Below are 141,945 nucleotides of genomic sequence, written 5' to 3'. Positions count from 1 at the left end.
TCCGTATAGTTAAAGCCATGGTTTTCCCAGTAGTGATGTATGGAAGTGAGAGCTGGACCATCAAGAAGGCTGATCGCCGAAGAATTGATGCTTTTGAATTATGGTGCTGGAGAAGACTCTTGAGAGTCCCATGGACTGCAAGAAGATCAAACGCATCCATTCTTAAGGAAATCAGCCCTGAGTGCTCACTGGAAGGACAGATCGTGAAGCTGAGGCTCCAGTACTTTGGCCACCTCATGAGAAGAGAAGACTCCCTGGAGAAGACCCTGATGCTGGGAAAGATGGAGGGCACAAGGAGAAGGGGGCGACAGAGGACGAGATGGTTGGATAGTGTTTTCGAGGTTACCAGCATGAGTCTGACCAAACTGCGGGAAGTAGTGGAGGACAGAGGTGCCTGGCGTGCTCTGGTCCATGGGGTCACGAAGAGTCGGACACAACTAAACGACTAAACAACAACAACAAAAGGGAGATATTGTTGCAAACAGGTGCCCGCAGATGTCGGATGTTCAAATAGATGTACAGAGATGAAAGTCTTTGCCCTCCTGCAGAGCAATCCAATTTGAGAGCGAGTCCGCTTCTCCTTTCAGAGTTTCTCAGATGAGATCCAGTTTCCAGTTGAGGAATGAAAATGGGGAAAACTCAGGCACAGAGCTGGGTTACGTTTTATATGTCACAGGTGTGTGTTTCGCCGCAACATCAATAGTCTGGGTAAGAATGGCCAGGAACCGCAGGCGTCCCCAGAGGGGGGAAAGAGCGGCAGCACAGCCCCCCCGGCACCCGGAATTTCCCTTGCACCGAGACGGCAACTCATCTGCGTGGGCTGCGAATGAGACATGTTAATCACCGCAAACATGTGCGCAGACACCGCCATCCCCTGGGGGCCCCACAGACCAAGAGCAAAGGGTTAAGCCTCATACTCTCCAGTTTCATCTCCCCAATCCCCGTTCTCAACAAGCAAATATTTCAGGTTATTTCGCACATCGGGGGGAGGATTGTCTTTCTCCTTCTTTGGCGATCACTCGTAGCCGAGTAAGATTGTCTTCCATAAACACGGTTTTAACACTGAGTCCGTAAGTGACAGTGGAGGCCAATTCTGGACCCACACGTCCTTCCACAGTGGGGACATTGGTTTCCGGGCGGGAGTTGATCACAGTGAGGTTTTGCCAAGCGTGCCTTCCTCTTAGCACGTTTCTCCCTTGCGTCCTGAGTTCGAGTGTCTTCAAAGCCCATGACACCTTCGGTAAAGGCTGTTCTCCAACTGGAGTGCTCGCAGGCCAGTGTTTCCCAGTTGTCAGTGTTCATACTACATTTTTAAAGATTTGCCTTGAGACAGTCTTTAAACGTCTTTTGTTGACCACCAGCATTACGCTTTCCATTTTTAAGTTCAGAATAGAGTACAATGGTTCCTCTGGTTGCGAACGGGATCCATTCCGGAGGCCCGTTCGCAACATGAAAAGCCCACAACCTGGTGCGCCGTATCTGCGCGGCGTGATTTGGTGCTTGTGCGCTTGCGCAAAGCGCGATTTAGCGTTTCTGCGCATGCGCGAGCGGCGAAACCTGGAAGTAACCCTTTCTGGTACTTCCGGGTCACCGCAGGACACAACCTGACAAAACATAACATGAAGCAAACGTAACATGAGATTTGACTGTAGTTGCTTTGGAAGGCGATAATCAGGCATCCAAACAAACAGCATGACCCGTCCAACGAAGTTGATGTTGAAGAAGCACACAGAATATCTCAGATATGGTCCATGGCACCTCCGAAAAGGCCCGGGGAAGGAGTCGTGGTCTCAGACCCTGGAAAGCCATTGCTGTCAGCCAGTGTAGTCAGTACTGAGCCCAATGGACCAGTGGTTGACTCACTATGAGCCAACTTCCAGCGTTCCTAATTCTCTTCATGCTTGGTGGGCCAAAGCTCTTGAAAAGAGCAGCTCGTTTGAGTGGCTTTAGAAGAAGGATTGGACAAATTAACGGCGGAGAGGGCTATCGGGGGCTCCTAGCCCTTCCTCCTCAGTTGGAGGCAGCAGTGCTTCTGAATCTCAGTTGCTGGAAACCACAGCCAGGGAGAGGGGTCTTGGGTTCGAGTCCTGCTTGTTGGTTTCCAACTGGGGCATCTGGTGGGCCACTGTGAGAACAGGATGCTGGACCAGATGGGCCATTGGCCTGATCCAGCAGGATCTTATTATGTTCATTGCTGTGCTAGGTCAACCAACTTGGCTTAAGGCAGGTTTCCCATGGCAGGTTTCCTTTCACTGCTAGGAGAACAGAGAGGAGACTTACATGTACAGAGCAGAATATCACTCTTGAATTATATACCCAGCACATGGAACCTCACAAAAGGACAATACAAGTGGACTCTCTGTGCCCTTATCACAGCAAAAAGACTGATACCCTGATGTAATAGAAAAATAAAAATGTGGCTCCCTTCTATGATTGGATCGAATGAGAGTCTTCACATTCCTAGGGACTAGAAACTTGATTTCCTTTGAATAATAAAGGTAAAGGGATCCCCGACCATTAGGTCCAGTTGAGGACGACTCTGGGGTTGCGGCGTTCATCTCGCTTTACTGGCTGAGGGAACCAGCGTACAGCTTCCGGGTCATGTGGCCAGCAGGACTAAGCCGCTTCTGGCAAACCAGAGCAGTGCACGGAAACTCCGTTTACCTTCCCGCCGGAGCGGTACCTATTTATCTACTTGCACTTTGACGTGCTTTCGAACTGCTAGGTTGGCAGGAGCAGGGACCGAGCAACGGGAGCTCACCCCGTCGCGGGGATTCGAACCGCCGGCCTTCTGATCGGCAAGCCCTAGGCTCTGTGGTTTAACCCACAGCGCCACCCGCGTCCCTCCTTTGAATAATATTTCTAAACAAAAGCTGAAATTGCACAGCGGTTGGATTGTGCGTGCGTGTGCAGAACACACCCAGACCTGGTGATAAGTGTTTCCTAAGCTGGAACGGGGAAGGCTCCCTTCTTTTGCAAACAACACCCTGGAAAATGACCTGCCCCTCTCTAACCCTCTCCGGCATAACGCGGCATGAAGAGTTGTAGGGCCCTGCTGGAAGAGGTCTTGCCCCCACTGCGGTGTTAATATCTGACACCGGCCATCAAAGGCTTTGCGGAGGGAGACCCCAAAGGGCAGAGGGAGCCTTGTAAAGGAGGCCACCGTGCTAGGAGAGCTTGCTCCCGGGAAGGGAGAGGGCCCTTTAACAAAGGTTCGAGGAGGTCAGGCTGGCAGCATCCTGGTGGCCACATGTGTCCGCCGTTTAACACGGCCCAGGTCTGGAATCCATTTGCCTCGGCTGCCGGGAGAGGTAATGGTACCCCAGGGAGATGGGGAAAGCTTCTCAGCACATCCCTCCCATCTGCTCCCTGTTTATTTACTTACACTTAAGGATCACCTCCTGGATAAAAGGTCCCCGTGTGGGGGGTGCAAAGTGTGCAAGGGGGGGTCATTGTCCTATGTTGACACTGCGGAGACCCCCCCCTCCAGGTTTTCAAGCTACTGTTTGCATATCTGATCCCACCGGCTGCCCAGCTTTTGGCAGCGGGAAGCCGGATTTGGAGGTTGCAAGGCGGCTGTCAGATGGGCAAGTTGTGCCCAGAGATGCACCCATATGGCACACGAACATAAGAGTCCAGAAGTCGAATCGGTAATGATTTACTAGGCAAAAGACTTTGGATATAATATACATCCTTCGACACGGGGGAGATGATGGAAATATGATTTAAAATTTACAGCTTGTTGTACACAGAAAGAAAATTGTATGGAAATGGTGTGCTGTTTGTATTTAACTCCCTGCAAATTAGCAAACAGGTATAAAAAAGGTAAAGGTAAAGGGACCCCTGACCATTAGGTCCAGTCGTGGCCGATTCTGGGTTGTGGCGCTCATCTCGCTTTATTGGCCAAGGGAGCCGGCGTACAGCTTCCATGTCATGTGGCCAGCATGACTAAGCCGCTTCTGGCGAAACAGAGCAGCGCACGGAAACGCCGTTTACCTTCCCGCCGGAGTGGTACCTATTTATCTACTTGCACTTTGATGTGCTTTCAAACTGCTAGGTTGGCAGGAGCAGGGACCGAGCAACGGGAGCTCACCCTGTCGTGGGGATTCGATTGGCAAGTCCTAGGCTCTGTGGTTTATCCCACAGCGCCACCCGCGTCCATTCAAACATGTATAAGGCAGGGTTAAATCTGTGTTAGAAATGTAAGGAAAAAGAGGTCACCTTTTATCACATGTGGTGGACATGAAAAGTAACGAAAGCACTTTGGGAAATGATATACAGTGGTACCTCGGTTTAAGAACAGTCCAGTTTACTAACGATTCGGTTTACAAACTCCACAAAACCAGAAATGGTGTCCCGGTTTGAGAACTTTACCTTGGTCTAAGAACGGAATCCGAATGGTGGAAGGGCAGCAGGGGTGAGAGGTATCATTAGGGAAAGCGCGCCTTGGCTTAAGAATGGTTTCATGCTGTACTGACTGAGCTATCCCGCAACATTAGGAGAGCCCTGGGGCAGGATCAAATGCTTGTGGGTCTTTCTCAGCAAGCTGGTATTCATGCTCTTTTGTATATTAAGTGCAAACACTCCGATTGTACCTAGTTACCAGTTACAGCCCCTGTGTTTACATTATTTATTTCCCAAAAGTTATACACTGCTTGTTTGTTTGTTTAAAAAATCCCTAAGCAGTTGACAAAAAAGATAAAACAATAAAATTATCCATACGAGAAATGAACAAGAATAAGAAAAATTAAGAACAATAATTTAAAGACTTTTTAAGACTTTCAGAAATTTAAATGTATAGACTAGAAACCAGGCAGAGGGCCTTCTCGGTAGTGGCGCCCGCCCCGTGGAACGCCCTCTCGTCAGATGCCAAGGGAATAAACAACCACCTGACTTTTAGAAAACATCTGAAGGCAGCCCTGTTTAGGGACGTTTTTAAGACCTGATGTTTTTTATCATGTTTTTAATATTCTGTTGGGAGCCAGATGGGCGGGGCATAAATAATAATAATAATAATTATTATTATTATTATTATTATTATTATTATTGAAACAGATTGGAAATCTAATTATCTTTCTCAATAAAAATGAATGCAGTGAAGGTGTTGGCCTGCTATCAATAGGCAGGGAGTTCCAAAGTGTACAGTAGAATGAATTTAAGATGGGGGGAGAATGAGAAACAAGGGACTGAAATTGACGGATGGCGCCGTCGCTACATATTCCCACAAGTTTTCTACGGGATTGGGGCAGCTCCCGTGTCTAGAGATGCAGAAATGTGGCCCCATCGCCTCTTCCGAAGAGGTTCGTGGGGAGAGGTTCTGCCCTGTATTTGCCTGCAAAGCGGCACTCGGTCCCCCATGATCTCTGCTGGCCTCTTCCCCTTCACATGGCACCCACATGCTCTGCAGCAGCTGCACCTGAGTACACAGCAGTAGCTTATCCGTCAGCCGGCTGTCATGAACCTTGTGCCCCTTCCTTGCTTAGCCAAGCCTCAGCCCAGTAGGAAGTCGGTGCTTGAGAGACACCTTAGCAAACAAGCATGGAGAGAGAAGGAGGGGGAAACAGCGGCTTGAAATGGAGAGATCAACCTTACTGTATGCTTGTGAAACATGGACCACTTACCAACGCCATCTCCAACTCCTCGAAAGATTCCATCAACGGTGTCTCCGGAAATTTTTACACATCGTTTGGGAAGACAGGCGAACTAATGCCAGTGTACTGGAAGAAGCAAAGATCACCAGTGTCGAAGCAACGATTCTTCAACGTCAACTTCATTGGACTGGTCATGTTGTGCCTGATGATCGTCTTCTAAAGCAACTACAGTGGTACCTCGGGTTACATACGCTTCAGGTTACAGACACTTCAGGTTACAGACTCCACTAACCCAGAAATAGTACCTCGGGTTAAGAACTTTGCTTCAGGATGAGAACAGAAATCGCGTGGCGGCAGCAGCAAGAGGCCCCATTAGCTAAAGTGGTAACCTCATGTTAAGAACGGACCTCCAGAACGAATTAAGTTCTTAACCTGAGGTACCACAGTATAAATACTAACAATTGGGAAGCACTGGCCTGCGAGTGCTCCAATTGGAGAACAGCCTTTACCAAAGGTGTCTTGGGGTTTGAAGACACTCGAACCTCAGGACGCAGGGGAGAAACGTGCTAAGAGGAAGGCACGCTTGGCAAACCCTCACCATGATCAACTCCCACCCGAGAACCAATGTCCCCACTGTGGAAGGACGTGTGGGTCCAGAATTGGCCTCCACAGTCACAGACTCATTGTTAAAACCGTGTTTATGGAAGACCATCTTACTCAGCTACGAGTGATCAGCAAAGGAGAAGAAGAAGATTTGGAAGGAGCAGGGCAGGGGTGGGGGACTTAACGCTTGAATCACATGGAGCTTCAGAGTCTTGGCCTGTAGAGCATGAGATTCTCAGTCTCAGGGATCGTGGGTTCGAGCCCCACATTGGGCAAAAGCTTCCTGCATTGAGCGGGTTGGACTAGATGACCCGCATGGTCCCTTCTAACCCTATGAAGCCATGACCCATTCCCATGTTGCTAGACTGCCCAAGAAGCTCAGCAGTCAGGAAGAAGGAATTAAGTTTCTAGTCCTCCGGCTTACAATATGACAAATTTACATAATTACCAACGTAACAAAAGTCATAAGCAATAAATAAAACACATCAAGAAGTACACAACCAAATGGAAAACCATTTCCGCATAAATCATAAAATCTAAAACTAAGAATACAGCATTAATATCAATTGCAATTTAAAATGACATGGATAAATAAAAGCAATTTAAAGAACAAAAACGGAACCCTCTCTGCCCAGATGGAAGGAGGCAGGCAAAATGTGCTGGAAAATGTGGAGCGCTCAAACTTTTGCACCCTGTTTTCCCCTGGGTTCCCCCAGGCAGAACCCCCATCTCTCTTGCACACACACACACACAAACACGCCAGCAGGTCTTTAGCTCTGCTTTATTGGGAATGGTTCTAAGCACAGAGAAAAGAGGATGGCTGCTCACTCTCCCATTAAGTCCTGTGGAGAGGGAATCAGAGGGGGGATGTCCTTAACCCCCGACCAGCTCCAGGCCAGCCTGACTTGCCTTGCCGAACACAAACGCCTGCGAAATGGTCCTCTCCCTGCTGTTCGTCCTGAGATGTCCACTTTGCAAACCGCAGGGCGGACAGCGCTTTCCAGTGGAGCCTGGCTGAACGTTTGTGCAAAGGCAATGGGCCTTGAATGCACCATGTGCGGATATAAACAGGGGAAGGACTAATCACTGAGCACCAGCCTCCCTCCTCCCCCGTAATCCCAAGGTCTAAAATTATCTACTTATCTGCACCACTTGTTCGCCAAGTGTACAAAGTTGTCCCCCCCCCCCATCAAGCCCCACAAATCTTCCAACTGTGATTTAAATGGCATGAAACAAAGGGAGACCTTGCAGACAGGCCAGGGTCTCCATAGATGTGGGGTTTCAGGTACTGCAAATACAGAGGCGTGATTATGTCTATTTCAGCTTCCCTTTTTCTAACCTTAAATTCGGTTCCCTGCATTTCCACATCAGTCTGCGATGTTTTTTTTAAAAGAATATTATTCCTCACAAAAGTCCACCTGCATTTTAGCGCTGGTTTCTCTGCGTGGACATAATTTGTGTGCAGTTTTGCAACATGCACAATTTTCTCACAAAGCCATTTCCCCTGAAATAATGCATTTGCGTGTTATATATGCATCTTTACTCCCTTTATGCATTTTTTGTTGTCATAATGGACATCACGGAGTCCTGTGTCCAGTCCTGGACACCACAGTTTAAAAGGGATATTCTGGATAGTTCCGTTGGTTAGAGCATGGTGATGATTTCACCAAGGTTGTAGGTTTGATCCCCATTTGGGATAGCTGCACATTCGCTGCACTGCAGAGGGTTGGACTAGATGATCCTCAGTTTCCCTCCCAACTCTCCTGTTCTGTGATTACTCAGCTGGAGAACTACACACTTTTTTCTTCCTAAAAAGTAAGGGGAAATGTCTGTGCGTCTTATGGAGCGAATGTGTGGTCCCTGGAACTGAATTGCCCAGGGGCGAAAAGCAGATCATGCTCTTTTTTTGAAAGAGGGAAGTGGGTGTTGAAACAAAGTTGCTGATCGTTTGCCGATCGGGGAGAGAGATAAGGGATGCTAGATATAAAGGAGGCTGCCTGGGAGGGGGGAGGTAAAGACAGCAAACTTGCAAAGGGGGGGAAACAGGAAGACTAAAGCAATAAGGAGATAAATTAGAAGAAAAGGAGGAGCAAAAAACTGCTCCAGCTAAGGAAAAGACACTAAGGCAAACAAGAGGGAAGGGAGTGTTGAAAGGAAGCAGCTGATCAGTAAGCGATCGGGAGGGAGATAAGGAACGCTAGAGATAAAGGAGGCTGCCTGGGAGGGGGGAGGTAAAAGCCCATGGATCCTCAGGGTTTTTGCACTGGGTCACCCCAAATTCACCATCAGATCACATAGCATGTCCATGGCTACAGCCTGCACCAAAAAAAGCACACATCCACTGTTTTGTGGGGCCACAAGGGCGCAAAAACGTAGTTACAAAGCACGGATCCACATGGATCCTCAGGATTTTTGCATTGGGTCACCCCAAATTCACCATCAAATCACATGTCTGTGGCCACAGCATGAACCACAAAAAAATCATACATCCACTGTTTCGTTCAGAATATTTTTTCTCTTGTTCTCCTCCACTAAAAACTAGGTGCGTCTTATGGTCGGGTATTGCAAAATTCAGAGAAGGGCAAATTTCAAAGGATGGCTCTTGCGACTGGAAACTGCGAATTCAGCAGGTTTGCTTCTAAATGCAAATTCCACCCAATTTCTCTATCACCCCAAAGTGTAAACAGGCCTTATGAATTCTGTAAGAAGCCTGTCTTCTCTTTCGGATCAGCAGCGATGAGCTGTGTAGAAATACATTTCCTCAGGAGGTAGATGGGTCAGTCCCCCCCCCCTTCTGTGTGCATGTGTTTTTTCGCAGCTTTGGGGTGGGGAGGGATAAATCCCTTCCTTGCAAGGGAGGCGGGGCCTCCAAATCCACTCGGGGTTCACCGGATCCATTCCAGCCTGAGCAGACTAGTGACCCACCGGCTGGGGTTTACCTCTGGCTCCGAGAGGTCAAAGGATCTCCTTCGGCTTCCCCACAGAGGGAGGTTTTGCTTCCTGAGACATTGAATTATGGCCAGAGAGAGTTCCTTTCCTGTCTGCTCCCCTTTACCGGAGATATTTACTCCTCTCTCTCACTCTCGCTTTCTCACCTCCCGGCTCTCCGGCTCTGTTTCCCCAAGACTCCCTCGCTGGAGCGCCTTGGCCGAAGGCAGCCAGCCAACGAAAGCTCCTTGCCATTTCCTTCCTCCCAGGCCAGCAATTTGGGACATGGGGCACCGTGACCCGGGAGAGGCTGGTGCCAGGAAATTCGCGGCTCTCTCAGAGATGGGCAGCATTTTGTGCCGCTTCAGTGGCAGCAAGAGAAAAATTGCAAATTTTATTAATTAAGGAATAGAGTGGTGGTGTGCTGTGGGTTACACCACAGAGCCTAGGACTTGCCGATCAGAAGGTCGGCAGTTCGAATCCCCGTGATGGAGTGAGCTCCCATTGCTCGGTCCCTGCTCCTGCCAACCTAACAGTTCAAAAGCACGTCAAAGTGCAAATAGATAAATAGGTACCCCTCCGGCGGGAAGATAAACGGCATTTCCGTGCGGTGCTCTGGTTCGCCAGAAGTGGCTTAGTCATGCTGGCCACATGACCCGGAAGCTGTACGCTGGCTCCCTCGGCCAGTAAAGCGAGATGAGTGCCGCAACCCCAGAGTCGGCCACGACTGGACCTAATGGTCAGGGGTCCCTTTACCTTACCTGCATGCATCTGCACATACACCACCGCAAGACGAAAAACGGTCAGGTCCAATTGCAACCCTTCTCTATTCCCCGATTTGCAAATCTTCATTCCCAAAAAGCACGCTGTTATTTCATCATGTGGCTAGATAGCAATTTGGCTCGTTTTTCTCTCTCTTTTTGGAGGAAATGTCACACTCTGCATGTGTTCACAGGGCCCAAGGCCAGTCAGTGTTGCCGCCATTCCTTCTGCACTTTTAGTAGGGTGCTGCTCTGGTTCGCCAGAAGCGGCTTAGTCCTGCTGGCCACATGACCCGGAAGATGTATGCCGGCTCCCTCGGCCAATAAAGCGAGATGAGCGCCGCAACCCCAGAGTTGGTCACGACTGGACCTAATGGTCAGGGGTCCCTTTACCTTTACCTTAAAAAATAAAATCTTAACCAAGGGCAAATTGCTTTATTATCATAATTTTTAATGCTTCCCGTCATCACTTTAAAAATATCTTTATGAAGTTGCACCATATAGATAACAGGAAATTAAAAGTTAAACAGTTTGGTCTGACACATTATTCTAGTTGTTCACATTTGCTTGAGTGGTGCAGAAATATTAGCCCGAGCCTGCTCTGGATATGCTAAGGATCCTTGAGGCATTTCAGCAAGTTTTTTGTGCTGTGTGTTGATGTCTTCCAGAACCTGCTGCCAGCGCCGCAGTTTACCCAAGTGTTTCTGAATTAGTGCTTCCTTCCTCTGCAATTCACTTCTCAGTTCTGAAACATCCTCTTTAATTACCTGCTCTGGTTTCTGGGCACATAACTGCAGCCTCTCTCTTTTTGCAAGAAAAAGCATCCCGTTTCCCGTGCAGCATCTAAATATTTCTGGATACACAGGTCAATGCTACTTCTAATTTCTTCCTGGTCTGGACTGGACCCTGGTTTCTGAACATCCTGGTCAGGCAAGCCGCCATGTCCTAGCAGGTGGCATTTAAAGTTCTTTTCCCCTGATGTGGAAATGAAATGATTAGAAGAACTCTTGACTTGCTGGAAGGTGAGATGAAGGATTAGGGCCCAGGCTTCATCAAACTTGGCCCTCCAGAAGTTTTGAGACTACAATTCCCATCATCCCTGACCACTGGTCCTGCTAGCTAGGGATCATGGGAGTTGTAGGCCAAAAACATCTGGAGGGCCGAGTTTGAGGAAGCCTGGATTAGGCGCAAACTTGTTTTACTTTCAACTAAAGTTTCCTGCATTGCCGAGGGTTCAACTAGATAACTTTCAGGGCCCAACAATTCTATGACTCTAAAATCCAAGTAGTCATTTTTGTGAGAGCAAACCACTTCAGAAGGAAACAGTGTGGAGTGAACCAGCAAGAGAGGATGTGCTTAACCCTTCTTCACCCCCTGTTATTCTATTGCAAGCCTCTCTGCCCCACCCCAGGGTTTTTCTTTCCAGGGGGTTTGCAGGGCATATTTATGGAGTGAGCATGTGTCTTGAATCCAATATGGGGGAGAGGAATAGTGGGGGGTGGGAAAGGTGCATGTGAAAAATGTTGGGCAGGAAAAGGGTTCAGCACTGGTATCCTGCCACTTCACCATTAAACCTCCCACAGATGGGGTTGTGTGTAATGTTTAAGGATGGGGGACCAATTCAATTTAGTTTGCATTTAAAGGTGAAACCAATGCACACTTCTTGAAGCAACAGGCGCACTACACTGAAATGCAGTCTCCCTTCAAAATCTGCACTTCAACCAAATGTTGCAGTGAAGTTCTCCAGCTGAGCAATATGTCAAAAAAATGCACCTCTTAGGGCAGTGTTTCTGAAACTCTGGTCTCCAGCTGTTGTTGGACTACAACTCCCATCATCTTGCCAGCTAGGGATGATGGGAGTTGTAGTCCAACAGCTGAAGACCAGAGTTTGAGAAACACTGTCTTAGGGGAAGTGCCCACAAATCCAGGTACAGTCATACCTCATGTTACGTTTGCTTCATGTTACGTTCTTTCAGGTTACGTCCCGCGGGGACCTGGAAGTACCGGAAAGGGTAACTTCCAGGTTTCGCCGCTCGTGCATGCGCAGATGTGCAAAATGATGTCACGCACATGCGTAGAAGCGGTGAATCGCAACCCACGCGTGCACAGATGTGCCACTGTGGGTTGCGCTTTTTTCATGTTGCGAATGGGCCTCCGGAACGGATCCCATTCGCAACCAGAGGTACCACTGTATTGGTGAAAATATATTTCATTGCTTCATTCCAACTCCAAGGTTCAATGACACCTATCCCCTTCTTCCTCCTGTTTCCCCCAGGGGAAAATAGTGCCATGTTTATTGCAGCACTACACAGCTAAGGTTGCCACCATTGTTCTGGCAAAAGACAGGACAAGGTGAGGCAGAGTAGTTGGGGGGCAATTTTTATTTATTTACGGGTCATCCAGTGCTAAAGTGACTTCAAATCAATCCATTACAATCTCTTGTAGTCTAACAGGAGGGCCCCTCTAGAATTTGTCACACACAGGCTGCACACACACACACATACATATTCATGACATGGGTGTAGCCAGGATTTCGGGGGGGAGAGCAAAAAGTTGTAGAGCTTCTTTTTGGGAGGTCACCCCCAAGCATGGTTGAGCTTATTTTGGGATGTAGCCCCCCAAATTTGCTCAGCTTCTTTTGGGGACATCACAGGTAAAAATCCCCCCCCCCAAAAGAGGACATTGCAGGGGGCAGGCATTAGTTGGGGGTGGGGAAAGGCTTCTGCTGGGGAGGCAGAACCTCAGTTAATTGAGTATTTTTAATGCTTTTTCATCCTTTTTGAGGATTTCGGAGGAGGAAGCTATGCCCACGATGCATGAATTTGTAAATCCGTCGGTGCTTTGCATGACCTCTTATACACCATTTCACACTCATGAATTTGGAGAGGATCCCTAAACTGGCAGAGAGAGAGAGAGAGAGAGAGAGAGAAGGAGAGACTTCAAAAACAGCGCAAGCTAAATAAATTTTAAAAATTAAAGAAATTGTCCAGTAGCACCTTAAAGCTAAAGGTAAAGGGACCCCTGACCATTAGGTCCAGTCGTGACCGACTCTGGGGTTGCAGCACTCATCTCGCATTATTGGCCAAGGGATCCAGCGTGCAGCTTCCGGGTCATGTGGGCAGCATGACTAAGCCGCTTCTGGCGAACCAGAGCAGCGCACGGAAACGCCGTTTACCTTCCTGCCAGAGTGGTACCTATTTATCTACTTGCACTTTGACTTGCTTTCGAACTGCTAGATTGGCAAGAACAGGGAGTAGTACCTTAGAGACCAACTAAGTTTGTTCTGGGTATAAGCTTTCGTGTGCATGCACACTTCTTCAGAAGAAGACGAGGAAGACACCTGTGCGTGAATTTGTTTTATGTGTGTAGATCAGTGCACGCTGACCAAGGCACAGTCTTCGCAGTAGGGCTCTGTTCCAATGGCATGAAGTAGTAACGACAAAATGGTCGTTACTGCTGCAGCCTTCCTCCGTCTTCACAGCCGTTGTAACATACCGCTTGTTATCATCCGCCTGTTCTGCTGTTGAGGACTTCTTGGATCATTCTTCGTCTGACTCCTTCCCTTTGACCTTACAGCCTTGGGTGACCCTGCTGGGAGTACGAGATTCCCGGCAGCTTCGTTCACAAGGGTCATAGGAACATGCAAGCCCACTCACCGTGACAAGGTGATGATCCAGCGAGTGGGCAAATCTTTAAAAATGTAGTATAAACACCGACAACTGGGAAACACTGGCCTGCGAGCGCTCCAGTTGGAGAACAGCCTTTACCAAAGGTGTCATGGGGTTTGAAGACACTTGAACTCAGGACGCAAGGTGCTAAGAGGAAGGCATGCTTGGCAAATCCACACTGTGATCAGCTCCCGCCCGGAAACCTATGTCCCCACTGTGGAAGGACGTGTGGATCCAGAATTGGCCTCCACAGTCACTTACGGGCTCATTGTTAAAACCGTGTTTATGGAAGACAATCTTACTCGGCTACGAGGGATCGCCGAAGAAAGAAAAGAACACTTCTTCAGATACAGTCATACCTCGGGTTGAATATGCTTCATGTTGAGCGCGTTTGAGTTGCGCTCTGCGGCAACGGAGCACGTTACTTCTGGGTTTTGCCGCTCACGCATGCGCAGATGCTCAAAATGACATCATGCGCATGCGCAGAAGCGGCAAAAAGTGACGCGCCCGTGCGCAGATGTGCCATCGCTAGTTACGTTTGCTTCTGGATGCGAACGGGGCTCCGGAACAGATCCCGTTCGTATCCAGAGGTACCACTGTACACAGATACAGCACAAACTGTTATCAATACAGAACGTAGCATTTTACATTGAAATACAGGACACATTTGTGTGTTTTTGTATGCAATGTTTGGGAGGAAATATGGCGCTGTGGGTAAAACCTCAGCGCCTAGGACTTGCCGATCGCATGGTCGGCGGTTCGAATCCCCGCTGCGGGGTGCGCTCCCGTCGTTCAGCCCCAGCGCCTGCCAACCTAGCAGTTCGAAAGCACCCCCGGGGTGCAAGTAGATAAATAGGGACCGCTTACCATCGGGAAGGTAAACGGCGTTCCGTGTGCTGCGCTGGCTCACCAGATGCAGCTTGTCACTCTGGCCATGTGACCCGGAAGTGTCTGTGGACAGCGCTGGCTCCCGGCCTATAGAGTGAGATGAGCGCACAACCCTAGAGCCTGGCAAGACTGGCCCGTACGGGCAGGGGTACCTTTAAGACTGTAAATAACAAATAACAAACTAAATATTGATGTATGTAATTTTTATTTCTTCATTATATTTAGTGGTAGTATGGCTGTATTGTTTTTTGTAACATAAAATCATTCAATAAAAATTATTTATATATATATATATATAAAAGAAATACAGGACACTCCTGTATTATAACTGGACGGGTGGCAACCTTCTGCGCAAACACTGGCGGTGGATGCGACGCAGCGGCACATCCCCTTTGCCCGGCCAGACGGCTCCAGAAACCGGATCAGACCCGCCTTCCCATTGGCCAGGCCGGCGAGGGATGCTCCGCTCCCCGCGCCGCGATTGGCCGGCGCGCATTCCACCGTGGCCGCTCGCCTCCGCCCTGCGCCTTTTATAGCTATATCTAGACGGCGCCTTGGCGAGCCCCGCAGAGCGCGGCTCCGGGACGCGCGGCGAGGCGTCGGCGAGAGTTTCCCCGCGTCGGACGCGCCTCCGCGGGGCTCGGGCCGCGCGCAGCGCCCGTTGCAGAGAAGCGGCGGCTCTCCTTTCCTCCCACCCCCGACGGCGCGGCCATGGCGTTCGCGCTGCTGCGCCCGGTGGCGGCGCGCGTCCTGTACCCGGAGCTGCGCCTGCTGTCGGAGGAGGACGACGCGTCGGAGGACGAGGAGGAGGCGCGCAGCGGAGGCAGCAGCGACGCGTCGGAGCGCTCCTTCGGCTGCTGTCCAGGCGCTGCCCGGCCGTCCGGCGGGCCGGTGGTGGTGGTCAAGCAGCGGCAGGCGGCCAACGCGCGCGAGCGGGACCGGACGCAGAGCGTGAACACCGCCTTCACGGCGCTGCGCACCCTCATCCCCACCGAGCCGGTGGACAGGAAGCTCTCCAAAATCGAGACGCTGCGCCTGGCGTCCAGCTACATCGCGCACCTCGCCAACGTGCTGCTCCTGGGCGACGGCGCCGACGACGGGCAGCCCTGCTTCCGCGCCCTGTGCGGGGCCAAGGGAGACGTGATGGAGCCGGGCAAGCAGCCGCGCAGCATCTGCACCTTCTGCCTCAGCAACCAGAGGAAGGGGGTGAGTCCTGCTGCCCGAGGGGGCTGCGGCTGGGGGAGACCAGGATAGCTTAGAAGCGCTCAGCCCTCGGGTTCCTAAGCCATCACCTGGAAGCATGGGCATAGCCAGGATTTTTGTTGGGGCGGGGGAGACTTGTTGGAGGGGCAGAACCGACGCGATGGGTCAGTTAAGTACAGTGGTACCTCGGGTTACAGACGCTTCAGCTTACAAACTCCGCTAACCCAGAAATAGTACCTTGGGCTAAGAACTTTGCTTCAGGATGAGTACAGAAATCGTGCGGCGGCGCAGCAGCAGCGGGAGGCCCCATTAGCTAAAGTGGTAAAGGTAAAGGGACCCCTGACCATTAGGTCCAGTTGCGGACGACTCTGGGGTTGCAGCGCTCATCTCGCTTTATTGGCCGAGGGAGCCGGCGTACAGCTTCCGGGTCATGTGGCCAGCATGACTAAGCCGCTTCTGGCGAACCTGAGCAGCGCACGGAAACACCGTTTACCTTCCCGCCAGAGCGGTACCTATTTACCTACTTGCACGTTGAGAAGTACCACTGTATTTCTATTGTCCCCCTCCTTGGCACACCCATGCCTGGAAGCAATTACTCAGCAGCACTCTGTGCATGCTCAGAGGCACGCTTTGTTTGGCAATCGTGGCCCCTGTTGCAAGGCGGGGGCCTGGCATTCAGAAGCAACTCCCCAGGGTGGGGAGGTTTATAAAAGCCCTCATTTCCCAGGGAGCTAGCAGATTGTTTCCCTACACATAGGTCAGTTTTGCTTCTCCTGTGAAAACCCTAGGTGGGAGGTAGGCAATCGCCTCCTCCTATCAGCTAAGGGGATTCCAGTCTGGCCAGCAGAGCTGGTTCTCCATTTGATGTGTTTGTATATCCCTGTGCTTTTTATAGACTGTGACAAACAGTGCTTGACTCCAAACCATCTGTTCAGGGCCAGAGCTAAGACTTGAATCAAATGTGATAGTAATAGTAATAATAATAATAATAATAATAATAATAATAATAATAATAATAATAATAATAAAACTTTTATTTATATCTCACCCGCCCCGGCCAAAGTCGGGCTCAGAGCGGCTAACATCAAATATATAACATTGGTATAAATTTATACCAATAAAAATATATAACAGCGGGTGGCGCTGTGGGTAAAAGCCTCAGCGTCTAGGGCTTGCCGATCGAAAGGTCGGCGGTTCGAATCCCCGCGGCGGGGTGCGCTCCCGTCGTTCGGTCCCAGCGCCTGCCAACCTAGCAGTTTGAAAGCACCCCCGGGTGCAAGTAGATAAATAGGGACCGCTTACTAGCGGGAAGGTAAACGGCGTTTCCGTGTGTGGCTCTGGCTCGCCAGAGCAGCGATGTCACGCTGGCCACGTGACCTGGAAGTGTCTGCAGACAGCGCTGGCTCCCGGCCTATAGAGTGAGATGGGCGCACAACCCTAGAGTCTGTCAAGACTGGCCCGTACGGGCAGGGGTACCTTTACCTTTTTATAAAATCAAACAATAATTAAATTACTTCCTAGAAACAGGTCAGAATCGAATTAAAGTCTAATTAGATGGCTTCCCGCAGGGTTAGGGTTGGGAACAGTAAGTGCTCATCAGGAGAGAGTGTCTCTGGACATGCGCAGAATGCTTTCCTCTTACTGTTTAAGCAGGGGGGTACACCTGCACTCACCAGGTTGGGGGAAAAGGTTGGCATTCCAGGCTTCTCCAAAGGCTTCAGTGTGGAAACTTCCAGTGCTAGAAGTTTATCCCCCTTTGTGCAGATGGGTAGACTGAGGTTGGGAGATGGTGGCTAGCCCTTAGTTCATTGATGAATAAGTCTGGGTCCTGATCTAACACCAGCCCTTTACAATTCTTTTTATTGATTGCATTTATACCCCAACTTTGGCTCCTCCTCAAGTGTGGCATACATCTCCCCTCTCTTCATTTAATCTCCACATCAACCCTGTGAAGTAGGTTAGACTGAGGGGCCATCACTGGCCCAAGGTCACCCAGTGAAGCTCCATGGCAGAGGTTGTAATCGGACACTCTAACCACACACCACTAGGATAGTAAGGCACAGTGTTAGTTCTGAGTGCTTGCATATACTGCCTGTTTTCCATCTATTTCCTGCATCTCCCCACTGCAAAATAGTGATTGGGAGGCTGTAGTCAGACATGGCTTCCATCTCTACTGGACTGGCCCTCCTGGACCCGATCCACTCTTCTGACAGCGGGGAGATGAGGAGGCTTTGGCTTTCGTAACTTGCTGGTGGGCCACTTGCATAAAACAGGATCCTGGAGTTGAATGATCTTCAGTTTTTGTCTTTCTAGGTAGTTAGTGTAGCCAACGCATCCTCAAAATATTTGAGCCTCAGCAGGGGGCCGGTCCACTGTCCCTCAGACCTTGTGGGGGGCCAGACTATATTTTGGAAAAAAAATATTGAACAAATTCCTAGGCCCCACAAATAACCCAGAGATGCAATTTAAATAAAAGCACACATTCTACTCATGTAAAAACACCAGGCAGGCCCCACAAATAACCCAGAGATGCATTTTAAATAAAAGGACACATTTTACTCATGTAAAAACATGCTGATTCCTGGACCGTCCTTGGGACGGATTTAGAAGGCGATTGGGCTGGATCCAGCCCTCAGGCCTTAGTTTGCATACCCATGGCTTTCAGCGGTTCTCAACCTGTGGGTCCCCAGATGTTGTTGGACTACAACTCCCATCATCCCTGAGCTCTGGCCTTGCTAGCTAGGAGTGATGGGAGTTGTAGTTCAACAACATCTGGGGACCCACAGGTTGAGAAAGGCTGGCTTATATGGCGGTTAGGGTGCGCCCAGTATTTTTTGAGCACTCATCCTGTTCTGCTTGACGGGGGGAGTGTCTCTATATCTTCCCATTCAGGCACTCCACATTTTTTGACCCACTTGTTTCAAAAGTGGTTTTGTTGTGCCAGGGCAAGAGAACTGTTAAATTTGCACACACCTGAAATTCTGGTGTACGAAACAGGACGGTCTGGAGGTATCGCCAGTCCCAGCTGCATTTCCTTGTAGGAGGAGTTGGTTAGATCAGGCAAGTTTCCCTGTCCCCCCCCCCCCCTGAAAACCCAGTTTTCAAATTACACTGAATATCTATATTTCAATGGAGATACGGAAACAAAACACCAAGAAGACGCACAATGGTAGACAAAAATCCGTTTCAGCTGCTCAGTCTTTTCCAGTTCACTTTGTTTTCTCAGTTGTCAATGGAGAAAGTGATAACATTCAGTTCCTGAAGAGATATCCTGGTTCCAAATAATGTTTTGTTGCGTTTGCTTTAGGGACTCTTGTTGTTGTTCTTTGTCCTGTTTTGGTATAATAAGGCTGCCGATTTAGTATAATAAGGCTGCTTCCGATATTCCTTTATAAGGTTGCTTGCAAGCTAGGGTTAGTTTGGGTTATATATATATATAGAGAGAGAGAGAGAGAGAGAGCAAACTGTGTCTCAGCACAGAGCCAGTGTGGTGTAGTGGTTAAGAGCGGTAGTCTCATAATCTGGGGAACCGGGTTCGCGTCTCCGCTCCTCCACATGCAGCTGCTGGGTGACCTTGGGCTAGTCACACTTCTCTGAAGTCTCTCAGCCCCACTCACCTCACAGAGTGTTTGTTGTGGGGGAGGAAGGGAAAGGAGAATGTTAGCCGCTTTGAGACTCCTTAAAGGCAGTGAAAGGCGGGATATCAAATCCAAACTCTTCTTCTTCTTCTTCTTCAGCACTGCCATGGCTTGGGCTGTTACATCACCCACAGAGTCTACTGCTTGTGGAATGGCAACCAGGAGGTCTTTGGGCAGACAGAGGTAGAAGGAAGAATAACTATGGTTGGCTTGTGTGTGTCTGATGCAGAACATGCAATAGTCTATGGCAAATGCAAACCACGGGCTTTTCTTATGTCCGAATCAGCCTATATATTCAGTAATGGCTGGGGGGGGGGCAGCATACCGTCACCATTGGGTGACCGTGACCTTTAGCGTTATGGAGGGCCAAAGATTCTCCACCCCTGATCTAGGGACTCCCCATTGATTCTGGTGGGGTTGGTATCTTATTATGAAAACTGGGGCTTGCCCCTTGATCTCCAGCGTGACAGCAACATGGGGAGGAAGGGGTCATTCTGTTCTTGCAGAGTTGCCTAAAAATTCTTTAGGCCAAGCCTGTTTAATGTCTGCAGGTCAGTTTTATACTGATGCTCTTTTGCACCAGCAAACATTTCACGCTTGCATCTCCCGAGGGGACTGAAGGATTTGCACCAACGCATGAGCCTCAGAGCATCTTTTATGAACAAGCTTTTGCTGTCTTTCCTCTTCTGAAACCTTGTAGGTTAGGGTTACCAGACATCCCCGGTTCCCAGGGACACTCCCTGGATTTGCAAATCCGTCCCTGGACAGATTCCGTCCCCAGAATGTCCCCAGATTTACAAATATATCCCCGGGAAACATGGCAGCAGCAGCCTCAGCAGCCCGGAGCCAGCCTGGTAGCGCAGTTGGCTCTGGCTGGCTTCAGGAGATGCTCGCTGCCGTGGCGCCTATCATTTTTCCTCACCCGTTCAGGCATAGGCATTATGCTCTGCCTAAGACCGAGCTAATATTAATATTAATAAATAATAATAATTTATTTATTACTTATACCTCATCCATCTGGCTGGGTCTCCCCAGCCATGCTGGGCGGCTCCCAACAGAATATTAAAAACACAATGAAAAATCAAACGTTAAAAACTTCCCTAAAAAGGGCTGCCTTCAGATGTCTTCTAAAAGTCAGATACTTGTTTATTTTCTTGACTTTTGATGGGAGGGCATTCCACAGGGCAGGCGCCACCACTGAGAAGGTCCTCTGTCTGGTTCCGTGTAACCTCACTTCCCCCAGTGAGGGAACCACCAGAAGACCCTCGGAGCTGGACCTCAGTGTCCGGGCTGGACAATGGGGGTGGAGACACTCCTTCAGGTATACTGGGCTGAGGCCGTTTAGGGCTTTAAAGGTCAACACCAACACTTTGAATTGTGCTCGGAAACGTACTGGGAGCCAGTGTAGGTATTTCAAGACCAGTGTTATGTGGTCTCAGCAGCCACTCCCAGTCACCAGTCTAGCTGCCACATTCTGGATTTGTTGTAGTTTCCAAGTCACCTTCAAAGGTAGCCCCACGTAGAGCGCATTGCAGTAGTCCAAGCGGGAGATAACCAGAGCATGCACCACTCTGGCGAGACAGTGCGCAGGCAGGGAGGGTCTCAGCAGACTAGACAATTCCATGCTAACTGGACCCCCTGTAGCAGAATGGGGCTGTGCGACCAGCTGTTCACCAGAAAGTTGGTGGTCTGAGCCCACCCAGGAACAGCTGTGGGCAGAATTCCTGCATTGCAGGGGATTGGACTAGATGAGCTTTGGGGTCCCTTCCAGCTCTAGAATTCTATGATTCTATTTCGAGCTGCATCTGCAGCATCCTGTGTTCCTTATCGGGGTTCCTAGATGTTAACAGCACCAGTAACAGCAGGTGAGCTTCGCAGGGAGACTGATTGTGTCTCTGTGTAGTCTAGCCTCAGTAATCAGGACGCATGTATCATCTCCTCGTCTTTGCAGCACTTTAACGGACTGTCAAGGGAATTCAATTTTGTTGGGAGCAGTGGCTTTTAACACGACATTTTCACAACATGACATTCAGCTGAATTTTACAGCCAAAATGTAGAATCCAGCAGCAGGAATAAAATCGTATTGAACATTCCTGCGCTGGACAAGATCAGGCATAGGCAAACTCAGCCCTCCAGGTGTTTTGGGACTACAACTCCCATCATCCATAGCTAACAGGACCAGTGGTCAGGGATGATGGGAATTGTAGTCCCAAAACATCTGGAGGGCCGAGTTTGCCTATGCCTGGACTAGATGATTCTCGTAGTCACTCCCAATGCTACAATTCTGTGATTAGCAGCTTCATTCAATAGCTTCTAATTACTGGAAGAGCACATGGGTTTTATGTATAATGCCCAGTTTAGCATCTCTGGTTGCAGAGAAAGACATCTGGTGGTCGGAAAACAGACAACTGTATTGATCTTCGAAGAGCAATGCTCTGCTCCAAATATTAAGCAACCTTCACCAACCCGGTGCCCTCCAGATGTTCTGCAACTGCAACTCTTCCCCAGCCACCATGGCCAATGATCAGAGATGATGGGATCTGTAGTGTAAAGCAACCTCACAGATTGTTGGAAGGAGAGAGGGGAATGTTGGCAGGATCACACCTGTGTGTGGGTCTTGTCCTTCAAGCCACGGTAGTTTCAACTTCCAAAAATGGAGAAGACGACGAGGGGAGCCCAGGATATGCTTGTGTTCTGTTTTGAAAAACAGGCTCAATCAAAAAGTTTTCTTTTCCTTCTAAGTGCTGGGAAGGAGTGCGACCTTTTTGATTTCCAAAGTGACTGGAGGAGAGCCTTAATCCAGGGCTCAGCCTGGGAGCTGGCTGTCATTCCAGACTCGCTCCGGCTTCCGGCTATTCCCCAGCTGGTGATGACATCATGACCTTCGCCATGGCAACCTTCTGTGAGGCCATAAGCAAGACTCCTGGCGGGGAGAGGCAGGAAGGGCGACGCTCCAGGTCCCATGCCCCCTTCTGCCAAAACGGCCATTGCTCTTAGTCCCTGAAGGTCTGGGCGCATCTCCTCCCGCACGTCACATGCTGGAACATGCTGGCTGTGCGCTTTCTCCAACCAGAGATGGCAACCCGGCTGCCCCATTGCACGTTGCAGAAAGGGGGAGAGACGGTAGATCAGCTTGCATGAGTTGTGCATGCGGAAGGTTCTGGGTTCAATCCCTGCTATCTCCAGGGAATGACCCTTGCCTGGAACCCTGGAGGGTCTCTGCCAGTTGCTGTGGGCAGCACTGAGCTTGGTGGAGCCAAGAGGCCAGACTAAGAGTGCAAGGGAGATTCCCAGGTTCCATGCGGTGTGTCTGCTTCCCCTGCAAAAGCCTCTCCTCCCCCAAGTTTGAAAAGCAAAGGCGTTCGCTCTTTCAGTTTCTCTATTTAAGGCTGGGAAAATGAGAAACCTGAAAATTCATTCCTCTACATTTCTGCTCCACTTTGCAAGGCCTTGTTACTGGATTTTAAAGTCCTCTTGAAAATTTGTCAGCATCAATTGGATGCATGAGGACCATCTGGTCCAAGTCCCTGAAATGCAGGAATCTTTTGCCCAACATGGGGCTTGAACCCCCCATGAACAGTTAAGCCCTTTGTGGCTTAAGGCCCTCGTATCTATGGGACCGCCTCTCCTGGTCTGCCCCTCAGAGGACCTTAAGGTCCATGAACAACCATAGTTTAGAGGTGCCTAAAGAAGTCAGACTATCTTCCACCAGGGCCAGGGCCTTCTCAGTGATGGCTCCGACCTGGTGGAATGCTCTGTCCCAGGAGACCAGGGCCCTGCAGGATTTAACCTCCTTCCATCAGGTCTGTAAGACAGAGCTATTCCGCCTGGCCTTTAATTTGAATTCAGCCTGATCTTTTATTTCCCTTCCCTTCCCTCCCCCTCCCCTTTTATGAAGATTACCCGCTCTGAGACCCCACAGCTAATTCTCCCCTGGCCTCCTCGCTGGCCCAAGTAGGACCAATTCAGCCAGCTAGCCCTGGGGATTACCTAATGTTTATTTCCCCTAAATTGATTTTTGAATTTTATTGTTATTCATGTTTTTATACTGTATTTTATGCTGCTTTTATAATTATAATTTTATAATTTGTTGTTAGCCGCCGTGAGCCCAGTTTTTGAACCGGGAAGGGTGGGGTATAAATAAAAAATCATCATTATTATTATTATTACTGATGCTGGACTAGATGGGCCATTGACGTGATCTAGCAGGCTCTTGCATACTTATGCTTACTGAGAGGTAGAAGGGGAAGGTGCGGCAGCAGCAAGGTTGGTGCTCTGCAAGCACACAGGTGGAGCCAACTTCCCTCCAGCAAATCTGCACTGGGCAGACTTCACCCCAGCTTCACCCCTACCCCTTGCCTGCCTGGTGATCAGCAGTGACAAAACTGACCGTAGGTCAGGTGACTGGTGACCAACGCTGCTGTTGCGCTGATCCGGAATCCTTGGTTGTTCCTGTGTGTGTGTGTGTGTGTGTGTGTGTGTGAAGGCATTCTTCAGAATAGCGCTTTGCAGAACCCACTAAGAAAGATAATAGCACAATAAAATTCAGAACAGAAGCAACTGCACACTTTCTCACAATGCAATTAAAGCTGGAGGTGTGAATGATTATCAGACTTTGGAAAACCTGGTATTACTGGGTCAAGATCATCAATTCCTGTTGCATTAAACAGAATTGATGAACTTGACCCAGTGGTACCAGGTTTCCCAAAGTCTAATAGTCATTTACAGCTCCATCTCTTGCCCCCTTGTCTTTTGGTGGCCCCATAAGTAATCCACACCCCACCCAGGAGGCAGTACCACCCAACTTGGGAGCAGATGCCCTAGAGAATTCTGGGTCATGGGTGATGTTAGAGGGTCGCCCAGGGTGACTGAACCTTGCGTCTTTCAACCAGGCTTTAGAAAGCGTTATTTTCACTTTGCTTACAGTGCTGGTGAGACCCCAGCTACTTGCCGTCTTAATTTGCCCAGAGATATCTCCACACTTTGGGGACGTGGGTGGCGCTGTGGGTTAAACCACAGAGCTTAGGACTTGCTGATCAGAAGGTTGGCGGTTCAAATCCCGACGGGGTGAGCTCCCGTTGCTCGGTCCCTGCTCCTGCCAACCTAGCAGTTCAAAAGCACGTCAAAGTGCAAGTAGATAAATAGGTACCGCTCCGGCGGGAAGGTAAACAGCGTTTCCGTGCGCTGCTCTGGTTCGCCAGAAGCGGCTTAGTCATGCTGGCCACATGACCCGGAAGCTGTATGCTGGCTCCCTCGGCCAATAAAGCGAGATGAGCGCCACAACCCCAGAGTCGGCCATGACTGGACCTAATGGTCAGGGGTCCCTTTACCTTTACCTATCTCTACACTTTAAGTAACGCACATACCCTGAGCCCTTTCAATACCTAGTAATGACCCTGTTCCGAGACCAGTGGCAGGATTCGGGCTCTCAAACGTCAGCAGCGCCCTGCCTGGCACTAAAATTTGGTGACCCCCACCTCTTGCGCTCTGTTCTGCAGTATTGCAGTGGCTCCCACTGCGGCTAAGCTGAGGTTCAAATGGGGGAGCCTGCCGCAATTTCAGGCTTGTGAGTTCACCGGGTGAGTGGGTGACTTCAGGCCCCCTTCAACATGCGTCTAACATTGGCCTACCTTGGGGGGTTGTTGTGACTGTTGCAAGACAATGCAGGTGAATTGCTTTACTTGCTACATTTCTGCTTCCTCTCCAGGGAGCTCAATGTGGCATGGATGGTTTTCCCTACCCCCCCCCCATTTAATCCGCACAACAACCCTGTGAGGTAGGTTAGGCTGAAGGGGAGTGAGGCCCCTCCCCTCAGTCACTACCCATTGAGCTTCATGGCCGAGGGGGGTGCAAACCCTGGTCATAGCTGTCAACTTACAGATTTGAAAATAAGGGACCAGCAGCCTCGAAAATAAGGGATCAGCAGCCAAACTAAGGGATCAACAATTACTTTGATAAAATACATATTTTGTTGCGTGCAAATGGCTTTAGATACCTATTAGTTCCATAAATTACCATATAGCATATGCTCAACACAAAAAACACAGCAACAATTTGTTGTTGACAAAGCACAGCTGGACATAGAAAGGGCCCCATTATCTTCAGTAGCTTATTTAAGGGACATCATCAATAAGGGACAGCAGTGGGACATGGCGCTGGGATAAGGGACTGTCCCGCCAAATAAGGGACGCTTGACAGCTATGACCCTGGTCTTCCACAGCTCCTAGTCTAGCACTCTAACTGAAACTGTTAGAAACTGAAATACGTATAGAAGCTAATCGCCAAATAGCACCTTAGGTTACAGATGCCACAACGGAATGTTTCCCGTTTTCCCCATTTTTCCCTGATGAGATTTATTGCTATTATTATTCATTTCATTTCTATACAGCTTTGAATTTTAAGAGGAAAAAATATTCAGTGCTGTTTACCTTAAAACATAACACAAAACAATTGAGAAACAACTAATTCAAGCTTCAAGGAAAATATTTCAGATCCTTCTCTAAATGACAATTGGCTTTACCGATCTTTTATATGGAACTCCTATTTGGGGACTTCCCTGGCTTTTTCCTGGCCCATGTAGGACCAGTCTGGATAGTTAGCCTTGGTGAAGACTTGACGTTTTCATCCCCCCAAAAGTTTTTGATTTGAGTTTCCACTGAAATGAGGCTGTATTTTAATGTTTTAATGTTGTATTTTAAACTTGTTTTTAAGTTGTATTTCAATCAATTGCTTTTATATTGGGTGTTAGCCGCCCTGAGCCCGGTCTTGGCTGGGGAGGTAAGGTAAAGGTAAAGGTACCCCTGCCCGTACGGGCCAGTCTTGACAGACTCTAGGGTTGTGCGCTCATCTCACTCTAGAGGCCGGGAGGCAGCGCTGTCCGCAGACACTTCCGGGTCACGTGGCCAGCGTGACGCAGCTGCTCCGGTGAACCGGCACCAGAGCAGCACACGGAAACGCCATTTACCTTCCCGCTATAAAGCAGTACCTATTTATCTACTTGCACTTAGGGGTGCTTTCGAACTGCTAGGTGGGCAGGAGCTGGGACCGAATGATGGGAGCTCACCCCGCCACAGGGGTTCGAACCGCCGACCTTCTGATTGGCAAGTCCTAGGCTCTGTGGTTTAACCCACAGCGCCACCCATTCACCCATTGCCTACTTCATTTTTGTAGCTGCCACAGAGCAGAAGGACTCTAGGAAGGCAGTGTGGTGTAGTGATTAGAGTGTCAGACTTGGACCTGGGAGATTAGGGTCTTCGCCTACCTCACAGGGTTGTCATAGGGATTAACTAAAGAGGGAGGTGAACCATGTACTCTTTGGAGGAAAAGGCAGGGTATAAATGCAATAAATAAGCTTTTCCACTGACCTGCTTAAGAAAGCTAGAGGAGCCAGCCAGATGTCAGTCACAAGCCTGGCATCCAGAAATCTCCATGTGGTCACGATTGGGCCAGTGCCAGTCGCAAAACGCGCCCGGTACCAGGGGAATTTCTTTTTTTATATATAAATTTTTATTAGTTTTTTTAACATATCATTTTCAACAGTAATTAAACATACTTTTACATCTTATTCAATTTTTTTGACTTCCACCAGTCCTGTCTGAAAATTTTCCAATCTAATCTCTTAGTATGCATTTCTTATTTCCCCTATTACATTTCAAACTCATAACCAATATCTCTATCTTTTCCTACTTTGGAACACTTCGTATATTTCTCCTTACAAAACTTCTTGTAGTCCTACTAGCGTAATTTGGTGCCTGGGGAATTCCTAGCACTGACTCCAACCACTGCACCCCACAGCCTAGGGCAGGTCCGGCACTGCTTTCAACGCTTTCTCTGCCTTCCTTCCAGGGCATCCGCCGGGATCTGGGCAGGGGCAACTGCCTGAAGGCGAGAGGCGTGAGCCACCTGAAGGTGCTGCGGAGATGAGATGAAGCAGAGACAACCGCCTGTCTGAGAAGCCAAGGTGGGCTTGACGCCTGGGGCGGCTGGAGTTGGATGTTCCTGACTGGGGCAAGAGGGTAGGGTGACTGGAACCAGGGTGGGCTCGGTGCTGGCGGGTGACAATCTCCAAGACGACGGGGAAGATGGCCCTGCGGACTCGGGGGAGACGGGAGAGGGTGGGAACGAACCCCTCCCCCGAACCGAGCTGCTGCGCAACGAGGGATTGTGGTTTGCCAAGGAGAGACGGACAAGCCATTCCTTGGACTTCCGCCCAGATCCAGGAGGAGTCACTCCACCACCGGTGCTTTTCCAGTAGGAGAGAGGGCACAAGAACTTAGTGGATCCCGGGGGGGCGGGCAGGGGCTCCTGAGACCTCTAGCCTACTTTCGAACGGACAACATTGAAACAGAGCTTTATCCAAGATGATTGCTGGTCCGTATGATCACTGTCGGTAGTTGTTGTTATTTCCTCATTCAGCGGGACTCGAAAATAAAGTTATTTTTCACATCCTCGGGTGACTCTCTGTTTGCTGCCACGTCCCGGAGCCTTCCTTTATCCTCAGAGGCTCATCCCACTAAGGAGAGCTCGGCTTGGCCTCCATCCCACTTACTAATAAAAAATGAAATGGTTCTCAACAAAATAAAGCAAAGCTAAAGAGCAGAATGAACTGCTGCTGCGGCAAGTTGGAAGCAGCATAAGGTTGGGCGTTATCAGGGAACAGATTTCCGTAATGTTTCTAGCTGAGAACAATTCCAAAAGGGGTGTGTGCGTGAAATCATAGAACTACAGGGCTACAGGACTATGGCGGTCATCTAGCTCAACTCCCTGCAATGCAGAAATCTTTTGCCCAGCGTGGGGCTCGTACCCACAGCCTTGAGATTGAGAGTCTATTGTTCTACAGACCGAGACTCTGAAGCGCCACGTGATTCGAGCCTCAGGCTTATGAACTGAGCTATTTGATCCACATCTCCAACATTTATCCGAGCCTAACTTGAATATAAGTATATAAGTACTAGCATATAAGTGCAAGTAGATAAATAGGTACCACTCTGGCGGGAAGGTAAACTGCGTTTCCTGCGCTGCTCTGGTTTGCCAGAAGCGGCTTAGTCATGCTGGCCACATGACCTGGAAGCTGTATGCCAGCTCCCTCGGCCAATAAAGCGAGATGAGCGCCGCGACTGGACCTTTACCTAACTTGCATATTAACTTCACATTATAAGGTGTTAAATACCATTGATACAGGGCTTTTAAGTAGTCCTTTAAAGGTAATGGAACCCCTGACCATTAGGTCCAGTCGCGAAAGACTCTGGGGTTGCGGCGCTCATCTCGCTTTAAAGGCCAAGAGAGCTGGCGTTTGTCCGCAGACAGTTTTTCTGGGTCATGTGGCCAGCATGACTAAGCCACTTCTGGCGAAACCAGAGCAGTGTACGGAAATGCCATTTACCTTCCCGCCGGAGCGGTACCTATTTATCTACTTGCACTTTGATGTGCTTTCGAACTGCTAGGTTGGTAGGAGCAGGGACCGAGCAACGGGAGCTCACCCCGTCGTGGGGATTCAAACCGCCGACCTTTCGATCGGCAAGCCCAAGCCGCACAGTGGTTTAACCCACAGCACCACCCGCGTCTCATAGTAGTTCTTTAGGTCTGATGAAATTCTATTATGATGGAAGTCATCCTGATTTTTTAATAAAAACTCACAGCAGTGACCCTTTGCAGCAAATGATCCTTATGTTGACAGGTCGCACCGAGAGCTCAGCCAAATTTGCACACCGTGTCCCCTGGATTAGGGTACAATAGCTTGCAGTGGGGGACACCACTGGAAACTCGCAACATGGGAAGGAGCATGTCTGATTTATCTGGTCTGGGAAAGGTGAAGGGTGTTGAGGGTGACTCTATGGCCCTGGATGACTCAGAGGCTGTCCAGCCCAGCTGTGGAGACAGGAAGCTTGGGATTCATTTCCTAATAGGCCTGCACAGATTCCCTTTTATAGACCGGAGCCTTCGTTGCCCAGCTTAAAGACCTTCCCTTCCCAGCCTCTTAAATAGGTCTTTATCACAAGGGTCAAGAAAGCTGCTTGGAGGTGCTCAGCAGAGCCAGCTTCAGAGGGTCAGGGACTGGCGGGAACCCCAGGCGTGGCCAAAAGGAGGGGGTGCTGCCCCACCAGCACTGCTGCGCCCACAAAAGTCAGAGAAAGCACATGAGAAGACAGGCTGCTCCAGGTTCTTGCTGTGCTCAGGGACCCCCAAGCTACAGTTGCTGGTCAGGATGGGGTTAATCAGCTGATGGATTTGCTTTGCTGTGAATCATGATGAGGTTTTGCTCAAGTTAAAGTTCCTTTTTTTTCTTGCATGGACTCTCTCGGGCTTCTTTTAGGGCTGCCAGCCAATTAAAGGATGTTCAGCTTATTTTTGTTTGCTTGCTTGCTTGTTAAAATTTGTATGCTGCCCTTCATCTGTTGACCTCGAGGCAGTTCACACCATGAAAATGCAAGATAAAAAACACAAAATATATGACAAACAAATAATCCTCCCTCTCACAACACATTTTAAAGGGTCTTGGATATTAATCAGCCCAAGAAAGGCCTGATTGAAGAGAAACATTTTTTTTTTTTGCATCTCAAAGCTGTATAATGAAGGTGCCAGCCGAACCTGGGGAGAGCATTCCACAAACAGGGAGCCACTGCAGAAAAGGCCCCGTTCTTGTGTTGCCACCCTCCAGACCTCTGATCCTCGAATGAAGGAGACTCTACCCCCTTTCTGATCAACTAAAGGAGGGGCAGCCAACATGGTGCTGTCCAGCCAACATGCCCAATTGTCCGGGACGATGAGAAATGCAGAAGAACGTCTAGAGGGCATTGTGTTGGCTACCCCTGAGCTAAAGTGTCTTGGCCGCCTTCAATCTCACCTGCATTGCACCATGCAGGAACCTAGGAAAGTGACTATCTATTTTCCCAGTACGGTACAGTCATAACTTGGGTTACAGATGCTTCAGGTTGCGTTTTTTCAGGTTACGGACCGCCGAAACCTGGAAGTACCGGAACGGGTTACTTCTGGGTTCTGGCAGTCGTGCATGTGCAGAAGTGCGAAATTGCGCTTTGCACATGCGCAGGAGCGCCAGATTGCAACCCGCGTGTGCGCAAATGTGCTGCTACGGGTTGCGAACACTGCGGGTTGTGAGCGTGCATCCCGCACGGATCACATTCGCAACCCGAGCATCCACTGTATTATCTCCTGCAGGGACGGAGGAGCTGGGACTCTGCAGATGGACTACAGCCCATCTCTTCCTTGACCCATTGGCCAGGATGGTTAGCAGGGACTGATGAGAGCTGAGAGTCCCTCAACAGCGGGAGGACCACAGCTCTCCCAGCTAGGCTGCTCTGGCTGGCAGCTTGTCTCCAAGGTCTCCGGGTCTCCCTTTCTCATCCTCACTCAGCAAGGATGGAGTATCCTTCCACCTGGAAGCTGGGGGGACACTGCTTCCTGCCCTGCCCTCCAGCAGCGTGTTTGTTCCCCGATAGCATCTTCTCCACTTTTGGTCAATATGTTGTCCCGAGGAATGAAAAAGCTGCCAAAGCAAATTTGTCCCGGAAGAAGGAGGGTGTGAATCTGAGCGTGGTCCAAAAGAAACAATTGCTGGTCAAGCCAGATCTCTGATTTTCCCCCTACAGCACTGAATGTCTACTCAAAATGAACGTAAGGACAATAAGAAGAGCTCTGCTGGATCAGGCCAATCGCCCATCTAGTTCAGCATCCTCTTCTCACAGTGGCCAACCAGATCCCCCTGTTGGGAAACTAATAATAATAATAATTCATTTATATGCCACCCATCGGACTGGGTTCCCCCAGCCACACTGGGCGGCTTCCGACAAATTAAAGTTAGACATCAAACATTAAAAACTTCCCTAAACAGGGCTGCCTTCAGACGTCTTCTAAAAGTCAGATAGTTGCTTATTTCCTTGACATCTGATGGGAGGGTGTCACTACCAAGAAGGCCCTCTGCCTGTTTCTCTGCAACCTCACTTCTTGCAGGGAGGCAACCTCCAGAAGGCCCTTGGAGCTGCATCTCAGTGTCCAGGCTGAACGATGGGGGTGGAGACGCTCCTTCAGGTATGCTGGACTGAGGCAGTATAGGGCTTTAAAGGTCAGCACTTTGAATTGTGCTGGAAACCTACTGGGAGCCATATCAATCCTTGAGACTGACCCAGAAACTACAGCGGGTGCAGAATACTACTCCTTACGGGGTCCTTGCTGCGGGATCACATTCACCCGGTGCTATACCAGCTGCACTGGCTCCCGGTGGAGTACAGGATCAGGTTTAAGGTGCTGATCTTAACCTTTAAAGCCCTATATAGCCTAGGACCCTCGTACCTAGGGGACCGCCTCTCCTGGTATGTCCCATGGAGGACCTTACGGTCTTCAAACAAAAACAGCTTGGAGATCCCGGGCCACAGGGAGGTTAGGCTGGCCTCGACCAGAGCCAGGGCTTTTTCAGCCGTGGCCCTGATCTGCTGGAACGCTCTGTCCCAAGAGACTAGGGCCCTGCAGGACTTGACATCTTTCCGCAGGGCCTGCAAGACAGAGCTGTTCCACCAGGCCTTTGGCCAAGGCACAGTCTGACTCCCCTCCTTTGGTAATCCTCATAGAACTCTAGCCCAATGGTTGCCATTGATTTGATTCTGAATTAATTTTAGAATGAATTGATTTTAGAATGTATTTCAATTAATAGATTGTGATTTTATGTAAATTGTGTTACTTTTACTGTTGTCAGCCGCTCTGAGCCTGGCTTCGGCTGGGAGGGCGGGATATAAATAATAATAATAATAATTATTATTATTATTATTATTATTATTATTATTAGGTCCTGGCAGCCGGCAAGCAGGACAAGGTCCCTCCACGCCTTCAATTCCCACTAACTGAAATTCAGAAGCATTTCCGCCTCCAACTACGGAAGCACAGCATAGTCGTTGTGGCTAGCAGCCCTCTCTATTAATTTATCCGATTATCTTGTAAAGCCGTCTAGGTCAGTGGCTGTGAGTTCCGTAGTTTAACTATGTCCTGCATGAAGCAAAACGGATTTTTAAAGTTCCCAGTACTTTTGCATGCAGCCTTGGGGAGAAGTTCCCGTTTCCAGGCTGAAGTCAGTAGCAGCCAACCCCTTAGGAAAAAAAAAAAAGCATCTTATATTCCCATTGCCTCCGTTCTCCCAAAGAAAAACAAGCCCTGCTTTTAAAAGGGCTGGGGATATTTATTTACGGAATGCAGCGGCCATTCCCAGTCTCCCCAGTAAAGCCCAGTGGCCGGGATGCGGTGTTTTTTTAAGACTCTCACGGCTGTTTATTGGGGTCTGGGATGGATTAGACACAGTGAGAACAAACTGCTCCCCACCCACCCTGGCCCCACCTGGGACTTTCGCTCACAGCTGCACAGAGCAATCAAGGACCATAAATCAAAACCCAGAGGGGGAGTTGTTGTGGAGGGGGAGGCAGGGAACTGGAAGGGAACCTTCAAGACCAAGGGTGCTGGGCTCCAGAGCGTGGGGCTGGGGGAGGAGGGGGAGGGAATTCCTTCTGGTTCTCTGTGGGGAACAGCAGGGATGGCGTTGCTCGTTCTTCTCCCACACAGCTTGTGAGTCAGCGTGGTTCGGGGTGGGCTGGACGCAAGGAGCAAAAGGAAGTTTTGTGGAGCACGGAGGGAGGCAGCTGTGCGCCGATTCCAGAATATAAAGGATGCAATGCTCTGGACATTTCTGGATTTTATTTCTCATAACCCTGGAGCTCGGGATCACCCTAACAAAACAGCCTTGGGTTAAATTCAGCCCAGAGAAAATAAAAAAGGCACGTGGGACAGAATCGCACCTGGGCAAAAGAAGCCTTCTTTTTCTCTGCTGCCTTCAAAGGCTCGGGATTTCCTCTAGAATCATAGAGTTGGAAGAGACCACAAGGGCCATCGAGTCCAACCCCCTGCCAAGCAGGAAACACCATCAGAGCACTCCTGACATATGGTTGTCAAGCCTCTGCTTAAAGACCTCCAAAGAAGGAGACTCCACCACACTCCTTGGCAGCAAATTCCACTGTCAAACAGCTCTTACTGTCAGGAAGTTCTTCCTAATGTTTAGGTGGAATCTTCTTTCTTGTAGTTTGGATCCATTGCTCCGTGTCCGCTTCTCTGGAGCAGCAGAAAACAACCTTTCTCCCTCCTCTATATGACATCCTTTTATATATTTGAACATGGCTATCATATCACCCCTTAACCTCCTCTTCTCCAGGCTAAACATGCCCAGCTCCCTTAGCCGTTCCTATTTGAAATTACACACACACACACACGTCACCTAAGCACTTCCCTGCAAATGGAAAACTAGAGCAGCAGGCAGAAGACTGGCCTGAGCAGGTTGTGTACAATGGGTTAGCTTTCTTACTGCAGGGAGTTTGCACTAGGAATGCAGGGGATTTTCACTCATTTCAATTTTGGGGCCAAAAAAGGAGGGCCTTGGGTGCAATTTCCTGGACCTTTGAAGATAATCTTAATACAGTGGTACCTCAGGTTACATACGCTTCAGGTTACAGACGCTTCAGGTTACAGACTCCGCTAACCCAGAAATAGTACCTTGGGTTAAGAACTTTGCTTCAGGATGAGAACAGAAATTGTGCTCTGGTGACGCAGCAGCAGCAGGAGGCCCCATTAGCTAAAGTGGTGCTTCAGGTTAAGAACAGTTTCAGGTTAAGTACGGACCTCCAGAACGAATCAAGTACTTAACCCGAGGTACCACTGTATATCTAGTCTAAATCTATCAACCTTTCAGACAGTTACTTGTCTCCCAAAACAGCTCAATTAAAAAATGTTCTCTGTTTTCATTTTAAATCACTGTGAAGCAGGCAGAAGGTAGTTGGAGATTTATCTGGGCAATTTGCATCAAGGGTTTCTGACTTTCAACAATATACACAGGCATTCTGCGTTTCAGTGTGGATTAAACAATTGTACTCAGCAAGGAGAAGTGTCCCTCTCTGGGCTACAGGATTGGCCGTATAAGAGACTCTCGTTCTCCAAAGATGGTGAAATTCGGAGAGGCAGACCGGAGGCAGAGGCTCAAAAGGGCTCCGTTCCCTTCCAGTCCTTGGAGGGACAAATTGCTCACTTTGCCTTTTGGTGCGAGTTGTGTTGTAAACAAAAATTGCCCTTTTCCCTTATGGGGTATCCAAGAGGCCATATAGAGTCCTTACATAGGTTCCCTATTGGTAGGAGAGAATAACAGAGGCCAACCAGAGAATATTGAGAAGCAAAGCAACTAGTAAGCTTGATCTTTGTTGATCTGTTGCAACAGGGTGCTCCCCTCACACGCAGGAAAGGAGGAGGGACCCAGAAAAATGGCACAGAAGGCCTTATAAAGACTTTTGAAATTACCACCCTGTAGATCAAGACCACAGGGACGCGGGTGGCGCTGTGGGTAAAAGCCTCAGCGCCTAGGACTTGCCGATCGAAAGGTCGGCGGTTCGAATCCCTGCGGCAGGGTGCGCTCCCGTTGTTTGGTCCCAGCGCCTGCCAACCTAGCAGTTCGAAAGCACTCCCGGATGCAAGTAGATAAATAGGGACCGCTTACCAGCGGGAAGGTAAACGGCGTTTCCGTGTGCAGCTCTGGCTCGCCAGAGCAGCGATGTCACACTGGCCACGTGACCTGGAAGTGTCTCCGGACAGCGCTGGCCCCCGGCCTCTTGAGTGAGATGGGCGCACAACCCTAGAGTCTGTCAAGACTGGCCTGTACGGGCAGGGGTACCTTTACCTTTACCTTTAGATCAAGACCACCCCCAGAAACATCATACATACATCACAGAAAAGGTGGTCTAAAACAGAAATTTGAATATTGTTTTTCTCCTGTCCTTGTTTATCTCCTGTCTGGCAGGTTACTTGATTGGATTGTTGCTTTTCAGGACCAAAACACACCATGCAGTAATTCCAGTGTAGCGAGACATTGCACATACCTTTGTAAATCAAGAAAATCTTTAATAAAAATACATTAAAAAAAGAAGTGTTTGCCACTTTCTCTCCCCCTCCCTCTGCCTATTTATTCATCGCATTTATATATCACCTTTTTCTCCAGTGTGTTCGCCCCCTCCTCAATTAATCCCCACAACAACTAGCAACTCTACCAAAAGGAATTGTTCCGAATCACAGAATCGTAGAAGGGACCCAGGGGTCATCTAGTCCAACCCCCTGTGATGCAGGAATCTCAGCTAAAGCACCCATGACAGACGGCCACCCAACCTCTGCTTAGAAACCTCCAAGGAAGGAGAAATCCACCATCTCACAAGGGAGTCTGTTCCCCTGCTGAACAGCTCTTGCTATCAAAAAACTCCTCCAAATGTTTAGTCGGAATCTCCTTTCTTGGAACTTGAAAATGAGAAATACCGTATTTTTTGCTCTATAAGACTCACTTTTTCCCTCCTAAAAAGTAAGGTGAAATGTGTGTGCATCTTATGGAGTGAATGCAGGCTGCTCAGCTATCCCAGAAGCCAGAACAGCAAGAGGGATCGCTGCTTTCGCTGCGCAGCGATCCCTCTTGCTGTTCTGGCTTCTGGGATTCAGAATATTTTTTTCTTGTTTTCCTCCTCCAAAAACTAGGTGCGTCTTGTGGTCTAGTGTGTCTTATAGAGTGAAAAATACGGTACGTAGGGATGGGGGCAGACTTTGTCCTTGCTCAGGGCGCCATGTTACCAAAGCAGGGGTGCCGACTTGTAAAAAATATTGGGGGGGCCCATACCGGGGTCCTGCCCCGGGAAGTTTTCTAAGTTCCCCATCGGGCGGGGCCGCTGCAAAAGGGTGAGTGGCGAGGGCGGGACGGGGCCGCGCGCTCCTTTCCTCGGCTGCCCTCGTCGCGCGCCTTGGCTCCCGCGGCCGGCGAGGGGAGCCTGGGCTGCGTGCGGCTGCTGCTGCCGCCACCGCCTCTCCTGGGGGCGCCGCCTCCCCGGGCGGGAACGCTGCGGGTGCGCAAGGGAGGAGGGCGGCCCCCGGGGGCTGGGAGAGCCGGGCTGCCGTGGCCGAGAGGGCTACTCTGCCAGGCGCCGCTGAATATAACTAATAATTTTGTTAAATTATTGGGGGGGCAGAGCCCCCCCAATAAAATTTTTGAGGGGGCTCGGGCCCCCTCAGGCCCCATGGAGTCGGCGCCTATGTACCAAAGTCCGCCCAGCAACAACCCTGTGAGGTAGCCTAGAAGGCGGCCAGGCTTCGCCACCCAGAGCTGCTCAGAGCGCTGAGCCAGAATAAAAATAAGGAGAGGGTGGGCGTCAGTACAGGGCCCTGCCAGGGTTGGGGTCCTGGCCATCTGCCCCAGGATATCAGGTGCTGACACCAGGGCCTCCCCTTTCTCTCTGCATCTCTCTCTCTCTCTCTCTCTCTCTCCATCTCTCTCTTTCTCTCTCCCTCTTCCTGCTCTCAGAAACCCTCGGAACAACTCTTGGCTGCGTTCTCTGAGACAGGAAGGTGTCCCCAAGTCTCAGGAAGGAAAAACACTCCGTGCTGAACCCACAAAGACTGTCTCCGTGGGGCTGGGGTTGGCGGGGCTCCAATCCTGACATCACCTGGGAACTGGAACCCGGAGCACAGCTGCGTTCTTCGTCTTCATCTTCTTCTCTCCCGTTCCTTTTTTTTTTTTTTTTTGCAGTTGTGTTTTTCAGAATTCTTTTTATAGCTCTTTCCCCTCCCAAATATTTCAGGCTCTTGAAAACATTTAACCCCCCCAAAATCTAAGATGTTGAGCTGGAGAGAGAGAGAGAGAGAGAGAGAGAGAGAGAGAGAGATGAGGGTAGACCAGGCCTCTCTTGCCAGGAATCCACCAAGGCAAACCTTGTGCTACTCCCCATTTTGCTGCAAAGGAAACAATTCCCATTATAAAAACACAGCAATAATTAAAAAAAGAAGAAAAATCCATAATGGTTGCATCCAACTTACAACGCCTCTAGAGCAGTGGTTGCCAAACATTTGGGGAAAGTTGCCCCCTTGGTTCCACAAATTCATCCGCAGTGCCCCCTACCCTATTAAAAGCATTATTCAGATAGTGGTTTGCACGACCCGCTAAGAAAAACAACAGCGCAGCAAAAACCACTAACAATTAATTGCACATTTATCCAAAAATCCAGTTAAAGCTAATTTGTTTAATTCAACAAAATGAATAAACTTGAGTCCGTGAGACCAGCTTTTCAAAGTCTGATGCTCATTCACACCTCCAGTGCCCCCTGCCAACCTATTGCCTCTTAGCACACCCCCCCTGGTAATTCCACCCCCATCCCAGGGGGCACTACCACCCACTAGGGAACCACTGCCCTAGTCCATCAGGAGGAATTCAAGTGTATACTGGGACTTTACAATGTTGCATTTAAAGTAATATTAAAATGTTCCGTCTCCCTAACGCAGAAGGTTCTCCAAGTGTGTGACCCGCCTTACTGGTGTGGCCAGGGAGGATGACAAGTGTGGCAGCAAGATTCAAGGACAATCAAAAAATCATCTAAACATTTCAGTATAGCATAGCATAGTATACTAGTTGGTTGGTTGGCATCTGCCTGTCTTGGGAGACAATGGAGGAGTGTGGCTTTTGGAGGTGTGGTCAGGCTGCTGGAAGGTTGCAGTGCTTGATGTGGCTGCAGAGACCGATACGGGAGAGACATGTTTTGTTGCAGCTGGGGCAGAGGAAGGCATCCGGTTCTGCCGCTGCAGATGCACCGAGGCGTTTCTTCTCTCTGCGCTCCTCCCAGCGGTCATTTCTCCTCTCGTCCCTGCTATGGATGCATGACCCTGCTACCTCCAGGCTCTGTGGTCGTCTGCAAGGGATTCCCACATGGTGAGGTTGATATTGCCAACCTTTGTGTCAATGTTTGCTGATATCTGTAACACAGAGTTGCTCTGCCTATTGTACTGGTGCTGAAAGCCAGCTGCCCACAGAGCATGTACCTCTTTGGCTTGCCGATCAGAAGGTCAGCGGTTCAAATCCCTGCAACGGAGTGAGCTCCTGTTGCTCGGTCCCTGCTCCTGCCAACCTAGCAGTTTGAAAACACTCCAGCGCAAGTAGATAAATAGGTACCGCTATGGCAGGAAGGTAAACGACGTTTCCATGCGCTCTGCAATTGTCATGATGTCCTGTTGTGCCAGAAGCGGTTTAGTCATGCTGGCCACATGACCTGGAAAGCTGTCTGTGGACAAATGCTGGCTCCCTTGGCCTGAAAGCGAGATGAGAGCCGCAACCCCATAGTCGCCTTTGACTGGACTTAACCATCCAGGGGTCCTTTACCTTTACCTTTACCTGCCGGTGGTGTGCTATTTAAACAAGTGACTTCCAAAGAAAGCTGCTGTTATTGTTAAAACACATTCATTCAAAAGTTACAATACAGCTGTGTCCACTGCCATAATATCACAGAATGATCACTCCAGTCCTCAGTCCCTTGTCACATTCACGCTGGCTCGTCCAGTACATTCAATAGGAACCCATTTTTTTCTCTTTCGTTGAAGAAGAACATTTTAATGCCATCATATTCACAGAGGTGTCTGTGCAGGGGATATATTAATTGAAAATGTCTAATGAACCAGATCAGTAGAAAAGAAAGCAGTTTTTTGGGGGGGCATCAGTGTATTCCCTTCTACTCCATCAACGGCAGCTTGCGATAGAGACCCTCAGAAGGACCCAAAAGAAAGCAGGGAAAGTGCAACAATATCCCCTACATTGGCTCCCAGTACATTTCCAAGCACAATTCAAAGTGTTGGTGCTGACCTTAAAAGCCCTAAACGGCCTCGGTCCTGTATACCTGAAGGAGCGTCTCCACCCCCATCGTTCTGCCTGGACATTGAAGTCCAGCGCCGAGGGCCTTCTGGCAGTTCCCTCACTGTGAGAAGCCAAGTTACAGGGAACCAGGCAGAGGGCCTTCTCGGTGGTGGCGCCTGCCCTGTGACATCTGGTGGGAGGGCATTCCAAAGAGAACAACAACTACCAGAAGAAATCTGAAGGCAGCCCTGTTTAGGGAAGCTTTTACTGTTTGATGCATTACTGTATTTTAATATTTTGTTGGAAGCCACCCAGAGTGGCTGGGGAAGCCCAGCCAGATGGGCGGGGTATAAATAAATAAATAAATAAATAAATAAATTATTATTATTATTATTATTATTATTATTATTATTATTATTATTATTATTTCCCCCACTTTAACCTGCTTGCGTTGTTTTTCCTGCCGCGTTTTGATGCGGCCTGTTTTCCTCTCTGTTCTTGCGACTGGCCTGTGTTTCGATTTACCTGCTGCAAGGAGGAAAGAAGCGCAGCAGAAGCCAGCGGCCTCTCCTGACCTGGAGCCCATTCGTCATTTGGTGTTGAATCCTCTCTTTCCTGACGCAGCTTTCTGGAGCTCGGTGGCTCCTTCCGAGCCAAAAAGGGAGCCAGAGTTCTGCTCTGTCATTTTTGCTTGCAGCTGGAGAAGCAGGGGGACGACAGGGGGAGGTGCTCTCTTAGACATCACAAGTGGAAGGCCATGGCTTTTGGGGAAGAAGGGCCATAGCTCAGTGGGTAGAGCATCTGCTCTGTATACAGAAGGTCCCAAGTTCAATCCTCAACATCTCCAGGTAGGCTAGGAGAGATCCTTGTCTGAGATACAGTGGTACCTCGGGTTACAGACGCTTCAGGTTACAGACTCTGCTAACCCAGAAATAGTACCTGGGGTTAAGAACTTTGCTTCAGGATGAGAACAGAAATCGCACAGCGGCAGCTCAGCGGCAGCGGGAGGCCCCGTTAGCTAAAGTGGTACCTCAGGTTAAGAACAGTTTCAGGTTAAGAACAGACCTCCAGAACAAATTAAGTTCTTAACTCGAGGTACCACTGCACATCAAACATTAAAAACTTCCCTGAACAGGGCTGCCTTCGATGTCTTCTAAAAGTCTGATAGTTATTTATCTCCTTGACATCTGGTGGATGGGCTTTCCACAGGGCGGGTGCCACTACCGAGAAGGCCCTCTGCCTGCTTCCCTGTAACCTCGCTTCTCGCAGCGAGGGAACCACCAGAAGGCCCTTGGAGCTGGACCTCAGTGTCCGGGCTGAACGATGGGGGTGGAGACACTCCTTCAGGTATACTGGGCCAAGGCCATTTAGGGCTTTGAAGATCAGCACCAACACTTTGAATTGTGCTTGGAAACGTACTGGGAGCCAATGTAGGTCTTTCAGGACCGGTGTTATATGGTCTCAGCAGCTGCTCCCAGTCACCAGTCTAGCTTCCGCATTCTGGATTAGTTGCAGTTTCCGGGTCACCTTCAAAGGTAGCCCCACGTAGAGTGCATGGCAGTAGTCCAAGTGGGAGATAATCAGAGCATGCAGCACTCTGGTGAGACGGGGGGCTAGAAGACACCCTTAAGGAGACCCTTGAAAGCCTTCTGCCCTTCAGTTTAGCCCATACAGGACTAGAGAGGTCCGACTCAGTATAAGTCAACTTCCTAGGTTCCTATCATCAAACCTGTGCTTCTTGACCCTGCTTCAAGTCTCACTTCCATTTTGCAGGAAGGAAAGGGAGATGAGGCCTTAGCACCTACTGACTTCGCACTACTGTGCCTCTGTAACTGTACAACAGCCGTGTAAGGTAGGCCATTATTAGCTTCATTCCCATGATACCAGGAATGGAGACCAATTCACTTTGCCTTTCTCTAAAACGTGCATATTAGGCAAAATCGCACAGCAAGCTGTGAGCAGTGGGATAAATTCACACGAGAATGCTGACACGTTCTCAGGAGAACTTGCACAAAAGGTACTACCCCAAATCTCTAATTCTGATGAGAGCAGCTTTTGCATCTCATCTGGAAACCAAGGACCCAGAGTCTGGAGGAAGAATGGGGAGGCACACAATGCCAGATGCTTGAAGTCCAGTGTGAAGTTTCCACAGTCTATGTTGATCTGGGGAGCCATGTCATCAGCTGGTGTTGGTCCACTGTGCTTAAGTCCAGGGTCAACGCAGTCGTATACCAAGAGATTTTGGAGCACTTCATGCTTCATTCCGCAGACAAGCTTTATGGGGATGCTGACTTCATTTTCCAGCAGGACTTTGGCACCTGCCCACACTGCCAAAAGTACCAAAACCTGGTTCAATGTCCATGGGATTACTGTGCTTGACTGGCCAGCAAACTCGCCTGACTTGAACCCCATAGAGAATCTATGGGGCATTGCCAAGAGAAAGATGAGAGACATGAGACCGAGCAATGCAGAAGAGCTGAAGGCTGCTATTGAAGCTTCCTGGTCTTCCATAACACCTCAGCAGTGCCACAGGCTGATAGCATCCATGCCACGCCACACTGAGGCAGTAATTGATGCAAAACCAAGGGGCCCAAACCAAGTACTGAGTACATATGCATGCTTCTACTTCTCAGAGGTCCAATATTGCTCTATTTGCAGTCCTTGTTTTGCTGATTTCATTTAATATTCTAATTTTCTGAGATTGTTAAGTTGGGGTTTTCATCAGCTGTACGCCATGATCATCACAATTATAACAAATAAAGGCTTGACATATCTCGCCTTGCATGTCATGAGTCTATCTCATATATTAGTTTCACCTTTTAAGTTGAATTACTGAAATAAATGAACTTTTCCACAATATTCTAATTTTCCGAGTTTCACCTGTACTTGGGCACAGATAGGGGGTTGTAGGGATGGGTTGATAGTGTGGAAGCAGAAATACTATCACGTTCCCGGGCTGATCATTCATACCTGCATCTGGGCCAAAGTGCTACAGAGTTAATTTTAGGATGCACGTCTGACTGTACCGAAGAATGAACACATATTCATAAGAAACACGTTTCAAACTCCAGCAAAAGGTCTCAGACCTCTTGTTGTTGTTGTTTAGTCGTTTAGTCATGTCCGACTCTTTGTGACCCCATGGACCAGAGCACACCAGGCACTCATGTCTTCCACTGCCTCCCACAGTTTGGTCAGACTCATGTTTGTAGCTTCGAGAACACTGTCCAACCATCTCGTCCTCTGTCGTCCCCTTCTCCTTGTGCCCTCCATCTTTCCCAACATCAGGGTCTTGTCCAGGGAGTCTTCTCTTCTCATGAGGTGGCCAAAGTATTGGAGTCTCAGCTTCACGATCTGTCCTTCCAGTGAGCACTCAGGGCTGATTTCCTTAAGAATGGATCGGTTTGATCTTCTTGCACTCTCAAGAGTCTCCTTCAGCACCATAATTCAAAAGCATCAATTCTTCGGCGATCAGCCTTCTTTATGGTCCAGCTCTCACTTCCAAACATCACTACTGGGAAAACCATGGCTTTAACTATACGGACCTCTTAGTACAGTGGTGCCTCGCAAGACGAAATTAATTCGTTCCGCGAGTTTTGTCGTCTTGCGATTTTTTTCGTCTTGCGAAGCACGGTGTCGGGAAAGTTTTGGGAAAGCTTCAAAAATCACCAAAGTCTTTAAAAACCTCAAAAAAGGCTACCACACCGCGTGCTATGAGTTGCTCCTCGAAGTCAAGTCGCAACTGTATTAACGGTGTTAAGAAAAAGGAAACAAACTTGCAAGACGTTTCCATCTTGCGAAGCAAGCCCATAGGGAAAATCGTCTTGCGAAGCAGCTCAAAAAACAAAAAACCCTTTCGTCTAGCGAGTTTTTTGTCTTGCGAGGCATTCGTCTTGCGAGGTACCACTGTAGTGTGTGTAGGAATACCTGCGAGTGCTGGACACAGGTTCAGACCCACCCCTTGCGACAATGTCGGCTGGGGCTGATGTAGCACAAAACATCTGAAAGATAGCAGGGTGGAAAAGGCTGGTTTAAACCTTTCTTTGCCTGTGAATGTCTGGAAGCACAAATCCTGGTTTGGTTTCTAAACTATGGTTAATGCAAATGATGATTTGATTTGATGTGATGTCTGGACTGGGCCTCGGCTTTGCTTTCTTTCTCATGGAGACCATTTTTAATTCTTAACAGACTCCTCCGCAAGGCTAACTATAAATTCTTCTGCTTCAAGGATTTACGGCAGGTAGGGAATGTGAATTCTTTAAATTGCGGAAAATATTTTACCTACTCTGCACGCTCTTGGGAGAGAGGTTCGTTCTCTTTATTTCAAAGTCCCCTTGGCCGTAACTCAGCGATAGAGCATTTGGTTTCAATGCGCAAGGTCCCAGGTTCACGTCCTGCCACCTCCATATGGGCTGGGGAAAAGCCCTTCCTATGTTCTTGTGATGATGCCATCATCTGACAAGGTCAGGCACTGTCCACAGATGTTTGGAGGGCATCTGAAACACAGAGGCATGCTGCCGCTGAATCTGTAGGTTCTCCTGGATCTTGTGGCTTATACAGTGATACCTTGGTTCTCAAACACCTTGGTACTCAATCGCCTTGATTCTCAGACACCGAAAACCCAGAAGTGCTCCGGTTTTCAAACTTTTTCAGAAGCCGAATATCCAATGTGGCTGTCGGCTATTGTTTCCGGGGCACCTGCACCAATCAGAAGCTGCCCCTTGGTTTTCAAACATTTTGGAAGTCAAACGGATTAAGTTTGGCGCTTTTGTTTTTGCTATTTATTTTGCATTTTTGTCTTTGAGGCTTTTGTGGTTAATTTGTTTTTGTGTGGAACCCAGTTCAGCTACTGATTGATTGTGTGACTGCGGAAATGGATAAAAGTCCCCCATCCAAACAATGACTATCATCAGTGCAGGTAAGGTTTTTTTTTTTTATCATCTACAATACTGTCTTATTTATTTTATAGTACAGTACACTGATTATTGCTTTCATTTTATAGATCAATTGTCTCGTTAGATAGTAAAATTCATGTTAAATTGCTGTTTTAGGGGTTGTTTTTAAAAGTCTGGAACGGATTAATCTGTTTTGCATTACAGTGGTACCTCGCAAGACGAATGCCTCGCAAGACAAAAAACTCACTAGACGAAAGGGTTTCTTGTTTTTTGAGCTGCTTCGCAAGACGATTTTCCCTATGGGCTTGCTTCGCAAGACGGAAACGTCTTGCAAGTTTGTTTCCTTTTTCTTAACACCGTTAATACAGTTGCGACTTGACTTCGAGGAGCAACTCATAGAACGCGGTGTGGTAGCCTTTTTTGAGGTTTTTAAAGACTTTGGTGATTTTTGAAGCTTTCCCAAAACTTTCCCGACACGTGCTTCGCAAGACAAAAAAAATCGCAAGACGACAAAACTCGCGGAACGAATTAATTTCGTCTTGCGAGGCACCACTGTACTTTATATGGGAAAGCATGCCTTGGTTTTGGAATGGACTTCCGGAAGGGATTAAGTTTGAGAACCAAGGTACCACTGTATCTGTTAACATCTGTCATGAATGTTCCACTGTCGAACAGCTCTTACTGTCAGAAAGTTCTTCCTGATGTTTAACTGGAACCTCCTTTCTTGCCATTTGAATCCATTAGTTGGAATCTCCTTTCCTGCCATTTGAAGATTGCTCCATCTTCAACAACAACAACAACAACAAATTTTATTTATACCCCACCCTCCCTGGCCAGAGCTGGGCTCAGGGCAGCTAACACTAGTAAAATTACAGTAAAAACATAATAGGAAAAAAGAAAGCAATTTAAAATACAGGTTAAAATGCAATTTAAAATGCAGCCTCATTTTAAAAGGAGCCCATAGATCAAAACCATAAGGGAGGGAAACATAAGGGTCAGACTGAGTCCAGCCCAAAGGCCAGGCGGAACAGCTCTGACTTGCAGGCCCTGCGGAAAGATGTCAAGTCCTGCAGGGCCCTGGTCTCTTGTGAGAGAGCGTTCCACCAAGTCGGGGCCAGTACTGAAAAGGCCCTGGCCCCAGTTGAGACCAATCTAACCACCTTGCGACTTGGAACCTCCAAAGTGTTCTCATTTGTGGACCTTAAGGTCCTCCGCGGGGCATATACGAGGAGAGGCGGTCCCGTAGATACATGGGTCCCATGCTGCATGTGGCACCCCTTTGGATATTTGTAGATGGCTCTCGTATACCTTTTCAGTCTCCTCTTCTCCAGGCTCAACATACCTTGCGTCCATTAATTCTTTTGCACAGAGTCCGGCTTGTTTGACGGTGAAACCAGATAGACAGGGAACAGATGAACACGAATAAATTGGTTGCTGTTGTTTCTTTAAAGGGCAGTTCCATGCATTGCTCCATTCCATCAGTTTGTCTCCCAAGGAGCTGTTTCTCTCTTTCTCCTCCTTTGCAACCCCTCCCTGCTCCTTTCTCAATCCCCAGCAGGGACAGGGTGTGAAACCCAGGACTGGGGTGAACAGCAGGTTAATTTCCAGCCCTGGCTTCCCTCCGAAAACAATAGGACAATGCCCTGCCGGGGGCTGCCTGCGTAAACCAGCCCCAAGGAGGGGAAGTTGTAATATTTGTATTTAGCACTCAGTAAATTAGGAAGGGGAGAGGAGAAGGGGGGAGAAAACGGGGAGGCAATTAGAGCACTCCTTGGCCCAGTTCCTCGCTGAGCTGTCCAGGGGAAGTCTCCAGGGCCTATTCAGCCTTTGCTTGAAGGTCACCTGGACAACGCTCCATAAAAACAGCCGCTACCTCTCCGCAGAAGCAAGAAAACAAGGGGAAGTGGCATCTCTGCATCCACCCAAGAGCCCGAGGGCTCGACCTTCGTATGCTCTTTCCCTCTCTTCCTGGCTCGGCCAGCCCTTGTGGATCAGGTCAGTGCTGTGCTGCGAAACAGCCACGGAAAGGGGAGCCCTTAGGAATTAAATATGAACCTGCGTTCACATTTTATTTTATTACTGCTGTTTTGCACAGGTCACTTCTGAGCATTTTCAGGATGGACAAGTATGTCCAGATGGGTGGGGTATAGATGATATTATTACTATTACTATTACTATTATTATTATTGGTGCTTTTTCTAAAAAAATGTTTAGGGGTACAGTGGTACCTCTGGATGCGAACAGGATCCATTCCGGAGCCCCGTTCACATCCTGAGCAGAACGCAACCTGCGTCTGTGCGTGCGAGGGTCGCGATTCGCCACTTCTGCGCATGCAGTAACCCATTCCGTTACTTCCTTCAGAATGGATAGGCTTGATCTTCTTGCAGTCCATGAGACTCTCAAGAGTCTCCTCCAGCACCACAATTCAAAAGCATCAATTCTTCGGCGATCAGCCTTCTTTACATAATAAAACATTTAAAAACCTTCCCTGTACAGGGCTGCCTTCTGATGTCTTCTAAAGGTTGTATAGTTAGTTATCTCCTTGGCTCAGGGGTCACATAGCTCCTTACCCTCCCATGAAAATACAGTGGTGCCCCGCAAGACGAATGCCTCGCAAGACGAAAAACTCGCTAGACGAAAGGTTTTTCCGTTTTTTGAGTCATTCCGCAAGACGAATTTCCCTATGGCTTGCGAGTTCTTGCGAGTTTGTTTCCTTTTTCTTAAAGCCGCTAAGCCGTTAATAGCCGCTAAGCCGCTAATAGCCGTGCTTCGCAAGACGAAAAAACCGCAAGACGAAGAGACTCGCAGAACGGATTAATTTCGTCTTGCGAGGCACCACTGTAGGGATGTCCTAAGGAAAAGCGGGACATTCTGGGATCATATCAGAAACCGGGACAGCTTCTGTAAATCAAGGACTGTCCCTGCAAAATAGGGACACTTGGAGGGTCCACAAAAGTTCTTATAAATGTGGAACAGGTATGATGTGGCACTTGTAGCAGTGCCAGTTCTGCCAAAGGAAAAAGTGGGTTGGGGTAAGGCGACCTTGTAGGTAAACTGGTCCCAAGTTGCTAAGAGCTTTATAAACTGCGTGTAACACCTTGAACTTGGCGCAGGAACAAATCGGAAACCGGTGCAGATCTCTGAGCACAGGTGCTATAGCCTGACAAGGCCTCACTCTGGTCAGTCACCCTCCTATGGGTGTCTCTTCAATGCTGGGCCACTGCAATGAGGGAAGAAGAAGAAGAAGAAGAAGAAGAAGAAGAAGAAGAAGAAGAAGAAGAAGAAGACAAGCTTGGATTTGATATCCCGCTTTATCACTACCCGAAGGAGTCTCAAAGCGGCTCACATTCTCCTTTCCCTTCCTCCCCCACAACAAACACTCTGTGAGGTGAGTGAGGCTGAGAGACTTCAAAGAAGTGTGACTGGCCCAAGGTCACCCAGCAGCTGCATGTGGAGGAGCGGAGACACGAACCCAGTTCACCAGATTACGAGTCTACTGCTCTTAACCACTACACCACGCTGGCTCTCGTCCCCATGATTCAGTGCGACTGCGAGCCAAGCACTCCGGCCTTTAATTGAAAAGAGCCACTGGCTGTACCAAAGAAACAGCAGCCCACACAACAAAACTGGTTGGGCAGGTAGATGGGTTTCCCACGGAAAGGCATCACTAGGGATTGGGAGTAGCACAGAATTTGTCCTGGAAGGGTTTTTTTTTTGCAAATTTCCCTAGCGACTACAATAGGATGGGCTGGATGGAAAGGACTGAATGCAACCATGCTGGCCATGTTGTATTATCCCTTGACCCGTGCACTTCCTGGCTTAGTCCTGGGTGGACAAAGGTGTCTTTGGGATAATGGAACAACAGAGAATCGTTTAAGGCTGTGGTCGGGTCAAAGAGGAGTCCGGCCAGCATTCCTCCCGGTCTTGGAGAAGCCCAGTGGAAAACCTGAGTCCCCGGCCACGTTTCACCTTGTTTTCCCGTTTGAGTGAGAGCTTTGCCCACCCCCTGACAGCAGCTTTCCTGCCCTCTCCCAGGGTCATTGGCATTGGGTAAGGGAGCAGATAATCTCTGGCTTGCAGTGTCTGTCTGTCTCTCTCTCTCTCTCTCTCGGCTCCATTTTCCTTGCATTGTACACCTCCAAGCCATCGAGGAAATCTTTCGGGCCTTTCTGCAGCCGAGTGGTCACTGGGGGGGAAACCCAGCCCCCTTCCCCCCATTGTCAGAGTCCTGGCTGTATCCTCACTCTAAAAATAGGCCTTGTTATCAAGTGATTGTTCTGACACCTCAGCTTGAAGCGGTTGACGTGGGTTTCGGCCAGAAGGGCAGGTGGGGTCCAATGGAGAAAGGCCCGTTGGGAACGACCTCTTAAAAAATAATGAAAATTAGCCAATACTGAGAATTCTTCCAGTACGCTTCATGCTCCCGAGCCTGGGAGAAGCTGAAACACATTCCTGTATCCCCCCCAAAATGGTCTTTATAAACACCTCAATTGGACAGGAGTGGGAAGAGATTTCTGGCTGCTGGCTTTCGTTAGGCAATTGGGTGTGCAAAACTCTTGCCAATATCCTGCAAATTGCATAGAGATCTACCAGTACCACTTTCTGCCCACCCTTGGTGAACTTTCAGTAATGCAGCCACCATCAACAAGAACTTCTAGCATTTTATTGTATTTTTCTAACTCTAAAAATACTCTTTATTATACCCCAATCTACACAAAGCTTAAGCAGAACAATACATTCAATACCTACATACATACCCAACATAGACACACCATGAACATTAGACTTCCAGCTATTCTCATTGTTCTGTTTTATAATTTGTTAATCGGTACGCATTTCACTTTTATTATTCTGCTTTCCTATTTTTTATCTAAACAAGTTTTGCTATACATTTTCTCTGTTTTCAAGATTCATTCTAAATCTGTCAGGAGATTTACATTGTCCGTGTAATTTTTTAGGTATTCTTTAAATATTATCCATTCCTTATTGACTTTTTGTATTGTGTTTCGTCTTATTCTCCCTGTCAATTTTGCAAGGTGTAAATAGTCAATCATTTTCGCTAACCAGTCAGTTTTTGTGGGAATATTGTTACTTTTCCAGTTCTTGGCTATTAAAATCCTCGCCGCTGTGGTTGCGTACATGAATAGAGGTCTCCAAGTTTTCTTAATTTCCATGGACATGATATCAAGCAGGAAGGCTTCATGGTTTTTAGTAAAAGAGAATTTTAACTTTGTTTTGAGTTCGTTATAAATAAGAAGTTAAGAGAATTTTGGGACATTATTTATTAAGAACTTCTAGCATTTTTCGTTTCACACCCACCCAGTGATACATGTGTTCGGTGACCATCCACTGTGAAGCTGATGGATTGCTAAAAGTCAGAGGGTGGGATGGGTGGGAGATTCAGTGCTTGACTTTTCTCCAACAGGAGTTAATAACTGCCTTCCTTAATGATCTGGAATCTCTCTCCAGCCTTTGGAATGCAACACCCTTCGGAGTTTGCGGGGAAGGACAGAGGCACATCTGGAGAAAATTTTGGCGGTTAAAATTTGGACACAGAGGGAGCAGAGTAGTATGAATTTCAGCTGCACTGGAGGCATGCTGGGGAACCGTGAAGGTTTAAGTTGTTGGTCTCAGAAGCTGATGCAGGACAAGCGGTTTTGCTATCTGTCTATTGATTCTGCTCGTATATAAACTCAAGTTTGTAGTGCTTCCTCTAGGGCTTCCCACAGCTTGGTACAAACTGTTCCTTGCAGTTCTCTGCGGTTAGAACAAATGGGTCTGCCATCATAATCTCTCTCTCTCTAGCCCACAGTCAACCTACCCAGCCTGAACATCTGGGGAAAGCTATAAATAAATGGCTTGTTGGCACCTATCTGTCTTGAGAGACAACAGAGCGTGCCTCCAGGGTGATGTCAGATAGCTGCACTAGCAGCACCAAAGTCTACACACATATAAAAAAAAACATGCTGTGAAAATGCTTTTTTAAAAAACGTTTTGAAAAATACATTGAATTTGGCATAGCTCACTGTTGCCATCTAGTGTCACATTTCTATATTGCACTTTGCAACACATTTAAAACATTTTATTAGCAGTTGTGTAACTGAGACCCCCTTTTAATGAGGGTGAAAGAGGAGAGCGCAAAATATGGTCTGAAGCTCAACATAAAAAGAAACGAAGATCATGGCCACTGGTCCCATCACCTCCTGGCAAATAGAAGAGGAAGAAATGGAGGCAGTGAGAGATTTTACTTTCTTGGGCTCCATGATCACTGCAGATGGTGACAGCAGCCACGAAATTAAAAGACACCTGCTTCTTGGGAGAAAAGCAATGAAAAACCTAGACAGCATCTTAAAAAGCAGAGACATCACCTTACCAACAAAGGTCCGTATAGTTAAAGCTATGGTTTTCCCAGTAATGATGTATGGAAGTGAGAGCTGGACCATAAAGAAGGCTGATCGCCGAAGAATGGATGCTTTTGAATTATGGTGCTGGAGGAGACTCTTGAAAGTCCCATGGACTGCAAGAAGAACAAACCTCTCCATTCTTAAGGAAATCAGCCCTGAGTGCTCACTGGAAGGACAGATCCTGAAGCAGAGGCTCCAAGACTTTGGTCACCTCATGAGAAAAGAAGACTCCCTGGAAAAGACCCTGATGTTGGGAAAGATGGAGGGCACAAGGAGAAGGGGACGACAGAGGACGAGATGGACAGTGTTCTTGAAGCTACCAGCATGAGTTTGACCAAAGTGCGGGAGGCAGTGGAAGACAGGAGTGCCTGGCGTGCTCTGGTCCATGGGGTCACGAAGAGTCGGACACGACTAAACAACTAAACAACAACCATGTTTCTATATGTTCGAAGTTGTCCATTATGGCTCAGGCAACCCAGTCAGATGGGTGGGGTAAAAATTAAATCATCATCATCCCTACTTAGGAACTCCCTGCCTATTGATATCAAACAGAGGCCTTCTCTGTACAGTTGTACCTCGGAAGTTGAACAGAATCCGTTCCAGAAGTCCATTTGACTTCTGAAACGTTCGGAAAACAAGGCGTGGCTTCTGATTGGTTTCCAATTGCGCAGGCGTGCTGGAAACAATAGCGGAAGCCACGCCGGATGTTCAGCTTCCAAAAAAAGTTTGAAAACCAGAACACTCACTTCCAGTTTTCAATCATTCGGGAGCTGGAACATTCGACTCCCAAGGCGTACGAATGTACTCCTTTCAGCACCTGCTAAAATCATTCCTACTCAGATGCTTAGAAAGTCGATGAGTTTTAATCTGTTTTTAGTCTATTGTTAACTTCACTTTTCAAAAGTTTTAAGTTATTGCTAACTTTTCCTACTGATAACTTTTATGTTTTACCTTTTTCTGTAAACTGATTTGAGGATTTATTTATTTTACAATCAAGCAGTGTATAAATGTTATCAAACAAACAAGGCCAGCGTCAGAGGCTGGCAAAGTTGGGCATCTTCCAAGGCCCAGATCCCCAGCAGGAGACCCACTGCCAAGTACCAGGGCCTCGCCTGAGCCTGCTCTCCTCCTCCTTGCCCTCACTGACTGCTCACTTGCCATCATTTGCCCTCACTTAGTGAGTGAGCAAGGGACATGGGTGGTGCTGTGGTGTAAACCACTGAGCCTAGGGCTTGCTGAGAGAGAGAAAGAGATATGATGGTGATGTTCAGGCATAGGGCTTCCTCTTCCTCCGTGACTTCTGTGTTCTGCATGTTCTCGGCTTCCCAGGGGATGGAAAAATCAAGAATTCACTGGACTGGTTCACATTCACGTTTCTCATTCGATCGCCGCCACCTCCAGTTAGGACCTGCACATATGAATGGTGCTGCCATGGGTCACATGGGGACGTGGGTGGCGCTGTGGGTTAAACCACAGAGCCTAGGGCTTGCCGATCAGAAGGTCAGCGGTTTGAATCCCCACGACGGGTTGAGCTCCCGTTGCTCGGTCCCAGCTCCTGCAAACCTAGCAGTTCGAAAGCATGTCAAGTGCAAGTAGATAAATAGGTACCACTCTGGCGGGAAGGTAAATGGCGTTTCCGTGCGCTGCTCTGGTTTCACCAGAAGCGGCTTAGTTATGCTGGCCACATGACCCGGAAAAACTGTCTGCGGACAAATGTCGGCTCCCTTGGCCAGTAAAGCGAGATGAGCGCTGCAACCCCAGAGTCATTCGCGACTGGACTTAACTGTCAGGGGTTCTTTTCCTTTACCTTAGTGAGTGAGCATTGGCACCCTCTGTGCTCTCCCTCTGGGTGCTGACTAGACCTTGAGGGACAGGACAAGGAAATGGGCAGCAGCAACTGCCAGGAGGAAAAAGTGGCATCTTTTGTCAGGAGCCCTCAAAACCTGGCCATGACCCTGCAACGCAAGTGGAACTTGACCTGGGAATGCTTGGAAGTGGTCTGATCACACTAGGGTGGCCGGGTGGCCGGAAGGGCCCCAAGGTTGCTCTCCAGCTGTTAACATCTGGACAGCAGACCAAGCAGGCACACAGGCCTGCTATGGTGAGATGTTTTTCTGTTTCCATTGCAGTCAAATGGCTTCTAAATTTGCATCCGTGCATATAAATTAACACATGCAAACTTTACGCACACCTGTCCCCTGCATCTTTTGCAGCGATTCACACAACCACATAATTCACACAATGACTTGGATGGATGCTAGCCTTCAGAAAGGTTATTGTTGTTTGGCACAGAAATGGAAGCAAGAAGAATTACCGACGAAAGAAGAATGGCAGACGAAATTAATGGACTATGCAGAATTACGTAGATAAGATGACAGAAAGGATTCAAAACCTGCGGGACCAGAGATTCTCAGAAGACTGGAATAAATATACGAACTATTTGAAAAGCAACTGTAATCAATAGCTTACGCTAGTAATACTGTAAGACGTTTTGTAAGGAGGAATATATGAAATATTGTAAGGAAGGCTATGATGAGAGAGTTAATTGATAAGATAATTAAAAGCAATAGTGAAATTAAGAAATGTAAATTAAGTGAAAAAAATGGAAACTTTTCAGATGTGGTTGATGGAAGTCCAAAATTTTTTATAAGATGTGAGCTATGTTGAATGACTGTTGAAAATGATATATTAAAAAACTAATAACAAAAGAAAAGAAAGGTTATTGTTGTTGCTGTAGCAGACTGAGATGGCTAGGATTCACCCGTCCCGGCTACATTGGTATACTTATCCATTTCAGGAATGGGTGGAAGCTGAACCACCCGTTCGTATGCAGCCCAAACGCCCATTCTTTGAATATAGACAAAAGTCTTTAACCTGAAAGCACTTTCAAAGCACAGCTCAATACACCAGAAATCCTTGCACTTTGTCAAGTCAGCTGTGCACTTCAACACCGTCACTATTTTTAGGTGGGATTCAATCAAATGCTGGCAAATTCAGATCACGCAGCTATAGTTGATCCGGAGGACTGGTGCAACCACCCTGATTTAGTTGCATTGCATGGGGTTGGAATAGATGATCCTCAGGGTCCCCTGTAACTCTACCATTCTATGATTTTATGAAGGACTGGACTTCTTGCAAGAAGGAAAGAAAACGCACTGGAAAGTGTGAGTTAACACTGGCTTTTGACGCAGCATCCTCCAGCCTTCCTACAACTATATCAAAATGAATGAATCGTAGAATTGTGGGATAGGAAAGGGCCCTCCAAGGATCATCTAGTCTAACCCCCGGCAATGCAGGAATCCCTGACAGATGGCAATTCAACCTCTGTTTAGAAAACCTTCAGAGTCTGCCACCTTCCTTGGTTGGTCCTTAAACGCTCCTTAAAAATCTCCGTGCCACCATATCAGGATGAACAATCTGCTCTCTCTGTTTCTGCACACTTAAACAACAGGGGTTTTTTATTTTAAAAAAATCAGGCTTGCTTGTTCTGTTGCAAGAATCCAAGTCACTTTTCCCAGCGATATAAATCTTGCACCCGGTTTGGTTTAAAAACAGTGCATAAGCGAAAGGATTAGCAGAAGCCTCACCAGTAAAAAAAAACAAGAACAATCACTGTTATTCAACAGGAAAATTTGAAATGTAACACCTTTGAGGAGCAGATCTATTCTGGGCTCAATATGGGAATGTTGGTTGAGAATGCGCTATTTGGGTTGGCGAACAGCACACAGGGCTATCAGGCCCCCTAGTGGTGAATGCTCATTTGGCGATTGGATCCCATCAGTTACGACGGCTGCGAAAGTTCCTTGCTTATTGGGCAAAACAATTCTGTTCATCGTTTATAGATTTATGAACCGCCTTTTACATGTGTAGGAGCAGATGGGGTTCGTCGGCCTGGGAAGGCGGCCCATCTAGGAACGATACGATAATCTTTATTGTCATTGTCCCATACAGATAAACGAAATTGAAAAATCTACATCAGACATTCAAAAACCAACAAGCCTGCTATCCCAACTATCCCAGCCTGGTTAGCCCCCTAAAAACTCTGATACCCCATTTTTAAATACAATATACTCCCATAGAGACTCCTTACACTCAGTGGCGTAGCGTGGGTTGTCAGCACCCGGGGCAAGGCAAGTAATTTGCGCCCCCTAACCCGTGGATTTGCGCCCCCTAACCCGTGGATTTGCCCTAACCCCAGATGTTGCGCCCGGTGCGGCCGGCCCCCCCTGCACCCCCCACGCTACGCCACTGCTTACACTGCGTTTAAAACCAAAATTGCATTTGGATAGAAACTGTTTCTCAGGCGGCTAGTCCTAGTCTTTATAACCCTGTACCTTCTTCCAGAAGGCAGAAGCTGAAAGAGATCATTTCCAGGTTCGCACTATCCTGCGCTATCTCTGCAGCTTTCTTATGGCACCTGGAAGCGTAGAGTTGATCCAAGGTGGGAAGAGTGCGCCCAATTATTCTCTCCGCAGTCTTTACAACCCTGGACAGCATTGTTTCTTCCCTGACTGTGCAGCTCCCAAACCACACACACAGACCATAAGTTAATACACTCTCCACAGTGCAATGGTAAAATGCCGTCAACAGGTCCTTTGAGAGATTGTTTTTCCGGAGGATTCTCAGAAAATATAACCTCTGCTGTGCTCTCTTCATCAGGAACAGGAAAGCTCTGATCCTAAACCTCCTCTGCCTTCCTTGAGGCTCTACTCATTTGTGAGGAAGACTTCAGGAGTAAATTGGAAGGAAAATCTGTACCCGCTGCCTTGCAAGAAGGACATGTTTGGGAGAAGAAAAGGCTAAGGAGTATATGCTCCACAAATCTGGAGTCTCTAAGATGGTTGGATGGTATCTCGTAGGCCTCCTTCCTGCAACTCCTGCACCTGAGTTGTTGTTGTTGTTTAGTCGTTTAGTCGTGTCCGACTCTTCGTGACCCCCTGGACCAGAGCACGCCAGGCACTCCTGTCTTCCACTGCCTCCTGCAGTTTGGTCAAACTCATGCTGGTAGCTTTGAGAACACTATCCAACCATCTCGTCCTCTGCCGTCCCCTTCTCCTTGTGCCCTCCATCTTTCCCAGCATCAGTGTCTTCTCCAGGGAGTCTTCTCTTCTCATGAGGTGGCCAAAGTATTGGAGCCTCAGCTTCACGATCTGTCCTTCCAGTGAGCACTCAGGGCTGATTTCCTTCAGAATGGATGTGTTTGATCTTCTTGCAGTCCATGGGACTCTCAAGAGTCTCCTCCAGCACCATAATTCAAAAGCATCAATTCTTTGGCAATCAGCCTTCTTTATGGTCCAGCTCTCACTTCCATACATCACTACTGGGAAAATCATAACTTTAACTATACGGACCTTTGTTGGTAAGGCGATGTCTCTGCTTTTTAAGATACTGTCTAGGTTTGTCATTGCTTTTCTCCCAAGAAGCAGGCGTCTTTTAATTTCGTGGCTGCTGTCACCATCTGCAGTGATCATGGAGCCCAAGAAAGTAAAATCTCTCACTGCCTCCATTTCTTCCCCTTCTATTTGCCAGGAGGTGATGGGACCAGCACCCGAGTTGCAGCCAAACATATTGCTCTGCTTTCCTTTGGACCACAGCAGCGAGGCCAAGGTGGGAAGGGGAGGTCTTGTCGTCTAGGCAGCCCAAGATTTGCAGACACACTGCCCAGTCTTGCGTCCAGGGAGGTCACTTAGGTGCCGCTAATGCAGCAAAAACAACGCGGGAGGCAGCAGTTACGAGTTCCGGGCTCTGCAGCCACAGCAGGCGCTGTGATTCTCCAGCAGTTTTACTTCCCTCCCGGAGACACACTCCATGGTCTCTCATTGTATGCCAACAACCTTTACACATGTGTCCTTCCAACTAAATAGTTCTATGATTCTAGGAACATACCATAAAAGCTTTGGTAAGCTTTTTGTCAGGTGGTTCAGACATTTTTTGTGGGGGAGGAGGTGCCCAAATAATGACTAGTTGAAAGTAAACAGGGAGTTTAATCAGATGTGATTACATTTATGACTTATATGCATAAAGCCATATACAGCTTGGGACCAGGATTCCTGAAAGATCATCTCACCCCTTATCTTCTTCTTCTTTGGCGATCACTCGTAGCCGAGTAAGATTGTCTTCCATAAACACGGTTTAACAATGAGTCTGGAAGTAGCCATGAAGGCCAATTCTGGACCCACACGTCCTTCCACAGTGGGGACCTAGGCTTCTGGGCGGGAGTTGATCACGGTGTGGATTTGCCAAGCGTGCCTTCCTCTTAGCACGTTTCTCCCTTGCGTCCTGAGTTTCCCAATTGTTGGTGTTTATACTACATTTTAAAAATTTGCCTCGAGACAGTCTTTAAACCTCTTAATGTTTAGCACTTACTGTCCCCAACCCTAACCCTGTGGAAAGCCATCTAATTAGACTTTAATTTGATTTTGACATGTTTTTAGGAGGTAATTTAATTATTGTTTCATTTTATACCAATATTATGTATCTGATGTTAGCCGCCCTGAGCCTGACTTCGGCCGGGGAGGGAGGGAAATAAATAAAAGATTATTATTATTATTATTATTATTATTATTATTATTATTTTGACCACCAGCATTACACTTTCCATTTTTAAGTTCGGAATAAAGTAGTTGCTTTGGAAGACGATAATCAGGCATCTGCACAGCATGACCAGTCCAACGAAGTTGATGTTGAAGAATCGTTGCTTCAACACTGGTGATCTTTGCTTCTTCCAGTACAATGGTACCTCTAGTTGCAGACATGATCTGTTCTGGGGTGCCGTTCAGAACCCGAAAAGTCCGCAACTAGAGTAGTACTTCTGCGCATGTGTGAAGTGTGCAGAATGCTTCTGCATGTGCGTGTGCGTGCGCAGGGAAACCCGGTTTGCTGCATTTGCAAACCGAAAAGCCGCAACGTGAAGCAAACACAACAAGAGGTATGACTGTACACTGGCATTAGTTCGCCTGTCTTCCCAAGTGTTGTGTAAAAATTTTCAGAGACACCATTGATGGAATCTTTTGAGGAGTTGGAGATGGCGTTTATAAGTAGTCCATGTTTCACAAGCATACAGTAAGATTGGTAGTACAATAGCTTTGTAAACAAGCATTTTGGTTTCCCTGTGAATGTCCTGGTCCTCAAGCACCCTGCACTTTATATACGCAATTTATCACAGTGCTCTGCAAGTGAGGGAGTCCTGCAGATGCCATCTTATATAAGGAGGTCTATCTCATGCAGTATAGGAATCACAGAGCTGTAGAGTTGGAAGGGATCCTAAGGGTCATCTAGTCGAACCCTCTGAAATGCAGGAGTCACAGCTACTAATCAAGGGGAGCGAACTGTCTCTGTTGCCTTTTCACTGCCTACTGAAGATCTTCCTCTTCCAAAACGCCTTTCCAGTTCTCTCTCAGTCTACATCTGTACTGGACTTATTTTTAAGATATTCTGAATATGTTTTCACCACTTTCTGTTTGCTGCCCAGGGCTCCTTTGGGAGGAAGGATGGAAAATAATAATAATAATAATTATAACAATGCTCTTGGAGCACCTAGGAAAAACAGACTAATGGGTAGTTAGGGAACAGACAAAAGAGGATTAACATTCCTTAGGTCATTAAGGAATCAGAGAGTTTTCCTTAATGGCCTGAGCAAATTCTCCTGCCTTTGGAATGTGAGGTGGACCACAACTCATTGCAAGTTTCCAGCTAAATGGGTAAAATAAAACAACAACAACAATAAAATTTTATTTATACCCTACCCTTCCAGGTTCAAAAAATGGGCTCAGGGCGGCTAACAACAAATTTAAAACACTTTAAAACACTTAATTATAAAAGTGACACTCCTTACAGTGCAGTGCAGGAGTCTCCCTGTGGTGGATCTGATAATAATGATGATGATAATAATAATAATAATAATAATTATGATAATCATAATGATGATAATTATGATAATAATCATAATAATAATACTCTCCCACCTCTGAACAGTTGCTAGTTAGAGTCCCCCACCTTTTCTAAACGGGAAAGTTATTAGCAGGCGCCGGGAAAGGTGTAGTGAAGGCGCCTGCTCTATCTCAAGAGGCAGGGAGTTCCAAAGTTCAGACGCTGACAAACCAGGATAATAATAATAATTATAATAATGATGATGATAATCATACATGATGTTAATAATAATAATAATAATAACGACGATAATAATAATAATACCAATATCAACGACGACGACAACAACAACAACAACAACAACAACAACAACAACAACAACAACAATAATAATAATAATAATAATAATACTCTCCCACCTCCGAACAGTTGCTAGTCAGAGTCCCCCAGCTCGGTCCCCAATCCTGCCTTCCAGAGAACTACACCTCCCAGAAGGCAACGCCTGGAAAGCGTCCTGCGCATGCGTCCCCGGCAGGCAGCGCACAGAGAAGCCTCCCGAGTTCTAGAGGGTCCCGAGCGCGCGGTGCGGCAACGACTTCCGCTTCCGGCCAGCCTCGCTCTGGGCCCTGCGGCTGGCGGCCGAGCCTTGTGCCTCCGCCATATTGTCTGTGTGAGGCCGGCGAGGGAGGCGCGGTGGTGGCTGCTGCCGCCTCCTCCTCAGGTGGGTGGCCGTAGGGGCGCGGGGCGCCTTCCCCGTCCCGAATGGACCCGGTGGGGGGAGGGGAAAGGGCCCAGAGGCGGGAGAAGGGGGAGGGCGGGGCTTCCTCGACTCCCCCTCCCCCCCATTTGGAGCCCCAAGGGAGGGGAGGGGGCGGCGCAGTGGGGGGGCATATATATATAAAATGAGAAAATGAGGGGTCTCTGGTTCGAGAAGTGCGGGTTTTGCTTCTTCGCCCCCCCATGAGGCAGCTGCATAGTATGGCAGCCTATGGGGGGGGGGAGGGGAGGCTCCCCATCCTGGGTGAGGCTGCCAGTGGAGACGCCCCTGGGCGTGAAGGGAGCAGACCCCGCCCACCGAACTCCCCCCCCCCCCCGTGCACCAGTTGACCACTTGGACGTTTCCTTTTGTTGGGGGGGGGGAGGGGAAAGAAAGAGCCCCCCATCCCCAATTATGTGAACGAAGCAGGACAGTCATTTGAAAGGTGCCCCCCTCCAATGTGGCCCTTGCAAAAAAAAGGTTATCTTCTCTCCCCCCCCCCCCCCCCAAGATGTGTGTTCTGGCCTATTCTTTTGCATATGATGTTGGGTGGGGAGGAAGGAAGGGTCCTGCTGAGGGTCTGCAGTGATTCGTTTGGGGGCAGAACGGAGAGGGTGTCTCCCTCCAGGGGGGCAGAGAGGGTAGATCGTGGTGGATTTGTGTGTGTGTGTGTGTGTGTGTGTAAGGTTGCTTTTACCAAGGATCTTTTGCCCCTTTCCCAGGCTGCATAGGGGATCTCTTTCTGTGCCAGAGGCTGAAGGGTACCTGTAAATCTCTTTATATGTGAGGTCCGCAAATGCTTGAGCCTGAGCATCTTTCAGGAGGGTCCGTTGGGCTTGTGGTTCTGGGAGCTTGTTGGACGGTTGAGGATAGCCTAAGGTGGGGTCATTAATGCATGCTAATCTGCATTTCAAAAACAGAAACAAAGGTATTCTCATTTCCTCGGATTGTTTTCTCTTTGAGTAATTGTGGTAGGACAGTTTAGAAATCTAGGGTAAATATGTGAAAATTGCTGGTTCCTTTGCCCTATCATTATGGGGGATATAAGAATTACCTGGTTGGATCAGACCAAGGTCTGTCTAATTTAGCATCCTGTTTCCAACAGTGGACAACTGGAAGCCTCTAGGCGCTACTGAGTAGAGTCATCCCCAGGGAACTTATAGAGTCCTGACTGAGGTGCTCTTCTCCCAGCTAATTCCCAAGACAAGCCTCTCTGTCTTCCTAGGACTATGGTGGGATGGGAGGTTCTGATTGCCTTGTTCCAGCTAAATGTAGGAACATTTTCTGCACAGTTGAAGAGTGCTCTCCCCAGTTACTGTGGTGCTGATACTGTGGGGATTTCTCCCCATCCTGCAACCATCTGTATACAAAGATCAGACTAGATAGGATAGGACAGGTATGTGTACCTGAAAACAGTAAAGTGTGATATTTTAAAATTGTATCTTGATCCTACAAACTTGATTTCTTGCTGCCTGGGCTTCTGAAGTGCTTTCTGGCCTTGCTTTTTGTTTTATTTTAATGATTTGTTGTCTCTTCTTTTCATGGATCATGCCCATGTTCCTTCCTTGGTACGTGCAGTTGGTGTAAAGGGATGTCTTTTCCCACAGTGATAGACAAAAGGTATTAACTCCACACTAGGAAGTCGAGAAGCTGTACATAAGTTAATGGGGTTAGAAATAAGAGAATGTGAGGAGCCAAAGAAACATTTCCAGTGAAAGTTTCAGAGCTTCTTACAGTGTTCTAGATTCCAGTCCTCATAGCAGTTGGGGGGGATGAATAAAAAATATTAGATGCAGGCATAAAATGTTCAGACTTTCTGATATTTTCCCCATTGTTGGGTATGAATATATTTAGCAAGTGCCCATTTTAGTTCTGTTCATCTTCAGCTGAATTGGTTTCCTCCTTATCCCCATGAGAATGTAATATTACTAGGTAAGAAACACTCTTTCCCCATTACCTGACAAGTTGCATCATCTCAGTGTGGCTATATATTGGAACACTTTCATTTATTCTTGTAGGAGCAGTGGGTTGGGAAGTGAGGGATAGCTTGAGAATGTTGCATGCTGCATACTGGATCTTTTAAATCTTAGGTCTTTAGGGAAGACTTCTCCTTTCTTTACCACTAGAATAGGGAGAGATTCCTTCCCAGATTTTATTGTCAGCCCTTGCAGGAGTATGATCCCACTATCAAGTGTACATCTGCCCTGGCTAAGTGGGCATGAGGGATGCTTCCTCAACCAGCAGCATATGCAAATGTCTGCCTGTAATTTGGTGATGGTAGTCAGGAAACTCCTGGTTCCAATAAGCTGTGCTAGCTGAAGACTGATCTCTTATCTTCTACTGTGTTTCCCCTTGTGAGAAGTTGATCTCTGTTGTTGGCTTGTCAGAGCTACAGGATTCTCTGCACATGCTTCCCTGGTAGTTGAGTAGCATTGAACTTGATGAAACTTACTGATCAGTAGACGTGTATAGGATTGCACCGCTAATTGTTAATCAACTGACAGTTTCGCTGGTTGATTGCGGAGACACACTTTTAACTGATTAAGGCAAATTTTAATTTGAGGTTGATGGGCATCCCTGTTAGTGTAAGTCTTTAGGCTAGTTCGAGTTTGTGTTGCTGTATGTCAAGGAAAAAAAAGATGGCCTTGTTATCAATGAATGGTATTTCATGAGGCTTCCTATATTAAGGATTTAATGACATACAGACTTATTTAAAATTACAGTGGTACCTCAGGTTACATACGCTTCAGGTTACATACGCTTCAGGTTACAGACTTCGCTAACCCAGAAATAGTGCTTCAGGTTAAGAACTTTGCTTCAGGATGAGAACAGAAATCATGCTCCGGCGGCAGCAGGAGGCCCCATTAGCTAAAGTGGTGCTTCAGGTTAAGAACAGTTTCAGGTGAAGTACGGACTTCCGGAACGAATTAAGTACTTAACCTGAGGTACCACTATATAAGCAATACAATGACAGGCTCATCCCCAATACTTCGGCTGGATCTCCATCCTGAAGCTGGTGGCTACTATTTTATTTATTAAAATTTTGTACTGCCATGGTGGGAAAGGCAGGGTATCCAGTAAATTCATAATTTAAAAAAATGTATACTGCCTTTTATCAGAAGATCACAGGGCAGTTCACAACATAAAAGTACAAAGAGAACGCAAAATACATCATAAAAAAACCAAACCAATAGCCCCCCTCCCACAAACACATTTAAAAGGCCATAGAATGTTAATCAGGCAAAGGCCTGGTTGTAGAGAAACATTTTTGCCTGGTGCCTAAAGATCTATGATAATGGTGGCAGGTGAGCCTCCCTGGAGAGACTGTCCCACAAACGGAACCATCACAGAGAAGACCTTGCATAGATTCATAGAGTTGGAAGGTACCATGAGGGTCATCTAGTCCAACCCCCTGCAATGTAGGAGTTTTTTTGCCCAGTGTGGGGCTCGAACACACAACCCTGAGATGTAGATCCTTTGAAAACATCTCCATGTAAGTCTTCAGCACCCTAGCTATGGTTAGGAGAAGCAGAATAAATTATGCAAAATAAGCTGATTCAAATGACCTGACATCTTTCCGCAGGGCTTGCAAGACAGAGTTGTTCCGCCAGGCCTTTGGTCAGGGCGCAGCCTGACTCCCTCCTCTGGCAACCTTTCACAGAATCTTGCTTAATCGGTTGCCATCAATTTGATTTTAATTAATTTTTATAATGAAATATTTTTAGAATGTGTGATTATTTGACTGTTTGATTATTTGATTGTTGTTAGCCGCCCTGAGCCCGGCTTCGGCTGGGGAGGGCGGGATATAAATAAAATTTATTATTATTCTTATTATTAATGCACTTGGTTCACAGAATTTGGACAACAGAACACTGACTGCAAATCACAAAGTAGTGAGATCTGCAGGTGGTACAGTCAGGGGTTCCTCATCTCTCTTTTTTACCATTTTGATAAGAATGTACCTTTTGGCCTGTGCAACCACGCAAGAAAAAGCTGATTGCCCTGGGGAAAGTATCCTAAGCTGTTTGTACAGTAGAGGTTGATGCCCCGAGGAACACTTTCTTTCTTGCTGCTGATGGAAGCTAGCTTTCAAATTCTTGATTAGAATCATTAGCCGCCGCCAGAATGGAGTTTCACAAAACAATCTCAGCTTTTAAAATCCTCCTGTGCAGACCAAATCAAGCTTGAGCTCCACATAAAGCTTGCGGTGCGTTACACCCTGTGTGTAATGTAATGGATGACCTGCTAATAAACATGGGAAGCTTTCGTGTTGACCCCCCTCTAAAGCAGTGTTTCTGTGGCCATTGGGCTGTCGTAGAAGCACACAGAATATAGTCAGCAGGGCTTGGAAATGTTGCCAGCTCCATATTTTTGCTCCACCCACTTTTCTCAAAAGCCCCACCCTCCAGGCTTGGGAGATTTTTTTGTCATTCAGTGCTTGGATGGATGTGTGATACCATGGCATGCACACTGGCTAGAGCTTGTTATCAAAATGTGGGTGTGCCTTTCTTAAATTATTCCAAATGAGAATTGCTCCTTTTGATAAGATGTGGTGCAGATATAGCCCGGCTGACGCTTTGAAATTCAATATGCTTGCCTACCTACCCGATGGAAGAGTGACCTTGCATAAGGGTCTGCCTTTGCTCCCCATCTTTAACATAGTTACACCCTTTTCTTCATCTTAAACGCTCAGGTGTTCTTTCAGAAGCACAAATTCATTCTTCCCCACAGAGAGGACCCAGGTGTTTTTCTTTTCTTTATTATGCTGCCCTTCAGAATAAATTTTTCCAGCTTACAAAAACAGAATGAATAAATAAATAAATATGGTAACTAAATGCAAGAATAAAAACTCCAGGCAAGCGTTAAAAGGCCTATTGTGAAAGTTAACCTTTTTGAGTTAGTCACCTGGAAAGAATGGCTAGTCAGGCATTACTGGCGAGTAGCTAACTGCAAGGTTACTTGGGTCCATGTGATCTCTGCTCTCAAACTCCAATCTTGCACTTTACGAGTCTGATTTATGTTGCTCAATAAATCATGCAGATTATCTTTGTGCTCACTTAGCTGTGCTTTCTATCAATATTTAGCATTGAGGCAGTGGTGGTATGGCAATAGAGGATTGAGGTGGTTGAATGTTGGAAGGCTATAGAGAGAGGTGTTTAGGACTGGGGATGGGTGTTGCGCATGGGGTGGGAACGGAAGGATGCTGGAAAGGTTCATGGAAGTTCTGCAGCTTTCTAAAGCCCAGGTTAGTCAAACCCTGACTGGAACCATTGCCCGTCCTTTCTGAGCTCTGTATTTTCTTCATATGCTGAGATTTGCAAACTCAAATCTGCTGCAAAAACCAAAGACTCCTTGCGAAAAGCACACATTAGACTTTGAGACTGGCGGCTGTTTGTCTCATTTCTGTTTTGCTCTGTTCGTGTGATGTTAGTTCTTGCATTTAATTGCAGAAGTGGCATGCTGGGCTCTCAGCAAGTGTGTTTAAATTATTTGCCACTGTGGATCATAAAGTGTGAAAAATAGGGCGAGTGAGAAAATGCCCCATTGAGATGAGTCAGGACAGTTTGCATTCCTCTTAGAGGTACAGTTCACACTCTCTGGGGAGGTGGGTACATGACACCACATCGTCTTTGCATCTGCTTATGGCACAAATTCAGAAGTCCATTCCTGAAGCTATTATGGTAAGCGATGCACTTTCTAAATAAAAATTGTGGGTTGAGGTTTTTATTTTTAGTTGGGGTTCTCGTGTCTTCCATCCCAAAGGCAGATATCTGTACAGACAAATGCCAAATCGGATATTTTAATATTTGAATACTGTTGTTGGAACTTGGTGTGGAAGGAAGGTGATCTTAAAAGTGGTTTCTTTTAAGGTACCGTATTTTTCGTCCCATAGGACGCACCTAGTTTTTTGGGGGGGAAATAAAGGAAAAAATTTTTTCCTTTATTTCCCCCCCAAAAGCAGGTCGGGGAAACCGAACCAGGTCGAGGAACAGCGGGATGGCGTCGCTGCGCCTCCCTGCTGTCCCCCGAGCTTGTGGGGCTGGCCGATGTCTGCCCGGCGCAAGGGGTGCCCTGAACTCCTGCAGGGCTCCCCACGCTGCGGATGTATGCCCGGCGCGAGGGGCGCTCTGCTTCAGGGTGCCCCGCGCGCTGGGCGGCAGGCTGCTATCCGCAGCGTGGGGAGCCCTGCGGGGAACTCCTGCAGGGCTCCCCACGCTGCGGAAGTATGCCCGGCGCGAGGGGCGCTCTGCTTTAGGGCGGTCCGGCGGGTGGGGCGCTCTGCTTTAGGGCGCCCTGCCCGCCGGGCGGCAGTCTGCTATCCACAGCCTAGACAGCCCTGCGGGACCTCCCGCAGGGCTGCCTAGGCTTGCGGATGTCTTCCTGAAGCCTGGAGAGCGAGAGGGGTCGGTGCGCACCGACCCCTCTCGCTCTCCAAGCTTCAGCAAAAGCCTGCATTCGCCCCATAGGACGCACCCAGATTTCCCCTTCATTTTTGGAGGGGGAAAAAGTGTGTCCTATAGGGTGAAAAATACGGTAATCCTAATTTTCTGAGCTTCCACTGGTGGGTCAGGACTAATGAGCTGACCACACGAGCAATGCTTACCACCATTAATAAAACAACTTTTGTAAGATGCAGCAAAATGCACCTTTGCACATTTTACTCCGACTTGCTTCAACTATGAACACTGTTAATAGTTACAAAAAAGAGAGAAACTCATCAGGTATGACTTCTCAGCTTTGCCTGTTGATTTGCAGGTAACAAAACACTCTCTCTGAAGAATTGTTAAGATGCAGGGACCACTTCCTTGCTTTTCATCTGGTCATATTAGGTCTTAAGAACGAGGTTATATGTGGTAAGTTAGAAAGTAAGTCCTATTTTGTAGTATGTGGGGGTTAAGACTGTGTTCTGATTCTGAAAGACATGAGCACTGGATTGAGTTGGTATCTTGCCCTTAGGAAATACAGTGGTTCTCAACCATAGTGGCAGCTGGAAAAGATAGCCTTATCAGCTGGGTGGGAGTAGGCTGTATGCCTGAGCTCCCTTCTAATTCCTGCATGGATCCAACACGGACCCTGGAATAGCGGAAGTAGCTTCCTGGTGAGGTAATGGCCCTCTCAGTATGGGCCATTAAAGTAACAAAGGAAGTGTCTCTGTGCCGGATACCAAATGGGTGGGCTCCCTCCCTCAATGGCTGGTAGTAAGAAAGACAGAGTTTGGAGTTGAGTTATGTGAGCTAGAAGCAAGGCTGCTGGCTGGGCAACTGGGAGACAGAACCATGCTTGATTTCTGCTGGGATCCAAGGCTATGGCTATGGGAGAAGCAATACGTTCTTGGATGTTCATGCTGCGAGCTCAAGTTGTGTGTGTGTGTATATATATGTAAATAAACCATCTATCACAGGGGTCAGCAAACTTTTTCAGCAGACTGTCCCTCAGACCTTGTGGGGAGGCCAGACTATATTTTTTTGGGGGGGGGGGGGATGAACGGATTCCTATGCCCCACAAATAACCCAGAGATGCATTTTAAATAAAAGGACACATTCTACTCATGTAAAAACACGCTGATTCCCGGACCGTCCGCTGGTCGGATTTAGAACACTGAGGTCCAGCGCCGAGGGCCTTCTGGCGGTTCCCTCACTGTGAGAAGCCAAGTTAAAGGGAACCAGGCAGAGGGCCTTCTTGGTAGTGGCACCCGCCCTTTGGAACATCCTCCCACCAGATGTCAAAGAAAAGAACTAACAGACTTTTAGAAGACATCTGAAGGCAGCCCTGTTTAGGGAAGCTTTTAATGTTTAACAGACCACTGTATTTTAATACTTTGTTGGAAGCTACCCAGAGTGGCTGGGGAAACCTAGCCAGATGGGTGGGGTATAAATTATTATTATTATTATTATTATTATTATTATTATTATTATTATTATTATTATTATCGATTGGGCTGGATCCAGCCCCTGGGCCTTCGTTTGCCTACCCATGATCTATCATAAAGACACCACAGTCTCTGCTGTCCCTCATTCTGAGGAAATCAATTCCTGGGTAAGCACATGGAACCTTCTGGAATCTCCCTTGGAGATTGGGGTGGCTCACAACCGTGTGGTCTGAGGGGCACATACCTGGAAATGTGGTTGACATTCCTAAAAATATGATCCAGTTTGCATGAAATAGTAAGTAATACCCAAGAATGACTATTTAGTTATAGTCGAAAGCAGAAGCATTTTTGGCATTTGGAGTCTTGTCAAGAAAGTACAGAGCACATTTCTCTTAGTAGTAGCTAAGATTTGTACATTGAAAGTAGGGAAATTGGCAGCAGTCCCAGATATTATTCTGTGGTTGAAGAAAAAAGAAAGTATGAGACCTTGGAGCAATCGAGAAATTAAGCATTAGTCAGATAATGAGACAGAAGATTGCATTTGGACAAATGCATTGCAGTGGTTGCACAGTTTTGTCTTCAGGAAACATTGTAAGCATGAACATGGGTTTGTAAAAATAGCCTCAGAGTGCGAGATGTTTGTGTTGGTATTTGAATTTTCAATAATTGGGATATTTTGAGTATTTCAGATTCGTTAGGAGGTTGTGATCTACTTATGTATTTGTGTTGCATATCATATTTGACTTTTCCACATTGTTCTGCATTTTATAAGTTAACAACGTGTGTGTGTGTGTGTGTGTGTCTCCATTTCCCCCCCCTTCAGCGTGCAGTTGTGCATGGGAGGTGTGGCTTTCTCCCTGCACCCAAAGTGCTTTCAAGCTTGGAACACCTGTGAGACCCAGACATGCCTTTGCTTTCCCTCCAGGTCTGAACTGTTGTGGTTTAGTTGTGTGTCAAATGAGTGCGTACTGCAGCTGGCAGAGGCAGAGCAACTCTCTGCCTTCCCTCTCCCGCTCTAAGCTACTGGGGGAGGAGGGAGGGCTTATTGTCTTCCCCCTCTTCATAACTCGAAGCTTGGAAACAGAAAAGACGAGCATATATCTCCCCCCCCCCCGCCATATCCCATCCCATGCTGTGCTTGAGACATAGCACCCTGCCCCTTGGGAAAAGGAGGTTCTGATGCCAAAACCTGTTGAGCTGTGATCCTGAGGGTTTGCGCGACTCCCTTCTACATCACTGCTTTATACATGCGTTTGAGACCCGGTTGTCTTGAAGGATCACCCACTCCAACATAAATTTGCTTGTTGGTTTGAGATGGTCTTTTCAGGCCCTTCTCCTGGCGCCTTGCTGTTTGTAGGCCAGGGCTGTTCATCCCTCCGTTCTCCAAGGCTTTTAATGCTCCATAGTCAGTTCTGCTGCTTTAAGGTCTTATTAATGATTTTGCTGCCGTTTTTCACAATGCTCTCTCTTGTTCACCTAGGTTTTGTTTGTGAGCCATCCTGAAAATGCCTTAAATTATAAGGTAGGGGAAATTGTTCTTTTAAAAACGAACTTTAGAGTACGGTAGTATTTAGGAACTAGAACTTCTGTGAATCACCTTTACAATGAGCCATTGCAGAGTTTGACAGACCAGATGATCCAGCTTAAGTTGTGGGTGGGCTAGTTAGAAGCAGATACGTTTTTCAGAGGAATGGGAAGCAGGATTCCAATGCCAGCCAAGGCAAAGGATCAGGCTGTTTCTCAACTGATGGAAAGGGAGAAGTTTCCCCCCCTTCTCGTATAATACTTTGATCTCTGGGCCGTCCAGTGAAGCTGAATGTTCGACAGACAAAATAAAAGACAGATAAAGTAGCGCAAAAACTGTGGAATTAGCATCCACAAAAAGTAGCAGTGGCCACCAACCAGTGTTAGAAACCGATATATAAACTGGGCACCAAATGCCTCCTTTAACCGGGGTTACAGTCGCCAAAAAGGAATGCCTAGATGCCATTTGGGGGCCAGACAGCTTTAGAGTCATATTTTTCAATATGATTTTTAGGTTCCTGAGATTCATTCTGATGGTGCAGATAAAATACTGCATTTACTCGAGTCTAATGCACCATCAAATTTAATGCGCACCTCAAATTTCAGAACCTTGAAACCAAAAAAAGTATTTGCTGGCGAATGTCAATGTGCCATGGAATCTAATGCATACCTTAATTTTCGCAACATAATTTGGCCAAAAAAGGTGCACATTAGATTTGAGTAAATACGGTGTAACAGAATTCTGCAGGATGTGTTGATAGGGTGTGAAAACAGTCAAGGATCCCCAAGCATGCACCTCCAGGTGATAGAGATGTTAGGTGCCATCCTTTAATCCAGGCGTCTTCACTTGATCACAAGTGGCCAATAGCCAGGTGCAAAATGCGCCCGCTGATATCCTTCCCTTAGCTGGGTCGTGCCTTTTCCTTTCCACAAAACTTACACGATGCAGTCCACTCATTTCTAGTTCCTGCCAGTGTACCTTGGGGCTTGACTCTCCAGGCCAGACACAAGAATCAATTCATCGGGTGAGTTTGGAGAGAAAACCCTGCTTAACTGTGCTGTAGGAAGCTTTCCAAAGCCTTCTGTTTAAGCATTAGTCTCACAGCCATGGGCAACAAGGAATTGCATGCATGTTGAGTGAAGGAAAAGGAGGGATCAAGTACTCTGTCCCTCCCCTTAGAAGCACGTGAACTATTAGAGGAGAGAAACTCCCTTGTTTGCAACTGTGTAGGAATGCTGAAGGTTGTTGCGGAGAATCAGAGCTCTGTTTTTGCCTCTGCCAGCCCCCAGCAGGCTAGCACAGATGCTGGCAGGTTAGTAAGTTTTGTGGACTTTTTAAAAAAACACACCAAGGATGCTTTTAGATGGAGCTGTGAGGGAGCGATATTAGGATATCTTCCCAAGGAACAACTTTTCTCTCTTCTCTGTTTGGGAGCACAGGCTTTCTGGGATGTTCCAGGGTCAGCAGGTGCTTTCAAATGTGGCAATGTCCTACTCTCCAGAGGTTATCCAGTTTCATCAGCACCACCCAGCTCCCAGGCTTCCTGGCAGTTGCGGCCTCGCAGGGATCCTACTTGCCAATATGCTAATACTCTGACTTTGTTTCAGGCCCTGGGCTTGTTTGCACTAGCACGGCAGAGAGAGGAGGTTTCCAGATTGTACATTTCACTCTTTTTTTAGCGCCAGGCTGCTAAAGCGGTTGTGCTTAATTTTTAAAATGAGCTGATTGAGCACCAGTTTCTCTTTTAAGGACTGGAAAAATCCTGTTTGTTTGGGTGACTAAAACTTTGATGCTGCTACCTAGGAATTCTGAATATTTCTTCAGCCTTGGTTTCCTGCTCAGGATATTGGCTCACTCAGGGTAATGCTACAAGATTTAGAATAAAAGGTTCAATGAAGAAATTGCAAAGAAATCACGGGAGAGTTATTTCATCAGCTGAATTTTCCAGCTTAGTAGCGTTAGAGCCAAGCCCCTGGTGCTGGCTACCAAGGCTGGCACAGTATTTACCAGGGGACTTGTTTTTTTCCTTTCCCCGAGCCAACTTGGGGTTGGGACAAGAGGGTCAAACATAGCATTAAAAGGAACCCCCTGGAGTTCATTCTGAGCCAGAGGGACAAGGATATTGTTCTTCTTCCGCCCTTCCAATCTGCTTTGGCAGTTGCATGTTAAGGCTGAGGGGAGGAAAAGACCAGGTGTCTGACTGGAAGGAGGAAGAAATGGGGACGAGGAGCAGCACGGCAGCAGCTCAGGCCGGCCTTTGAGGAAAGAGAAGCTGTGAAGCCTTGGGTAGCAGTGTTGGCTGCCTTGCTCAGGGCTGGGAGCTGTCTCAGCAAGAGCTCGGCTTGAAAGGCAAATCCTACACAAAAGAACTTTAGAGAACTGGTGATGGTGTATAAAGGAAGGGAAGGATTGGACAGTAGAGAGCTGGAAAGCAGTCATTCACTGTGATCTCTTAGGACAGGGATCGGCAAGGCTTACCGGGCAGGGGCTGGATCACTCCCGCAGAGATCCTCCGTGGGCCGGGCCAGCACAGCGCGACGCTGGAAATTGCGCCTGCGCCTGTCCATGGCACTGGAAATCGCTTCTGTGCATGCCAAGACACCGGAAATCGCGCCTGCGCAGAAGTGATTTTAGGCGTCTGGGCATGCGCAGGCGTGATTTCCGGCACCGCGGACATGCGCAGATGTGCTTTTCGGCATCTGGGCATGCACAGAAGCGATTTCTGGAACTGCAGAAGAGAGTCGCCGCGCCGGTTTAGCACAGGGCATGGGGACTCGCCGAGCGGGCGGCTCGATTTGGGGGTGGCTCATGGGGCAGTTAAGCGACCCTCAGGGGCCGCTTCTGGCCCATGGGCCTTAGGTTGCCGACCTCTTAGGAGAATCCTTGGTTTGATTTGGGGGTGCTTGGATATCGTGCTGCAGCTCTCCCATAAAACACCGACTCCACAAATATTAGGCTGGAGAGAACAAGCCTAACAGCTGTATGTTCTAAGAGGAGAAACTGAAAGGCGAAGATTCTTTTCTGGCTTCAATAGAGGAGTGGATAGATTCATGGAGGAGAGGGCTATTGAAGGCGGCTATGCATGATGGCTCTGCTGTGCCTCCACAGTTGGACGCAGCAATACTTCTGAATACCAGTTGCTGGAACCTGCAGGACGGCCGAGAGCTCTTGTGCTCGAATTTTTCTTGTAGGCTTCCTGCAGGCATCTGGTTCGGCCACTGTGAGAACAGGATCCTGGACTGGATGGGCCATTGGCCTGATCCAGCAGGCTTTTATGTTCCCTCCTCCCCTGGCTCAGCTAGAGAAGCCTCGTTGACAGCAGTCAATGAGTAAAAGACTGGCTCCGAGGCACAACTCTTCAAGCGCTGTGATGGCATCAGTAGAGTTACTAACGGGGGGGGGGGGGGCAGAACAGGTTCTTCACTGGGAATGCTTTACTGTGCAATTTATACAGTCTTTTCTCCAGCTATCTCCCTCCTGCAGAGTTTGCCCTGTGTGAGAAGGACCACATTCTCACTCCCCAACCCCTGCTGTTTCCATGGGCGTAAATATTCAGTATGGATCTGTCCTGAGGTGTGGGTGGGCATAGGCACTTAACTGTTGTCACCATGTAGATACCCCTCAAAAGCTAAGGCAAGCTGTGTCGCATGATGTGTCCTAGCTAGAGTTATCTGCAGACAAATGGGGAGGGTGTGGCTAGGGTGGAGAATGCAGTGACATCTCCTCGTCTAGAGGATTTCAAGATTTGCCAGTAAGTGTTCTGTCATGAGTGCTTCAGATACGGTGTGGGAGCTGTGAATGCCTCCCTTCTCTTCAGTTTTATGATTTTGCTCCCTTGAAATTAAAAAAAGTAAGGTGGTGGAGCAATGGACAAGAAAGGGAATAAACATTTAATTTCTAAATTTGTGGCCAGAGTAAAAAGGAGGCAATGGGATAATAATAATAATAATAATAATAATAATAATAATAATAATAATAATAATAAATTATTACTTATACCCTGCCCATCTGGCTGGGTTTCCCCAGCCACTCTGGGCGGCTTCCAACAAAAAATAAAAAATGCATTAAAACATCAGTCATTAAAAACTTCCCTAAACAGGGCTGCCTTCAGATGTCTTCTAAATGTCAGATAGTTGTTTATTTCCTTGACATCTGATGGGAGGGCGCTCCACAGGGCGGGTACCACTACCAAGAAGACCCTCTGCCTGGTTCCCTGTAGCTTCACTTCTCACAGTGAGGGAACTGCCAGAAGGCCCTCAGAGCTGGACCTCAGTGTCCGTGTTGAACGATGGAGGTGGAGACGCTCCTTCAGGGATGCTTCTCTGTGTGATGACTGTTCTGAGTTTGGAAGACCAGTACAAGTGAAAGCCGCGTGAGGTTTGGAAATGGCTAAGCCCCCAAGGCCAACTCTCTTAGCAAAGAATGTGAAGAAACATGGGGAAGGGGTTTTCTTTTCACAAAGGGGGAAGCCCAGCTTATGGCAGCTTGAGGGCGATGACAGCGAAGGAAGAGGCAATTGTTTGCCTTTCAGTGTAACTGAGGCACACTTACCCTTGGCGGCAGGGGAACTTTGGCATTCTGAGCTCTCGTTTTAGTCTTCTGTTCTGCACATCACAAAAGTTCTCGGTCTAATAGTTTCGCAACTGGCCTTGACAGCATGTGGGCAAAGCCTCTGAGCAGGATTTCCATAGAATCAGGGAATTGTAGAGTTAGAAGGGACCCCAAGGGCTCAGGACCTCAGATGCTTGCATTGTTGTTCCTGCCCAGCCTACCTCACAGGGTTATTGGGAAGATAAAATGGAGGAAGAACCAGCTTTGACCCCCCTTTTAGGCGAAATCTTGACTCATTTATATGTCTGGGCCTTTGGGGCTTAATTGGGCTTAGGCTCCAGAGTGGCATTATTAGCTACTGCTTTTTTAATACTGAGTCAGCATTTTAAATGCTTTTATGAAAATTGTATTGTTTTATGTTGTCAGCTGCCCTTTGATCCCCTATGGAAGGAAATGGGGGATTTGAAGAAGATGTAATAGGTGTGCCCTGACATGAGCAGCTTGGAGGAAAGCGGGGGCAGGGGGAGGGATATAATGCAATAAGGATAAATTTTGCAAAATAGTCAAACAATTGCAAAATTGCTGAACTTATACTGGTCATAGAATTTGGTTTTTCTTGGTTCAGAAGTCATTATTATTACTGTAGAAGCAGTGCCGAGTGGAATTGGAGTAAATATCCAAATGGTGTTGGTGTCAGAAAATTGGGGTTCCCAAGCACTGGAAGGTTTTGACAACCTTTTCAGCCTCTCAGCCATTTTAATATTTACGGAACGTGAGTATTTCATTTCAGCTGCTTAAGTGGAAGCTGTTGGGTACAAAGTTCAGATGGAGTTGGACTGGATTGAAGAGTGTCATGATCTAGAAATGTTTTGATTGCAACTGTAACTTGTTGCAGCCCGGGAACTTTTAAGAGAAGGTGTGCAGAACAGTTCCGTTCCAGGTTGTATTACAATTTAAATTTTAGCATCTGAAAATACACGGATTGGGTTGTGTCTTTCGTTTTTTGTGTAGTGACTTTTATTGGCCCCAAACTGAAATATATTAGCCTTTCAAGGTTTGCTTTGAATTGATCTTATAATATGTTTTGATACATGCTGGAAGCTGCCCAGAGTGGCTGGGGAAACACAGCCAGATGGGCAGGGTATAAATAATAAAATTATTATTATTATTCATACTATATTCTTTACAGAAAAGGTTGCTGTGCTTCATCTATTCAAAGCCATACTTTGACAGACATAATGGATTGATTTAAATCCAGTGGTCTGCTGTCCTGTAGTCTTCATTTTTCTCTCTCTCCCCCCCCCCCCCCATTCACTTGGGTAGAAGGTCTGTTTCTTGCAGCCCACTTCTTTATTTGTACTTGCAGATGCTCAATAAGAAAATGACATATTTATTGCATGTTATCCTTTAAACAAGAAGGGACGCGGGTGGCGCTGTGGGTTAAAGCCTCAGCGCCTAGGACTTGCCGATTGAAAGGTCGGCGGTTCGAATCCCCGCGGCGGGGTGCGCTCCCGTCGTTCGATCCCAGCGCCTGCCAACCTAGTAGTTCGAAAGCACCCCCGGGTGCAAGTAGATAAATAGGGACCGCTTACCAGCGGGAAGGTAAACGGCGTTCCGTGTGCTGCGCTGGCTCGCCAGAGCAGCGATGTCACGCTGGCCACGTGACCCGGAAGTGTCTTCGGACAGCGCTGGCCCCCGGCCTATAGAGTGAGATGAGCGCACAACCCCAGAGTCTGTCAAGACTGGCCCGTACGGGCAGGGGTACCTTTACTTATCCTTAAAACATTCTTATCGTATCTAGAAGGGCATTAACTATATAATTCAATAACACACAATCTTTTTACTAATTTAATAAATGGTGCACAGCACACTTACTATTGGATAATATAACATTCACTTGCCCATGATTTATGTCAAGCTGTATTAGTGTATCTGATTTGCGGGGGCCTAACTTTGGGCAATGACCTAAGCCAGCGTTTCCCAAACAGTCTCCAGCTGTTTTTGGACTACAACTCCCACCATCCCTAGCTAGCAAGAGTGGTCAGGAATGATGGGAGTTGTAGTCCAACAACAGCTGGAGACCTATGTTTGGGAAACCCCTCTAAGCCCTTTGGACTCTTCCCTATCCACACCCACTTCTGGGCCCTGTTTTGCATCCTCCTGGTGTGTTTTCATCTACCTGCAATGTGTGCTTGAGCTGTGGTATTGCCTCTTGCTTCCTCGGATGGAGGGCAGAGAGGATACATGTGTCGAAATTGGCCCAGTGTACAAAGGCAAAATTTGCCTTCTTTGCTCCTCCCAGTTTTGCCTCTGGCCCCAGCCTCTGAATGTTGTCCTTCAAGCTGAAAGAGGTTCCCCATCGCTAATCCAAGTAGAGAGGTTAATTGCACAAAAAGAGAGAGGGACCTGGTTCACACATCACATTCAAACACAGTGGGCACTATCCAACTAACTTGTTCCACCAGCCCAAATATTTCTACTTGCACTATGGAATGCCCCCCCACTTTGCTCTGGAGGGTTTGGAAAACCTGCTCCTTCCCCCAGAACAGATTTTGGGGGCTTACAGGGGGAGGAAGTTCTGTTGCACAAGTGGAAATCCTTACTCTGATGAAACGTGTTAGTTGGGGTACCACCCAGTGAAAACAAACTATGGCTTAGTGTGCATGAGCAGTGTGCTTGTGCAGGAACAGCGGGTTCTTCATTCCTCACTGCCTCACACTTGTGGGGAACAAGTCTGATCCGAACCTGAGCTTATGGTTTGTTTCCTCCAAACAACCAATAAGCCTAGAAACACTTTGCTTCTGCTCATGCTTTAAACAGTGATGAACAAACCATAAGCCCAGGTTAAGCCAGACAGTTCCTGGTTTCCCTGAAGCAGGAACGGGGAAGAACGAAGAGCCTTTAGTTGCAGCAACCTGGTACTCATTCACATTAAAGCAGGGTTAATAAACTACAGTTTAATGTGACATTCCAAGCAGCCTGCTCACACACACGTATATTGTACCTTTATTTCAAAACATGGATTTCTATTTATCCCTCTCTGTCTATTTACAGAAGCAGAGCAAGGCAATTTGCCGGCTGGCCGAAATGCCCAGGTTCCTGTAGAAACAAGTAGTTAGTAAGCAGAGCAGCGTTTCCCCCATTAAATGGGAAATAAATGTTCATGTTTGGTCATAAATATTTATTATCTGAGTGCTGAACAAATTTCCAAGCTTTTGGTAGAGTCTGCTCCTAATACAAAGAGAGTACATGACTGCAGATGAGCTCAGTGATTCTGGAGAAATAGGTGGTGGCCTCTCCCAAGGCCGGTGGTAATTAGTGATTGCAAACTCCATTTGGCCTGACTTGGAATTGGGCTCGGCAAAATATTAGATGGGAAATTACATAGTGGTCTCTCCGCCCCCCCCCCCCCAAACTCAGTTCTAAGATCCAGGCCCTGTTCTGATGATACAACCACCCCCTTCGCTTTCCACTCTTGCTAGCAAGGATTGGGATAGAGAGCAGAAATTAACATATATGAGTACAGTTGTGCTGGTAGAGCAATTAATTCAGAGAGATAGCAAAGATTCCATGTTCTGTAGAGCTGCTGAGTCATCCAGATGTTTTCCTTGCTGGCAAGAGATGCTCTGCAGGTGTTTCTTAGCTCTTGTGCTGTCTTCAAAGGACGGTGCAAATGCAGCTCCATAACAATCTAGGTTACCCTTGTATTGCGCGTAGAGGACAATAATTACTACTCTGGACTACATCAAGTCAAAAAACAGAGGCAGGGCCCTTACCCAACAGTGTTTGCTGAAATTTTGCAAGTCCTGGACAGATGCCTGGATATTCTTCTTCTTCTGTGGCGATCACTCGTAGCTGAGTAAGATTGTCTTCCATGAACATGGTCTTAACAATGAGTCCGTAAGTGACTGTGGAGGCCAGTTCTGGATCCACACGTCCTTCCACAGTGGGGACATTGGTTTCCGGGCAGGAGTTGATCACGGTGTGGATTTGCCAAGCATGCCTTCCTCTTAGCACGTTTCTCCCTTGCGTCCTGAGTTCGAGTGTCTCCAAAGTCCATGACAGCTTTGGTACAGGCTGTTCTCCAACTGGAGCGCTTGCAGGCCAGTGTTTCCCAGATATAGTTGTGGGCTGGATGAGGGCCAATAAGTTGAATTAATTCTGATAAGATGCAGGTCCTCTGGATGACCACACTGATTGGCGGAATTGGCTGATCTACCATTCTGCTTTTGCCTATTGATATCGGGCAGGGGCCTTCACTGTACTTTTTTCAGCGCCTGCTGGAAACATTCTTGTTTAGACAAGCCTACCCAGATGCTTAGAAAGTTGAGGCAATATTTATCTGTTTCAGTATTTTAACTTTTGTATGTTTTAAAGTATGGCTGTCGTGTTTCTTGATTTTCTTGTGTGTGTTTTTTTGTAAACCACTTTGAGGTGGTTTGTTTGTTTGCCTGTTTTGCAATACAGTGGTGTATAATTATTATGGAACATGAGTAGTTCTCAGCTGAGAACTGAGTAAATTGCTTATTCTGGGGCTTGGGGGATTGCACTCACTATTAAAGAACAGGTGTATAGTCTGGTGGTGCTTCTAAAACCAGCACTCACCTTGGAGGCTTAAGAGGCTTCTGCTACTAAAAATTTCTTTTACCGGCTGCAAATATTTCTGAGCAAGAAGAGCTTTGCCACTGCGGTGCAAGCACTGGTAACCTGGAATCAGCGTTCAAAATTTGCCAGAGACATTTTGCACCTGACTTATCGGCCACTTGCGACCAAGCGAAGGTGCCTAGGTGCCAGGATAGTACCTAACATCTCCACCATTTGGAGGTGTGCACCTGGGGATCCTGAATCTTGACTGTTTTCACACATTAGCAACACATCCTGTAGAATTCTAGCCAGTGTATTTTATCTGCACCGTCAGAATGAATTTCAGGAAGCAAAAAGTTGTGTTGAAAAATACGATCTTCGAGCCGTCTAGCACCAAAATGGCAACTAGGTATTTTGTTTTGGCGACTGTAACCTTGGTTTAAGGAGCCATTTGGTGCCTAGCTTATAGTATATATTTGAGTTTCTAACACTGTTTTGAATTGAATTGCTGTAATGTGCTTTACGTGGGGCTGCCCGTGAAACTGGTTTGGAAACCTCAGCTAGCGCAAAACTTTGTAGCGAGGCTGTAGTCAAGAGTGGCCTCATACAAGTATGTAACACCAGTCCTGAAAGAACAATGCCAACAAGCCATCAAAAGCATCCTTCAAGGTACTTGTGTCGGTTTGTAAATCCATATGCAGCTTAAAACTTACAAAATTATATCGAGGAATGAGTTTAGGGTGCTATTTTCTGTGTCCAGTTAGTTATCATCATTGCAGATTTAAAGGGTGACCGCGACTCTCTCGCTTTTGGCAAGGAGAAACATTTTCCAATTTATTGGCCTTAATTGGGCGCCCAGGCCATGTTGCTTCTGGAGCTGGGAATTTGTTAAACTTTTAATCGTGTTTGGCCTGTTTGTTTTGCTAGAGTAAATAGCAGATGTTTGTCCGCAGGGTTGGTTTGGGATCAAATTGCCCTCAGCCTTTGAGAGAGAGAGGAAAGAAAGAAAGAAAGAAAGAAAGAAAGAAAGAAAGAAAGAAAGAAAGAAGGAGATAAAGGGCAGAAAATCAAAACAAACACATTACCTCCAGGGGAACACCAGTTAACCTGACACTGGAAGGGAGTCTCGCTGGAGTTGTCTTACTGAGGTTGCTCTCCCTCATTGGCATCTTGAACATTGCGAAGGAACCCTGAGACGTGTACTGTCCAGGGAGTCTGTTATCCAAACTAACGAAACAGGGCACCCTTGGGGGGCAGGGAATGCATTTCTCAGCATCACTGTATGTTCCTGCTTTTGCCAAGTTCAAAGAGCCGGAATGAATTACAATCTGAACCAGAGGAGAACTTTGGAGATGAACGGCGCTCAGATCCTTCCAGGCAGCAATATCTCCCATCCGCAACCACCCTAAAACTGACCCAACTTGCCGTGTTGCTATCAGAATGACAATATAATGCACATGAGGCACACTGAATGCTGAAAAGCGCATAAATGCTGTTATTACGCATTTCTTGATTTAGATTGCATCAGCAAATAGAGAAGTTGTTGCTGTTTGTGTGGAGTGTGGCTCTAATATTGTAATTACAATGGGGAAGTGGGAGGTTCAGATCACCTGTAGCAAACCTAGTGTGATGCTATATTTACAACTTCGAAGGACAGTTAGGAGTTCCATACTTCTGATTTGTAGTTCAGAGCCAAATGATACATTAAATGTGTATTTGTATGTATGTGCCTTTTGAAAAATTGCCACGGTCGTCTCTAACCCAAATCAGGACCACAGGTGTGAGGGGGGAAATTAAAACCACCCAGGGCTATTTTCCCCTGGAGGGAAGCTGCAATTGCAGTTTTTTTGAAGAAGAAAAAACCACACCATGCAAATGCTCATTTAACATAATGTGTAGTTTGGCTCTCAGTCCCATTGCCATTATGCTACATTAACTCTCATAAGGACCATGCAAGGAGAGGATGCAACCCCTCGGCTTAAAAGGGGAACGTTCCCTGGGATCATGCGGGGTCAAACCTTTGCAGAATTACACGCTGTCTCCATATGCCTGTGCTAGTGGTTTAAATGTGTGTCTTTATCCTCGCATGGGGTAGGGAGTGTTATACTTGGGTGGTTGCCATCGCTGGGAGATACAAAGGAAGGAATGCTCAGCAAACATCTTTTGCGTGTGTACCATCTGTCTGCTTTCAGCCACATGACATGACGGAAAAGATTCCACGGTAGAGCTTTCGTTTCTTTCAGCCACTTTCTTCACCCACTTTCTTCCACAGACCAACATTCTTTCCTCTTTGTAGATAGAGCCAATATGGATGGAGCTTTAGAAATTCTTCTCTGATAGTGAAATCTTTTGAGTGTTCATAGCTGGAAAAGGAATCGCTATGGCTTTCTCCTCTCCCCACCCCTTCCAGCAAGTCTGTCAGGTGTTATCTGGGTATTGTTTTTGTTGGGTATTATGGTGTGGTATTTTTAAGTTTTTATATTGTAAACTGCCCTGGGATTTCTGGATGAAGGATGGTATATAAAGTTAAATAATAATAAAAAAACACACAATAATTTCATGTGACAATTTCTGGAGTTAAGACCTTGCCTGAAACTTTCACAAGACTTATACTGCAACCCCTTGTGTGTTTGTTTCAGAAGTGGATCTTTACCCTAAGAAACCAGGGGGGAGATTTTTTTTAATGGTAAGGGCTGCCCTTTGAATCCAGTGGAACGAATGCGTAGGTTTGAGAAGCTAGCCACCAAGCTTCCTTTGGTGACTATGAGTTATGTGCTCACAACCTGCTGCCTGATGAAAGCATGATGTGCAAGATCCCCTCTCCTGAGTTTGTTGTGCGTTGTAGCAATCTCAGAGGGGAAACTTGCTTTTGTCTAGGCGGGAGAGTGAACAGCCCTTCTGCTTTCCTGAGTTCCAGAGGTCTTTGGGCAGGATTGGGGTCATCTTCCCTCTGTGCACCAAGATTCGCAACGACTGCTGCTGTTGCAGCAGCAGCAGTCGTCCTGTGCTTTGGAGATGCTGAAAAGCGAAGGACACAATACGAATTCTTGCTGCTTTTAAGTGTCTACAGATCCCAGTGCAAAGTGGCCTCCCTTCTCTTTGGGAAGAATCGAGCAAAGTAATTTCACCTGTACCATGGAAAGAGAAGACCACATGCTGCTGCTTCTAATCCCCTCCACCAAGATGTGGATCATTAGTAGAGTACCCATCCCAATAGCTAATATTTGGGGGGAGGGATTGGTGATGGCACACCAGAAGAGGGATGCTAAGGTCATGGCACATTAGTCAGTTTAAGAGGCTGACCCAGTTTTGAAAAAGGCAATTCCATGCTAGGAATCACTAGGAAAGGAATCGAAAATAAAATTGCCAGCATTGAAGCAGGTTTATGCAAATCTGTGGGGCACCAACACTTTGAATACTCAGTATAGTTCTGGTTGCTACTAGAAGGATATTGTAGAACTAAGAAAATGGCAGCCCAGTGATCACATGGCTGAAACAACTCCCTTGTTTGGAGCTATTTAGTTTGGGGGGGGGGGGAGATAAGGGGGACATGCTAGAGTTGTATACAATTAATGCTTGATGTGCAGAAAGTGAACAAGGGAGAAGCTTTCTCTCACACATATTTCTGGATCCCAGCGCCATCCAGTGAATCTGAATGGTAAGAGATTCAGGGCTGCTGCAACGTGCTGAACACGCGGAAACTCCTTTGCCTCTCTTGGGAGGGATACTTTTGTGTGTTTGGGGAAACATGAAAAGCAGCGTTTGTATGAAATGCCCCCAGACACAGTGAACACGTAAATCGCCAGCAGACCGATGTCCATGTAGAATGATCCGCTACCTCTAGAAAACCGATTTGAATGCCAGAAATAGTTGTTGTGGAAGGAAGGCTTGGACATTCAGCTTATTGTAAGGCTTCCATGGAAGTGTGTCATGTCTGTGAGCAACGTATGTATTATAATCACATTGTTTTAGGGTGTTGTTTTTAGGTATGACTCTCTAGACCAGGGGTCGGCAACGTGCGGCCCACGAAGACTGCTTTACCAGCCCACAATCTGCCCCTGAACCGAGCCGCCTGCTCGGTGAGTCCCCCACGCCTTGCATTAAACTGGCACGGCACGGGGACTCACCGAGTGGCGCCGGAAATTGCATCTGTGCACGCGCAGATACTGGAAATCGCGTCTGCGCATGTCCAGACACCAAAAATCGCTTCTGCACAGCCACGATTTTCGGCATCTGGGCATGCGCAGAAGCAATTTCCGGCATCACGCTACGCCACAGACGATCTCCGTGGGAGCGATCCAGCCCATGGCGGGTAAACCTTGCCGACCCCTGCTCTAGACCATGCTTTTATCCAGATACAATATGAAGAGTTGGCATTAGGCTCACTTAAATCGTATTTTATTCTTCCATTAGAACATGTACATGTTATATAGGACAAGTCAAAAAATACAATTGGCATGTTAAGGTTTGAAACAAGTAAATTCAGTAATAGGCTATCTTGTGCTTCTAATAGCTCCGACACTGAATAACTGTTTTGGTGACTAAAACACAGCTTGATAAACAAAATTATATGCATACATATAAAAAAGAAGCCATTAACATTAAATTTATTATCATTATATGATATTATATTTCAGTATGTCAACCTCTGGTAAGTGGCATCTTGTACCATTGAATGGCACTGTAAAAACCAGTTACTGGCACTAAATAAACATATAGAAACGTCCACTGTTTAAATCAAAGGCACCTCATGTGCTGTTACACATAATTTTATAGGCCTAGGTACTTTAAAGTGTGTAAAGCATTAAAGCGATTTTTGTAAAAACAACAACACTGTATGGCCAAGGGTATAGAATTGCTTAGAATAAGATTACACAAAAATAGAAAAAAGGCTATTACATATAGTTGAAATACATACGAATTCAAGTGTTCATCAAATTAAATGAATAGCATTTTTAAAGCTTAAAAAAAATATGTTTTCTGTAGCTAACATTTCAGAACTGTCTATGGTGAATGACACAATACCCAGTAATGTAGCTGGATAAAAAAACAAAACCCAACAACATTATTCATTACTTACAGTGGCAATATCACAGCTTGACTTACTGTTTACTAGTTTTTTTAATGTGGGTTGTAAAACTGGTTCTTACATTAGAATTTACAGCTTGCGGAGAATATTCTCTGGAGAATTTTCTAGCAGAGAATATTCTCATTCTCGAGAATGTTCTCTGGAGAATATTCTCGCCTCACATCACTAGTGATAGCATTGATCTCACCCTGAAAAAGTGAAGCGGTTGAGATGCTTGCCGCCAACCAGTTAAAGTGTTACTTGGCATTTGGACCGAATTCACGCCTGGGAGAAGCAGCCGTGCCATTCCCCACCCCACCCCACCCCAGGGATCCGTGCAAACTACCTTATTAACCGTCTCAATGCGTTGCCTCATTTTAACAATAGTTCGCTTTGTGTCCACAGTTGGAAAATTCGGAGTTCTGCCTGAGGCCCACCACCACGATTTGCACTGAAATTGGAAGCGGCGTGAACACCAGATCCTTAAGCTAGCTCGGCCTGCCAATCTGTCCACAATGTCGGGACCTGTGCCAAGCAGGGCCAGAGTCTACACAGATGTAAATACACACAGACCACGAGAATACTGGGATTACGAGTCGCACGTTGTTGAATGGGGGTAAGTGCCCACATTAGTTTACTGGCCAGGTGCTGCCCGTGTTGGGTTTGGGGGATTGGCACTGGTTCCTTCTGCATTTGCAAAGTGCTGTTTGTTTCAGTAGATGTAACCTAGTGCTATTCCCCACATTTTGTTGCGGGGAGAACTTCGGAATTCTCTTGTTAGGGGAAAAAAGAAATCTGTAGAGAGAGGGGATACTTAGCTCTTCAAAGGAGAGTCTGTTGCTCAGTGGTGGGCCACAAACTTATCACATTAAGTTCCTGGCATTTCTGTTAAAAGGATAATTGGAGATGAACATCTGCCTGAGACTTTGGAGAGTTGTTGAGCAGCTGGTACTGGTCTAGGCTGGCCAGTGCTGTGACTCTGTTCCAAGTTGCTTTGTTGTTAAAATAGCATTTTATTATTCTTGCACCATCAATCTGTATGGAGACTGCAGAGTAATATCTTCAAATTTGTCCTTATGGGGGAGTGAGGGGGGCGGGCCTCTAGAAACATTCTCTAATGTGTCCACCTTTGTGAATAATCTGGCGACACGTTTTTAAATAGTGATTTTGGAGTGGTGCATAATGTCCTTTGTTGGCTTTGTCTTTACAGTAATCAAGATGACTACCAACTAGTCCGGAAATTGGGCCGGGGCAAATACAGTGAAGTCTTCGAAGCCATCAACATCACAAATAATGAAAAAGTAGTTGTTAAAATCCTGAAGGTGAGCCTCTAATGCTTTGGCGGCTGCTGCTGCAAGCAGAAATATTTTTGTGCATTATGTCCAATTGGTTCTTGATAATGGGTAAGGGTAAAGGGACCATTAGGTCCAGTCATGGCCGACTCTGGGGTTGCCGCACTCATCTCGCTTTATTGGCCGAGGGAGCCGGCGTACAGCTTCCGGGTCATGTGGCCAGCAGGACTAAGCCACTTCTGGCGAACCAGAGCAGCGCATGGAAACGCCATTTACCTTCCTGCCGGAGTGGTACCTATTTATCTACTTGCACTTTGACGTGCTTTCGAACTGCTAGGTTGGCAGGAGCAGGGACCGAGCAACGGGAGCTCACCCCGTCGTGGGGATTCGAACCGCCGACCTTCTGATCGGCAAGCCCTAGGCTCTGTGGTTTATCCCACAGTGCCACCCGCGTCCCACATGATAATGGGTAGCCACTTGTAAAGGACGTAGAGTTCATATTTTTGAGGGACGTGTTACAGCCAGTTTGCAAGACCTTGAGTCATTTGACTGTTGAGGGCAGGTTTCTAAATGTTGTCCTGTGATGGGTGGGGTGGCACTCTAATGACTGGCCTCTGCCCAGACCCATTAGTGTAGGTTGCCATTAGCAGCCCCATATTCCCCAACATTTTCTGCAACTGTCATGTGGATGTACCCTGGGTGTATGGTGGAATGACTGATGTGATTTTATACTGTAAACCAGCCTGTGATCCTCAGATGAAGGGCGGTATATAAATTTAATAAATAAATTGAAGTGAAATGAAAACCCCCTTGCCCAATTTAGTAAGATTTTAAAGCTGCTCTACATTTATAGGATATATGAAAGGCATACAGAATTAAGAATATACACATAATATAGAGCATAAAACACTACAGCATACAAGCCAACAAGAATTAGAATAGCCTAATTCGAGAAGGCATGGGGGAAAGGAATGAAATACTCCCGTGCTTAGGGGTGCAAGCTTTCAAAACTAAGTGGGTGGTTTTGAGAGATTTAAGGGAAATAGGAGGAAGTTGGAACTAATTTGGAAAATGTTCCGAAAATGCTCAGAATAGTTGAGAGAACATAAGCAGCAGATGGGCTTCTGGCAAAGCAAATGTTTCAACTGGACTGAAAATACAACAACACTCTAGTATTTTCAACAGTAGTTGAAAACCCCTCTATCTCCCTTTGGGGAATAACAAGTTGTTAAAGTCTCCGCTCCTTAGGTTGACACCAAATGGCCGTTTAGAGCTGCTTGCAAAAAACCCAGCTTTCTCTAAAGTAGAGGCAGTAATGAGCTTGCTGAATGTTAATGATGCCCTGGCCTTACTCGTCCTCTGCAAATGCTCACCATCTGGTTTTGAGTGGCTTTCTTAGCGGCAGATGTTGGCCTTCTGTAGCCATTGTTCTCTTTGGCTAGTAGAACTTCACTTGCAACTTCAGACTGGAATTTCCCTACAGTTGGTGGTTTCCAGCCTCTCAGAGAAGTTTTAGACATGATCCGAAAGCTGCTTGAAACATAATCTGGCAAGCGGCACAACATCGCCTGCAGTGCAGCTGAATCCTAAAATTCCTCTCCCTGCTCGCAGGTTCCAAGTGCTTTCTAGGGTTCCACCTGGAAGGTGGCGTGTTTGTGTGTGCGCTAAATGACTGCGAAGGAGTGGGGAGGGGGAGATGCTACTCACTGTGTGTGCTGAGAATGGGATAAAAAGCAACAGATTTAAACCTTGAGGAGATGCACGTGAAACTTTAGGATAAAGCAGAGCAGGAAATCTCCTTTTAGATTGCTGACAGTTTATATTCCTATTTGTGTGAGCTTGATCAATAAAATTGGAGTAGGGAGTGCAAACAGACTCAAAATAGGCACACAGGCCTAAAATTGCAAAACATTTCAAGCAGCAAATTTGGGGTCTGTGTGCTCGAGCCTGGGCAGCCCTGATTGCAGGCAGCCAGTAACCACAATGATGGGTTAGCACAAGAATGGAATAAAGTCGCCTTGCGTATTTCTGATGAAGCTTAGGCTTTGACCAAGGTTAAGGCAGATGGTGAAACAGGTGGCCTGGCTTAGCTTCCCCCAGACGCGACAGCTGCCTCGGCAAGAGGTTCGACGTTCACCACTTGGTCGACCAAGCCGCTACAAGCACTTATGGTTTACATGCAATATCTTGTAAGTGGCTGAGATGGCCTGTTTTAGTGGGAAGGACAGAGAAGAGCTAGAAATGAGCAAACAGGGCAGGCAGGTGAGTATCCCATGTTCTTATGCAGAAAGCTTCATGCAAGCTTTCAGTGAACTCCAAACTTTCCAGATGTTTGGGACTCCAAACCCAATGGCTGCGCTGGCTGGGGCTAATGGGAGTTCCTGTCCAAAACATCTGGAGGGCACCAGTCTGGGAAGCCTTGAACTATTTGGGCTCCTGAGTATTTATTACACGGTTTGTTAATTACGAGTTGGAGGATAGCAATTAAGTCTTATTCACCAAGATCCAAAGAGTCTCTTTAGATGTTCTCAAGGGCTTGGGGCTTAGCATGTTTTTCTTCATAACCTCAGCCTTCCACGCAATATTCCAAACTGTTTTTCAGTTTCCCCTTTATTTAAGAAGTGTTTTGTCATGCAACAGGTGTGTGTGCGAGTTCTGCAGTTTTGAGAGAAACAAGCCCAGATCCCCTAAGACGTGGTTCTTTGTGGCCCAGCCATTGAAATTAAAGGTGGCATTTCTTCTTCACATGCTGCCCAGCTTAGTATATGGGTTCATGCGATGTTGCAATGGCTGCTGGGCCATTCAGAAAGCGTTGGGCAAATACTTGAAAGCCCTTATTTAGGGCTACTAGCTGTGGGAGGTGGAAATGACGGTAATCTCAATACTGAACTTCCTGGTGTTGAATGAGATGGTCATCTTATGCTGCTTGTGAACTTCCTGGCTTGCCTCATTCATTCCATTCGGATCAGATGCTAGGAGCTGATTGAAGTATTCATCTGGCCTGGTATAGGAATCCATGGTGTGTGTGCATAAGATAAAAAAAACACACACACTTTAACCCACATTTTCAGGTGTGACACAGGCTTCCAAGTTGCAGTCAGCAGTTTAAAATGAAAATTGGGTAGGAACTCACAGCTAGATTGTTCTTTGTAAAATTAAAAAGATCTAATAATAAAAACCAGGTGCAGCAGTACTTTCAAAGCTGCAGTGGGATTCTTTCCTCGCACTCTCACTGGCTTCACTTGGGCTTGAAACGTTGCCTTGGGTAAACGGGCATTTCTCTCACCAGCCTGTGAAAAAGAAGAAAATCAAGCGTGAAATCAAAATCTTGGAGAACTTGCGAGGCGGCCCCAACATCATCACCCTTGCAGATATAGTGAAAGACCCTGTGGTGAGTAGCTCTGAGGTTCTGGAGCAGCTCCAGGACTGCGCGGTAAGCGGAGGGGAGAGAGGAAGCTGTAACAGTTGGTTTGTAAAAGGGCTGGAGAAACTCCGGGGAGAGAGATCCATCAGTGTTTAGGAGTCATCATAGCAGCCCAGTGGGACCTGCTTCTGCAGAGAGAGCCTGCCTTTGAGTGTCAGGTGCTGGAGATGAAGAAGAGGTAGCTGCCATTTGCTGGAAACTGAATGCTGGACTGGACTGGGCCTTTGGACGAGTACTAAATTCAAAGTGCTGCTTTTGAGCTATAAAGCCTTAAGCAGCTCAGGACCACAGCACCTCAAGGACTGCCTCTTATCATATGAACCTGCCCAGACCCTGCAATGATCATCGGAGGCCCTCCTTTGTGTGCCCCCTCCTCGAGAGGTGTGGAGGGTGGCAATACGAGAACGGGGCCTTCTCTGCAGTGGCTCCCCATCTGTGGAATGCTCTCCCCGGGGAAGTTCGCCTGGTGCCTTCATTATACACCTTTAGGCGCCAGGCAAAAACGTTCCTCTTTAACCAGGGATGTGGTTGTTCCAACTTACATCCTATGCCCTTTAAAAAAAAAAAATTGAGGGAGGAAGGGGGTTATTGGGTTGTTTTTGCTCTTATTATTATTATTATTTATTTTGTGTTTTTCTACCTTGTATTTTTATGTTGTGAACCGCCCTGAGACCCTTTGTTGTGAACCTTTGGCCCTCCAGAGGTCCATTGGACCTCAACTGTTGAGTCCCAAGCAGTTGGGCTAATAGACAGGGATGATGGAACTTGAGGGCCAGCAGCAATCGAAGCGCCACAAGCTCCTCGCCTCCTTTCCGGCGGGATGCCAAGAAAGGTGTTCGTCTTCAGATGTCAGTAGGACAAGGCAGATAGATTCTCAAAGAACAGCTTCTTTGCTTATGTCTCTGACACTGATGACTTTCTCTCTGTGTGTGTCTGGTCTGGTGCTCAGCATTGGGAATGCAAGTGTGCAGTCAAGCTGTATTATCTCGGCATTTCTGGTTACGCGGTCCTTTTGTGGAAGGGAGGAGAGGTAATGCGCCCCTGCTTGAATAATCTGTCTGCACTCACAGGAAATGTGGGCTGTGAAAGAGCTCTGGGGGGCTGTGCTTTTAGTGGGTAAGAAGCCTGCCGAGTGGGCCAGCTTGTGAATGACAAACCCCCCTCTCCCAGTTTATCCATCTGACTGTGAGAAAGAGGTAGCAAATGCTTCACTGGAATGGGGTGGCAGGTTAAAAAGAGCACAGAATTGTCTACACGTATGAGCTGCTTTTGTCGTTCCAAGTAATGACACAGCAGGAGAACTCCTAGTACTTTATTAAATATAAAACATGCTGGCATTTCAGGCATCTATTGATCATAAGATGCAGCATTACCTCCGCACAGCCCCGCTCCCTGTTTGCTCTCTGGTTTTCCTCTAATCCTATTTTCGAATTGCTTAATCAGATCAGGCCTTTTAATCAGATTAGCTTCTCTCAGAGGAAGCTCCCCCTCCCTGCAGTTCCTTCTAGATTTTGTGGAAATGTGGGCTATTGCATTTGGTGTAACTACAACTAGTCAGATGCTTGAAACCTTCTGCAGAGGATGGTGGAGATGTGAGGGCATGTTTGTGTTGATAAGTATTAGGCCTATAAAGCAAGGAAGGTCCCAACATGACTGACTGTTTTGGTTTCCTTCTCCTAGTCTCGGACCCCAGCCTTGGTTTTCGAACATGTAAACAACACAGACTTTAAGGTACGGTTTGTCATTCAGCCTTTGGGGTTTTAGAGTATTTAAGGATGGATGCATGCCTGGTTTGGGGGATGCTGCCATAGTGAACGTCCTATATCGGCAGAGGGTTCAACCCAAATGACATTTTGAGGTCCCTCCCAATTTTGATTTTAATGAAAAGGAAATTAAAAATGTAAGTCGTTTTTGGTAAAGTGCGATCAAGTTACCCAAGGCCAATTACTTCCACTGGATAAAAGTTTGTTTATTCCAGCAGATAACAGTAACACCCCCATGTTCAGTCTACTAAAGGCACTTGGCATTTCATTCATTTATTTTATTGTGTGTCTGTCTCTCCCTTCCTGCCAGGAAGCTCAGAGCATCACAGGTAGTTCTCCCCCCTCCTTTCCTCCATTTTTAAATTCCCAGCAGCCCTGTGAGGTAGGTTAAGAACTCTGTTGTTCCTCTAGAGCAGGGATGTCTAAGAGGTCGATCACAATCTTCTGGTAGATCCCAGCAAGGTTTTGGTAGATCGCAGTCGATCACCAGCTCTCTTTCCTTAGTGTTGGAAAAATAGAATCTGGCCCCCTGCCCCCTCAATCTCAAGCTAAAAAGCTCAGCAACTTTGACCTGAACCTCTAAAAACAAAAGAACAAAAAATGGGACTCTCCTCCCTAATAAAAGCTCAACAGTTTTGCCATGACCCGCCCCCCGGTAGATCACTGCCAGTTTTTTATTCTGTGAGTAGATTGCGGTCTCTAGGAGTTGGCCATCCCTGATCTAGAACCAAGAGATGAACACGGCAAGCAGGTAGTTTGTGTGCATGCACGCAGGTGCGTGTGTGTTACTTACAGGTCCCTTCATTAGGGAGTAACGATTGGCTGCAGCTTTGTCCTGAGGGTACACTTGGTAGCAGTCCAGGTTGGTCTCGGCCAGTGCCTTTTTTCTAGAACAATAGGTGCCGGTACTCACCATGAAGTTGTTACACTAAGTGCCACACTTTTTAACAACAACAAAAAGAGGTCCGGTACTTCACACCCTTGAATACTCCTTGGAAAAAAGCACTGGTCTCTGCATAATGTGTGACAGAGCCACAATAATGTCCCCAAATACTGAATTGCCCTCATCACACGCCCTATAATGGGTGATAAAAAGCAAACAAACCCCTAACCCCCATAATTTGTTGCTTGAAAACTTAATTTTTTAACGTTGATGTCTTACAGCAATTATACCAAACGTTAACAGACTACGACATCCGGTTCTACATGTATGAAATCTTGAAGGTGAGTTTGCCTTTTCCCTTCCTGTTTGGGATGGGGGATGTGAAGCATGAGGTTGGCTGAGAAATGGCAACCAGCCGCTCTGAGGAGTTGAAGGATTTCTCTCTTCCATTGGTTATTCTGAGGAATCTTTGTGTTCCAGACGTAACCTAACATTGCCCAGGCAGATCCTGCTTGCCTCGGAGCCGTCACTTGTTCCATCGATCCATTACCATGATTACCAGAAGTGCTAGTAATATTTAGCACTGGTAATGTTTAGCATGGATATCGGCAACTGTTCTCGATGGCTGTCAGTACTTCACTCCAAGTGCCATGCGGACTGTGCATGTGATTTATTAGAGCAGGGCTGCAGAGCATAAGCCCAAGAGCCTTATCAGGCCCTTTGAGGTCTTTGGTGCTGCCTTTGGCATCCTCTTAACATACACATGGTTGAAATCAGTGTTCGAAATTAGCTAGGCGCGTTTTGCAACTGGCGTAGGTCCATTTGTGATGACATGGAGATCTCTAGATGCCAGTTTGTTCAGCGGACATCTCCATCTGCCTCTGGCCCCTCCAGATTTCTTATGCAGGTAAGCAGAAGAGCTTATTCATTGCATTGTCCTCCCACCTTTTCCTCCAAGGAGTGCAAGGTTTACCCCTCCTCCTCAGGTAATCCCTACAACGACCCTGTGAGGTAGGCTAGGAGGCTGCGACTGACTCCAAGGTCATCCAGCGAGCTTCATGACTGAGTTAGGATTTGAACCCTGATCTCCCAGGTCCTAGTCTGACCCTCTTAACCTCTACACCACACTGCCTTCCTAGAGTACTTCTGCTATGGTGCAGCGATATAAATTAAGTAGGCAGATCAATATGGGGAAGGCAAAGTGCCACTTAGAGATGGGTCTGAAATATAATCCTTGAAGGTTGAATTTGTTTTATTCTGGACTGTCTCGATGTTTTAATGTGTGGTAAACCACTTTGAGATTTTTCTTCAAAATATAAAGCGGTATAGAAATGAAATGGATGATGATAATAATAATAAAGCCCACTGCAATAAAACATTGCTGCCTAGACATTCCGTTGTGGCGAACATAACCTAGGTTTAAGGTGCCATTTGGCGATGAATATCTGAGGTTCTAACGCTGATTGAAATCCCTTCCACTTTTTTCAGCCCAGGACTCACTTTTAACTCAAGCATGCATTTGAGGACCCAGTTCTTAACCTTCTACCATATATTTGCATGGTGGTTTTGCTCCCGTAGGCAAAACTTGCTTTGGATCAGGCCATGACCCACTAGCAGATCCCAGCCCCCAGCAGTTGAAGACCAGTGCCTTGGAGCTAGGAAGTTGATGCCTTACATATAGGGCGATGGGGCAGGCTTGGCAATAGATGCTGCTGAAGCTTTTGGCCTCTCCCAACATTCCCAGTTAATCAGGCGTGGGGAACCTGTGCTCATTGACATGTTGTTGGACTCCAACTCCCATAATCCCTGACCATTGCCCATGCATGGTGACTGGGGCTTCCGGCAGTTGTAATTTAACAGGGCCTGGAGGACCACCTGTTCCCCACTCTTGCTTCACAGCACAGCTACCTACTGTAGCTTCCAGTAACGTGGCAATCTGAGAGGCTTTCAGTGGGAAGGAGGGCTAACTTTCAATGGATCCTGCCTGCCTGCTCCAGTCAGCCTCTGCAGCCTTATTTAGCATCCCACCTACAGCACAAGCATTTCTGTTTGGAACCTAAGACCTTTCTGTTTTGTGGTGTTGTAAGTTGTGCACGGGACGTGGGTGGCGCTGTGGGTAAAGCCTCAGCGCCTAGGGCTTGCCGAACGAAAGGTCGGTGGTTCGAATCCCCGCGGCGGGGTGCGCTCCCGTTGTTCGGTCCCAGCGCCTGCCAACCTAGCAGTTCGAAAGCACTCCCAGGTGCAAGTAGATAAATAGGGACCGCTTACTAGCGGGAAGGTAAACGGCGTTTCCGTGTGCGGCTCTGGCTCGCCAGAGCAGCGATGTCATGCTGGCCACGTGACCCGGAAGTGTCTCTGGACAGCGCTGGCCCCCGGCCTCTTGAGTGAGATGGGCGCACAACCCTAGAGTTGGGTCAAGACTGGCCCGTACGGGCAGGGTTACCTTTACCTTTACCTTTAAGTTGTGCAACTCCCTCTTGAGGGAGGTTTAATTAGCTCCCTTCCTTTTCGACCAGCTATTGGGAACTCTTCATCTGACATTCCCTTGTGAAAAGTCTGTGTCTCCCCACTCAACTGGCACTCTTGCCGTTTGATTCCGCTCCTGCAACCTTTGGGAAGGCTCTGTTTAGGGCTGCAAAGCACCATGCGGATTTTCATACAGATAAAGTTAAAACGAGCGAGGTGGGGATCTGATCTCTGATGCCCGCGGGCATCTGGTTATAGCCACTGTGAGAGCTGGATTCTGGACTAGGTAGGCCGCTGGCCTGTTCTGATGTTCTTAGGCTCTTGTTCGTGATCCACATGCCTCTTTTCCCCAGGCCCTGGATTATTGCCACAGTATGGGGATAATGCACAGAGACGTCAAACCCCACAACGTCATGATTGACCATGAGCACAGAAAGGTAAGGCTTGGGGGTCTTTGTCCTCTGTTTCTAGTTGGGATTTAATTGTGGCGGAAGAAAAATTCCTCTGGTGCGCTGCTGCTGTGTGTGTTTGTGGCCTGTTAGTAGCAGGAGTGGAAAAGAGATTTCCAAAAGAGATTAGTATGGAGGGTAGGAGTGAAATCTTGCACGTTTAGCTTCTTCAGAACTCCTGTTGGCGTTCAGACATTTTACCTTCATTGAGTACTTTACGTACCAAAGCTTCTCTGGGTATGTGCTGCAGAACCCTTTCGTGTTACAAGCGTTCTGGAGCATGTCCCAGAACAGAGTTGGTTCATACAGGATACTGGTCAAGCCTATTGGACTTCACCGCCATTCTTTGTGAACTAAGAGTAAGTTATAAGGTATGTTCCTTGTGGCTACACCTCACAAGGGGAGGCTGGTGATGGTGGTTGGTTTGTCGTTCGGGGGGAAACATGACCACTCATTTCAAGGTACAGTGTAAAATGTTAAAGATACTGTTATTTTTATTATTCTCGCTATTTATTAAATTTGCACACTATTCATCTGTAGATTTCAGTTCACAATATATCGGTAAGGAGCAGCAGGATTCCCCAACGTGGTTCCTCCTGGACATTTTGGACTACAGTTCCCATAGCCCCTGAGAATTGGCTGTCCTGGCTGAGGCTGATGGGAGTTGTAGTCCATAACATTGGGGAGGACACCAGGTTGGGGAAAGGCTGGCGCATGGTGTGCCGAGAAGGAAGAAGGATGTTTTCTGCAGCTCCCATTTCAACTCTTCAAGGGTCAAATTGATTTTTTTCAGTTTCTTCCGTTTTGTATTTTTCTCTCCCCCCCCCCCAGCCTGCTTGTCTAATTTACCCTTGTGTGAACTTTGAGCCGAAGCTATTCATTGCTGTAATTATTGATCTTTCATCTGAGAAACACTGCTTTTTGGTGGTTTGACTCCTATTTTCCAGGCCTTGGCTACTCATCAGAGCAGAATTATCCTCTGCCCTCCTACTCCTCCCTCTCACTCACAGTTCAATAGTTCGATTGCACTATTTTTGTCCCTGACCACGCCAGATGGTGTCAGTTACGTTTTGTGCTTCCGCTCAATTAAATCTTCACATCATTTCATAACATTCCATTTATTTCTGATGCTGTTATTTCCTGCAGCAAGCAATCTGCACAGTCACTGGAAGATGCAGGCCAAGGTAAAGAGGTTTCTCCTCCTCCTCCTCCTCCTCCTCAATCTCCTTTCCCTTTTCCCTTTTTAGCTCCGGCTAATAGATTGGGGTTTGGCTGAATTCTATCATCCCGGCCAAGAGTACAATGTCCGAGTGGCTTCTAGATACTTCAAAGGCCCAGAGCTCCTCGTAGATTATCAGGTAACTGTGTCCCAGCTACAGAAATAATCAGGTTTGTGGAAAAGCAGCACAAACAATTAAAGAACACAAGCGCATTCAGCCCTAAGGTTAGAAAAATCAGTTGAACGTTTCCCTTTCCCCCTTCCACTCCAGGTAGAACTGCATGTCCTTCCATTCTCATGTTAGTCACCCCTGGTGCTAACTGCATCCTTGCCTATTTAGCTTTCAGTTTGGGTGTGGAATTGATGGAGGGTTCATTTATTTTACTCTGCTCCAAAGAGTGCTGGCTGCTGCCCATCTGGGGCTTGCAGGGGTGTAAGGCAGGAGGCTGCCAGCAGGTGGAGCCAGAGCCAACTAATTAATGGTTTTGCCTGCACCGCTCACCTCCTCGAGTTCAGCACTGATACTAAAGAGGTTGAAGGTGACACCCATTACCTCCCTCTGGTTGCCAGAAAGCAGGCAGGCAAGTTGGGGCTGGTTTGGATGCAGATTGAGGTTGGTGGGGAAGTGCCCCCTTCTTCCCAATGGACCAGTCTCTGGGCCTGAATCAGATATGGATTGTCCCTGTTTGTAACATGGCAGTGATCACAGCAGCTCTCTCTCAGCAGATGAAAGAATCTGCTTCTCTCTCTTGGGTGTTGTTCCTTGAAAGAACCATAATAATAATAATACTTTATTATTTACACCCCGTCCATCTGGCTGGGTTTCCCCAGCCACTCTAGACTGCTCCCAGCAAAATATTAAAAACACGCTAAAGCATCAAACATTAAAAACTTCCCTAAACAGGGCTGCTTTTAGATGATGATGATGATGATGATGATGATGATGATAACAACAACAACAATGATAACAACAACAACAATAATTATTTATACCCCACCCATCTGGCTGGGTTTCTCCAGCCACTCTGGGCTGCTTCCAGCAAAATATTAAAATACAATAATGTCTTCTAAAAGTCAGATAGTTGCTTATTTACTTGATATCTGATGGGAGGGCGTCCCACAGGGCGGGCACCACTAATGAGAAGGCCCTCTGCCTGGTTCCACTAACACAGAATCGTAGAATTGGAAGGGTCCAACCCCCTGCAATGCAGGAATCTCAATTAAAGCATTCACGACAGGTGGCCATCCAGCCATAAAAGCCTCCAATGAAGGAGAGTCCAATCCTTCCCGTGAGCGCTCAGATTTGAGTAACCCCTGAAGAACTACCGGGACTCCTCACCCTGTAGTGTGTATTTTCTTTGTGCCAAGCTGGTTGCCGTCAACTTGTCGTGGGGATTTGTTTTTCACTCATAGCAGGGCTTGGTTTGCAGTGTTCTTTTTGCCCCTTTCACGCCTGCTAAGTGCACCAGACCAATGGGCCTGCTTTTGCTTCCTTTGCAGATGTACGACTACAGTTTGGACATGTGGAGCTTGGGTTGCATGCTCGCCAGCATGATCTTCCGAAAGGAGCCCTTCTTCCATGGTCATGATAACTATGATCAGGTGAGAGAGAGAGTGAAAGAGATAGGATGGTGATGTTCAGGCACAGGGCTTCCTCTTCCTCCGTGACTTCTGTGTTCTGCATGTTTACAGCTTCCCAGGGGATGGAAAAATCAAGAATTCACTGGATTGGCTCACATGCACGTTTCTCATTTGATCGCCGCCACCTCCAGTTAGGACCTGCACTTACGAATGGTGCTACCATGGGTCACAGATATAAATTTCAGTTTCTCTTTCAATCTGGTTTCTGGGGTTTCCAGTAGATTTTAGCTAGCACGTATTGGCTGCAAGCTGACATGAAGCAATGTACATGGGTGGTATTCGGCTAAGCCAGGCTCAAGAGTTAGACGTCACTGGGTGTGCTCTGAGTATGCCAGTCTAATGCCAGCCCATGTTCATCCAAGGTTACCTGCTCCCTTGCCTAACAGATCTCTTGACCAGTGGCGTAGCAAGCCCAGGTGGTACCCGGTGCAGAATTATTTTTTGTCACCCCCTCCCCCCACATCAGGGACGCGGGTGGCGCTGTGGGTAAAAGCCTCAGCGCCTAGGGCTTGCCGATTGAAAGGTCGCGGTTCGAATCCCCGCGGCGGGGTGCGCTCCCGTTGCTCGGTCCCAGCGCCTGCCAACCTAGCAGTTCGAAAGCACCCCCAGGTGCAAGTAGATAAATAGGGACCGCTTACCGGCGGGAAGGTAAACGGCGTTTCCGCTGGCCACGTGACCCGGAAGTGTCTCCGGACAGCGCTGGCCCCCGGCCTCTTGAGTGAGATGGGCGCACAACCCTAGAGTCTGTCAAGACTGGCCCGTACGGGCAGGGGTACCTTTACCTTTACCCCCCACATCGGCAGCTCGGGGTAGGCTTGGGAGTCGTGGGCGGGTGCCGAATGTCCGCCCCCCCTTCCTACGTCTGCAGCCCCACATCCGCGACTCCCAAGTACCCTGAGCTGTCGGGGGAAAGGGGGGAGCTATGCCGCTTTGCTGGGGTGCTGGCAAAGCTGCACAGCTCGTCCTCTCGGGAGCCACAGCTCCCGTCCATCTTCCTCCCTTCCTCCCCGGCTCGCTGTAAAGCAGCAAAGTGGGAGCCGCTTACGGCGAGCCAGGGAGAAGGGATCCCACCGCCGTCCGTACGGTGCTCCAGCGGCAAACCGCTATGTACAGCACATGTGCGGCATCACTACGCACAGTGCATACATGCGACACCGCGCATGCGTTGTGCGTAGCGGTTTGCCACCGGCGCTGCCCGAGAGCCGTACAGACGGTGGTGGGATCCTCTGCTCGCGGCTGCAGCCGCAAATGGAGGATCCTCCACATGCGGCGGTGCGCTGGCTGCTCGCGCCGCCGTGCCCGGGCAAGCACCCCACTGGGTGCCTTCTTGTCACCCTCCCAGACTTGGAACCCAGGGTGCACTGCCCCTACCTTGCGACGTCACTGCTCTTGACTTGCCCTGCAAATACTCTTGACAGGGAAATGATGAGCAGCTGCCAGGGATTGTCGGGCGGATGACAGTGATCATATCTTGTTTTCTAATATCTCACAACTGCCCTGAGAAGCTCATGTTTCTGCCATGGGGGAAGTTAACCACCTGGTGCCTGAAGTGGTTGTGATCACCGTCTTCCAGCTGAAGCTGCTTATTTGGGGAAATCACATTTCACCAAAGACAAGATTGGTGTTCCTATGTAAGGTTTTTTAATGGCACTTGGGCCTGTTCTGTGGCTGACACAGGGAGGCTCTTCTCTGTGTGAATTTAGAGAACTTGCTCCTTAATGAAGTGCATTTTGCCCCATCTCTCTATAGTTCAGGCACATCTTTTTCAGCAGGCATTTGGAGAAGGAGAAACCTGATGGGTGCTGCTATTAGCAGCTGTTCCTTATTGATTTGCTACTTTTTTTAAAAAAAGCATTACTTGCTTTATGGATTTTTTTTAAAAATCCCATTTGCTTGTTGTCAACCATCCTGTGGCTTGTACACAGGGCAGTACATTAATATCTCAAAATATAAAGATGAGCTGTCATTAGAATTAACACTCATATAGTGCTTTCAAAGGTTTAGAGCGCTTGGCCTTTATTACCTAGCTGTGATCCTTACAGTGACCCTGTAAGGGAACTCAGTAATGTTGTTCCCGGTGGGTGGGTGGACTGAGGTCGAGAGGGAAGAGTTCCTTGCCCAAAGCGAGATTGTGCCAGAGGCAAGATTTGAACTGGAGGCCTCCCCGATTCGTTGCTCAGTCTCCCAGCCACTACCCTTCCACATGCTGGCTTATGCCTTCTGTTCACAGTTGGTGAGAATAGCTAAGGTGCTCGGGACAGAAGACCTGTACGACTACATTGACAAATACAACATTGAGCTTGACCCCCGTTTCAACGACATCTTGGGCAGGTAAGATGAGATTGATTTAACACAGCGGTTCCCAAACTTTTGGGGCCATTCCCTCCCCAGTTCCATAAACCAATAATATAATAATAATAGTTGGCTGCCCACCTGACTAGTTTGCCCCAGCCGTTCTGGGCACCTTCCAACAGATAAAAGAACACAATAAAGCATCAAGCATTAAAAACTTCCCTAGACAGGGCTGCCTTGAGATGTCTTCTCTCTAGTTAGTGGTCTGGAAGGGACATGTCCTTTTCGCTTCCTTCCACTTGCATCTCCAAAACGATGCAGTGCCGAAACTACTTTGTAAGGCGCTATAGAAACGGCAGGCGACTTGACTTTGAGTTACTTGTGTGCGTTCCTCTTTCCATTCTTAAGAGTCGCTGACAACGTGCAGAAATACTTGTATGCTGGTAGGGTTAACAGAGGCTGCCCAAGGGGGACTCATCCATTCACTCTGTGTTCTCCCCCCGCCTGGCTCATAGGCATTCCCGCAAGCGATGGGAGCGCTTCGTCCACAGCGAGAATCAGCATTTGGTCAGCCCCGAGGCCCTGGATTTCTTGGACAAGTTGCTGCGATACGACCACCAATCCCGTCTGACGGCGAGAGAAGCCATGGAGCACCCTTACTTCTGTGAGTCTGGCCCTTTCAGACTTTCAAAGGGGCAAAGGTCAGGGAGGAGGGAGAGGTGCGCCAGAAAGGGCATCCTGAGCCCGTTTCTCCTTCCTTGAAAAGCCATGTTGGCGGTGGCACACGAAATAACTTCAAAATCTGTGAGCTGCATATGGCAAAATCTCATCGGAGCCGAGCTTGATTTGGGGCGGTAAAAGGAGGTGGGGGAAAGTAAACTTCCCATTCCCTCCCATCCCTGAGCTTCCCAAACAGCCCAGCTGAATCCTGCAGTTCTTGTGAAAATATTCCACATTCATGAAGAATCTGCCTCTTGACTGTCAGGCAGTTTTGCAGCTGAAGATGCTGCTTTGTGTCTCAATATTACAGGGTGAGTCTTTTAAAAGAGGCCCCATTGAACATCTGTACTCTTTTAAAGGACTCGCCCTGTATATGTCCTGTTGTCACAAGGGCTTGTGGGAATAAAAGTGTTTGGGGATTTTGCTTCCCCCTTCCCCGCCAGTGGGAAGCTTTCTTGGGCATAGTGAAACCTGCTTAGATCGCACCAGTCCCAAATCACACTCTGCAATTGATCTACCAGCGAGTTGCCATCCTGATGAGGGATGTTTTTAAGAGGAGGCAGACAGTTTGCCTTGCCTTCTTTTCCTCCATCCGGATAACCTCCAGCTCAGGGATGAGATTTCTCTGCGCTGCAGCAGCCCTGGCTTTCCGCACCTACCAACAAAACCTGGGTTCTGCAACTTGTGTGAACTATACCTGTTAGGAAACAGAGAGTAATTCAGCAGTTGTCATGCCAAACCCTGACCACCAAGCTGCATCTCCAGCAATAATTGTCTTCCCAATATGCAAGGCTACATGTGTAACGTGGGATTCTTGCCAGGCCTTCCCATCCATATTCCAGCTTCTCTTCACAGCCTCCGTGGCTGGAGACTTCCCTGCTTAAATAAATGAAACCTGTGATCACCAGCTGTAGGGCTGGGCGATACCTAGTTTTCAACATCGTGATATACCAGCAGCTAAATAACCACAGTGTGCTGATATATCGTGATGTATGGGATGTTTTTCGGCTGCTTCTTCCTCCTCACCGCCTGCAGGCAATTTGGGCAGGGAATACATCGTGGCTTCCCGGTCACCGCAATGCATTTCCAGCTCATAGTGTCTGAAACCGGTATTGCCATACTGGTTTCAGACAATTTACCAATATATCACCCAGATCTAATCAGCTGAATGGCCTGCAGTATGTGTGATGCGGAAATAACAGGAGTGCATCCACCCCCTGTTTTAATCAAGATGCCTGTTTTGTTTGTGTTTTGCAGACCCCATAGTGAAGGACCAGGCTCGGATGAGCTCAACCAACATGCCGGGCAGCAGCACCCCCGTCAGCAGCGCCAGTATGTTGTCAGGTGGGTCCACGATTGGCCACACTCGTGCCTGCACGGGCTAGTGGGCCTCTGCCGGGGCAAGCCTCATCCCGCAGCCAGAGGTGGTACAGTCTGGGAAATGCTTTAAACCCCACTGTTCCAGCTGTTTGCATGAGTTTGGTTGATTGATTTGAGTTTACTTATATGCCACTTTCCCAGCGTGGTGTAGTGGTTAAGAGCAGTGGACTCGTAATCTGGGGAACCGGGTTCACGTCTCCGCTCCTCCACATGCAGCTGCTGGGTGACCTTGGTCTAGTCACACTTCTCTGAAGTCTCTCAGCCTCACTCACCTCACAGAGTGTTGTTGTGAGGGAGGAAGGGAAAGGAGAATGTTAGCCGCTTTGAGACTCCTTCGGGTAGTGATAAAGTGGAATATCAAATCCAAACTCCTCTTCTTCTTCACAACAAAATGTGGCCAAATCAGCTTCCAGAAAGCATTTGGAACACAGATACACGAAAGACAGAGCCCAAGTGTCAATGCCGTTTTCCCCACATGCTTTCAAAGTGGGAGGACTCCCAAAAGGGCTGACTGGCACATGGCTCGCTTATCACTTGATAGCTTAATCGTCAGGTGGTGGTACGTGCGAAAGAACCATCACAGATTGATTTATTTTTTTTAAAGCATTGCTTTGATGCTTTCTATGGGACGCAGGTGGCCCTGTGGGTTAAACCACTGAGCCTTGGGCTCTCTAATCAGAAGGTCGGCGGTTCGAATCCCTGTGACGGGGTGAGCTCCCCTTGCTCGGTCCCAGCTCCTGCCAACCTAGCAGTTTGAAAGCACTCCAAAAAAGTGCAAGTAGATAAATAGGTACCGCTCCAGCGGGAAGGTAAACGGCATTTCCGTGCGCTGCTCTGGTTCACCAGAAGCGGCTTAGTCATGCTGGCCACATGACCCGGAAGCTGTACGCCGGCTCCTTCAGCCAATAAAGCGAGATGAGCGCCACAACCCCAGAGTTGTCCGTGACTGGACCTATTGGTTAGGGGTCCCTTTACCTTTACCTTGATGCTTTCTCGTGCTTATGTGTTCAGCAGTGAGTTAGCAAGCATTTCTGCAGTGGCCCAAAGGTGCTGGGCTCTGACAGGGCCACTGACCCCACACTCTGACGCGAAACTGCCCCTTCCGCAGCCCTAACACTCTTCTCCTTCCCATCTAGGGCTTTCTTCAGTGCCAACGTCTTCACCCCTGGGGCCTCTAGCGGGCTCGCCTGTGATAGCTGCTGCCAACACCCTAGGTATGCCAGTTCCAGCTGCCGCGGGAGCCCAGCAGTAGAGGAGGACACCCCGTCTCCCAGATGCCTGACCGGAGCCGGGTTGGGGCCGAGGTCCTTCCTCCACCCTCTTCCCCAGGACAACAGCAGCCGCTTGTGGCCGGCGTTGTGGGGAGGGAGAAGGGAGGGGACGGAATGCTTTGGAGGAGTTATGTCTGAACAGTTGCTTGTGGATTTATAGTAGTTCAGTCATAAAAAAAAAAAGAAAAATATATAGGCCGATTTCCCCCCTTTTTTTACTTGAACTTTTCGTATCTCAGGGGGTTCCCTGACAAAACCTGCAGATGGAGTATTTCGTGGACAATTCTCCCCGCCCCCAACACTTTCCCTGCTCATTTTATTATTTGTAAGATCCAAGGCGATACGACTGTGTATCTCGAGGGTCTCGGTTCTTGCCGGAAAGCTCTCCCTCTTCCCCCGTTCCTTTCTGCTGGCTGATGCTGCCTCAGGGATGGGGTGAGGGGTGAGACTTGCAAGGACCTTTCGCTTTCTCCCCCTTTTCGGAATTCCTGAGTTGTGCTCCTTAAAAGGCAGCCGGGACGGACGAAGGTCTTTAAGCAGTGGTTGCGTCGTTTTTGCCTCTTTGCGATTGACAGCTAGAGTGGGAGGAGTTTCCGCTACCAAAAATAAATATTTTAAGTTTGTGAGACGGCAGCTTCCGTGTAGGAATGGGGTCTTCTCCTGTGAGCCCCCTTGGCTCACTGGCAGCACCTTGCACGTTCGGAAGTTTTCAGGTTTCTGATCCAAGCCAGAAGGAAGCTGCCTTGTCCCCCCTTGAAAAAGGAGTCTTGGCATCTTCCCATAAGTCGCTCTCTCTTCCCCTCTGCCCCCTGGCAAGATCCATCAATGTCTTCTTGGTTCGGTATTTTGGAAATGCCTTTGTCAGTGGGTATCTCTCTTTAAAAGCAACTCAAGCTTCTGGTTGGCTGGTTGGTTCCGCCCAAACTGGACCATGCAAACTGACAGCGGGACAGTTCACCTGCTCACCTTCCTCTCACGTGCCACGTGGCGAGAGATGCCGCTCTATGCTGGGGTTTTGTTTTTTGCTTTTCGTTTTATTTTCAACCTAACTCGTGGTCTTGTAAATAGAAAGCGGAGGGGTGGGGGGAGGAATGAACAGCCTCGAGACTTTGACAGAGAAAGGAAAAGAGAGCAAAGAACAAGATGGTAGACCTGTCAGAAACCCTAGCCATGGAGAACATCTGCTTCCCCCTGTGAGCGTGTGTGTATATAACTCTTGTCCTTCCTATGCTGAAAGGTCCAGTGTTGGAATTCCTTGATGTAAATAAAACTGTTGGGGTTGTTTTTTTTTTTAATTTATCAAAAGGTTAGGTTTTACGTTTCCTGTGCAGAGGTTCTCCCTGAGCCAGCACCACGCTTCTTAAAACTCAGCTTGCGGCCCTCCAATCCACAAAGCGGGGGGCTTGGGGGTAGGTGGGTGGGCAGGGGCAGGCCGCTTCTCCTTCACTATTTTGCACCGTGCACAGATTTGGTTCTAGTAGCAAACAGCTCTAAGAAGCCTTACCAGAAGCATCTCACAAGCCAAAGCATCGCCCGGACCCTCGGCATACGTTTTTCCTTTTGCACCTCGGCAGCGCTGGAGTTTAGGATGGAGAGAGGGGTGGCTCTCTGCGTGCTGCTGCTCAGCGCCTGATTCAAACCACTGATGGGGGAGACTTGGAGGCACAGCAGCCCCTCCCCGTTTCCTCCAGAGTTGCCTCCTCGTTCGACAACCACTTCAAGAGGCGGTTTGCCTCCGGGGGAGCACCGATCACTTGATTTTTCAATAATATATGCAACTTTTGGGGGTCGGAGTTAGGTAACCACGTATTTCTTCCTGTTTTTATTAACTTTGCTTTCCCCCCCGTTTTTGTTCTTCTGGGTTGTGACACTTTTGAGGGTGTGGTCGAAGCATGAGTGAATTGCATAGCGAAGAACACGAGACCCTGAGCTGCGCTCTCCGTTGCCTCCCCACCACCGCCTTGGAAAGTTAGTTCGGACTTAAAAATTCAGCAGTAGCTTATTGGAAACTCTGGTGGGGAATTGTGGTGGTTCATGGCCTCCTGCGGATGTGGAAGCTAGGCCCATGCTAGACAACCTCTTCTTGGCAACAGTCGGTGACTGAAAGATTCAGCGTTCAGAAATGGTGTGTCCATCTTTGCACGGCATGGAGAGACCTACAAAAAACCTCTTCAAGCAGGCGATAATTTTCCCTCCTGTCACCTCCTTGGCAAATGGGGCTAAAGGGTATCCTAAAGTCGCAGACCAGTTGAGGGGAGAGCCCCCCCCCACGGTGCAAATTTCAGTAAGCATCCAACCTTAAATCATGAGAAGGTGAGGGGAGAGCAGGAGGTTTCTGATTCAGGGAGCGATGCAAACAAATTTCCTTCTCCGTGCTTAATGCCAGTTTTGCTGCCCACCCAAGCAGCAGTCTTGAAAGGAGCGCGAGGAAACTGCAGATTGTTAACAGCATCTGTGTTGTAAATTACCTCATCTGTATACCTTGTATCAGAACACATTTTTTAAAAGGATTTCTCAGCACTTCCTGGTTTCACCACGCCCGCCCCCCCCCGCCCCCGCATTGTGTTAGATGGCAGGAAAATCAATTGCCAATACAGATAGTCTTGTTGGCAACTTAACTTTAAAAAATGTTTTTTTAAAAAGAAGAAAAGAAAAAGTTTTTTTTAATCTTGTTTGAAGTGATCCTTTTTATTTTTATCTGTTGAAATTTAGATTATTATTATTATTTTGTTGTTTTCCTTTTGAATTTATTGGTTGTAATTGTATTGTACTTGTTCAGAACTAACCCTTAACTGTGCTGGGAAGAAGTTGTGCCATGGAGGTCTTTAATTTTTTTAAAATAAAATAATTGAAACTAAACTACACCCCAGCCCAGTAGTCGCTCCGTTTTAAAAGAAGGCGGTAGTGGGGAATACTCAGGGATTTTGTGATTTCCGCACGTGTGGTAGAGGGAAGTGAGGGGCAGGTGGAGGTCGTCCACCTGGGAACGAAGCCCATCTAGGAGAAGGAACTCTCTGACCCTAAACCTCTGCAGCCTTGCAAGATATCCTCAGGAGAAGAAAAGGCTCAGGAGTAAACCTCACACAGATCTGGAGTGGAGTCCCTAAGGTGGTTGGATTGCACCTTGTATGCCTCATCCTGCCAACTCCTGCAGCCAAGCTGGTGCCAAACTCATTGTCCTGCTTTCCTGTGGATCCCATCAGTGAGGCCGAGAGAGAGGACTTGTCATCTGGGCATCCCAGGACCTCCATCCATACTGCCCAGGCTTGCACCCTGGGGAGGTCCCTTCGGTGGTGCAAACATAGCCAAAACAATGCAAGAGGAAGTTATGAGTTGCCGGTCTCTGCAGCCACAGCAGGCTCTGATTCTCCAGTGGTTTGACTTAACCTCTGGAGGTGCCCTCCATTGTCTCTCGAGACAGGCTGATGCCACACAAAAAGAAAGCTCTCGCATCCAAGATTTGCAGAGGTATTGACCAGGCCAAGTCCCAGCCAACTGGTTGTGTTCTTTCTGTGTCCTGCTAATCAAAGAATGGAATGGCGATGTTGTGCCTTCTTTCTTTGGACCAGGCTGGCCAGCAGAGGGTGATGAAGCTCCATCTGGTTTTTTTTCCTTTTGCTGTAACTTCGGTAAAAGTTATTTGGTGTCTCCCAGCTCTGGAGCTATAAAGAGTCCTTTCTGGGTCGTCCTATATGACTAATGTGACCCAATCTGAGTGGTTTATCTTCACTTTTCCACCCTGTCCATCTTCAAAAAGAGGATGGGATAGAAATTATTGTTTAATTGTTCAGTCACTCCTGCCTTCCCTTCATTTTAATTTTGGTTGGAACCCTTCTGCTATTTCAAAGATACACCCAGTTATCGCTTTCCAAACATAATATGCTCTCAATGAATTGTTTGGCGAGCATTTGCATGATGAGTTGACGATTTCCATTAATTCCTGTGGGGAAATCTCAAATAAAAATAATAATAATTTATTATTTATACCCCGCCCATCTGGCTGAGTTTCCCCAGCCAATCTGTTCCTGACCCCATAATTCAGCAGAATGGACATTGAATCTGCTGCGTGTGTAGTGAGGTTTGGGTACTGATTCCTTGTGTTTGGATAAGTAAATTTTCATATAACGAGTGTTTGGGTAACAGGGCCTCCGCTTATAAGCAACTTCTCGAGGCTTGTTTAGTCGTGTCCGACTCTTCGTGACCCCATGGACCAGAGCACGCCAGGCCCTCCTGTCTTCCACTGCCTCCCGCAGTTGGGTCAAACTCATGCTGGTAGCTTCGAGAACACTGTCCAACCATCTCGTCCTCCATCGTCCCCTTCTCCTTGTGCCCTCCATCTTTCCCAACATCAGGGTCTTTTCCAGGGAGTCTTCTCTTCTCATGAGGTGGCCAAAGTATTGGAGCCTCAGCTTCACGATCTGTCCTTCCAGTGAGCACTCAGGGCTGATTTCCTTCAGAATGGAGAGGTTGGATCTTCTTGCAGTCCTTGGGACTCTCTCAAGAGTCTCCTCCAGCACCAGAATTCAAAAGCATCAATTTTTGTCCATGGAGTTTGCTTGGCAGGGATACTGGAGTGGCTTGCCGGTTCCTCCTCCAGGTGGATCACGTTTGGTCAAAACTCTCCACTATGACCTGTCCATCTTGGATGCCCTGCTTGGCATAGTTCATAGCTTCTCTGAGTTATTCAAGCCCCTTTGCAAGGCAGCAGTCCATGAAGGGGTTATCGAGGCTATTTACGGTAAAATTCAAGTAGGACATCATCTTGAAAACCGAGACCTTGCCCATGTCTCCATCTAGTTGGCATTTGCTCTCACAGGAGGTAGCGTTGGCCGCAGACATGGATGGCTTTAAGAGAGAGTTGGGACAAATTCACAGGGAAGAAAAGGGCTTTCAATGGCTACTAGCCACCACAGGCTTTTCTCTGTTTCCTTCGTGCAGAGGCTTCTGAATGCCAGTTGCTGGTGATATCGCCCTGGTTGGGGGGCTGCTGTGTGGTGGCCCCCCCCCCCTGGGACTGCCCACCCACCTTCCTCTCTGCTCAGTAGCCCCAGGAGGAGCAGCAGACAGAAAAGGGGGGTTTTGCACTCCCTCCTTGAGTCTTTTTGTCTGGCTGGGCAATGGGTGGAGGATAGATAGGGTTGCACAAGCCTTTGTAGGATTGAGGCTACTGCACCCAAAGGGAAACGTTGCTTTGGTTGCCCTGCCCATTTTTGCCTCTGGCCCTGCCCACCAATGACAATGTGGCCCCCAAAAGCTTGCCCAGGAGGCAGTTTGGCCCTCGGCCTGAATAAGGCCCCTGGACTTAAAAGATGTGCAGAATTGGCCAGAACTTTACCATTTTATGTTGCAAACTGCCCTGTGATGAAGTATAAATTATATATATCTATAGGGATATAGATATATATAATAAATGTAATAAGCTGATACATTAATTTACCAAACAATTTTAATAAATTGTATATACTGGGACTGAAATGAGACTTTAGCAGCCACGTGGGCCAAGTGTGGAGAACCTTAATCCCCTCAGATGTTGCTGAACTACACTTCCCATCATCCCCTGCCATTAGTCTTCCTTGCTGGGGCTGATGGGAATTGAAGTCCAGCATCGACGTGCGGAAGCCAAAGGTCCCCTTGGCTGCGTTGCCTAGCGCCAAGCTCCGCCCCCTCCCTCTAACGTCCGCTTCCGGTTGATCGGGGCGCAGGTCGAAGACAAGAAAGGCTCGAGCCCTAGAGATAGAAAAAGGGAAGAGCTGCGCGCGCAGCTTCGCTCTGTAAGCCCGCGGAGAGGCGATTTCTGAGGTAACCGAGGCCAGGAAAACGGGGGAGAGACCTGGAGGTAGGGAAGAGGGGGAGCTCGGTCCATATTCTGAATTTCTACCTTGGGGAGGGGCGGCGGGGTGAGCAGAAAGGGAAAAATGCCCTCCACAAAGATGGCGCCAGCGGTTTACTCCCAATGGCAGTCGAGGGCAAGCGGGAGCTCTCTCCCGTCGCAGGGGAAGTGACGCACCAGCCCGCGCGACGGCCCTTTCCGGTTCCTCCTTTTGCCCTTAGGCGCACGTGTGCGAAGCGGGGAAAGAATGAGGGGCCGCCGGGAAAGACGGAAAGAGGTTAGTCCGGGTTCCCGGATCCTGGGGAGGTTGATTTCAATTTATGGACTTTTAATTTATTTCGTAGAAACTGAAGGGCCGGGAAAGGGCGAAGGGAAAAGCAGCTGGGCGGGATTGGGGCCAACGCCTTTGTTCTTGGCGCGGAGCCGCCTCGCCACACCCACCAACACCCACCCCCCCCTTCTTTTGCCTTGCTGCAAAGGGGCCACCGGGAGGAGGACCCAGAAACCTCTTTCCGGATTTTTGTGTAAAGCATCTCCAATGTCCGTTTCCGGGGCCTGATCCGGCCTGCCCGTCGGTTTAATCCGGCCCTTGTGGCGCTCTATCTCCTGCAGTAAAATCCTTTAAAAAGCTCAAGAACTTCAATCCTAAACAAAGTTCAACAACAGGCATAGGCAAATTTGGCCCTCCTGGTGTTTTTTGAGACTACAACTCCCATCATCCCTAGCTATCAGAACCGGTGATCAGGGATGATGGAAGTTGTAGTCTTAAAAACATCGAGCAGGCATACACAAACTTGGCCCTCCTGGGACTACAACTCCCATCATCCCTAGCTATCAGAACCAGTGGTCAAGGATGATGGGAGTTGTAGTTCCCAAAAACACCAGGAAGGCCAAGTTTGCCTATGCCTGCTCAACAACTTCAATCCTAAAAAAAGTGCAACAACTTTGGGGTAAAATAATAATAATAAAAGCTCAACAACCTCAGTCCTAATAAAAAACGTCAACAACTTTGGTCCGCTCTTATGCATGTTCTCTTCATCCTCTTTGAAAAAAGTTTGGGCACCCCTGGTGTAAAGGATCAGATGTGGCGCTGGGAGTTGGCGAGTGGGAGAGCAGCTGCCTGGCGCCCCGTGGCCCCTGCAGAGGAGGGCAGCTTGTGAATCATGGAATCGTAGAGTTGGAAGGGACTTTGAGGGTCATCTAGTCCAACCGCCTGCCATGCAGGAAACTCCACTTAAGCATCCATGAGAGAAGGCCATCCAACGTCTGCTTAAAAATCTCCAAGGAAGGAGAGTCCACCACCTCTCATGGGAGACTGTTCCACTGTCAAACAGCTCTTCACGTCAGAAAGTTCTTCCGTTTGTTTAGTCAAAATCTCCTTTCTAGTAACTTGAAGCTTCTGCCTTCTGGAAGAAGGTATAGGGTTATAAAGGCCAGGGCTAGCCGCCTGAGAAACTGTTTCTACGCAAATGCAATTCTGGTTCTAACGCAGCATAAGGGGTCTCTATAGTAAGTGTATTTTAAAATGGGGTTTTAGAGTTATTAGGGGTTTTTGAATGTTTTATGTAGTTTTGTAGTAGTTTTATGTAGTTTTGTAGTAGTTTTGTGATAGTTTTATGTAGTTTTTCAGTTTCATTGTTCTGCATGGGACAATGACAATAAAGATATTGTATATCGTATTGAAGCAATCGGTTACAACAATCTATATGACTCCTACCTCTCTTCTCCTCTCCACCAGGGACCTCGGTGCAGCCTCCAGCGCTAAAGTTGGGATGGTGTAGGATAAAAGCTATTTATTTCACATTTTTTTATTACATTTGACTAGTTGCCCTTATCTTGCCCAGGGCAAACCAGTGACTTAAAAACAAACAGAAAGGCGTTAAATACCTTACAAACACAGTTCTGTTTTGCAATGAGGTTAATATGCTTCTGCTTATATTATTTGTTTAATTCCACACATGCAACTTGATTATCTCTATCACAGAACTGGGAATAAGGTATATTTCTTTGGCATAAACTGTTTTAAAGAAATGAACTTTTTAAAAGGGTTTCTTGTTAGTAACCTCAGCTATCTTTCTAAGCACCATTGTAATCCTCTGTATAGATGTTTAAAAACTAAACTGTCTTCATCTTTCTCAGGCTTGGAGTGCACAATGAAGGGAGACCAGAACAAGCTCCTGCATGACACAGCAAATAAGAAAGATGTGTTTTGATCCTTATGCCTAAAGTGGGATGATCAAGGTGAGAATTGATACAATCCAACACAAGCTGGATTTGAATGAGGATCAAACAAGCCTACAAAGTGTCCCAAAGTTCAGAGCATGCTCATTTTAGGATCTGCTTCCAGTTTGTCCCATTTTTCTTTTGCTTGTTGTAGTAACCAAAGCCTAATAGTACACAGCTACTCCTCTTAGCGAGTCTGACTCTGCCCTCTGCAGCTGTGTCAAATTCATTGCCCGCCTTTTCTGTGGTGGGGAGTGGTCCAAACAGCTGCCACAGCAACAATCTGCCGTCCATGGGCTTCAGAACCCTTTGTGGGCTCTGGGGACAGTTTTTCTGCAGACACTGGTGCCAGACTCTCCTGCCCCTCTAACCCTTTAGTGTTTGCCTCCCCTGACCCCCCCCCCCCCAAAAAAAAAGCCCCTGAGTGGAGCCCTGTTACCAGAGAGATTTGGGACGGTCTGGATTTCTCATTAGCTCATTCACACAAATGATTCTGGTGCAGTTGATTTGGAGCAGGCTCATACTCTAGGGATGTTGCTGGGTTCATCTCTGGACTTGGGTTATCTCATTGGCTAGTACTGTCCTGCTAAGACTGTCTTGTATCTGTTTTGGTTGGTAAGATAGCTAGGTCAGGTTTTGGGCCAGGAGAGCCTGACCACTGTAACCCATTTGCTTGTTATCTCTGGGTTAGACAGTTTCTTTTTAAAAAATAATGCTTTAAATTCATTTTTCATTTTTGTTCATTACATATATCTCAAATTCTTAATGTTTACTATATATTCCTCCCTCCCTCGCCTCCAAGGCTTCCCCCAACTTGCGTTTCTGGTTTGTTTCTATTTTCACCCGCTTTGCTATCTCTCAACAGAAAAAGCTATTAATAACATAACATCAAACCTTAAAAACATAAAAATAAAATTAAATACATCTTCTTATTTCACTATCTTTCAAACATTTTCTGATGCTAATAATGTGGATGTTTATTTAAATCCTGCCATCAAGTCTGTTGCCTTTCGTTGTTTCTGCAAATATAATATAAATGGTTCCCAATCTTTTTCAAAGTCTCTGTTGTCTTTTTCTCTTAGTCTTTCTGTCATTTTTGCCAGTTCTGCATAGTTCATCAACTTCTCTTGCCATTGTTCTTTAGTTCAGGTTGGACAGTTGCATTGCGAGATGTAAACTGATTCAAACTGGAATTAAAGAAGGATCAAACTGGTTTACAAGGTTTCCCAAAGGGAGTTGATGAGTTGGTATCCTACAGGTACCATCTCATCAAAGGGCCTACCTCTTTGGCATAAACCTTTCTTTTAACTTTGTAATTAGTAATCTTATCTGCCTGAGCACTGAGATCTCTTTATCTGTCTCTTTAAAATTTCCCTGTCTTCTTGTGCCCAGATTTCTCATGTTTGGAATGCTGCCCTTTGGTTAACCTTCTGAAGGACCTTCATTTAGACACAAAGAATTCTAGAGTTGGAAGGGACCTTCATTATCCAGTCCAACCCGCTGCAGTACAGGAATATGCAGCTGTCCTATAACAGGGATCGAACCTGCAACCTTGGTATTATCAGCACTACGCTCTAACCAAGTGAGCTATCCAGGATGACAATTTGATGGCAAATAGAACAGAGCAGGAGGTGTGCTGGTGAGTAGAGCACTTAACTTCCAAGGTGCTTCCTAGAGATGTGCAGGCCGTGAAAAAAAAGAAGACAATGTCATCACACCAATTTTGCTTCTTCCCACTAGGCCTTCCCTGGCTAAACACACAGCTGCCAGCACCATGGATATATACCAAATGCATGGTGATGCTTCTGCCTAAAGAGGAGGCTTTCTCTAGCAGTTGAGGTGAGAACCAGGTGAGAACAGGTACAGTCCAGCAGTTAAACTGGATTTTATAGGAGGCTCAAACTGTGGGACGCGGTTGGCGCTGTGGGTTAAACCACAGAGCCTAGGACTTGCCGATCAAAAGGTTGGCGGTTCAAATCCCCGCAACTGGGTGAGCTCCTGTTGCTCAGTCCCTGCTCCTGCCAACCTAGCAGTTCGAAAGCATGCCAAAAGTGCAAATAGATAAATAGGTACTGCTACGGCGGGAAGGTAAGCGGCATTTCCGTGCGCTGCTCAGGTTTGCCAGAAGTGGCTTAGTCATGCTGGCCATATGACCCAGAAGCTGTACTCCGGCTCCCTCAGCCAATAAAGCGAGATGAGCGCTGCAACCCCAGAGTCGGCCACGACTGGACCTAATGGTCAGGGGTCCCTTTACCTTTTACAAACTGATCTACATAGGGGGTGTCATGCTTGTTTTAACGTTCCCTTCCAGTTTGTCCTGCTTTTGCTCTGCTCGTTGAGGTAACCAGAGTTTTTTCGACCTACACAAATTCTCTTCTTCATGGCTCAACCCATGAAGCTCTTTGCAGCTGTGTCAAATTCATTGCCCGCCTTCCTGTGGCAGGGAGTGGTCCAAGCAGCTGCCACAGCAACAATCTGCCGTCCATGGGCTTCAGAACCCTTTGTGGGCTCCGAGGACAGTTTTTCTGCAGACACTGGTACCAGACTTTCCTGCCTCTCCGAATCTGAGGGCATGCACCCACCCACCCCCAGCTATAAATAACAATGTATTTATGCATTTATATGTATTTATATGTCACCCATCTGATTGGGTTGCCACAGCCACTCTGGGCAAATTCCAACAAATGAAAACATGTTTACTGATTCCACACTTTGAAATGTCATTGAGCGTTTGGCCTTTAAACACTGCAGGTTTCTATTAGGAATTCCCCAAGGGACTGCTTTACTTTTGCCTATCCCAGTCTTTTGAAACGGATGCGGAATGTACAGCATTAACATTTCTTTCTTTTTGTAATAGGTTCAGAAGATTTCATGTTTAGATTTGGAATTCCCAGTATTTCAAAGCTTCATGAAAGCACAGAACTGTTGAGTGAGTGAGCGATGCACGGCCTCTTATGAATATACCCTGCTGGCAAATAATCGTTTTCTTGTCAGACTACCTGCAAGGAAGAACAAAGTCAGAACACATCTGGCAGCTTTAATTGGATTTCGGCAGTCAGACTGGGGAGTGTGGCTTGTTCATATTTCCTCAACACCATCTCATTACAGTGGTACCTCTGGTTACGAATTTTCAGGTTACGAACACTTTTAACCCGGAACTGAGTGTTCCTGCTTGTGAATTTATTTCGGCATGTGAACGAGGCCTCGGTAGGCCGAGCTGTGGCCCGGAGCTAGCCCCTGGCACCTACCGAGGCCTCCGCTACCGGGTTCTGGCCACGGGAGGTCTCAGGAGGCCTTGCCGCGGCCCAGAGCTAGGCCTCCGCTACTAGGCTCCGGCTGCAGGAGGGTCAGCAGGTTGCACCCCAGCCCCAAACATTAGGTAAGGAACACTACCTAAGAGCGAAATCCAGCAGTGAGCCTGGGCCAGAAAACGTCAGCCCTTTACTGGCCCTTGCCCCGCCCCCCAAGCTGGTAGCAAGGTGGGTGGCACCTGGCCAGGTAAACCCACCCACCCTGTGGGAGGTGGGAGTTGAAAATTTTGCAAGGGATTTGGGGATTTGTTTATGTGAGTCTGCCTTGTGCCTTTGTCTCTGCCTTGCTCCTTCCCTTTGGGGGGCTCTGCCTTCTTCCATTGTTTTGGGGATTGTGTGGAGCCCAGTTCAGCTTCTTACTGATTGACTGGGGGACTTCAGACATGGATAAAAGCAGCAAAGGGAAGAGAACCGTGATAACGGTTGAGGTCAAGAAGCAAATCATTTCCAAGCATGAAAGTGGGGTCCGTGTAAGTGATCTGGCAATGCAGTTTGGTATGGCCAAATCGACAATTTGTAGCATGTTAAAAAACAAGGATGCCATTAAGGGGGCCAGCGTTGCGAAGGGTGTTAAAACACTCAAGCAGCGAACACAGACGATGGAAGAAATGGAAAAATTGCTTTTAATATGGATAACTGAAAAGCAGTTAGCGGGCGAACGCATTACTGAGAGCATAATTTGCGAAAAGGCTTTACATTTGCATGCCCAACTCGTCGCAAACACTCCTGGCGCAAGCGCTGAGATCGAGAGTTTCAAGGCGAGCAGAGGGTGGTTCGAAAAATTTAAGAAGAGAAGTGGGATCCACGGTAAACATGCTGAAGCCGCCAGCGCCAACAAATTAGGTGCTGACCAATTTGTTTTGGAATTTAAAGATTACGTTGTGTCGCTGGGCTTCGCTCCCCAGCAAGTTTTCAACTGTCATGAGACAGGCCTCTTTTGGAAGAGAATGCCAAGGAATACGTACATCACAAAGGACGAGAAAGCGTTGCCAGGACACAAGCCCATGAAAGACAGGCTGACCCTTTTATTATGTGCGAATGCAAGTGGAGATTTCAAGTCGAAGCCTTTGCTAGTCTACCATTCTGAGAACCCCAGGATATTTAAGAAGAACAATGTCATAAAAAGCAAGTTGCACGTGATGTGGAGGGCAAACAGCAAAGCTCGGGTAACCAGGCAATTTTTTATCGAGTGGGTTCATGAAGTGTTCGGGCCGAGTGTGAAAAAATACCTCCAGGACAAAAATCTTCCAATTAAGTGCCTGCTTCTTATGGATGATGCTTTAAGTGACCCTCCAGGCTTGCAGGACGAGTTGATGGAAGAGTTTGCGTTCATCAGTGTAAAGTTTTTGCCCCCCAACACTGCTTCTCTCATCCAGCCCATGGACCAGCAGGTCATATCTAATTTTAAGAAGCTTTACACCAAAGCAGTCTTCCAGAGGTGCTTTGAGGTGACCTCGGACACAGAGCTAACCCTAAAAGAGTTCTGGAAGAATCATTTTAATATCCTCCATTGCTTACATATGATAGACAAAGCATGGAGGGATGTGTCTCAGAAAACTCTGCAGGCAGCATGGAAGAAATTGTGGCCAGATGTTGTCCCAGAACATGCAACGGAGGCTGTTGAAGAGGACGTGCCTCTTGTGGAGGATATTGTGTTTCTGGGGAATTCCATGGGCTTGGAGATGAGTGGTGCTGATGTGGAGGAGTTAGTGGAGGAGCACGGCGCTGAGCTCACCGCCGAAGAACTTCAAAACATTCTGCTGGAGCAGCAAAAGGCGGCGGCTGAGGAAATGTCTTCGGAGGAGGAGGAGAGCAGAGAAAGTGTACCTACGGCAAAAATCAAAGAGATGTTTGCAAAATGGGCTGAAATGCAAGCTTTTGTTGAAAAATACCACCCTGATAAAGCGGCTGTGAGCCATGCCACAAACACTTTCAATGATTTCGCTATGTCTCACTTTAGACAAATCTTAAAACTTCGGCAAAAGTCTCAAGTGAAACTCTTTTGGTAAGGAAGAGATCTAGTGAGTCTGAACCAGGTAGCGGTGGTGTAGGTGGCAGTGGTGTAAAAAAAAAAAGAGGAATGGCAGGAGAGGAATCGCCGATTGTGAATCTTGAAGAGGACCCCAACCCCCCTATCCAAGCAATGACTATCATGAGTGTAGGTAAGAAAAAAACCAGGTTTTCATTTTTTAAAAATCATCAGTACTGTTTTATTGATTTTACAGTACAGTACATTTTTATTGCTTTCATTTGATGGATCAGTGGTCTCATTAGATCAGTAGTCAGCAAAGTTTTTGTGGCTTGGGCCGGTTCACGGTCCTGTAGAAGCCGCGGTGGGCTGGAGTGCACGCACGCATGCACAAACGCTATGTCCAGTGTTCCTTCTGGCACGGAGGAGGCGTGCGCAGCTTCCCATTGGCTGCAGGAGCTTCCTGCAGCCAATGGGAAGCCGGCCAGCATCGCGGAAGATGGTCCCCGCTCTGCTCTGTGCTGGTTTAGCACAGTGCACAGGAGTCGACCAAGTGGGCGGCGGGGGTCCATGGGCCGATTAAATGTCCCCTGCAGGTTGCCGACCCCTGCATTAGATAGTAAAACTCATGTTAACTTTTTGTTTTACGGGTTGTTTTGCATTGTCTGGAATGGATCAATCCATTTTCCATTACTTTCTGTGGGAAAGCACGCCTCGGGTTAAAAACGCTTCGGGTTAGGAACAGACCTCCAGAATGAATTAGGTTCGTAACCCGAGGTACCACTGTATTTCAAAATGGATATAGATATGACACGGAGAGAGGCAGATCAATAAGCACACACACATTTGAGGCTTACATTTGTTAATGCATTAAAGTTGATAATTTAAAAATAAAAATTATTTCAGACTTTTTGCTGGGTTTCCATATTTTATTGTTTATTAACGAGGGGTTCATCTGAGTAGGCAGTATGCTGCCTGATCCACCATTCAGCTGCGGTTGCAGACTTTTCCAAACACCTGAAAGAGGAGTTCCATCCACAGAGGGGGCTTTGTGTCAGAGCTGTTTTTGCCACTGCTCCCTTCCCCGTGTCTCATGAAAATCTGCTTTGGGAGGTTGGAGCAACACAGAGGGCAGTGAAAGAGGGGGAAGCATCGCTTTCTGTAAGTGGAAGCATCTGCTAAAACATGGTGCCTTCAGGCAACAAAAGGAGCGCCCCTTCCATCACGGGAAGCTACGTTGGGACAAAAGTAATAGAAACATTTGGATCACTTGTGAAGTTCATTGGCTGATAATGTTAGAGGCAGTTTTTCTTCTGGTGGCAGACGACAGGGCCACGAGACCAGTGTAAAAATTCAAACAAAGGTTTTATTACAGCTATACAAAAACAACAAACACAAAGCATGTGGGTGTTCTCTCTCTGCAGGCAAAATTCAAACTGCGACTTCTTTTCTTTTATACACATCACCAGCTGTGTCTAATCAGCCTAGAAAACCAAACCCAGAACTCACAGAAAAGGTTCTTAAACTTGCAATCATCTTTTCTGTTTCTTTGCAGAATGACTCCTAACAGATAACTGCTGTATATAGCACACCTTATAGAATAACTTATTGAGGTATGCATAAGAATAAAAAATGTCCCTAACAGCAAAACAGGAACCTGACTCAAAAGGCAAATTGTGTTTTCGGAACAGCAGCTGCCCCATAACGATATCTAAGTGTTTCTGCAGACGGTGGCTAGACTTTGCCCGCCTTTGCAGTGTAGTGAATCGACTGCAGCACTGAAGTGGCGTCAGGGCAGAAAGCTGGGCAGTGTGTATGGAGCTCCTGGGCTGCCCTGGCAGGGAAAAAAAAACCCTCTTTCTCGGTGACATTCAAATTTGCTCCAAGAATTTATGAGCAGGGCAAGGCGTGAACTTCTTTGCAAAATACTTGCCAAGTGCATCAGTGTTGAAGGTGCAGTGCAATCCAGACAAACTAAGGCTAAAGCACAGTGAACCGGTCTAGGTTCAAAATGTGATCCAGAGGCAAGTTGTGCAAAAGTCCCACGGTCAATATTGCAGGGAGTTCAGGGAAGGGTGCTAGACTCAGGAGCCAAAAATCTGTTTCCAGCATTTGTAAGGCTCAAGAAGTAGATCCTATCTGCTTCCGAGATCACAGCTGCTGGTAATAAAGGAGTTTCGGGGCTTCCTTAAGCGGAGACCCCTTTCACAAAAGTCACACATTGACTATGGGTCCATAGATGCCATGTCATGTCTTGCTTCAGCCTGGACCCAGACCATTTGGCACCAGTGTTTCTGAAGATGGGTTGCTCCACAGCTGGCGGGTTTCTTCAGCAGGTCTCTCTAGGCCAGCCCCTTAAGAAGATCCTCGACCTTGGCTCCAGAGGATCCTGCCAACAACTTAAGGGCCTAGACCTATGGAGTGTTTGATTCATCCTCCAAGGGGTCTGTGTTGGTTCTCAGCCTTGTGGGGCAATCTTCTCCAGCTCACCAGAAAAGGATGCTGTAGTGTCACCTAACTCTGTGCTCTGTGGCTGGCTATCAGATTCTTTCCAGCAGCACTTTCCATAGTTATTTGAGCAATAGTCAACATGGTTATTTGTTTGTGGGTGCTAGACATCCTAAATTCTTGGGTCTAGTAAGTGTTAGAATTTAATCAAGCCAAACCTTAAAATATAAGCCAGGCCACTCTCCTGACCAGGAAATCGCCTGGGGTGATGGGCCATTAGGAGGACAAAAGGAATGTGATGAGCCCTCAGATTAGAGTGAGTTAGAAGAATCAAAGCCAGGGTTTGTGACCTGGAGGGGAAAGGTTGCACTCTGGTAGATGCGGCTAGCTGGAGAAAGGCTCAGAGATCTGGCTGATGCCTGTCTGAATTGGCTTGGCATGTTAATGCTGTGAGCTCCTCCAACATAGGCTCAAGTCATATATATGTGTAAGTAAACCCCCTATAGAGGGATGCGGGTGGCACTGTGGGTAAAACCTCAGCGCCTAGGGCTTGCCGATCGCATGGTCGGCGGTTCGAATCCCCGCGGCGGGGTGAGCTCCCGTCTTTCAGTCCCAGCTCCTGCCCACCTAGCAGTTCGAAAGCACTCCCGGGTGCAAGTAGATAAATAGGGACCGCTTACTAGCGGGAAGGTAAACGCTGTTTCCGTGTGCGGCTCTGGCTCGCCAGAGCAGCGATGTCACGCTGGCCACGTGACCCAGAAGTGTCTGCGGACAGCGCTGGCCCCCGGCCTCTTGAGTGAGATGGGCGCACAACCCTAGAGTCTGTCAAGACTGGCCCGTACGGGCAGGGGTACCTTTACCTATAATAAAGGCACTGTAGTCTCTACTGTCTCTACCTCATTTCCAAAATAAAACACGAACCCCAGGTAAGTGCCTAGAACCACTGGAATCTTGCAGTGCTCTGTAAGGGGGGTGGCATGCAACAATATTCTGTCAAGTTAAGTTGAAAAGCTGCATATTCACATCCTATTTTGTCTTTCCTGTAACCATTTTTATTTTTTTTGCCTTGCCTTGCAGATCCCTCTTCCCCAAGTTTCATTTATGTATAATGTGCTGTTGAGCTCCCTATAACATCACGCTTACAAATTGTCACAAACAGAAATGCATTCAATAGCTTCCCACTAACATCTCTCTTTTAAAGTTTGCAAACTGATTTCAGCTGCTTCTTGTGTGTTGGTTACAACCTTCTCATCCGCTGCAGCAAATAAAGGCCTGGTGTTTTCATTCACTCCCATAATGTTAGGGATTCCTCTTGCGATGCTGTTTTCTCAGGAAAAGACATAGGAGCAAGAAAGCAGCTATGACCTTATTTACGATAAATCCAATCCAGAAAGCAGAACTGGAGAATAGATGTCCTTCACCTGTTAAGAAAGAACGGCAGATCAGCTCTTGTTTGTTATTCACAATTATAGGTTTCTTTTCCAGGAAACATTTTAAAAAAAACCTCCCTCCCAGCACCAACACCGCTTGGGATGCAAAAACTGAAAGAAAATAATATTCATTGGAACCTTACAAAAAGTACTTTGGAGAAAGGAGCCCCTTTATTCTGGGATTGTGGGGCTAGCAAAAGGGTGATGATTAATTGCACGTTTATTCAAAATCCAGTGAAAACTACTGCATTTTTTGCTCTATAAGACACACTTTTCCCCTCCTAAAAAGTAAGGGGAAATGTGTGTGTGTCTTATGGAGCGAATGCAGGCGGGAGGCTCTGCTCAGCGCTGCCTTTAAAGAGCTGCGTGGAGCGTGTGCGCGCATCTTGGGGGCTTTTCCCCGAGGAGGGAGAAGGGCTGCCCTTCTCCCTCCTTGGGGGAAAGCCCCCAAGAGTCGCACACACTGTGTGCTCTTCAAAGGGAGTGTGGCTCGTGGGGGAGCCTTCTCCCGCTGCCCAGAAGTGGCTGTGCACGGCTATGCCATAAGCCAGGACAGCAAGAGGGATCACTGCGCAGCGTTCCCGCTTGCTGTCCTGGCTTCTGGTTCAGCCCCGCGCAGCCTCTTCCGGGCATGGGGAGCCGTCATCCCCCTGCCCGGGAGAAGCTGTGTGCAGCTATCCCATAAGCCGGGACAGCAAGAGGCTATCCCAGAAGCCAGATCCCTCTTGCTGTTCTGGCTTCTGGCTTCAGAATGTTTTTTTTTTCTTGTTTTCCTCCTCCTTCAAAAACTAGGTGCATCTTATAGAGCGAAAAATACGGTAATTCACAAAAGGGAACTTGATCCAGCAATAGCTGTCCATGAGTCATTTGTAGTACCCTCTGCCACCCCCTTGCCTCCTAGATCAGTGGTGATGAACCTATGGCATTCGTGACAGAGAGAGAACTCTCTGTGGGTACGCACACAGTTGGCCACGCAGGGCCATAGCTTCCGTGGTGGGTGTGGAGTGGAGAGGAGGGCTCGCGTTCAAGCAGGAGTAGAGGCAGGGATCTCTCAGAGGTGGAATGGAGGCTACACACTGAGATCCCCGCCTCCACCCTTGCTTGCATGCAAGTAGGAGCGGGATCGGGCAGCTCAGCTGAGGAGCGCCTGGCTGCCTTCAGGTGGTGCAGGGGCTCTCAGGTGCAGCTTCCGGGCTGCCTCCACCTTCCTTGACCCCAGCAACTATTCAGCCTGGCTGCCTTCACGGGGTTGCAGGGGATCTGATGCGGAGGTGGGGGCTCCTTTAAACTTCTCCCTTGAGGAGAGTGCAGCCACGAACCCCTCAAAGTGTGACGGAGCCTGCACCTCCCCAGCTGAGCAGCCTTGATCCAGCTCCTGTTCCCGTGCAAGCAGCAATGCTGTCTAGCGGAGCAGCACAATCCCACTCCTACTTGCCGGCCCAGCCTTCCCTCACTCAGGGTGGGACTGCCAGAGCTAATCTTTATTGCTGAAAAGAGGCACTGATAGTCCACTATTATTATTATTATTATTATTATTATTATTATTATTATTATTTATTTGTACCCCGCCCATCTGGCTGGGTTTCCCCAGCCACTCTGGGCGGCTTCCAACAAAGATGAAAAATACACTAAAATGTCACATATTAAAAAACTTCCCTGATCAGGGCTGCCTTCAGATGTCTTCTGAATGTCAGGTAGTTGTTTATTGCTTTGACATCTGATGGGAGGGCGTTCCACAGGGAGGGCGCCACTACCGAGAAGGCCCTCTGCCTGGTTCCCTGTAACCTCACTTCTCGCAGTGAGGGAACCACCAGAAGGCCCTCGGAGCTGGACCTCAGTGTCTAGGCAGAACAATGGGGGTGGAGACGCTCCTTCAGGTATACTGGACCGAGGCCATTTAGGGCTTTAAAGGTCAGCACCAACACTTTGAATTGTGCTCGGAAACGTACTGGGAGCCAATGTAGGTCTTTCAAGACCGGTGTGATATGGTCTCGGCGGCCGCTCCCACTCCAAATCTATAATTCATTATACAAATTCTTATAAGTACAGTCCACCTATACCAGACCAAAAACATTGTTTTCTCTTGGTGCTGAATGGAAGCTATTTATCTGCCCTTTTCCCCTTCTCTCTTCTTTGCTCAGTCATTCCATTTCCCACTCTTTGAATCTTCCTTTCAAAACAACCATGCCTGTTTTGAGAAATCTTCACAGATTTAGGAACCGGAGCGCAATCATTTGATCTCTTTGCTGTTCCTCCATACTGCAAGCACTTCTCATTTGCACAGCCCTGGTTCTCTCCCTGACTATTACCATTCTTGATTAATAACAGTAAAATGCTCAAATTTTAGTTTATGTGACCGCTGCCAATACTGACTTCCCAGTGATAATGAAAACAGCTACATTGTAATGGAATGTCTATCCTTTCCCCATTCTCTTCATTATATACCGTGGCTCGCTTTAAAGCAGCAAAGCAGACAGGAGCCACCCGCTTTGTTGTTTTAAACAGTTCAGTACAACATTTGAGTCAGAATCCCCCCCCCCCTTGTTTTCCTGCTCTAAAAACTAGGTGCGTTTTGTGGTCAGGTGCGTCTTATGGGGCGAAAAATACGGTAGATTGCCATGTTGGCACTTTGCAATAAATAAGTGGGCTTTGGGTTGCACTTTGGGCACTCGGTCTCTCGAAGGTTCGCCATCACTGCCCTAGATAATCCCACTGTCCTCCAGGGGATGATCCTGACCAATTGGGGAAGCGTGACAGTCTTTAATTCACTTTAAATGTGCACACCTAAAGATATGGCCTGTGCTCATATCCTTCCTGCAAAATCATGACGGTCTGGAGGCCCCAATTCAGGTCCACCCTGGTACGGCTGGCTGGTGGCAGGGAGAGCTGATACATTTATTTGAACCCCAGATCCAAGCAAAGCCAAAGGGGGTAGAGGAGGGAAAGTCTGCAGTGTTGCAGCTATAGGACAATAAGGTCAGAAAAGCAGTATGCGGGCAGACAAGGGCATCTTCTCCATGGAGGCGAGCTGCTGGTTCTAGCTCTTCACAGTTTTGAAAGTTGGCATGAAGTGTTAGGAACTGGCAGGCTTTCTCATCTGATTTCTCCCCGATGATCCTCTGTGGAAAGTTTCTACTTACATGTGTTTTTCTTAATTGCCCTACTAGCGCAGGGGTCGCCAGCGTGATCTCTGTGGGAGCCAGTGTGCTCACCAGTAGAATCATAGAATTGCAGAGTTGGAAGGGAGCCCCAAGGTCAATCTAGTCCAGCCCCCTGCAATGCAGGAATCTCAGCTAAAGCATCCCTGACAGATGGCCACCCAACCTCTGCTTAGAAACCTCCAAGGAAGGAGAGTCCACCACCTCCCCAGGGAGACTTCTCCACTTTCAAACAGCTCTTACTGTCAGAAAGTTCTTCCTGGTGTTTAGTCGGAATAATCTTTTTCGTAACTTGAAGCCATTGGTTTGAGTCCTACCCTCCGGAGCAAGAGAGAACAAGCTTGCTCTCTCTTCCATGTGACAGCCCTTGTGTCAGGAGTGTGTGCAGGAGCCAGGCCCTGTGACCAATAGGACTCTGCAGGACTGGGGCCTTCCTAACTTTGTTCTGAAGAGGCAAGGTGAGGCCGATTGGTAACTCACAGCACCTGGTGGCAACAGCCGGGAATGGTTATAAGGTCAGCATTTCCCTTCAGCTTTTTGCCACAGCAACACCTTTCCTGCCTTGCTGCATTTGGCTTCTTGCTTCCTGATCCTCTGACCCTTGACTTCTTGACTCCTTGCTTCCTGATCCTTGGGCCCTTGGCTTCGTGACTCCTGGCTCTCTGACCCTCGGACTCTTGGCTTCCTGACCCCTGGCTTCTGGACCCCTGCTCCTGCTCCCACCCCGCCATCTTGCCCCCGGTCCTGACGTCCCCTGCTGGGACTTCGATCGCCCGTGAACCGACCGTGACAGAATCTCCTTTTATGTAAACTGAAGCCATTGGTTTGAGTCCTACCCTTCAGAGCAAGAGAGAACAAGCTTGCTCCATCTTCCATGTGACAGCCTTTGAGATCTTTGAAGGTGGCTATCGCATCTCCTCTCAGTCTCCTCTTTCCCAGGCTAAACATTCCTAGCTCCCTCAACCGTTCCTCATAAGGCTTGTTTTCCAGACGCTTGGTCATCGTGGTTGCCCTCCTCTGCATACCTTCCAGCTTGTCAACATCTTTAAATTGTGGTGCCCAGAATTGGACACAGTACAGTAGAACCTCGGGTTACGTACTGTCCTCCTTACAAACGCTTTGGGTAACGAGCTCCGCTAACCTGGAAGCAGGTGCTCCTGGTAGTGAACTTTGCCCTGGGATGCAAGCAGAAGTCGCGCACTGGTGGCATGACAGCAGCGGGAGGCCCCATTAGCGAAACCGCGCCTCAGGTTAAGAATGGTTTGGGGTTAAGACCGGACCTCCAGAATGAATTAAGTTCATAATCGGATGTACCACTGTATTCCAGGTGTGGTCTGATCAAGGCTGAATAGAGTGGTACTGCAACTTTCCTGATATGCAGATGACACAACCTTGATGGCAGAAAGTGAGGAGGAATTAAAGAACCTTTTAATGAGGGTGAAAGAGGAGAGCGCAAAATATGGTCTGAAGCTCAACCTCAATAAAACTAAGATCATGGCCACTGGGCCCATCACCTCCTGGCAAATAGAAGGGGAAGAAATGGAGGCAGTGAGAGATTTTACTTTCTTGGGCTCCATGATCACTGCAGATGGTGACAGCAGTCATGAAATTAAAAGACGCCTGCTTCTTGGGAGAAAAGTAATGACAAACCTAGGCAGCATCTTAAAAAGCAGAGACACCACGTTCCCAACAAAGGTCTGTATAGTTAAAGCTATGGTTTTCCCAGTATGATGTATGGAAGTGAGAGCAGGACCATGAAGAAGGCTGATCGCCAAAGAATGGATGCTTTTGAATTATGGTGCTGGAGGAGACTCTTGAGAGTCCCATGGACTGCAAGAAGATCCAACCTCTCCATTCTGAAGGAAATCAGCCCTGAATGCTCACTGGAAGGACAGATCCTGAAGCTGAGGCTCCAATACTTTGGCCACCTCATGAGAAGAGAAGACTCCCTGGAAAAGACCCTGATGTTGGGAAAGATGGAGGGCACAAGGAGAAGGGGACAACAGAGGACGAGATGGTTGGACAGTGTTCTCGAAGCTACCAGCATGAGTCTGACCAAACTGTGGAAGGCAGTGGAAGACAGGAGTGCCTGGCGTGCTCTGGTCCAGGGGGTCATAAAGAGTCGGACAAGACTAAATGACTAAAAACAGCAACAACAACTTTCCTTGGTCTGGACACTATACTTCTATTGATGCAGCCCAGAACAGCAGAAACTCTCATGGCACCTGCAAAAGGCCTCAGTAAATATCCATAATGCACGAAAGATGGTTTGCTGAAACCTTTCCATCGCCCTCTCCTTCAGATATAAGACTGGAGAAGGGTTGAAGCGCTGGCCATGTGCTTGGAGAGACTTGGTGTGCTGCTGCAGGTGGTTGCCGTCTGCCAATGGGACTGCACAGAGCTCTCCGTCAACACTCCGCGGAAATTGGGATTGTGCCAAAAAAGTTGCCTATGGAGACGGTTGCCTTGGCGACATGTTACTTTGCTGGAAAGTGTTGGTGTTGGCAACAGAAGACACTTTCCATGAACCCTTGCGTTCATCATGAGTCACTTGCATTGGGCAACCTTCAGGGAGTTTCCACAGAGAAAGAGCCACCACACGCTTTGCTTTCAGAAGGTCACAAGTTCGGCAGTGGTGACTGGTGCCCTTTCGGACTGGTGGCGTGGAAGGCAGGGGCACCAGGGCCAATGATGGACAGAGCCAACACATTCTAGGTTTGTCCTAATTCTCTTCCCTGCTGAGTTCAACAAACAGGCAATGATGAGCTTAAGAAGGAGGAAGTTGAGAGACAAGGCCAAACCTTGCATTGGTTGTAAGGAAAAAGGGAGACAGATGGTGGTCGGCTGAGCTCAGATTCAGGGGTGCCCCATTCTTCCTAATAGACCAGCCTCCACTGGCTCAGTTCAAGCATAAGAGCATCTCTAGTAGCCAGCTTAAAGCCAAAACCTGGAAAGCCCCCACAAGTCAGATGTCACAAGCCAGTCAGTAATCGCCCAGTTCAAAGTTGGGAGTTGACTTTTTACCAGCTAAAACAGGACCTCCATAGACCTGGCTGAGTGTCAGAGCAGTTCATTCCAAGTGGCCTTTCTCCTTTAAAATTAGTTGCTGAGACTGAAAGTCTCTGCTTCCCTACAGTTGTCTAAGTTCTCTCCAGGGCTTTTTCCAAGCAATCAGAGACTGCGCCAGCATGCAGACAACCTCGCCTCCACCCTTTTCATGCATCTTCTGGTTCTGGGGAACAAGTGAAGAGGGGAGCTTCTCACAGCAGAAGGAAGAGATACTCTTGCTTCTTCAACAGCCGGACTCATCTCTGTCTCTTGGCTTCAATTCCCTCCTGCTTCAGCTTCTGCCTCTGATTCTGGCCTCCTCTCTCCCACAGACTCTCCCAGCTCATTAAGCCCTGTTACTTATTCAGCTTCTGACACTTCCCCTTCTCTGTCTTCTCCCTTTGACCACTCAACATTGTCCCACCACCAATCCTTGGACTCTGAGTCTTCTTCCCTTGTTGGTTCCCCAGCTAGTTCCTCCCACCATTCCTCTGTGCCCAGCCAGTCCATGACATCAGAGAGACAATACTGGCCTGGATGGACAAAGTAGCTTCGTTCCAAAGCAATCTGCAATTTGGGGGAAGGCCCCAAACCACACTGGAAGAGTACATGTGTTGCATTAAGATGGTCCCAGGTTGTATATACGGGGTTTTAAATGGTTTTAATTTTGGTTCCTCTGTTTTGTTTTTGTTGGGTTGGGGTTGGTTAAATGTAGATTGGGGTTGGTGGTTATTTTAATTTGGGTATAACTGTAAACATTATTATTATTATTAGCCCCAAGATGTGGTGAGGACCACTGGCTTAGAGGATTTTAAAAGGGGAGAAGACAAATTGATGGAAGTGGAGATAGCTACGTGGGTCCTCCATGTTTAGGGAAGCTTTTAATGTTTGATGTATTACAGTATTTTGTTGAAAGCCGCCCAGAGTGGCTGGGGAAGCCCAACCAGATGGGTGGGGTATAAATAATAAATTATGATGATGATGTCAAGAGGAAGCACGCCACAGAATACCAGCAGCTAGGAAGCATCAACAGGAGAGGACTATTGGCCACCTTGCTCTGCCAGTATGTGTCTCAATAGCATCTGTTCTGCACTGTGGGGAAAAGGGAATGGGACTAAATCGGCCTTTGCCAACGTGGTGCCCTCCAGATGTTTTGGACTACAACTCCCATCAGCCCTGGCCAGCACAGTTTGGCTGCCTGTGGCTGATGGGAGTTGCACTCCAGAGCACCTTCCTTGAAGGTGAAGGATGGAGGAGAAGAACATTTGATACAATACAAGCAGGGCTCTTCTTACTAATGTCCTTATTTCTGGCTAGTGGGAGGTCCAGTAGCAGGACTGGGAAGCCATGGAGATCTTCAGCGTCACTAGGCAATGCTGAGCAAGCTATTGGTTTGATTTGGTAGAAAGCAGCCTTCACATGAGGGACGCGGGTGGCGCTGTGGGTAAAAGCCTCAGCACCTAGGGCTTGCCGATCGAAAGGTCAGCGGTTCGAATCCCCGCGGCGGGGTGCGCTCCCATTGCTTGGTCCCAGCACCTGCCAACCTAGCAGTTCGAAAGCACCCCCGGGTGCAAGTAGATAAATAGGGACCGCTTACTAGCGGGAAGGTAAACGGCGTTTCCGTGTGCTGCGCTGGCTCGCCAGATGCAGCTTTGTCACGCTGGCCGCGTGACCCGGAAGTGTCTCCGGACAGCGCTGGCCCCCGGCCTCTTAAGTGAGATGGGCACACAACCCCAGAGTCTGTCAAGACTGGCCCATATGGGCAGGGGTACCTTTACCTTTACCTTTAGCCCTCACATATATCCAGATACTTTTGGGGGAAATGGGGTTCAGGCTTACCTGTGCTGCTTAAGACTTTTAGCACCGCAGATTTGCTAATGGGGGGCTGGGAGGTGTGCACAACCCGGCAAGTGAACACAGAAGAGCTGTTCCGCTTAGTTGCTGTCACTTCCAGGGAACTCCGAAGGGAGAAGGTCCCATCCTGATTCAGGATTTCGAAAACTGGCGCCTCCAGCGGGGTTTTCTCCCGGTCCTTCAGCCAGTTAAAAATGATGTATCTGGGATAAAAGCCTTCCACGTAGCAGGTGACTGTCACAGTGTCATTCACCCGGACAGATGAGGGAGGGTCCATTTTCAGCCACACTTTGGGCGGAACTGAGCAGACAAAGCCAATTGTTAAAATGTGGACTTTTTGTGCTCTGAGCTTTTAAGGAAAGATCAATATTAATTAATTAATTAATTCATAGGACTTATATCCTACTCTTCAGCCAGAAAGACTCCCAAAGCGATGTTCATATATATATATTTTTAAAAATGCAGTAACTAGCAATGACTTCAATCTAAAATGTTACAACACAAATGGAAAAAGGGAAGGGAAGAAGAAATCAACCAAAGTTGCGTCACCAGGGTCTCCTTTTGACTGACAGGGTGCTGACGGGGATGGAAACAGACAGCTTATAGTCGTAAAAATAAGCCTTGCTGGTCCCTTGAGAAATAGCCTGGTGACCCCACCTTTCCTAAGGTATCCTCCTGGGGGAGAATTGCAGAATCGGTCCCTTCCAAACTACAATTCTACGATTTTATGTATTCGCTGTGGGTTAAACCAAAGAGCCTAGGACTTGCCAATCAGAAGGTCGGCGGTTCGAATCCCCACGATGGGGTGAGCTCCTGTTGCTCGGCCCCTGCTCCTGCCAACCTAGCAGTTCGAAAGCACGTCAAAGTGCAAGTAGATAAATAGGTACCACTCCAGCGGGAAGGTAAACGGCGTTTCCGCCAGAAGCGGCTTAGTCATGCTGGCCACATGACCTGGAAGCTGTACGCCGGCTCCTCGGCCAGTAAAGCGAGATGAGCGCCGCAACCCCAGAGTCGGCCACGACTGGACCTAATGGTCAGGGGTCCCTTTACCTTTATATGTGTAAATAAAGACCCAACAGTCCCTGCTGATCTTCATTCGAAGGAAATGAAATTCTGGGAAAACACAGGAAGGCAGCCCTGGAGGCTGTCACTGCTTGGAGATAATGTTCTTCCCCACCAATGTTAAGAACAATTTGTCAGTCACTTACCCACCACAGAAACCACACTGCCTTTCCCCTTCCTCTTCATTCCAAAGATTTCCTTCGTACAGTAATAGGTCCCAGCATCCTGGAGTTCTATGTTGGGGATGAGGATGGAGAAGTCTGTTTGCGAGTCAGGATGGAGTCTTCTCACGCGGGAATCAGTTCCTGTGTCAAGAGCTTGGGACTCCTTGTACCATGACACTGTAGGGTGGACAATTGCCCGGGTCAGTTGGCAGTGCAGGGTGATGCTCTCTCCAGGGGATGCAGATAGAAATTTCGGTTCCTGCTTGACCTTTACAAGGGTGGCATCTGAAAGAACATCATAGAGTTCTGGTTCCTCTCCAGATTCTGCTTTTACCACCCCTGTTTGATTGAAAACATTTTAATCACTTTGGAGGCAGCCTTTGACCTCCAGTTCAAAACCATGGAAGAACAACCCCCAACCCCACTCTTTTTGGGTGAAGAAAAGGAGTAAACCCTACAAAAATCCAGAGTTGAGTCCCTAAGGAGGTTGGATGGCGCCTTGTCCACCTCATTCCAGCTACTCCTGCAGCCAAGCTGGAGCCAAACGCCTTGCTCTGCTTTCCTTTGGACCACATCAGTGAGGCCAAGCAGGAGGGTCTTGTCGTCTGGGCAGCCTAGGACCTCTATACACACTGCCCAGGCCTGCACCCCGGGGAGGTCACTTGGGTGATGCAGCAGAAATAACTGTGGGGATACATCCATAGCAATCACCAGAGGACAAATGACCGCTGGGAGGAGCGCAGAGAAGAAACGCCCTGGTGCATCTGCGTCGGCGAAACCGGACGCCTTCATCTGCCCCAGGCGCAACAAAACATGTCTCTCCCCTGTCGGTCTCTATGTCCACAGCAGGTGCTGCAATCTTCCAACAGTTTGGCTTCACCCTTAAAGGCACACTCCTCCACTGTCTCCTGAGACAGACAGATGCCAATGATATTCAGGGGCATGCTCCCTAACCGGTCACCGGCAACTAATGTATTGAAAGAATTATTTGTTGACGGCCACCAACTTTGCAGGCTTTTAAGAGGGTTAGACACGTTCTTGCAGGATAAGAATGACCAATGGCTACTAGCCCTGATGTCCTTTCCTCCATTCTTGGAGGCAGCATGTGTCTGAATACCAGTTGCTGGAATCTGCAGGAGGGGAGAAGGTCTTGTGTTCGAATTCTGCTTGCAGGCTCTTTTCCCCTAAGCATCTGGCCGGCTGCCGTGAGAACACAGTGCTGGACTAGATGGGTCACTGGTCTGATCCAACAGGCTGTTTTATAATAATAATATAATAATAATTTATTATTTATACCCCGCTCATCTGGCTGAGTTTCCCCAGCCACTCTCGGTGGCTCCCAATTGAGTGTTAAAAACAATACAGCATCAGACATTAAAAACTTCCCTAAACAGGGCCGCCTTCAGTTGTCCTTTAAAAGTAAAATAGTTGTTTATTGCCTTGACATCTGATGGGAGAGCGTTCCATAGGGCAGGCGCCACCACCGAGAAGACCCCCTGCCTGGTTCCCTGTAACGTCACTTCTCGCAGGGAGGGAACTGCCAGAAGGCCCTCAGAGCTGCACCTCAGCGTCCGGGCAGAACGATGGGGGTGGAGACGCTCCTTCAGGTATACTGGACCGAGGCCGTTTAGGGCTTTAAAGGTCAGCACCAACACTTTGAATTGTGCTTGAAAACGTACTGGGAGCCAATGCAGATCTCTCAGGACCAGTGTTATGTGGTCTTGGCGGCCGCTCCCACTCACCTGTCTAGCTGCCGCATTCTGGATTAGTTGTAGATTCCAGGTCACCTTCAAAGGTAGCCCCACATAGAGCATATTGCAGTAGTCCAAGCGGGAGATAACCAGAGCATGCACCACTCTGGCAAGACAGTCCACAGGCAGGTAGGGTCTCAGCCTGCGTACTAGATGGAGCTGGTAGACAGCTGCCCTGGACACAGAATTGACCAAAGAGTCCAAAATGACTCCCAGGCTGCACACCTGGTCCTTCAGGGGCACAGTTGCCCCATTCAGGACCAGGGAGTCCCCCACACCCGTCCGCCCCTTGTCCCCCCAAAACAGTACTTCTGTCTTGTCAGGATTCAACCTCAATGCACTTATGTGTTAATGTAGTCAACATGTCCAGTAGCCCTTGAGAAATTGCTCCTTCTAGCATCTACCCCTATGGAGGCCCTAACTGCCACCCTCTGAGTCTCAGGTCCTAATCTTCTGGAGATCCAGTGGCAACCCTATCAATAAACTGTTGAACCCAACTCTGGAAGGATCTGAAATGGACCGCAATGAAGAGACTTGAAAGGTCCTCTTCATCTGGGTTTGTACTGCACGCAAGCAGCGTGAAGCCACAAATCACTTCCCTCCCTAGAGAGCGTGTTTCACCGGGATTCACTAAGCTCAGAAAGCAGGTCCTAGTCGATTTAAAGGCATTTACGAGTTTGTTTGTTCCAGACTCACCAGGGGTTTGCAGGAAGAGGTGGAGCTGTAGGAAGAGACGGATCAGCCACAGCGAAGAGTTGAAAGCAGCCATCAAAGTGGCAGGAAAACCCACATTCCCGTCTGCGTTGTGTCTTGGGAACTCTTGTTTCAGTTGCAGAAGAAAGGCTTTTCTTTTCTTTTGGCTGTGACACTTCCTCCTGCAGTTAATAGAAGCCAGTTTCACTTCCCCGAATTTGGAAAGCCTATTTTGCTTTCAGGCTCCCCTGCACAAAATGATATCCACACACCCACATACTAGGGGCTGCGACGCCTGCTTGCCTCACTTGCCAACTCCACTGTTGGACTGTAAACAACAAAAACAACAAACATGAAGTCATTTTACCAAAAAAAAAAAAAAAGTCTCAATAATAATTAATTTACCCTGTTGTAAATAAAAAATTGCCCTTTTCCCTAATGGGGTATCCAAGAGCCCATATAGAGTCCTTACTTGGGTTCCCTATTGGTAGGAGAAAATAACAGAGGCCAACCAGAGAATATTGAGAAGCAAAGCAGCTAGTAAGCCTGATCTTTATTGAACTGTTGCAACAGGGTGCTCCCCTCACATACAGGAAAGGAGGAGGACCCAGAAAAATAGTGTGCAGGGCCTTATAAAGACTTTTGAAATTGCCACCCTGTATATCAAGACCAGGGGACGCGGGTGGCGCTGTGGGTTAAAGCCTCAGCGCCTAGGACTTGCCGATCAAAAGGTCGGCGGTTCGAATCCCCACGGCGGGGTGCGCTCCTGTCGTTCGGTCCCAGCGCCTGCCAACCTAGCAGTTCGAAAGCACCCCCAGGTGCAAGTAGATAAATAGGGACCGCTTACCAGCGGGAAGGTAAACGGCGTTCCGTGTGCTGCGCTAGCTCGCCAGATGCAGCTTGTCACGCTGGCCACGTGACCCGGAAGTGTCTGCGGACAGCGCTGGCTCCCGGCCTATAGAGTGAGATGAGCGCACAACCCCAGAGTCTGGCAAGACTGGCCCGTACGGGCAGGGGTACCTTTACCTTTTTATATCAAGACCACCCCCAGAAACATACATACATACATCACAGAAGGGGTGTAACCTAAGGCCACCCCTCAGATACATCATACCTACATCACAGAAAAAGGCGGTCTAAACAGAAATTTGCATGTTGTTTTTCTCTTGTCCTTGTTTATCTCCTGTCTGGCAGGTTACTTGATTGGATTGCCTGGGGAGCCTGGCCATTCTTTTGTAGTGATAAATACTTAGTTCCTGGGCCAGGTCACAGGCCCACACCCTGTTCAAACACAGACATACCCTTAAGACAGGATTTGTGAAGGAAAAGACAATGGGGAGGCTTTTCCACTTTGACCTTGCAGAGAAAACATTTGCTCAGTTTAGGGATCAAAATGGCTTCAGGTTGGTCTTCCTGTGCTGATCTATGTACATGCAGTTATGAACATTACCATATATCTAAGACCATAATATTCCTATCACAACCCCCTTGCCTGTCCTCACACTTGACCAACCCCTCTCCCTTTGCACTTCACCCACCCCCTCGCCTATCTCCCCAAAGTTTGCCCCAAGCTCCTCCCCTCTTAACTAAAGCCCCTCCCCTCTCTCACTCCGTCCCACCTATTTTAAAAGGGAGGAGGGGCTTCACCCAGCTAAACTGCTGAGCGAACGGCCTTCCCCCTCCGTTCATCCTCACTGCAGACATCATCATCATCATTATTATCATCATCATAATTTATTTGTACACCGCCCATCTGGCTGGGTTTTCCCAGCCACTCTGGGCACCTTCCAACAAAAGATTAAAAATACATTAAAATGTCAGACATTAAAAACTTCCCTAAACAGGGCTGCCATCAGTTGTCTTCTAAACGTCAGATAGTTGTTTATCTCTTTGATATCTGATGGGAGGGCGTTCCACAGGGAGGGAACCGCCCGAAGGCCCTCGGAGCTGGACCTCAGCGTCCGGGCAGAACGATGGGGGTGGAGACGCTCCTTCAGGTATACTGGGCCGAGGCCATTTAGGGCTTTAAAGGTCAGCACCAACACTTTGAATTGTGCTCGGAAACGTACTGGGAGCCAATGTAGGTCTTTCAAGACCGGTGTTATATGGTCTCGGTGGCCGCTCCAAGTCCCCAGTCTAGCTGCCGCATTCTGGATTAGTTGTAGTTTCTGGGTCACCTTCAAAGGTAGCCCCACATAGAGCGCATTGCAGTAGTCCAAGCGGGAGATAACCAGAGCATGCACCACTCTGGTGAGACAGTCTGTGGGCAGGGAGGGTCTCATCCTGCATACCAGATGGAGCTGGTAAACAGCTGCCCTGGACACAGAATTGACCTGTGCCTCCATGGACAGCTGTGAGTCCAGAATGACTCCCAGGCTGCGCACCTGGTCCTTCAGGGACACAGTTACCCCATTCAGGACCAGGGAGTCCTCCACACCTGCCCGCCCCCTGTCCCCCCAAAAACAGTACTTCTGTCTTGTCAGGGTTCAGCCTCAATCCTGGCAATGCCCCCACCAGCAGCTGGCAATGCCCCTGGGCGCAGGGCACGCGCACCTTCCCAGGCGCCCGATCGGCTTGCTCCACCGCTGCGTTCATTCATAGTATTTCTCTCCATTTCCCTTGGTTTCTCATTTTTCTAATCTTAAATAAAGTCCACCAAATTCCTTCGTCCACGAGCAGATTTGTTTCGTTTTTTTTAAGTACAGTGGTACCTCAGGTTACATACGCTTCAGGTTACAGACTCCGCTAACCCAGAAATAGTACCTCGGGTTAAGAACTTTGCTTCAGGAGGAGAACAGAAATCGCCCATCGGCGGCACAGCAGCAGCAGCAGGAGGCATCATTGGCTAAAGTGGTGCTTCAGGTTAAGAACAGTTTTAGGTTAAGAACAGACCTCCGGAACGAATTAAGTACTTAACCCGAGGTACCACTGTATTGATGACAACTAATCAGCTGCTTAGGGCACATTTTCCCCAACAGTTACCCCCTTGTAGGCATGTTTTGCCTAATAGGCACATTTTTGCTAATTTCCTTAATATACAGTGGTACCTCAGGTTACATATGCTTCAGGTTACATACGCTTCAGGTTACAGACTCCGCTAACCCAGAAATAGTACCTTGGGTTAAGAACTTTGCTTCAGGATGAGAACAGAAATTGTGCGGCGGCGGCAGCAGGAGGCCCCATTAGCTAAAGTGGTGCTTCAGGTTAAGAACAGTTTCAGGTTAAGAACGGACTTCCGGAACGAATTAAGTACTTAACCCGAGGTACCACTGTAATCCATTTTATTCTGTCATTTTCCACCAACATTATATTTTTATAATTATATTTTCATAACTGGTTTTTTTTTTTACTTGTAAAGTGCTTAGGAGCCATTCTGGAAAGCAAGCAGTATTTAAATTAAATACCACCACTACCACTACTACTAATAATAATGAATTTTGATCCCTATTGTCCCCTAACATATAAATTTTTTTGTACAATGTTATTGTACAAATAATTATCCTCCCCTCCCCTTTTTTCTGGGGGGGGGGATAATATTTATGAAATTTCTAAACCTATATATTTTAGTTGTCTTGTTTCCTGATGTTGTATCTTGCTGTTTTGACATTTTCTATATGATTTGCATTTTGCATTTATTTTGTTTACAGATATTTATTTGTCTTATATGCTAATGTATGTTGTTCTGACATATCCTTGTTTCGTTATGGCTCTTAAAATGTGGCCTTTTAAATATTAGTGTTATTAGCAGTCACATTGAATGGGGAATGTGTGTTATTGTTGAGATGTGCAAACCACTTTGAGAGTTCTGCTGGAATGTATAGCAGGATGCAAGTTGGTTAGATCAATAAATAAACATTATGGCAAAAGCTCTTAAGGACACACCTGAAATGGCCTCATAACATAGTAGCCAAGGAACCACCAGCTAGGGCTGTCATCTTTTTAAAAGTACAAACCAGGACACCCCAAATGTTGTTGAGCTTTCTTTAGAAAGACCCCAAAATCTCCAGATTACCGTATTTTTCGCTCTATAAGACGCACCAGACCACAAGACGCACCTAGTTTTTGGAGAAAACAAGAAAAAAAATATTCTGAATCTCAGAAGCCAGAACAGCAAGAGGGATCGCTGCGCAGTGAAAGCAGCAATCCCTCTTGCTGTTCTGGCTTCTGGGATAGCTGCACAGCCTGCGTTCGCTCCATAAGACGCACACACATTTCCCCTTACTTTTTAGGAGGGAAAAAGTGAGTCTTATACAGCAAAAAATATGGTACATTTTGCGTTGCTGCTTCGTCAAAGCTGAGTTTTAAAATGAGCAATTTGTTGTGTCCGGCTGCTAAAAATAACATGACCAGCGGTCTCTGCTGTGCCCTTTTCCAGAAGGGTATTATCTGATGTGAATCATGCACAGTTGCTTAAGAAGCAGTTATTTAACCAGGAGAACTTCCCCAAGTGGGGTTTATTGTTCAATGGAAGCTGCAACGCAGAAAGCAATTGCCCAGATTTAGAAAGTTGCACAGGCCTGCTGAACATTGAGTGTTGTTTTGCTACAGCGTGAGTCTGTTTCACACAGGTTACGTGATGATTTCCTTTGGGGTGTGTTCTCATGCACTATTGCTGTAATATAGTGAACTGTTATATCAATAGGTTGCATGGATGGCCTTTTATACAGTTTCCCAAAACCTTTTCAGGCCAACACCCCTTTGGTTCCATAAGCTCAAGCCCAGTGCCCTCTACCCTATAGACAACATTATTCAGAAGAGTGGTTTGCACAACCTGGATAGCTCAGTTGGTCAGAGCATGGTGCTGATAATGCCAAGGTCATAGGTTCGATCCCCGTATGGGGCAGTTGCATATTCCTGCATTGCAGGGGGTTGGACTAGATGATCCTCAGGGTCCCTTCCAACCCTATGAGTCTATTATTCTATGACCCACTAAAGAAGATAATGGAGTTTTCTTGGCAGGGATACTGGAAATTACAAAATTAGAAGGCGTCTGCTTCTTGGAAGAAAAGCAATGACAGCATCTTAAAAAGCAGAGATATCACCTTGCCGACAAAGGTCTGTATAGTTAAAGCTATGGTTTTCCCAGTAGTGATGTACGGAAGTGAGAGCTGGACCATAAAGAAGGCCGATCGCTGAAGAACTGATGCTTTTGAATTCTGGTGCTGGAGGAGACTCTTGAGAGTCCCATGGAGTGCAAGAAGATCCAACCTCTCCATTCTGAAGGAAATCAGCCCTGAGTGCTCACTGGAAGGACAGATCCTGAAGCTGAGGCTACAATACTTTGGCCACCTCATGAGAAGAGAAGACTCCCTGGAAAAGACCCTGATGTTGGGAAAGATGGAGGGCGCAAGGAGAAGGGGACGACAGAGGACGAGATGGTGGGACAGTGTTCTCGAAGCTACCAACATGAGTTTGACCAAACTGTGGGAGGCGGTGGAAGACAGGAGTGCCTGGCGTGCTCTGGTCCACGGGGTCACGAACAGTAGGACATGACTAAATGACTAAACAACAACAAAAGAAGATAATAACACAATAAAATTCAAAACAGCAACTATTTATTCAAAATCCAATTAAAACTATTTAGTTGCATTAATTCAACAACGTGGATGAACTTGATCCAGGGCTTCCAGCTATTACCAGTAACTGGAAATCTTGTGATTTCCACAAGTACAGTTGAATCTTGGTTGTTGAACGTAATCCGTTCTGGAAGACCGTTCGACTTCCGAAAGGTTCGACAACCAAGGCTCAATGGATGGTTGGCAAAGTCCATTGAGAAAATGGAGAAACGGGCCTCGGAAGCCGTTCGACTTCCAAGTTGCGTTCAAAAACGGAAGCAATACTTCTAGGTTTTTGACGTTTGAAAACTGAATTGTTCGGCTTCTGAGACACTCGAAAACTGAGGTTCCACTGTACAAACAAGAGTGAGCAAAGGAAATAACTTTGAAAGCAATAAGAGCAGTAAAACTTTACAGTGGTACCTCAGGTTAAGAACTTAATTCGTTCTGGAGGTCCGTTCTTAACCTGAAACTGTTCTTAACCTGAAGCACCACTTTAGCTAATGGGGCCTCCTGCTGCTGCCGCGCCGCCGGAGCACGATTTCTGTTCTCATCCTGAAGCAAAGTTCTTAACCTGAGGTACGTTTTCTGGGTTAGTGGAGTCTGTAACCTGAAGAGTCTGTAACCTGAGGTACCACTGTATTCATAAAGACACTGGGCAACAATGGGCCCAGGACAGAACCCTGCAACACCCCACTTATCGCTTTTTTCCAGGATGATGAGGAACCATTAGTGAGAACTCTTTGGGTTTGGTCAGTCAATGTCCTGAAACCCAGTGTCAACCTAAAGCACGCTGAGTCACAACTTCCATTCCCTGTCCAACTTTCAGTGCTTTTTGAATATCTATACTGGGTTCTGTCAATAAGCATCACATGAGCATATATCAGCAATAGCTGGAGGACCACAAGTTCTGGGTTCTGGGTTAGCGGAGTCTGTAACCTGAAGCGTCTGTAACCCAAGGTACCACTGTAAATACAAAGCAAGGAAGGTGTTTCACTCTATTTTCCCCCCAATTTTTTAAATTGATTTTCCAAATTTATAAACAAACAAACATAAATCCTAACTGTAATTATTCCACTATTTTTAACATTGTTAGGTGACTTCCTCAAATCCCCCTGGCTGAGTTTCAATGTATATCATTTTAACAGTTTTCCAATACTAATTTCTCATAAAATTTACTTAGTCAATTAACTTATTTCTTACTTTTCATATAAACTATAAGCATATTATTACATAGAATCACATATTTAAATCCTAAGCCAATCTGGTATTTGCAAGTATTTCTATTTAAGTTATCTTAGCATATTTAGCTAAATATTCTTTAAATTTCATCCATTCTTCCTGGTACTCCTCCTCCTTCTGGTCGCGGACTCTTCCGGTCAGGTCGGCTAGCTCTGAAAAGTCCCTCATCTTCATCTGCCATTCCTCCACTGTTGGCACTTCTTGTGTTTTCCGATTCTTGGCTAACAAAATCCTAGCAGCAGCTGTGGCATGTTTCGCTCTAGTGTGGTCAATCATCGATAAGAGATGAATGCATCCAGAAGGCTCCATCTCCAGTGCCCCCCTGCTGCCCCCTGCCTCTTAGCACCCCTTAGGCAATTCCACCCCATCTTCAGGGGCAATACCATCCACTTGAGAATTGACTCTTTTATGTCTTCCACAGATCTCACTGACTTTGCCTGTGACTTTAAATGCCCTTCTGGGCTCCTTGCAGGACTACCCAGTTTCTACTGCAGACCCTCCAAGTGTCCCTATTTTCCAGGGACGTCCCTGATTTAGAGAAGTCATCCCGGTTTCTGATTCGATCCTGAAATGTCCTGCTTTTCCGAAGGATGTCCCTATTTTCTTTGGAGAAATGTTAGAGGGTTTGGGGAGTTATCTGACCCCCCAGCCGTCTGAATGCAATGGTGTATAGGGATTTAAATAATAATAATTAATGTTTTATTATGTTTTTATATACAGTCGTACCTTGGTTTCTGAACAGCTTAGTTCTCAAATGCTTTGGCTCCCAAACGCTGCAAACCCAGAAGTGACTGTTCCAGTTTGCAAACTATTTTTGGAAGCTGAATGTCCGACGGGGCTTCTGTGACTTCTGATTGGCTTCAGGAGCTTCTTGAAGCCAATCAGAAGCCGCATTTTGGTTTCCGAATGTTTTGGAAGTCGAACGGACTTCCGGAATGGATTCCATTTGAATTCCGAGGTATGACTGTATGTTGGAAGCTGCCCAGAGTGGCTAGGGCATGGGTAGGCAAACTAAGGCCCAGGGGCCGGATCCGGCCCAATCACCTTCTAAATCCGGCCCGTGGATGGTCCAGGAATCAGCGTGTTTTTACATGAGTAGAATGTGTCCTTTTATTTAAAATGCACCTCTGGGTTATTTGTGGGGCATAGGAATTCGTTCTCTGCCCCCCCCCCCCAAATATAGTCCGGCCCCACACAAGGTCTGAGGGACAGTGGACCGGCCCCCTGCTGAAAAAGTTTGCTGACCCCTGGCAACCCAGTAAGATGTGTGGGGTAAAAATAGTAAAATTATCATTATGGAATGGGACATCCTATTTTCATTGGAGAAATGTTGGAGGCTATGCCACTGCCAAGGCAAGCAAAGAGTCCTGCATTTCCCTGAATGAGTACTCAGGGTGAGAGTCTGTTGGTGGAGAAGAGCTTAAACTCCACTGGGGAGAAGTGGAGAGTGTGTCTGGATTGCCCCAGGCGAGAGATGCTTGGAAATGATGATGGAGCAGGGAGACGGGACTTTTCACCTGATGTGGGAGACAACCACAATGTCTGGAGACAGACGGTCAGGTCGTGTCTCCACAGCAATGACCAGAGGAGGAATGACAGCTGGGAGCAGCACAGAGAGAAGAAACACCAGGGTGCATCTGCAGCAGTACCACCAGATGCCTTCATCTGCCCCAGCTGCAACAATACATGTCTCTCCCCTATCAGCCTCTACAGCCACAGCAGGTGCTGTAATGAAGGAATGGGTTTCCCAAACCCAAAACTGACTGTGCAGGCAGTTTTAAACTACACCAAAATCCCTATTTTTCCTTAGCTAAAATGCATAAACTTGAGCCGTTGAGCAAATGCATAACAAGAACATAGCTCTCTCCTTTATCAGTTTGTGACATCAAGGATGACCCTGACTGTACCAGTAGAACAGAGAAAACACGTCTGTGCCTTATCTTATGTTCTAACCACAAAGACGCACAGACCCAAGTCTGGGAATAACGCCAGAAGCGTGTTCTCGGAAATGGTGACCTCTGGCTCCAAGTAATTTCGTTGTCCCCGAGAGGGGGCAGTGACAATAAAGATATTATTATTATTATTATTATTATTATTATTATTATTATTATTATGAGTAGGAACAGGAAGATCCTTTTATGGTCAGGAGTGCAGGAAGGAAATCCCTTTTATGGTTAAGAGTGCCGGAGCAGGAACATCTGTGATGTCAACCTGCGTACATAGGCTGACGTGGTTGGATTCCTGGGGAAGGAGGGAGAGGGTGCCTGGAGGATATATACACTGCATGAAATTTCTCATTTCTTTGGACTTGCTGTGGACTGGATCACGCAAGTGCCTTCTGCTATCCGGAGAGCAGAATAAACTCTTTCTTTGAACCAAAGAACCTCGGTGTCATTTGACTTCCTTCCTCCTGTCCGGGAGCAACGCAGACCCAATCGGTGAACTCCAATAAGGCTACAGTAACTCTCCAGTAGTTTGACTTCACCCCCCAAGACACACTCCTCCACACTTGTCCCCTGGGGCAGATGGATGCCAACTCCGAACTTAAAAATGGAATGCTTAATGGTGGTGGTCAACAAAAGAGGTTCAAAGACTTTGCATGGACAGGTGGAGTCCCCCGAACCCTGGGCGACCCCCCGTGTGGAATAACGACTCAAGACCATGTGCTATGGGATTAAAATTGGCCACAACTTTATTATATTTCAGATGTGGGTAGGCCTTGGCTCAGGCACCCCCCCCCCCATTCAGGAAAGATAGACTAAAGGATTCCGCCCAAGGCCTGATACCGCCAAAGTTGTGACATTTTGCTACGGGAAAAGCAAACCTGCCAATGCAGGGAAATTCCTTTCCGGCCCTTCAACAGCGATCTTGACGTAGCAGCGCCCACGTAGCTGTGGAGAAAAGGTTAACCTGCAAAAGAAGTCTTAACTGAGGGTGGGTAGGGTGGGAGAAGCTCTGGAGCCAACTGAAGATTCCTAGGTAAGATCCTCTCCCTATTGTGTGGGCAGGTGGTCCCTCCCCCTACCTGGCCTGGTCACCTTGGCAACGCCTCCCCAGGCAGGACTGGGCAACTGACTGAGGTAGGCGGAGACCTCCAGGTATACCACCTGGGGGAAGGCAAAGCCAAGCTTGTGCTAATGTTGCCGCATAGGGTCCAAGGGCTGCGCAATGTGGGGAGCTGTCACTCACAAGGCAAATCGAAAAAAAGTAGTATAAACACTCGAACTCAGGACGCAAGGGAGAAATGAGCTAAGCCTTGGCAAATCCACACTGTGATCAGCTCCTGCCCAGAAACCAATGTCCCCACTGTGGAAGGACGTGTGGGTCCAGAATTGGCCTCCACAGTCACTTACAGGCTCACATTTAAAATCGTGTTTATGGAAGACCAAAGAAGAAAGATGAGTTGCTGAGTGTTCAAGTGTTTTATTGAAGTTGATAAAGCAATATGGTTGGTGCAAAGTGTGTTTGGGGAAGACAGCAGGGCTCCTGAACTGTATCTTTACATGTGAGGGTGTTTTGCAATATTTATGAGGTATATATATAAAACGCTGTACTCCAACGCATAACTTGATGTATTTATTTTTCTAATATCATTCTCTCTTGTTTATTTTACTTAAGTACTCGGGTGCATTTGTGCAGAGAGATGTATTGCTTAATTATCCAACTTAAAATATGGACTCTTATTATTAGCAGCTGCGGTTGTATTCAGTGTGGTGTCTTTATGTAATAAATGTTGATTTTTGTTGAGATGTAGGCTGCTTAGGAATTTCATGAAATGCACCCGTTCCATTAGCAGTAGGGTTTATGCTTGTGCAGCAGATTTCTCCCCTCTCTCCTCCCCCCATGTGTGCCCCACACCCTCTCCAAATCTTCTCTAGATGGTGCAAAGCAGCAAAAAGGGTGTTTCATCCAGCGGTTGCAGAATGCCCCGGCAAGACTCCTTACGGGGTCTTCGCTGCAGGATCACGTTCACCCGGTGCTATACCAGCTGCACTGGCTCCCGGTGGAGTACAGGATCAGGTTTAGGGTGCTGGTTTTAACCTTTAAAGCCCTATATGGCCTAGGACACTCGTACCTATGGGACCGCCTCTCCTGGTATGTCCCACAGAGGAACTTACCGTCTTCAAACAAAAACATCTTGGAGGTCCCGGGCCACAGGGAGGTTAGGCTGGCCTTGACCAGAGCCAGGGCTTTTTTGGTTGTGGACGCTCTGGAAGAACGCTCTGTCACAAGAGACCAGGACCTTGCGGGACTTGACATCTTTCCGCAGGGCCTGCAAGACGGAGCTGTTCCACCAGGCCTTTGGCCAAAGCACAGTCTGACCCCCTCTCTCCTTTGGTAATCCTCATAGAACTCTAGCCCAATGGTTGCCATTAATTTGATTCTGAATTGATTTTAGAATGTATTTTAATTAATTGACTGTGTGATTTTATGTATACTGTGCTATTTTTACTTGTTCTTAGCCACTGTGAGCTCGGCTGTGGCTGGGGAGGGTGGAATATAAATAAATTATTATTATTATTATCATTATTTTTATTTTTATTATTATTATTATTATTATTATTATTATTATGCAAGTCATGAATCCTTGCGCTAACACAATTTACACAGCAGTGCATTTGATTCAACCCATAATCCACAAGTTTATTTCATACACACACACACACACACACACACACACACACACAATGTATATACGGCCTGGGTCCAGTATAACTGAAGGAGCGTCTCCACCCCCATCATTCTGCCTGGACACTGAGGTCCAGCACTGAGTGCCTTCTGGTGGTTCCCTCACTGTGAGAAGCCAAGTTACAGGGAACCAGGCAGAAGGCCTTCTCGGTGGTGGCGCCCACCCTGTGGAATGCCCTCCCACCAGATCTCAAAGAGAACAACAACTACCAGACTTTTAGAAGACATCTGAAGGCA

At 47.6% G+C, this 141,945-nt stretch overlaps 3 protein-coding genes and 2 non-coding genes across 15 annotated transcripts; 4 read left to right on the top strand and 1 right to left on the bottom strand.

Moving 5' to 3' along the window:
• The first annotated feature begins 14,982 nt into the window (after positions 1 to 14,982).
• On the top strand, positions 14,983 to 35,252 carry TCF15 (transcription factor 15). 2 transcript variants are annotated; one of them, XM_028735522.2, is made up of 2 exons: positions 14,983 to 15,645; positions 35,113 to 35,252. In XM_028735522.2, the coding sequence occupies exons 1-2, from the start codon at positions 15,151 to 15,153 to the stop codon at positions 35,119 to 35,121; spliced, it is 504 nt and encodes a 167-aa protein (XP_028591355.1). In that variant the 5' UTR covers positions 14,983 to 15,150; the 3' UTR covers positions 35,122 to 35,252. The 2 variants fall into 2 exon arrangements, with proteins under 2 accessions (XP_028591355.1, XP_028591354.2); XM_028735521.2 differs by lacking the exon at positions 35,113 to 35,252 and adding an exon at positions 27,126 to 27,727 and having other exon boundaries at positions 14,994 to 15,645.
• A 23,463-nt stretch (positions 35,253 to 58,715) lies between these two features.
• Positions 58,716 to 115,526, top strand: CSNK2A1 (casein kinase 2 alpha 1). Of its 9 annotated transcripts, XM_077929422.1 has the most exons (18): positions 58,730 to 58,847; positions 68,234 to 68,275; positions 82,887 to 83,097; positions 83,692 to 83,803; positions 87,063 to 87,164; positions 88,878 to 88,928; positions 90,125 to 90,184; positions 92,663 to 92,746; positions 94,006 to 94,116; positions 95,478 to 95,579; positions 97,849 to 97,949; positions 98,426 to 98,574; positions 99,888 to 99,974; positions 101,147 to 107,080; positions 109,251 to 109,352; positions 110,727 to 110,973; positions 111,075 to 111,184; positions 112,192 to 115,526. In XM_077929422.1, exons 3-14 carry the CDS (start codon positions 82,997 to 82,999, stop codon positions 101,260 to 101,262), a joined length of 1,176 nt encoding a protein of 391 aa, XP_077785548.1. In that variant the 5' UTR covers positions 58,730 to 58,847; positions 68,234 to 68,275; positions 82,887 to 82,996; the 3' UTR covers positions 101,263 to 107,080; positions 109,251 to 109,352; positions 110,727 to 110,973; positions 111,075 to 111,184; positions 112,192 to 115,526. The 9 variants fall into 9 exon arrangements, with proteins under 9 accessions (XP_077785547.1, XP_077785548.1, XP_077785541.1 ...); XM_077929421.1 differs by lacking the exon at positions 68,234 to 68,275 and having other exon boundaries at positions 58,716 to 58,847; XM_077929415.1 differs by lacking the exons at positions 58,730 to 58,847; positions 68,234 to 68,275; positions 82,887 to 83,097; ... (8 more) ...; positions 98,426 to 98,574; positions 99,888 to 99,974 and having other exon boundaries at positions 106,953 to 107,080.
• LOC144327895 (small nucleolar RNA SNORA5) lies at positions 109,545 to 109,679 on the top strand. The gene has a single exon (XR_013393070.1). It is a non-coding gene; the product is annotated as a small nucleolar RNA SNORA5 (small nucleolar RNA).
• On the top strand, positions 111,738 to 111,871 carry LOC144327896 (small nucleolar RNA SNORA5). Its single transcript, XR_013393072.1, has one exon. It is a non-coding gene; the product is annotated as a small nucleolar RNA SNORA5 (small nucleolar RNA).
• On the bottom strand, positions 115,028 to 130,547 carry LOC114599952 (immunoglobulin kappa light chain-like). Of its 2 annotated transcripts, none has more exons than XM_077929423.1 (5): positions 130,226 to 130,547; positions 127,761 to 128,117; positions 126,538 to 126,852; positions 117,923 to 118,483; positions 115,028 to 117,562 (listed from the first exon to the last, which is right to left on the bottom strand). In XM_077929423.1, the coding sequence occupies exons 1-4, from the start codon at positions 130,296 to 130,298 to the stop codon at positions 118,362 to 118,364; spliced, it is 867 nt and encodes a 288-aa protein (XP_077785549.1). In that variant the 5' UTR covers positions 130,299 to 130,547; the 3' UTR covers positions 115,028 to 117,562; positions 117,923 to 118,361. The 2 variants fall into 2 exon arrangements, with proteins under 2 accessions (XP_077785549.1, XP_077785550.1); XM_077929424.1 differs by having other exon boundaries at positions 127,761 to 128,063; positions 130,226 to 130,542.
• Positions 130,548 to 141,945: the final 11,398 nt, after the last annotated feature.

Source organism: Podarcis muralis, chromosome 5 (genome assembly GCF_964188315.1).
Source record: "Podarcis muralis chromosome 5, rPodMur119.hap1.1, whole genome shotgun sequence".
In the NCBI taxonomy this organism is placed as follows: domain Eukaryota; kingdom Metazoa; phylum Chordata; class Lepidosauria; order Squamata; family Lacertidae; genus Podarcis; species Podarcis muralis.
Note: the sequence above shows the minus strand (reverse complement) of the source record. Positions and strands in the feature narration are given on the sequence as shown.

Excerpts from the sequence above, each read along its gene's own strand:
- TCF15 (XM_028735521.2), top strand. The coding sequence starts at position 15,151 with ATGGCGTTCGCGCTGCTGCGCCCGGTGGCGGCGCGCGTCCTGTACCCG. Across the intron at positions 15,646-27,125 it reads TCAGCAACCAGAGGAAGGGG|GGCATCCGCCGGGATCTGGG; the intron begins GTGAGTCCTGCT and ends CCTTCCTTCCAG.
- CSNK2A1 (XM_077929418.1), top strand. The coding sequence starts at position 113,029 with ATGGATAAAAGCAGCAAAGGGAAGAGAACCGTGATAACGGTTGAGGTC.
- LOC114599952 (XM_077929423.1), bottom strand. The coding sequence starts at position 130,298 with ATGGCTGCTTTCAACTCTTCGCTGTGGCTGATCCGTCTCTTCCTACAG. Across the intron at positions 128,118-130,225 it reads CCTCTTCCTGCAAACCCCTG|GGGTGGTAAAAGCAGAATCT; the intron begins GTGAGTCTGGAA and ends TCAATCAAACAG. Across the intron at positions 126,853-127,760 it reads CAGTGTGGTTTCTGTGGTGG|TTCCGCCCAAAGTGTGGCTG; the intron begins GTAAGTGACTGA and ends TTGTCTGCTCAG.